Raw genomic sequence first — 144,179 nt, 5'->3', positions numbered from 1 at the left:
TGTTGCAAAGTATTTATCTTTTTTTTGTTGTTGTTGTTAAAGGCAAAAGTACTCGCTAGGAACCACTGAACTAGATGAAGAGGGCACCAAAGAAATGTGTAGGAGCCAGGATGTCTCACGTAGAAGAAATAAATGATAGAAGGGTAGGGAAGGGAGGATCACATGGGGCCATGATCATGCTTTTGAATTTCATCCTAAAGGTAAAGATCAGATTTGTGTTTGGAAAGAGAATCACTAAGTAAATATTTTAAAATATGGCCAATCTTGCTGCTAAGTAGAGAACAACTTAGAAGCGGACCAAGGGATATTTAAGAGGTAAAATGGGACTTGGGGAAGACTTGGATATGTAGTGGGAGGGACAGCAAGAGTCGAGGATAGCCCCTGGAATTCCGCATGGGTAGATGGGATCCAGTGACACTGTTGACTTGGGGAGGACTGTATTCCTGTGAGGGAGGCAGATGGGCATGTGCAGCTGGAGATGCCTGTAAAATAGCAGACTAGAGCTGCCTAGCAGGCATGTGGAAAGAGCTGGATAAAGGGCACCTCGACAGCACAAGGGTCAAGCCACTCTAAGTGGCTTCATTTAGAGTGCCCATTCAAAATCACGATCAGAGTGAATGACAACAACCGCTCGTGCGAAGCCTTACAGAAAATAACCCTATTGTTAAAAAAAAAAAAACTTCATGTTATGAGTGGAAACACTTAAACCAAGCAATTATGAAGCTTTTTATACTAATCTAAAACTTAATATGAAATTTTGGCAACTGATATGGAATGTTGACAAAGGAAAATTGGAAGGAAAAAAAAAACTCACTCAAAATAAGGAAGGAAGATATTGGTCCAGGCACCTCAAATGCTCTAAAAATGGACTATACTACAGTACAATTCACTATTTTTATAAAAAGAAGCCCCAGCAGGCACAAGGTCCCTGCTTGGGACTTTATTCTCTTTGTTCAGATTCTGTGCTCACCAATAAACACATCTCACCTCATAAGAGGTCCATCCTTAGGAATGTCCTGCTCCTAATTCCTTGGTGACTCTCAACTCCAGCAAACGACTACAATAGCACTCAGATTCATCATTCCTAGTTATGTGAATATGATTACTGCAGTCCTTCTAAAATACAGACATCTTCATGAAAGCCTGGCATGCAAAATACCTTCTCTGTAATCACATTAGTTAGAATATAAATGTCTACTTGGTCCTCACTATATAAAGAGCCCAAATGGGCTTTGAGCTCTAGTTGCTTGCTTCTTTCTGAGACATACTTGATGGCTCTTATTTATTGCCTCCCAGAATCTTATTATGGAGTCTGTCTTCTGAGTACAGGCAGAGACAGATAAACGTGTCCCCAAATTAGTTTCATCACATGGTACGGTATAGTACTGCGGTTATGTCTATAATAGCATTTATATTTAATTTCCCCCCCTCAGTGTGTCCCTAGGCACTTTTCCCGCAGCTGTTCATAATCTTCCACCCAAGGCTGTAATGTCCTATGTGCTTATTTGCATAGGTATTATTAGATTTCTCTCAAATTTCCCAAATTAATTTTCTTTAAATTTAACCAAAACGTAACTGTGCTATACGTAAAACTCAAAGCAATGAGAGAGATTAATATAACTGTAGAAAATTTAGAAATGAGCCTTGACCAGTTACAGCTAAGACAATGCAAAATTTCTAGCATGCTGGAATCATTTCGAGAGCTATAAAAAAATGCCACTACTTGGCTGTCACCCCTGGAAAGAGTGATTTTATCAGAGTGAGGCGCATCGGAATTTTTGTGCAGCAAAATTTGGGTACCACTGAATTAAGACATTAGGTAACTTGATAAGAAAATATTAAAAGTCTAACTATTACCGGGACAAGTTGGTCCCACATGTGAACAGAATTGGTGTGCATCCTTCCTAACAAATCACGCAGGCTTTATCCATCTCAGTGTATTCAATCACATATGCTGGGTACATCTGATCCTTATGAAAGATGACAAAAACGGAGGGATTCACAGTGTTATCCACACAGCTGTCACTGCGTGGAGGAGGCATCGTATACGTCATTCTTCCCTCGGCAACATTTCCAACCAGGACTCGGGCTACAAACATAACCGGGCTTCTACCATCATCCGGGCAATTTTTATGGGAAGAGAGGGCTTCTTTTGCAAAGTGATTTCCTAGAAATAATCAGAAAAAGTTTTGAGAATTATTATGAAGAAGGTACATAGTATATAAAGAAAGGATTTTTTACACAGAATCAGATGATTGGGTGGACTAAGCATATGTCAACAGTATCTTACTGATCTATAAACCCACCTTTGTAAAGAAGGGTAGAAAAAAAGCCACTTAAACAAATATTTATGACATGAGTATCCTTAGATAGCACAGCACCCCCCTGAAATAACAGGGAAACATCTGCTATGGATGAGGCTCACAGTGATAGGGAGAGCCAGTAGGTGCAATGACCATATGGTGACAGCACAGGAATCCCATCCAAGCAACTCACACAGGGCGAGTTGGACGAATTAATTTGGAACCCATGAGCCAGAGATCCAGTCCACACGCCATACATTTTTAGGAACAAAGGTCAATTACTACTGATAGATAGGTCTTGGAAAGTGTCCAAAAAAGGGCAAGAAATTATCCCTGACAAAGATTTCCAAAGAAAGCTGATGCATCATCCTAACTTTAGAATACCCCAGATGACCACGGAGATTTCCATACCCAGCAGATCAACAATTTCCTGACAAGAGAAAATTTCCTATTTTCATTTTATGAAAATTTTTAGAAAATTTCCTATTTCATTTCTTTTTCTGCCATTTTAGCTGGGTGACTCCCAGAAAGAACAGAAGCTGTCAGGAGCAAGGCTAAGGCCCTCACTCAATCTCCAAGTCAACTGAACCATTCTAATCTGTGCATTTAAGGCTACTGTGAGCTTATTTTCTATGATTACTAAAGCCTGGACATGCTATAAAAACAATTACATACACCTCTTACTAGAAGCACTTAGAAAGTCTGATTATGACTCTACTAGTTAACATCTCTGTTCCAGCACACACCTCTTCCATATTTGATTTCATGAAGTCCATGCACAGACCAGTTGAAATTATTAGAACAAATAGAATCCACATTGGTACGGCTTGTTGCATAAAACAGCAATTTTTCTTCTGTCTGCATCTCCGATTTCTTCCTAATATTGGAAATGACAAGACTTAACACCAAGAACATTCCTCTCCCAGTCTATTTCACAACATTAATCCCAACTGAAGTCTAATCATTTAAATTTCATTCCATTCCATTTCAAAATGGAAAACTTAGGCAGTGGCTATAAAATGATAAATTTATGAAGACATTTAAAGAATAGACTTATAGAATCATTAAACTGTAAAATTGGAAAGCTGAGATTTTTAGGCAATGAAAAAAAAAAACGAGACCAAATATTAGAGTAGTTATGTGACCACTAAATTAAACCAGCAAATATACATTTTGTCAGATCAGAACCAATCCTTCCAAATTCTATGGAAAGCAGTATGATCACATGGCCACCAACCTTTCAAAATTCTTCTCGAGCTCTTGGTTATGGATCTTCTTTATCCTTTCAATCTTGAAATTTTTCATGGAAGCTTTAAAATAGTCACTTATGTTGGCATATTCTGCGCTTAAGCTTTCGAGCTCCTCCAACTAAAAAAAAAATTTTTAAATATATTAATGTGAAGCAGGAAACATTGGAAGCATGGTACATCTATCAGTGTGGCCCCTATGCAATAAGGGTCATTGCCAGTTCCCAACAGCTGGGGGATAGCCTGGATCAGGGGGTTCATTCCAGGTGTGGACACCCAACTAGACAGTGGGCCTAACGGTTCAGGTGACTTCAGGCCAACTAAGCACTATACCTAAGGACAACAGGATGTCCCTGGCACTGATTTAGCCTAGTGGCTTTACAAGTCCCTTGCTTAAAGCTTCAAACCAATGCAGTGACAGAGGAATTGAAGGAATCCAAGCAAACTCTTCTGCGCCAGGGCTAAAGCCAAACATGGAGGCTCAAGTCTAGGAACAGTCTCTCCCCTATCAGGCTAGTGGCAGAGTGAAGCCCACTGAGCCAAGTCATTTGTATTCTCTGAGCTGGTCTTCTCATCTGTAAAATAGAGGTATTAATGTCTACCTCACAGATTGTTGTCAGGAGCTGCTCAGGTACCATCCTGGGTGGCCAAGCCCCCAAAATGATGAGGTTCCCTATGGAGGCTAGTTGTCCTCTGGGAAAGTGACACGATCACATTTAGATGTCTATCTTTGAATCTTGACCCCAGAGTTTTATGGAAGCAATTCATTCATTCAAATCAACAAACACACATGGTGGTAGCAAACTATTTTCTCCCACCTTTAAAGGATTCACCCACCAATCAAGTAAAAAGCAAGTACCTTATATTTACTTGGAGGGTGGGAGCCAAGGTCCTGCTGAGGAAGCGATTTCGAGGACATGGTCAAAGCCTCTGCTGCTGCAGTCTGTGCCACCTGATGGCTACAAATCGAGAATGAAAATTCACTTGGCTTTATGTTTCTCATGTCCAAGTGACTGGCTTGCTTGCTTTCTTCCTTTTTTGTGGTTATTTATTTGAAAAATAACATTTCAAAAAACAGCTTATTGGGATGGGGATGTGGCTCAAGCAGTAGCACGATCACCTGGCATGGAGGGGGGCCGGGGGGGGGGGGGCCGCTGGTTCGATCCTCAGCACCACATAAGAAAATGAAATAAAGATGTTGTGTCCACCGAAAACTAAAAAATATTAAGAAATTCTCTCCTCTCTCTCTCTCTTTAAAAACAAAAACAGCTTATTCTTTTTTAAATATTTTTTTAGTTGCAGATGGACACAATACCTTTATTTCATTTGTTTATTTTAATGTGGTACAGGGGATTGAACCCAGTGCCTCACACATGCTAGGGCAAGTGCTCTACCACTGAGCCACAACCCCATCGCTCAACCTTATTCCTTTTTGTTTGTTTGTTTTAGGTGGACACAATATCTTTATTTATTTATATGTGGTGCTGAGGATCGAACCCAGTGCCCCGTGCATGGCAGGCCAGCACGCTACCACTTGAGCCACATCCCCAGCCTTCAACCTTATTCTTAAATGAAAACTCGTCTGAAATTAAAAGACCATTTTCAACTAATAACACATTAACTTTCTTTCCTTTGCAGAACTGAGGATGGAACCCAGGGCTTCCTGAATATTGGGCAAGAGAGGTCTACCACTGAGCTACATCTCCAGCCCAGATCAAAATGTTTGATAATTAGACTTACAAAGATTTGAGAAAATAGGGACTCTTGTACACTTTTGGTGGGACTATCAATTGGCACAATCTTTAGAGAAAGCAATTCAGCCAGTACCTGTCATAAATTAAAACTGTACAAATCTTCTGACTTAGGAATCCAATTTTATCTTAGGGTTACTCATTCATGCACAATATGATCTATGTACAAAATATTAAATAGAGGCAATGCTTATAATTGCAAATGACTGCAAATAAAAATGTGTCAGCAAGCAATATACTGGTATATATTCACACAATAAAATCTTTTGTAGTTTAAAAAAAAAGAAAGAAAGAAAAGCCATGTGCAGTGCTGCTCATCTATAATCCCAGCAGCTCAGGAGGCTGAAACAGGATGATGGAGAGTTCAAAGCCAGCCTCAGCAAAAGTGAGGCACTAAGAAATTCAGAGAGACCCTGTCTCTAAATAAAAATACAGAATAGGGCTGTGGATGTGGCTCAGTGGTCTCCATGTGACTTTCTATTCATAACTTCCTAGAGAGATGCAGTGCTTATTTATTTTTCTTTGAAGTACATCCTTGCCTATTCCTGACATAGATGTATCATAATCATCCTTTTAAAAAAAAATTCAGTAACTATTCACAATTTAGTAAGTAAAATGCCATTTCTCCACTGACTTAAAGTGTAAACATACGGATTTTTTAAAATATATTTTGGTTTAAGCTTCAAAGATCCTAATGTGTTAGAATAAAGCAAGTATCAGTTATACCTTTGGGTCAAATGATAGACACTTAAGTACAGCAATGGGATGGGGGAAAGAATGCTATCTCAGCTGCATTAACTATATTTCAGGATAACCACAGATGAAGAAAAAGGTTTTTTTTAGATGAATCAGAGCCAATAATTGCAAGAGAATCAATAGAATGAGAAAACCACCATTTGCAATAATCAATGGTACCCACTGGACTTAACCAGTGACCATCAATAGCTACTAAGACCATTAATTGACAGATCAGATGGAGAATGCTATGATGGAAGGATCAGATTGAAGTGACCAAAACCTCTCCTTACTCTAAATCACTAAAAACAGGACAATCTAATGGTGCCTGACTCCTTAATAAGATGTGACAAGAAGTAGAAAGCATTCCTTGTAGGGTATTCTACCAAAAACCTGATACTGAATCTCATCAGTCCTCAGATCTCATCATTCATTTACAGAAATGACCCATCCATCCATGAGGATACAATTTGCTACATTTTGCATGGGGGGAATTCTATAGGTCAAATCACAAAGTTTCTTTTAAAAAAATGAATAAATTGCATGAAAAAAAGTGGAGGAGGAGACTATAATAGAGTAAAAGAAACTTAAGAAACAAATCAACTAAACACAATGTCCAGACCCTGTTTGGATGCGGATTGAGATAACTGTAACAGGACACTGCTGAGTATTTGACGATGTTAAGGAATTACTGCCAATTGTGTTAGGTAGGTAAATACTATTGTATAGCGTTCCTTATCTGGGGCTGGGGATATGGCTCAAGTGGTAGCACACTAGCCTAGTATGCATGAGGCGCTGGGTTCGATTCTCAACACCACAAAAAAATAAAGATATTGTGTCCACCTTAAAAAAAAAAACTCCTTATCTGTTAGAAACATGCATAAAATATTTGCATGAAAACTAAGGTGTGATTTACATTCAAATATTCCAACCCCCCCCCAAAAAAAATCACAGGTGATAGTAAGAACAGATGAAAGATGGTGGCAAAACATCGACAGCTATTGATGTCAGATGTTCAGTACCCTAGGTTATCCTTCAATTCTCTCTACTTTTTGCTAGTGTTTGAAATTTAACATGATTCAAACTATCACATTTAAAAATTAAATGCATTACGGAAAAATCGTTTAAAGATCCTTTTGTATAAAATGAAGACTTTTAGGGAATGAGAAAAATGGGCCCCAACTTATCTATATTTTAAACTCAGATTTCCACTCTGTTCTTGTATCTGTAGTGCAGACTGAGAACACGCAGGTTAAGATGCCCATAGAGAGCTGGGGGTGTGGCTCAGTGGTACAGCGCTTGCCTACCACATGTGAGGCACTGGGTTGGATCCTCAGCAACACATAAAAATAAATAAATGAAGATATTGTGTCCACCTACAACTAAATAAATAAATAAATAAAATAATAGATGCCCGTGGATTACAGAGTGTGCTGTCATTCAAATCCCCAAGCGCTGCACAGGCCCTCACAGCCCTTGTCCTAGTCCTACAGAAGCTGTGTCCCTACTGGACTGGGGACAGCAGTATTAAAGCTTCTTCTCTGCATGACCCCCAGTGACACCCTTTTCCTCAATCCATTTCATTCATTTACTCCCTTCACTTTTCGTGTACATCCATGAATAATCCAAAACATTTCAAGAGCTTTGAGGAGATGATAATTGGGTACTGAAGGGGAGAGAAAGGGCAGTGAGAAAGAGCTTTGCTAGGGATGACATTTACCCAAAGAAGGACTACAGTCATGCACTGTGTGCTGAGAAATGCAATGTTAGGCCATTCTGCTGCAAGGACCTCATTGGAGGGGTTTGCATAAGTCCGAGGGGTACAATTCACTAGGCTAGGCTATGTGGGTTGGCGGTTGGTGTGTGGCTTGTTGTTGACCAGAACTTCCATATCCTTGTGTGGCACCTGACTGCAGCTACTTAGGTATTATCTCATCCACAGAATGTAAGCTCCACTAGGGCACGAATTACGCTGTAATATTTTTAACTTTATTAATTTGAACATTACACATACTGAAAGGGGGTCTTAGATTAGCTAGATTGATATGATTCTAATTTTTTAAAAAAAATTTTTTTAGTTGTTGATGGACCTTTATTTTCTTACTTATTTTGTTTATATGTGGTGCTGAGAATCAAACCCAGTGCCTCACACATGGTAGGCAAGCGCTCTTCCACTGAGCCACAACCCCAGCCTCTAATTCTAATTCTTGAGAAACTGAATTAAGAAATCCAGAGCAGAGGCTGGGGATATAGCTCAGTTGGTAGAGTGTTTGCCTCACATGCACAAGGCCCTGGGTTCAATCCCCAGCATCACACACACACACACACACACACACACAAAGAAACTCAGAGCAGGCTAAGCATGGTGTTGTACGCCTAAAACCCCAGCTACATGGGGGGGGGGGGGTTTGAGGAAGAAGGATTGCAAGTTCATAGTCAGCCAGGGTAACTCAGTAAAGCCCCATATAAAAAACAAAAAGTGGATGGGGATGTAGCCCAAGCCCAGTGGTAAAGCACTCCTGGATTACATCCCCAGCAGTGTATTTTTTTTTTTTTTTAAAGCAAGGCAGGAGGAGAAATTCAGAGAATATTAGGCTACTAGTTGCAAAAGTTTGGAACTCTGAGGTTAGAATTCAGTCAATCATGCATGTAGTAGTCCCCTCTTACCTGAGGGAAATATATATCAGACCAACGTCCCACAACAAGTACCTGAAACTGCAGGTAGTTCTGGACCCTATATCTACTGTTTTTTCCTAATTTATCCTACATATGATAAAGTTTAATTTATAAATTAGGCCCAGTGAAAGATGATGATGATGATGATGATGATGATGATTTTCTTTTCTGTGCTGAAGATGGAAACTCGGGTCCTCACACTTTGCAAGTGCTCAACCATGGAGGTCTGCCCTCAGTCCTCTGGTCTACTATTCTCTCACTCATCCATGAGTAAAGGGACTGTTCATAGATAATGCAAAAGGGAACTGCAGGGGAAAGCAAGCAGAAGCTTTCCAAGAACACAGGATCCTGATGCATGAGGGATTGATGAGATCAGGGCAGGAACATCTCACACATCTGCCTGCCAGCCATGCTTGACCACACTTACTCTGGCTCCCTTCTCATCTGCTTCGAATCCTGGGAAGAAAAAAATGTCGGCCTTCTGACGACATCCTTTTGAGTCTTGGAAATTATGTTTGTCTGAATCATCCCTTTAAACAGAAAAAAATAAAACAAACAAGAATCAAGAACCAGCCCCAGAAAATGACTCGCTTTTCAGAGGCTACTTACACAGCAGATGTTCACGATGGAAGGGTGTATGTATGGATTTGGATGAAAATTGCCCATGGTTTAAAAAAAAAAAAAAAAAAAACTTGTATCCCTCACTGTCCTTTTTCAAAGATTCAAAATGCAAAACAGTGAATCAACATTCAGGAGTAATCTAATATTCTTTTTTTTTTTTTTTTTTTTTTTTGGTACTGGGGATTGAAGCCCAGGGGCACTTTACCACTGAACCACATCCTTTTTATTTATTTTGAGACAGGGTCTCCCTAAGTGCTGAGGCAGGACTCAAACTTACAATCCTCCTGCTTCAGCCTCCCAAATTGCTGAGATTACAGGTGAGTGTCACTGTGCCCAGCCAGGATTAAGCTAATCTGTAAATCAAAATTAGAATGAAAGAGGGCTGGGGATGTGGCTCAAGCCGTAGAGCGCTCGCCTGGCATGCGTGCGGCCCGGGTTCGATCCTCAGCACCACATACAAACAAAGATGTTGTGTCCGTGAGAACTAAAAAATAAATATTAAAAAAAAAATTCTCAAAAAAAAAAAAAAATTAGAATGAAAGAGAGCTAGGGCACCAAGATGACATCATTAATTTAAGCTACCCTAAACAAAACATTAGCGATTGTAGGCTGAAATGTGATAGAGCTCATCGATTTTTTTTTTTTTACATCAAGTATGAAATGTCGTTTTCAATTCATGCATATTGTAGTCCTGGTTCAGATTACAACAGTGATCCTTTTAAAAAGTAAATCAGCCGGGCCTGGTGGTGTACACCTATAATCCCATCAGCTTGAGAGGCAAAGGCAGGGAAGTTCAAAGCCAGCCTCAGCAATGGTGGGGCACTAAGCAACTCAGTGAGACCCTGTCCCTAAATAAAATACAAAATAGGGCTGGGGGTGTGGCTCAGTGGTTGAGTGCCCCTGAGTTCAATCCCCAGTAACAACAAAACAAAACAGTAAATCACCACACATTGCTGTAAATGACACAACCATGCTGGAAAAGTTTGGTAGTTTCTGATGAATTCAAACATGGGCTGCTACATGACGTAGCAATCCCACTTCTCAACATTATGGATAAATAAAAACCTATCATCTACACCACAACTTGCATATGAATATTCACAGCTACATTATTCTAATAACCAAAAATCGAAATAATCCAAATGTCCATTAGCTAGCGAATGGATACACAAATGACGATAAATTCTCATAATGGAATATTATTCAGCAACGAAAAGCAAAGGACAAAAATATAGATGAGTTCTGCCCTCATCTGAGTGAAAAAAGCCAGCTATGTATAGAGTACATAGTTCCAGAATAGGCCAAACTAATCTATAGGGATTTAAAGCACACCAGCCACAGCTTGTCAATGGGAGTAAAGGGTGTGAGTGAGGGGAAGCAGAAGCCAACTGCAAGGAGGCAGGAGCAAACTTTGGGGGTTTGATGGAAATGTTCTCTACCTTGATGAGAATGGTGGTTACAGGTATTTGTCAGTACTGAGCCAACTGCACACTGGAAATGCATGCATTTTATTGTAACAATTAATCCTCAATAAAAGTGCTGTATAACAAACAACAACAAACAAACAAACAAAAAAAAAAAAAACAGCAAACAGAGCAACTCTGGTCACGCTGCAGTGCTGCTCAACATTTTCCCAAGGCTTCCATGTTTAAAAAAAAATCCAGGTTTGGGGAGTGGGGGCTGGGGTTGTGGCTCAGCTGTAGAGCGCTCACCTCGCACGTGCAAGGCCCTGGGTTCGTTCCTCAGCACCACATAAAAATAAATAAATAAAATAAAGTTATTGTGTCCAACTACAACTACAAAAAATAAATATTAAAAAAAATCCAGGTTTCTCTTTGCTGTCATCTTTTGCAGAACTACTTCTGTTCTTTGAAACTTCAAGCTTGGCTGCACCTGCCAGCCTCAGCCTTAGCTCCGCCCTCCCCTGGGGCACCTCCTCCTGTGGGCGAGGGCTGCTCACTCCATTCCAAAGGTTCCTCCTTGGCCCATCCTGGGTGCTCTCACCGTGCCTCCTTCAATCTCTGGTTGCTTTGTCCCCTTTTCATTTTCTCCAAAGCTGCTGCCACTTTCTGAAATTACCTGATCTGCTTACTGGCTCATGGACTCTCACTCCCCTTTAGAAGGTGGGCTCCAAGAGAGCAACTTCACCACTGTGTCCCCAGGGCCTAGGACAGAGTCTGGCACACAGACGGCACTCAAATTCCAATTTGATGAATGAGAAATAGAAAAAACAATCCAGAACAACCTAAACTGCTCTGACCTCTATGAACCAGGTGAACAAAAGGAACTGGCTCAATAGCTGTAAACTCGGGAACGAGGCACTTTGGTTCTCATCTCTCCATCATCCTTTCAAATTGTGAGAGTCATACCTTACCAAAGACAAACAGTCTTCAGGGTTGTTGTTATTACTATTATTTTGGCATCAGGAATTGAACCCAGGGGCATTTCACCACTGAGCCACATCCCCAGCCCTTTGTATTTGTATTATTTTGAGACAGCATCTCGCATCTCGATAAAATGCTGAGGCCGGCTTTGAACTTTTGGTCTTCCTTCCTCAGCCTCCTGAACCACTGGGATTACAGGCATGTGCCACCAACACCCAGCAAGTAAGTCATGTTTTAATTCCATGATCCCATAGAATAGATTTTCCTTCTTGCTTTCCAGTTGTGGTCCACAGGCACATTGCTATAGTGATTATGCACGTTACAAATTTTGAAACCTTTTTCCATTTTAAATATACACATAGAAAAGTACATAGTATCCAGGTTTTCTTTTACTAACCCAGTTTTTATAATCATAGTTTTAAACAACTATCTAATACCCACTGAAATGTAATACCCTTATTTATTTGGTCATCATTCCTCGGGTATTCAGGCTATTCCTATTTTTTTCAACACTACAGAGAAGGCTTCAATAAAGATCTTCACTGCCTAGAGATTCTATTTCCCACTTTCTGGTCAATTATTTCCTAAGGAAGATTTGGGGGGGGGGCGTGAAAATACTAGCACTATTTTAACATCTTGAAATGTGCTGTCGGGTTGCTTTCCAAAATAGTGAGTATAAGGGCTGGGGACGCAATTCAGTGTACAGTGTTTGCCTAGCATGCTCAGGGTCCTAGGTTCAATCCCCAACACCACAGCCAGTATAGTGGTCCTTACAAAACACATTACTAGCCAGGCACGATGGCGCACACCTGTATCTCAGCAGCTAGGGAGGCTGAGGAGGCAGGAGGATCGGGAGAGTTCAAAAACAGGCTCAGCAATGGTGAGGCACTAACAGCTCAGTAGGGCTGGGGATGCGGCTCAGTGGTCGAGTGCCCCTGAGTTCAATTCCTGGTATCCCCCCCAACACATACACACACAAAAAAACCCCACATTACTTAATGGACACTAAGCGGTACAGGACTCAAACGACAGGCACTACCTGAGAAGTCAAGGACCTGTGAGAGACACTTCCTCCAAAATACCTGCAGGGCTGGTCCTGAAGGGCAAGTTTCTGACCCCGGGCAAGGGGTGCCTCGGGAGTGTGCCACTGGGACAGTACTTTCAGAGCGGGGGCAGCTCCTGCCCTGTTTTCTTACTAAACCTAAGAAGAGTAGACAGACTGGTGCATGCTAACCAGAAGAGCCTTCTGGGGTGGTTTAAATAAATATGGCAGAAAGCACAGGGCTTCAGTCAAATGGATGGATGAAACCATTGATCTAGTGATGAAATCTCAAAGGAACAGAGTTTCTAAAACTCGGAAGGTGTCCAAAGGCGCAAGACCTCAATTGTAGCCATCAACACCTGAAAATTCACCTGCCCACCCAGAATCAGAAACTCAGACCAACACAGCTAAAGAATCCCCAAACTTAGTCCAAACTTCTGACTTTCCAGATGAGGATCCGGGCCTAGGGGCACTTTCAGGGCTGCACGGCTGGTGTTTGCCAGAGCCAGGGCTCTAGAACATAGGTCCCACTGCTGCCGGCTGCCACTCCCTCTGGACTGCTCACCTGGCTCCAAAGAACCCTGACCTAGGCTGTTCCTGCCCCCACATGTACAGGTGTGCTGGGGTCCAGCCACACAGGACCCTGCCAGACAAAAACTCACCTTGGAAATTCAGCTCGTAGTTCCGTGACCCTGCCTGGAAGGGCACCACTCCTCTGGGGTAGGACTGGAACATGGACTCCAGATATGTGGAGTCGATGTTGGAACCGGGCTGGTTGTTGCTCTAGTTTAAAAAACAAAACAGGTAAAGACCTCAGAGTAGGCTTTTAGGAAAGCTCGACTGTTAGACCTTAAATGGTTTTATTTTTAGACATGCAATTTGAACAGGAGGGCATCTTGTTCCCAAGCCAGGTGGCAAGGTGGAGCCCAGTCACACCCTTTTGTGGTCTACCCCCTACATTGAAAATTCCCTTGGATTTGTCCCTGACGGGGGATATTAACAAAGGCGTGAGGAATGCTCAAGTAACATGAAGATCTGATCTCTGGCTTCAGGGATATGTGAAGCATCTGAACAGCATAACTGGGTAAAGGGGAGTGTGCTGATGCTGCAAGAGAGCCAGCAAGGCCGCCCTTCCTCGGTCCCCACCCCAGGGCAAGTGCAGCAGGCAAGGGCAGACTGGATGTGAGCCCCTAACAGCAGGGCTTCCCAATATTTAATGGAGGTGAAACACTTGTTTCTTGTGAACTAACACAGAGGGGCTAATGACAGCAAAATCCTGCCGGCAGCTCATGGTGGAGAGCTCCTGCAGGAACGTACAGTCCCTGTAATGACACTGCAGACTCCTGAGCTGTCAGCTGTACCCACTCCCTTGCTCATCCCTAATGGAAATGCCTACTGGATGAGAAGGGAGGGCACCAGAATGAAGGCATCCAAAGAAATGTCCAGCATGGAGAAGGGCCAGAGTTCATCCGTGTAGCTTTGGAGAGCATGTCTGAGCATTTACGCACTTGCACATAATGAAAGTGAGATTAAATCTGAATGCGTTTCAGGAGGTGGAGCAAGAACAAAGGATAGAAGATGTTAGAACTTTCTAACCTGCAGCATACAACAATGAAGTCAGGCCACGAAGGTGTTTATTGCAGTGGCACTGAGATGGGAATGATTGGAAAAGAGATCGCTGCCATGATGATAAGCCTGACAAACCATACATTTTTAAAATATTTTAGTTGTTGATAGACCTTTATTTTACTTATTTATATGCGGTGCTGAGAATCAAATCCAGTGCCTCACACATGCCAGGCAAGTGTGCTACCATTGAGCCACAGCCACAGCCCCACCATGTACATTTTTTGGACCCAAAAATCAACTTAAGTTGGTCAGGCAAAAATATCTGTGGGCCCGAGGGCTTCCCAACCGGCTAGCTGAAGTCTTGTATCTAGCAAATCCCTGTTCAGCTTTGTAGAACCTACCCAGTTCCTAGCTGGAAAAGCCAAAGCCTTTCCAACTTTGATGCACATGTGAGTCACCTAGGAATCTAATAAAAGCACAGATCATGATGAAGGATTTGGGGTTCCACATTTCAACAGCTCCTAGATGATGTTGATGCTGCTGGTCTGTGGACTTCACTTGGATTTGACAGGCTGAAGGGTCTAGACCAGTGCTATTTACTAGAATATTCTGCAATGATGGAAGTGTTCTCTGTGCTGTCCTATATGGTGCTATAGGGAAGGCAAAATCTTGCTTTTACCCTTTTATGGTAAAAGCTGGGCCTTAGAATTAAACCGACAGAAGAAAAAGCATACAAATTTATTTAATGCAACTTTTACATGGTGTGGGAAGCCTTCATAAGGAAATGATACCCAAAGTGGCCTCAGAGATAAGAACTTATATGCTGAATTCAACAGAGTAGTAAATTATAAACATGTGACACAGTAAAAAGGCGCTTGGCCTGGGGTAGTGAAGTGGGTGGGAAAGTCGCCAGGAGGATGAGGTTTGCCTAACAGGGCATGTTTGTAGATTTCCCTCTGCCCCCAAGCCCTGCCCTTGATAAGAACATGACCCTCCTTCTGGTAGGGGAGGGTCTTTCACATAGAATTTTGTCACAAACCGTCTGTGGGCTGTGTGTGTACTGTTGTGCATGTGAGGGGATAAGCAGGGCACTGGGAACTCCCCATGGCACCCCCCACAGGGACTGATTGCCTGAAGCAGGTGAACTTCCCCCTCAAGCTCTGCCTGAGCTCCCACACAGCACCCGAGATGGGTGTGACCTGCCAAGATGTCAATCAATCTGCTGACTGCAAGACCTCAGGAAGCAAGACTCCGCCCTGGAAACCTTACCCCTGCCTTTGATGTATCCCCTTAAATAAACCACCAGAGCCATTTTGCCTTTGTCTAGTTCCAGAACCCATATGGACTACATCTATCAGGGGCTTCACTTTCTGGAAATATAGTGCTTTGTCATTTACTCATTATTTGAGATTGTAAGCTTTAGGGTGGCTTGGACTGTCCTGGGCAGGAAGAAGAACCCCTTAATGAGATGCTGGCCATCATCCTCCCAACAGAATTTCATCTCCTGCTTTAAGAAACAGAAGGGAGGGCTGGGGTTGTGGCTCAGCGGTGGAGCGCTTGCCCAGCATGCTTGAGGCACTGGGTTCGATTCTTGGCACACATACAAATAAATTTCAAAAAATAATAAAGGCCCATCAACAGCTAAAAAATATTTTATAAGAAAGAAAGAGAAAGGAGGTCAGACTGATCTTTCTACACCTGCTGTTTTTCAAGTGCCTTAAACTCACAATAGCCCATATTCCAGAGTGGCTTATTTTTAACTCCTTCAGTAGCCTAGCTCAAGGTGGCACCGAGCCTTCAAGATTCGACTAGTGCCATCCACTGTGGAGCTGAGGTCCTGATTTTATTTTTAAGTTTAATTTATGTAAATTTAATAGCCACATGAGGCTAGAGGCCGTCCTACTGGACAGTACCATCAAGTCAATGAGCTGGCTTGTCACCATGCTGACCTTCTTGGGCCTTGTCCACACACTGTACTTGTGTTTGTGCGTCATGGTAAAGTCTCCAAGGGTGACATTTCCCTTCAAGTCAGTCCACACCCACATCCAAGGTGATGCTCAGGCACTGGTTGATGCACGTCCGCAAGGGAATCAGGAGGTCACACAGTCAGCTGACCAGGAGGGGCTCTGTCCAGAGACAGTTCTCAAGGCCGGAGCGTCTTTCTCCTCTCTCACACCTGTGTCCTGTCCAGGTCACCTGCCAGGTGTTGCTTTCGTAAGGGTTCCTTAAGCTTTTCAAGTATGTGGTCTATGTTTGCCCTAGCTCTTTGGAAATCACCAGACAGTGTTGTCTCATGCTCCTGAGTGGCAGGCAGTGACAACTTTGTGAGACACTTCCATTAGTCCTTCTAGCTGTCATTAATTTAATGGCCATCATGTGTCCTAGAGTGTTCTACGGTGCTGCAGTTCCGCATCCATGAGGAGACGATTGAATAAGGTTGGGCCTTCAATTATGTATTCTTCCAGAAAACTTGAATTTATGTCTCAGTTGCAGTGACCAGGTCTTGGCTTCTGTCCTGTGCCTCAATTTTTCCTGAAACCTAGGCTTTCTAGAGCTATAGCTTGCCCTGACTCTGAGCAGCCCTCTCAGGCCTAGAGCCCCTGCCCGTCTTCCATGTCTGCTTCCATAACGCCCACACTTAGCTAAGTTCTGGTAAGCATCTGTGAGCAACTGCATCTGTACACTCCACCTGCTGCAAACCCAGTGATCACCGGGCTCCACTCTCCTGTTATAACTATGTCCTGTTCTATTGCTACCCAACAGGCCAACTGTTCCATCATCACCTCTAACACCACAGCATCTCCCAGTCCACCATCTGTATACAAGTCCTGAAGAAGCTCCTCAATTTCCCTAAAAGGATATCAATTCCAGAAAAATCATACCAAGCAAATGCACAACCCTTTGTTAGTGAAAATTTCTGCACCCCAATTTCCTAGAGAGGTACTCTGGGTTGCCCAACTCTTATTAAATATTTAGTTATAGCCAGGTATGGTGTTGCACACCTAGAATCCCAGCTACTCGGGAGGCTGAGGCAGAACGATCACAAGGCTTAGATCAGCCTGGGCAAATTAGTGAGATCCTGTCTCAAAATAAAACAAACAAACAAAAAAAAAAAAAAAAAAGAAAAGGACTGGGAATGTAGCTCAGTGGTAGAGCACTTGCCCAACATGTGCAAGGTCCTGGTTCAATCTCCAGTATAAGAAAGAAAAAATTAGTTATAAAAAATAAAACCTGCAGGGCACATCTAAAGACAACACAGTGTACTTTCTCCTCTAAACATTCCAACTATACACTGGATCAAAATCTGAACTACAGTAGAGATATGAGAGACACTGAGCTGCTCATTGTTTGGAGTTCAAATCTCCTAGAACTGCCATTTCTATTTTAATTAGACAGCCAACAGGGAAAACACTAAACCCAGGAACTGATTCTTTCCCTTCTTTCTTTTTTTTTTTTTTTTTAAATAATAGAAGAGGCAACTCAATGTCACATAATGATGAGTCTAATGAATAAGAAACGATAGGAATTTATTCACATCTTCAATGAATATAAAACGTGTTTCAGATTAAATGAATTCAACATTGTATATACACAGATAAAAAGTTACAGTCTAAAAACTTTGCATTTAATGCAGACTGAACTCCTAGAGAATTTTGTATTAACGAGCTCAAAGAAGTTTCTTGATGTTTTAATAGGGAACACAATCTACCAAAAACTTATGTAAATTTAGTTACCATCTATTCCCCACTGATAGTTCTTTTTGGTCTCTAGGACCATAATGTCACCAGAAAAAAAAAAATGTTTTCTAAACTTTCTTCTTTATCTTACTAAAAATGGCAAGGACTTGACACAGAACTCTTAAGATTTATAATTTACTTTTAGGGCTGGGGATGTGGCTCAAGCGGTAGCGCGCTCGCCTGGCATGCGTGCGGCCCGGGTTCGATCCTCAGCACCACATACAGACAAAGATGCTGTGTCCGCCAAATACTGAAAAATAAATATTAAAGTTCTCTCTCTCTCTCTCCCTCTTTCTCATTCTCTCTCACTCTTTCTTTTAAAAAAAAAATAATAATAATTTACTTTTATTTTGACCAAGGCCAATTAATTCAGGTTTCTAATTTCTATTCCCTCAGGCACTTCTAACAGAATCTGTGCAGAGTTCAACACCATAGGGGTTTCTCCACGCCACTCAGCAGAACTCTGTTCCAAGAGATGCTACCTGGGCCATGGTGGGGAAGAGCACCAAGGACTCAGTTGTAGGTGGACACAATACCTTTATTTATCTTTATGCTGTGCTGAGGATCCAACCCAGGGCCTCACCCATGCTAGTTGAGTGCTCGATCACTGAGCCACAAGCCCAGCCCCCTCATTTAGGTTCTTGTAAAAGATCACTTGATAAAATGTTTCTGCTAATGAAAAAAAAAAAAAAGCAGTTTGGAAAGCACTGTAGGAGTGATGGACAGCAGGACTGTTTACTGCAGAACTCTCCAAGGCACACAGGCTGTCCCCTCCCAGGCCCCGAAGGTTGGGGAGGGAGCAGGGGATTTTGTAACAGATGGTGCTTCTGTTTGCTGTGGCAGCTCAGAGCCCAATTCATAGGTCACTGATTTGTACCTATGTAGAGCCCGAGGCCCCGTATTAAGACCTCCCTCCCCTTTCTTCTCTGCACTCCTCTTTTTTTTTTTTTTTTTTATGCTGTGCATCAAAGGAGAGAGACACGGGACAGAAGTTCAGCTTATCTAAACCTCCACCTGCTGTTTTATATCCCCTCGGTGGGTTTGTCAGCCTAGAACCTTCTAGTTCCAGTCCTTCAAGTCCATCTGAATATAAACCCTGGATACTAGTGACCATCTCTACCAGATGAGGCCTCATTGCTTGGGCAAAATGATACATCGCCTGGTACCACTAACCATCCCATCCTCTCCATCATTCTTCCAGCTTCTCACTCTTGCTCTTTGCTGGCTCAAAGAAGTAGCCTCAGTACATTTAGTATTAATACACATAGAAAGCTATTGTGAGACCCACCCATCCCCAGTGAGGAAAGAGGGGCGGACTCGTGTCTTCAGGGATTCCTTAAAAATGACTAATACTTGGGGCTGGGGATGTGGCTCAAGCGGGAGCACACTCGCCTGGCATGCGTGCGGCCCGGGTTCGATCCTCAGCACCACATACCAACAAAGATGTTGTGTCCGCCGAGAACTAAAAAATAAATATTAAAAATTCTCTCTCTCTCTCACTCTCTCTCTCCTCTCTCACTTTCTCTTAAAAAAAAAAAAAAAATGACTAATACAGCCAGGCGAGGTGGAGCACGCTTGTAATCACAGTGGCTTGGGAGGCTGAGGCAGGAGGATTGTTGAGTTCAAAGCCAGCCTCAGCAACTTAGCAAGGCCCTAAGCAACCCAGGGAGACCCTCCCTCTAAATGGGCTGAGGATGTGGCTCAGTGGAGAAGCACCCAGAGATCCAATCACCACCACCAATATATTATGTAAATACAAATTGCTGGCACAGCCTTGGAATCCCAGCAGCTCAGGAATCTGAGGCAGGAGGATCACAAGTACAAGGGATTTGTATTAATATATATGTATATTATATATTATATGTAATTATACCATAAGAATATCATATAATTATACTATTATATATAATTATATAATAATTACATAATATATAATAATATAACATATAATATATTTTTTATAAATACAAACTGCTGGTACAGCCTAGTAATCCCAGCAGCTCAGGAGGCTGAAGCAAGAGGATCACAATTTCAAGATCTGCCTGGGAAATTTAACAAGACCTTGTCTAAAAATCAGAATTAAATAAAAAGGGCTCAGTGATAGAACTTGCTTGTACCAGACCCCGGACTCAATCCCCAGTACTGCTTTATATTTTTTAAAAAAAATAGTAATTTATATTTTTGTTTCTGATTGCAATAGGAATATATGCTTGCTGAAAAAATGTAAATATGGCTATGTAAAAATAAAAGCACCATTTCCTCCACAAGGTCCACTCTGCATGGCCAGGCATGTAGACTTCAAATATTTTATTAATAGATTTCCCCCTTCAACTGGCAAGTTTAAGTAACAGCCTCCACAAGGGGAATGGTACTCACCTCCTCCCCATATTCAATCCATTGGTCAGATTCATTCTTCCAATACCAAACCCATTTGGTAGCAAAGACAGAGTTGGCCAAGGTTGTGACAGATGAAGGAGTGGAGAGGCGTTGGATGGGACTCGAGTTACAAGTCATATTCTCGAAATTGATTTTATCATTTCCTACAAAAAAGCTGAGAGAGAAAAACTGTAAAGGAAACACTTCATTGACCTGTTTTCTGCACTCTGGTCTCTTCCGTAATGAGAGCACAGAATTAAAATTTTAGGAGCCAGATGTGGTGGTTCATGCCTGTATCCCAGTGGTTTAGGAGGCTGAGGCAGGAGGGTCACAAGTTCAAAGCCAGCCTCGGCAAAGCAAGGAGCTAAGCAACTCAGTGAGACCCGGTCTCTAAATAAAACACAAAATAGGGCTGAGGATATGGCTCAGTGGCTGAGTGCCCCAAAGTTCAATTCCCAGTACCAAGAAGAAAAAAAAAATTAGTGCTGAAAAGGATCTTACACACAGAAGAAAAACTGAAATACAGAAAGATAAAGTAACTTTCCTATGCCACATTTAACAGCATTACAAAGTGTATTCACTTTTTTTTGAGGATTTTTTTTTTTTTTATACCATGGACTGAACTCAGGGACACTCAACCACTGAGCCACATCCCCAGCCCTATTTTGTGTTTTATTTAGAGACAGGGTCTCACTGAGTTACTTAGCACCTCGCTTTTGCTGAGGCTGGCTTTGAACTCCTGATCCTCCTGCCTCAGCCTCCCAGGCCTATGGGATTACAGGTATGTACCACCATGCCCAAATTAAAGTTTTTAAATCGTAGACGGACACAACACCTTTATCTGGACACAACACCTTTATCTTTTTATTTGTCTATTTTTATGTGGTGTTGAGGATCAAACCCAATGCCTCACACATGCTAGGCAAGTGCTCTACCACTGAGCCACAATCACAACCACAAAATGTATTCATTCTTCCTTTAAAAGATATTCTAAAGTAAAACTGCTCACAAAACAACTAATATGTTTAATGATAGAAAGTGACTCAATTGGGTATGATGGCACATGCCTGTAGTCCCTGTGGCTTGGGAGGCTGAGGCAGGAGGATCACGAGTTCAAAGCCAGCCTCAGCAATTTAGCAAAACCCTAAGCAATCAAGTGAGATCCTGTCTCAAAGTAATAAAAAGGGCTGGGGATGTGACTCAGTGGTGAAACGCCCCTCAGTTCAATCCCTTGTACAAAAAAAAAAAAAAGGTGGAAAGTGAATGGCTCATAGTAAGCCAGTTTTGAAAATTATTTATTATTAATAGTTACCAAAGTTTCATCTGAGACCCTTTGAAAGAGCTGATAAGGCCAAAATTACTTTCATAATGATATTAAGACATTTGATTGTTTGCTTTTCTGCTTGCAGGCTTACATAAGGGCACAATGGAGTTTTCTGGAGGCTACGTGATTTATAATCTCACAACAGATTAAATAAAGAAGCATATTAGAGAAACTAATCTATAATGACATTATAGATATTTGCAAATATATAAAATGATGTAACTCTTCTTGATGAATTTTTGGTTTTGGAAAACAGTCATGGTTATAGTTATCTATATGTAGTAACCTACATAACGGTATATATTTATGAATATAATTATATATAAATGTTAGTTATGCTAACCTGAGTTTATTATTGCATTTGTGTAAGTAGATTTATAAATAAATTATTATTTATTTAAATAATAAATAATAAAGCCATATGACAAACAATGATAGCTGTAAATTCACAGAAGCAGAAATTCTTTGGAATCATCAATACATTTTAAGAGTGTTGAGATGAAAACATTTGAGAATGGCTGCTGTAAGAAAGATGTCTTAGATCAGTCGGGGCATCTCACACAGGACCAATTTTAAACCCAGGGACACTTGACAATATATGACTTTTGAAAATAATCTTGGTAATCACAATTGGGGTAGGGTAGGGAGAAGGGAGGATGAGATCAAGAACAGAGAGCAAGCCAGGTAGAGTATCACAAGTTCAAGGCCAACCTCAGCAACATAGCAAGGACCTAAAAAACTTAGATCTGTCTCAGAATATAAAAAGGGCTGGGGCTGGGGATAGGTGATTAAGTACCCCTGGGTTCAATCCCTGGTACCAAAGAACCCCCACAACAAATAATCATCTGGCCCAAAATGTCAATAGTTTCAAGGTTAACCAACTGTCTTAGGGAGTCAAATATATAGTTTCTAGAAACAAAAATAGCTTATGCCGCCTCCTAGTGACAATATTCAGCAACACAGAATCTCCACCAAATATTTAGTCAATTCTGCAGAGGATGAAAAAAGAATGCATATCCCAACCCCCAATCCTGCCCAAAGAAATTCCTGGTAAAACTAGACTGCATCTTCTATCTCTGAACATCACAGGTGAGTGTGGTCATGCAGGTATTACCCATTTCAGCCCTGACCTAGCAGAAATGTAAAGTTACCTCCAAGATAGAGGAAAAAACACAAACACAGAGGTTAGAAAACGTTAAGCACACAACAAACTTCTGCTAACTACATGAGGCTACTCAAATCCTATTTTTAAAACATGATATGAACCCAAAGACTCATTTGTTCTAAATCATTTGATACTTTTAACAATTCTGCATCAAGTTGGTAAGACTAAGAGCCAACCTCTACACTATTGTTCTGCAGAACACCTTGACAAATAACCACTGAACAAATAATCCCATCACTGTTAACTTCACTTGAGTTAGCAGACATTGCCAGACTCCCTAGCACTAGGCAGGCACCTAACCTTAGGCTTTCCTTTGATAAGGAACTCATGAGCCAGGGTATAGTCATCAACTTACCTGTGGGTTTTGGGATCACAATAGGCCTCCTCAAGCTTCTCCATGTACGGAATGTCCATCCAAGTGTCTGAATTGAATATCTGCCATCGGTAGGGCAGGAGGAAGTGGATTTTGTTACAGTCGCCTACAAAGACAGAGAAGAGAAAACATAACCTAATCAATAAATGGGCTAAGGAACTGAACAGAAACTTCCTAGAAGAAGAAATGCAATCAACAAATATATGAAAAATATTCAACATCTCTAGCAATTAGAGAAATGCAAAACTACTCTAAGATTCCATCTCACTCCAATAAGAATGGCAATTATCAAGAATATAAGCAACAATAAATGTTCATGAGAATATGAGGAAAATGGAACACTCATATGTTGCTGGTGGGACTGAAAATCGGTACAACCACTATGGAAAGCAGTACGGAGATTCTTCAGAAAACTTGGAATGGAACCACCATTTGACCCAGCTATCCCACTTCTTGGTTTATACCCAAAGGAATTAATGATGAAGCCACATAAATATTTATAGCAGCTCAATTCACAATAGCTAAACTATGGAGCCAACCTAAGTGCCCTTCAATAAATGAATGGATAAAGCAAATGTGATATATATACACAATGGAATATTACTTAGCCTTAAAGAAGATTGAAATGATGGCATTTGTCAGTAAATGGATGGAGCTGGAGAATGTTATGCTAAGTGAAATAAGCCAATACCAAAAAAGAAAAACAAAGACCGAATGTCTTCTCCAATATGTGGATGCTAATTCACAGTGGGGGGGAGGCTAGAGAAGAAAGAGGTACTTTGGATTAGGGAGAGGAGAGTGAAGGGAGGGGAGGGGGTTTGGGGGTAAGAAGGATAGTAGAATGAATTGGACATTATCACGGTATGTGCATATATGACTACATGACCCGTGTGATCCTACATCATGTACAGCCAGAAGAATGAAAGTCATACTCCATTTATGTATGATGTGTCAGAATGCATTCTACCCTCACATACAACTAATCAGAATTTTTAAAAAGTCAGGATGTCTGTAGGTCTACACAGGGGGAGTCTAAACAATTCAACGAAGTCTACTGCTGACTCTCCCCATCAGGGCTGCCTTTCCTCCCTGCCAGGTCTTTGCCATCTGTACCTTTGCTCATATTGGTCCCTGCTTGCACCGCCCCATGTCCCCTATTCAGGTTCCTTTATTCTCCATGAAAATGTAACAGAAAACAAAAATCCCACACTCCCCCTAAACTCGCAGATTTATAGTTACCCTTGAACCCTCCCATTCCCCACATGCATACATGAAGACAAAATGCTCTCCAGAGTAGGCAACCATTTGAGATTTCCTTCATGTCCTGGCCTAAATTTTTATTTTTTTCAGAAAGAATCCCCCACAACCTCTCTCCCCATTCCCATCAGATTGTATTCCCTTAGCAAGTCCCCAAGGCTTTACTTATTTATGCATTGTTCTTTATCTTACCTCCCCTTTGCATAACTGGCACAGGGCTAGGCATGCAAAACACAAGGTCATTAAATGAGTGCTAGCTGACTAACATCAATGTTATAAGCCATAATACAGGAATACAGAAAACAGTTCTGCTTTTCAATTTTTTTCATTATGTGCTGGGTACGGTGGCTCACACCTATAATCCCAGTGACTCAGGAGGCTGAGGCAGTGGACTGTAAGTTGGAGGCCAGACTGGGCAACAGGGTGAAACCCTGTCTCAAAATGAAAAAATAAAAAAATAAAAGGGGTTGGGGGATATAACTCAATGGTAGAGTACTCGCCTAGCATGCACAAGGCCCTGGGTTTGATTCCCCAGTAATGCAAAAATAAATTAATTTAAAAATTTTCACTATGTTCTATTTAAATCACTTTTAAATGTTTTATTAGTTGTAGATGGATACAATATTTTTATTTTTATTTATTTACTTTTAGATTTTTTTTTTATTTTTGTAGCTATAAATGGACAGCATACATTTATTTTATTTGTTTATTTTTATGTGGTGCAGAGGATCGAATCCAGTGCCTCACATGTGCTAGGCAAGCGCTCCACCACTGAGCTATATAACCCAACCCCTATTTAAATCATTTTTTAAAAATATTTATTTTTCAGTTTTCGGTGGACACAACATCTTCATTTTATGTGGTGCTGAGGATCGAACCCAGCGCCCCACGCATGCTTGAGCCACATCCCCAGCCCTTAAATCATTTTTGAAGTGTTCAAAAGATGTGTGACTATTTAAAACAAAATGGCACCACAGGTGTTATGGTTTGGATCTGGAAGTTCTCCCAAAGTCTCAAGTGCTGAAGGCGTGGTCCCAATGCAGCAAGGTGTTTGGGAAACTGCTGAGAGCCATTGCCAAGTAGGAATGACACATCGAAATTTCCTTGCCAGCGTACCCCATGTTGCTTAGAGGAAGGATTCGTGGAAATGGACTTGCCTTGTACATTTGAAGTGACATTGCATGTAAGTTTGAGAAAGGTGACCCTGCTCAAGGACCAGGGTGGATCCAGGTTTAAGGAGGATCCTACTGGATTAGGGCGGATCAGGTTTTAGGGAGTATCCGGCTCCTAGGGTTTAGGGCTGTTCCAGGTTTAAGGTGCACCCTGCTGGGAATAGGGCGTATCCTGCTGCCTCAGGCAGGCCTGCTCCCAGAGTATTTGGAGAGAACGTGGATTTCCCCAGTGTTTGTAGAGTGCCGGTGTGAGTTCGGGAATAAAGAATTGCTGTTTGAATCTACAAGGCTGTGAGTGGCTCGTGATTTTGTGCCCAGCCAGACTGCGGCAGGAAACAGCTGGATCATGGGGGCTTGGACAGCATCGGTGGGTTCATCCATTAAGGAATTCAGAATTTGGTGGCATTATTGGGAGGCGGTGGAAACGGTAGGTGGTGGGACGTAGTTGGAGGAAGTAGGGCATTAGGGACATGCCCTGGACCTTCCTCACTCTCTTGTCTGCCTCTGGCTGCCATGAGGTGAGCCACTTTGCTGGGCCATGACCTTGTGCTATCCTGTTCTGCCTCATCCCAGACCCAGAAGCAATGGAGCCAGCCAACCACAGACGGAAACCTCTGAACCCAAGAACCAAAATAAATCTTTTTCTAAGCTTTCTCAGGTATTTGTCAAGGTGGTGAAAAGCTAACATAAAAGGCAAACCCAGAACGGACGGCTTGAGGATGTAGAAAAATTTGAACCCTCATACATTGCTAGTGGGAATGAAAAGTGGTATAGCCACTAGAGAAAATGGTTTCTCCAAAAATTAAATGCAGAATTACCACACAATCCAGAAATTCCAAATCTGGGCATTTACCCCAAAGGCGTAAAAAAACAGGGTCTTGGGCAAATACGGGCATACTTATGTTCATAGAAGCATTATCACGATGACCAAAAGGTCAAAGCTTGAAAAAAGTCCTTATGTCACTCACGATTAGGCTGGCAGCTCTTATGTAGATAATCTAGACAAATTTCCTTGGAGCCATGATCATCCATCCTAGAAGAGGTGCTTACGGCATCCAATATGGAATCTGAAAGGCAAAACAAAAGAGGACACATGCACGCTGATCTCCATGTTTGAATGAAAACCAAAGATACCAGGCCTATCAATGGGAAATAGCACCTCCAAGGCAGCCCTGTCAAAATTCTTGAGATTCATGTGTTGACTCCTGAGAGCCCAGACAGCCACTCCATAAAATAAAGTATGGACACCAGGGCCACACGAGAGCTATGGTCATTTCTGAAATTGTAGTCAAAGGATTCTAATTCTCAATAAACCCAGCGGCTTATTCCATGTGGTTCTACCGTTTAGTCCTTGCCTGTCTTCATACAGTAGGCTTCTTCACCAAAACCTCTAATTCTAGCCCCGTTAAAGGAAAAACTACAGCCACGGGCACTCTGCTGCAAACTCAAGATACGGGTCTGAGTGACTCTGATGAGTAACTTAGGCTGGGCAGGCTAAGAGAGGCCTAGGAGAGTCATGACCATGGGTCCCCCAGGACACAGCTCTGAAAGGTGGAGGCGACTGAGGCAGACTGCCAACTCATAAGGGGGCAGTGGTTTCCCCAGATGGGGCTGGGAACTGGCTTCTCAGATTCTGACTTCTAGAATATTCACCCCATGGCTGCTGTTTTTAAGCCAAAACCAGCAGCACCAGTTTTATCTACATTCGTAGTTTCATCCATTACTTGACTAGAGCCCTTTGGTGTGATAGACACAGATCTACTACCCCCAAATGGGGTCCCCTCTACATTTACCATTACAAAATGCCACTCCTGGGTCATTTCTCATTCGGGCAGTGGTGTGCACTTCTTGGGGAGCAGCTCCATTGCCCTGTTGATTCCTAGCTACCGCCATCTCTCTCTGGCTGCCGGTTGTGGTTCCGTGATTTAGAAATCTTGCGGAAGTTATATCCATGGTCGCTCCATCATAATTATTATTAAAAAGAGGGACATGCCGCTGAGTGTCCTGAGTCCCATTCTTGCCCTTGACATTCACAAGGTCTGGGGAGAGGATGGCAGTGCTCTTTCTGGTAGTTACGGTTTCAGGTGTTTTCCCCAAACCAAGAGGAGAGCCCACAGCAGCTTGACCTGGAAAAAACACATCGTCTCTCCTGGTGCCTTGGTCGTTCTGCCAGGTTGGGGACCCCTTCTGGCTGGAGGACGGCATTGAATCTGAATGATTCCTATAAAAGAGGCGATCTGAACTTCCATTCTCTGAAAACTTCTGGCTTGACCCCACCTGACCTGGTCCTCCAAGACCAGGTGCCTTAGACAAGAGGGAGGAAGGTGGAGTGCGATCCTGATCCTGACTCCCCAGATACGTGAATCTGTGGGTGAGGTCACCGACCCCCACATCCTTCAGGAAAAGCCTTTGGCCAACAACATCTGGACTGGATGTGCGGGAACTCTGAGCAGCCCCTGAGGCAGATGGAGGAAATTCTTGGCTCTCCGGCAGGAATCTGTCCCTACTCTTGCTTCTACCTCTAATCATCCCAGCTCTACGGTGCGGGGTAGGAGCTGCAAAGAGAAAAGCAAAATGAAACAAAATCATGAAAATTCATGTTCATTGCTGCATGATTGGGTTCCTACCACTATGCCTCCTCTCTGCTTTCCCACCTTGATATTCAAGGTGTATTAATCTTCCTGTCCTAATTTGGTGTATGAAAATCTCAAGGAAGAGTCCTTAAGGATGAAGGGAGGCTCCTGATGTGAGGGAGGGCCCGGGTTTCTCTCTGGGGACTCAGAGGTAGACCTTACTCCCCACCCTCTAGGTGGCGCTGTGCGCTGCTCTGAGTCAGCCAGTATTGCTAGGGTGAATGCAAAGGCGGAAAGGGACAAAATCAGCTAGATTTCGCCCACATTGTAATACGAATGTACCCAATCATCTAAGGATTCATAATACTAAAACAGAAAACCACATTCTCAAGGTAGGATTCATTTAAGCTAGAAAGTTTTACAGATTCCTTCATTAGCCCCCCCCCCCGGCCCCCGCCCCAATGCCTAAGCTTAATAGCAAACATAAAAGTTGAGCCAGGCGTGGTGCTGCACCCCTGTAACCCCAGGGACTCAGGAGGCTGAGGTACTGGGGTCACTAGTTCAAGGCCAGCTAGTGAGACCATGTCTTAAAAGGTCTGGGGATGTAGCTCAGTGGTAAAGCATCTCTGGATTCAATCCCAGTACAAATAAACAAACAAAATTAAAATTGACAAAGCAATGGCTTTTCTCTAGAACTGGGATGAGTCATATCCTGGATGGAGCAATCATGTGTTTGTGAGTGTGCATGGAGTGTGTGTGATATACATGTGTGCCTGTGACGAGTGTGTGTTTGTGTGTGTGCCTGCATGTGTATTTGTCTACATGTGACAAAAAGCTATCCTCTGTTCAGGCAGCACTGTGGTGTGGGAGAAGAGCATTAGGTATGGAATCAGAGCATGTGAGCTCTGCTACTTTTCGGTGGTGTGAGGGCTGAAACATGCCTTTTAAATATATGTCATCTTACTTTCCATCCTTTTAAAAATGATGTAAGGCTGCCTGCAATAAAGGTTGCTTAAAAATTATCATATCTGACTTACTACCTTATGAATAAATATCAAAGTTGCTTAAAACTTCTAAGCCTCAATTTCGTTGCCCCTTATGTGTGTCTAATAAATAATACATCTACCTTTCTTCATAGTTTTGCTGTGAGGAACAATGAGGTGCTTTAGGTGAGAGTCCCTTTTGTAAATGATAAATCATTCCCAGATATAAAGAAGTATAATTGCTCATTATTTTTTACAGGGTCTTAGACCCATGTATCCTATGTACTTCATAAAATTTACTTCTCCTACAGTTAATTCATAAAGACCAAAAAAAAATTGAGATTAATCCCATTACATAAAATAGAAAATGCTTAAGAAATGGTCTCTCCACAACCATGAAGATGGCCATTGTAAAAAAAAAAAAAAAACAGACAATGAAAAGTGATAGAGAGGGTGTGCAGAAATCTTACCCTTGTGCACAGCTGGCAGAAAGGAAAACTGGTGTAGCTGCTGTGGAAAACCACGTGGCAGCTCCTCAAAAAATTAAATGCAGGATTACCATAAGATCTAACAAGTCTCCTTCTGGTTATAGTCCCAAAAGAAATGAAAACAGGGTCTTCAAGAGATACTCATACATCCACATTCACAGCAGCATTTTTCACAATAGGCAAAACTAGAAATGACTCAGACGTCCATGAAAAAACAATTAGATAAACAAAATGGGGTATATCCAGATGACAGGATATTATTTAGCCTTTTAAAAAAAGAATTCTGACCATGCTATGACATGGATGACTCTGGAAGACCTTATGGTAAGTAAAATAGCCAGTCATAAAAGGGCAAATATCCTAGTAGCTCGAGAGGCTGAGGCAGGAGGATTATGAGTTCAAAGCCAGCTTCAGCAAAAGCGAGGTGTTAAGCAACTCTGTGAGACCCTGTCTCTAAATAAAATACAAAATAGAGCTGGGGATGTGGCTCAGTGGTTGAGTGCTCCTAAGTTCAATCCCAGGGTCCCCCCCCCAAAAAAATAAGGGCAAATATGACATGCTTCCACCTATATGAGATAGGAAGAGTTGCCCAATTTATAGAGACAGAAAATAGAATGCTTGGGAAGGGGCATGGGTGTTAGTTTTCAAAGACAGAGTTTCAGTTTTACAAGATGAGAAAGTTCTGGAAATGACGGTGTGAAAGTAATTAATATTACCTCAGCAAAAGGAGGCACAAAATAACTGTCAGTGAGACCCTGTCTCTAAATAAATAATAGGGCTTGGGATGTGGCTCACTGGTCAAGTGCCCCAGAGTTCAATCCCAGTACAAAAAAAAAGAAAGAAAAAGAAAAAAAAAAAAAAAAGAAAGTGTACACAGTTTAAAAAGAAAAGGTAGGAAGAGGACCGGCAATTTAGAAAAAAAAGAAAAAAGAAAAGGTATTTACCTCTCGGCCCAGAAGGGTTCCTACGGGCATGTTTGTTGTTGCAGATGTCCTGGATGTTTTGGACCACATCTGGGCTCAGCCCGTGCTCCTTCATGATGGCCAGCACCTTTCTGTCCATCAGGTTATGGGACCTCAGGCAGTTGAGGTAACTACAGTTCCCTCGGGTGAAGTGCTCACAGATGTGGAGTCTCTCGCATGGTGGCTGCTGGCTACAAATCTGCTTTCGACCTTCTCCTTTATAACTTTTGCAAATCTGCAGAAGGGAAATACAACAGCCAGAGATAAAACATCTTTGTATATCTGCCATGCCTTCATTAAGGAAAGTTCAAGTGCACAAATATTTCCAAAGCAAACAGATATGCCAAGAGGAGGAAAATCCATGCATATCCCACAATCTCTGATGAGGTGCATTCAATTGATGGCTTATTTGGGACAGAAAAAGGTCTGCAAACTAATTATAAGATAGTGATAAATTTGATAATCCTGGGCTGGGGATGTGGCTTGAGCAGTAGTGCACTCGCCTGGCATGTGCAGGGCGCTGGGTTCGATCCTCAATACCACATAAAAATAAAATAAAGATATTGTGTCTACCTAAAAAAAGCTAAAAACTAAATATTTTTTTAAAAATTTGATAATCCTTGTTGGATGGCCAACTGCAATAGAGTAGTTGAGCTCTGCATTATGAAAGAGCTCAAAGACAACAGTCTAAGTTTTGCATATCAACTTACTTTTCAATTAAAAGGACATGTGTTTTACCAACAACTGTAATTCAGAATTTGATCTCTGATTGGAAGAATGTTAAGTATCTAAAATGATAAACTAAAGAATAAAAGTCCTGGGGCTGGGGATGTGGCTCAAGCGGTAGCGCGCTCGCCTGGCATGCGTGCTGCCCGGGTTCGATCCTCAGCACCACATACAAACAAAGATGTTGTGTCCGCCAAAAACTAAAAAGTAAACATTAAAAAAAAAAAAAGAATAAAAGTCCTGCATTTTTATCTAAACAAATATTATCTACATATCTTGGTCTACAGGGATGGAGTTCCTAATGAGATGCAGAACACTGTCACTGAGGCCCAGCCCTATGATGCAGGACTAAAAGATACCAGTGTAAAGTGTGAGCCCCTAGAAGCAGCTGGAGGACCTCAGGGGACCCACCTACCAGTTCCTGTTTCCTTTGCTGTAACGGACTGAAATGTTTGCCTCATCTACCTAAACTGCACTGTTAAGTAGTCAAAGCAATATGACTGTGTTGTACAGAATAAAGTGTGATACAAACATAAGAACCAAGAATGAGAAAACTGATAGGATTAGTAAAAATCCTGAATTTCAGACATTTAAAAAATAAACACATTTATAAGATGCTTCCATGAGCTCTGCACAAAATAGATGAACATGGTTCCCCATAATTTGTCTAACGGATACCAGACTGACCCCAGGAACAGTCATTTAGCCACATAGCTTCTAAAATCAGATTCAAAGATTCAAATAGATATGATCGCTATAGAGTCTACTCTCCAGATTCTAGGCTCTCCATCTCTAGTTTTCTCAAAGTGTGGTCCTTGGATCAAGCACCTCAGCACCATGTGGACACCTGTTAGGCTTTTCCCCATATTTACACGAACCACCAGAGATGGAGCCCCCGTATCTGTGTTTTAACAAATCCTCCAGGTAGTTCTGACACATGCCAAGTTTGAGAACCAGTGTCCTGGAGATTCTAATGAAAAAGAACAACTAGCAACTTGAGAAATGATGCTTTGGTGTAACATTCCTGTTACCATGCTGATCCTAAAGCAAGAAGGCTCTGGCCTTAAATACGCCAGAACAAATGAAGTCATTCCTTCCTTTAATAAACAAAGGTTTACAACGATGTGTTTTATATGATTAGTAAAAATCCTGAATTTACATACCAAGAAGTCAGATTTGCCTGATGTTTTCATGTTCTCATGGGTCAAGGCTTAATGGAAAAGAAGGCTCTATTAAGTATTTTAGGACAGAGATTATGTCTTGTTCACTTCTGCCTTCAGGGAAGGCACAATGTCTGACAACTGCACTTCTAAATTTTAACTGAATAAATGTAAAAAAAAAAAAAATTAAAACAGTGATACCCAGAGGGTTCAAGGCCTTCTCAATTAAAACAGTGATACCCAGAGGGTTCAATGCCTTCTCCAAAGTCCCAGGGGTAGTTAAAGGCAGAATAAGTCTCAAGAGATGTCAGAGGGCTGAAAACATTCCACCGTGGCCCTCTCAGGTCCCTGTCCACCTTTCCCAGCCACAGCTGATCCTCTACACTCCCTCTGGTGCTTAACTTAGCCCCTCTTTCACGTATCATGTATCATCCAAATTACAGCTGGGCATGGTGATGCAAGCCTGTATTCCCAGTGACTCGGAGGCCGAGGCAAGAGGATCATGAGTTCGAAGCCAGCCTCAGCAACTTCACAAGGCCCTGTGTAACTCAACAAGACCCATTCTCAAAATAAAAAATAAAAAGAGCTAGGGATGTGGCTCAGTGATTAAGCGCCTCTGGGTTCAATCTCTGGTACAAAAAAAAAAAAAAAGAAAAAAGAAAAAAAAAAATCACCTCTCATGTCTTAGTTTCTAAAATGCTCACAGAAATACACTGAGTTCACAGTCAAAAAGTGTTTAATCACCACGAAGTCTCCAGCAAGTCTCCTGTCCTCTGTCACTGAATTCCAACCTCCTTCCCTTCCGCCCACCCCATCTGGATCCTCTATAAGTTTCTGTGCCTCTCTTTCAATATGAGGCTAACTTCTCTACTCAAGGATTTTTCTCAGGTCAGATACCTCGCCTTGAACAGTTCCTGTAATGCTCAAGTGTACACGGCCAAATGAATGAGACTTGATGATCCATCATTGCCCCCATCTTTCTTCTAGAATTGGAGGCCCTCAAGGTTTAGATAGACAAATGATCACTGAGCCAGAAAATCCATTTCCTACCTCTGTTCTGGCTAAGAATGATCATGTGATAAACTCTGACCAAGAGGTGTGAGCAGATGTGCTATTTACATTGCCCATGTCACATCTTTTATAAAAGAAACTGCCTGCCTTCCATGTACCACCTCTCTACCTTCCCCCGGGCTAGAACATGGTGACCAACGGGAACAGCTGTGTAACTAGAGGAGGAAGACCACATTTTGAAAGCAACAAAGCTGACCTACTGGCCTGAGTCTCTGGATGACAGTGTGGAATCCAACTGCCTGACCACCCAGGTTACCTGCCTGCCCATATGCAGGCAAGAGTTGGCAAACTTATCTGTAAAGGACCAGATTTTAATATTTTAGGCTTTGAGGCCATCCAGTTTCTGTTGCAGCTACTCAGATTGCCCTCTCAGAATGAAAGCAGCCACAGTGACAGACAAATAGAAGTATATTTTATTCAAGTCACTGCAATGGGGAGGGAGGGTCTCTGTTACAACAGCTTAACCTCTTCTTCCCCATCATTTCCCCAGCCTCTCTGCAGAGGTCACCCAGGTGGAAAGCATCGACTGGTCCTCTGACTATCGTCTCCAGCTCATCTCACTCACACAGGGTTCCCCAGCAGCCTAGCAGCGGAGGCATCCCAGAGCCAAATGCTTATTAAGACTTTGAATAGGGAGGAAATTGCTGGAATCTCTGAGGTCACTCAGCAGCAGCGCTGGCTGCCACCCAAAGAGCCCTGGTGTCAACCATGAGTGTCTTTCTGCCCCTACCCAACGTGCCCATGATACGACACTGCCAATACTACTCTCCCTGCTGTTCAAGAGGAACTGTAACTTACCTCAGGCATAAAAAACGGGTCGCTTTGGAGGAGGAGTACAGCTAATTGCTCTTGGTTAAGTCCAGAGAGCTCGTGGTTTTTCAGGACTTGGAAATTCTTTTCTGAGAGAACCTCATGAGAATATTTGCATAAATTCCTAGAAGAAAACATGACAATCGTCAGTGTTTCCACTTCACAAACAGTAAGAAAAAGAAACCATCCAGCTTGCAGAAGACAATTTTTTTTTTTTTTGTGTGTGTGTGTGTGTGTGTGTGGTGCTGGGGATTGAACCCAAGGCCTTATGCATGCAAGGCAAGCATTCTACCAACTAAACTATATCCCCAGCCCCCAGAAGATAATTTTGAAAGATAAATGTATGAAGCACATAGATTAGCATGTATTATTCATAAATTATACATGTGTATACACATGCTGACCTTAGTTATTGTAATACTTCTCTGAATAGTATCTCCTGGTAATCATTTGTGTATAGTTCAGAAAAGTGAAGAGGAAAAAAATGTTAAACAAACAAAAATCAATCTATTAGAAATTATTACCCATTGAGAAACGGAAAGATGATAAAGTCAAGAAAATAAGAGAGGTTCATTTACTTAACTTTTTTGTGTGTATGTGGTACTGGGGATTGAACGCAGGAGAGCTTAACCACGGAGCCACATCCCCAGTCCTTTTTAATATTTTATTTAGAGACAGGGTCTCACTAAGTTGCTGAGGCTGCAATCCTCCTGCCTCAGCCTCCCAAGCTGTGTGCCACCACACCTGGCTGCATTTACAACATTTTAATTATGTGAAATTGTTCATTGATTAATCTGTTCTGATTTATATATCAGTGTATACCTCTATTACTTGTGACTAAACATGAATAGAGGAAGCTCTTTATATTCAAACTACTCCACCGAAAAAGATGGAAAAATCTTCTTTTCTTTAGGTCACCAATGAATTATGTCAGCAGTGTCCAATGCAACATTCCAAGATGATACAGTTGACCTACAATCAAGATTTTGAATATTTAAGCCATGCATGGCAACTGAGCACTTGATATAATCACACTGAAATCTGAGAATTGCTGACTTAGAACATGGAGAAACCCAAAGAACACTGGTGCTCGCCTCAAACAAGCATAATTTGACAGTTATCAATGTCCACTTATTCCACTTCTTAGTTTACATATCCCTACATATATCATGGAAATCCTCAGGTTTATGGTTTTAATAGTTATTGATATGATGGTCTACTAAAATTTTCTAGTTTGGACAGCCATAATCAAATTGACAGACAGGTAATGGCCCAGACTTTCACTATTTAAGTAGAGGGAATACAATTATCTGTGTACAAATAGCCCTCCTTTTTTACATTATTTCCTTGAGAGCTATTCCCTTGGGAATATTGCCTCAAGTGATACAGTAATTTTCTTGACAGCTTGTTTCACTTTGATCCATTGGTCTCTGTAAGACATGCCAGCCATTTGGCAGTGTCTATTTCCCCACAAGCACATTAACTTTTATCAGTTTTACTACTTCAGTAGGTATAGAGTAAACTTATACTTTTACTAATGCCCACTTTTATTATGAGCAAGACTGAAATATTCTTTTTTTTTTTGAGAGAGAGAGAGAGAGAGGGAGAGAGAGAATTTTTTAAATATTTATTTTTTAGTTTTCGGCGGACACAACATCTTTGTTGGTATGTGGTGCTGAGGATCGAACCCGGGTCGCACGCATGCCAGGCGAGCGCGCTACCACTTGAGCCACATCCCCAGCCCCTGAAATATTCTTAAATGTAGGTGTGAAGCTTGTGTTTCCTCTCATTAATATTTGTTTCTATTCTTGAACTGTTTACCTAATAAAGATACTGATCTGCAGATTTGCAAAGGTTCTTTATATTTCTTTAATATCCATTTTACCTATCTTGTTTATTTCAAATAGTTTTGCATTTCTTTTTTCATTGAGAATTGATTAAGGTTGTCATTGCTAAATATTGATACAATCAGGTCCTCCCCATTCACCACTCGTAATTTAGCCTATTGTTTAACAGTTGGGAAAATAATTCATATGCACACCACTTTTCTCTCTCTCTCTCTCTCTCTCTCTCTCTCTCTCTCTCTCTCTCTCTCTCTATGAATTGAACCCTGTGGTGCTTAACCGCTGAACCATATCCCAGCCCTTTCACTAATATAAAGTTTAGAGACAGGGTCTCACTGAGTTGCTTAGGGCCTCACTAAGTTATTGAGGCTGGCTTTGAACTTGTGATCCTCCTGCCTCAGCCTTCAGAGCTGCTGGGATCATAGGTTTGGGCCACCATGACCAGCTTAATACTAATTCTTTAAAATATCTGAAACTTACTAATGACAAAGATTGTCAAAGGGGGATATATGTGTTTTGTATCAATTTTTCAATAACTTCTATTAAATGATTCCTTTGTTGTTATCCTGGACTATTGTACATTAATCTTTTATAAAGTTTAAAACTACTGGAACCCCTACTGTGTATGTGTGCACGTGTTTGTTTTATCATTCTGCCATTTTACTTTGAAACCAATACCATAATACCATATAATTCAAAGGTCTTTTATGCCATATAATTCAAAGGTCTTTTAAAGAGTAATTTACGATATTGTTAGCTCACTCCTTTTTGCTTCAGTGTGCTTAACTGTTTCTCCTTAAAATTTTATCAAAGTTTTGTCAACAGCATAGCAGAGATCTTATTTCTGTTAACCCCATAAATCCCACTGCATATTAAACATGTCGTGTTAACTACCTTAAATTTTCTGATTCAGGAACCCAAGATACCTCTCTACTGCTTCTGTTTTCTCAACTTTTAATTAAAAAATTTCCTTTAATAATCGTCTCCTTTTTCCCAAATATTAAATATTATCTGATGCCACTATTATTTTTAGTTGTTTGTCGCTGATAAACAGAAATGCAAAATGACCTTATTGAAATTGGTGATTTTTCAAAAATGTAAACGTCTAGACAAAAGTTATTTTCTAAGCATTAATTGTTAAAGGTCACTTATCCAAATATTGCCTGTGTGTGAAACATTTCTGAAACCCTCCGGAATTGCCTTCAGATCTAGCAATAGAACTTCTAACAAAAAAAAAAAAAGCCACAGAATCAACAACCCTGTCAGCCACCTGCTGAGCTCTGGCGCCCTGGCCAGCCATGCCATGTACCATGATTCATGAACAGCTCAAGGGCAGCTGGTCAGTCTCTGGCAACAGCCTCTACCCAGCCATTTTCCCAGGCAAGGCTTCTCCTTGCTTTCTCCACCAATGACCTTGGCTTTCAGCATGTTTCTGGCGCTCCTTGATAAGGCAGACCTCAACTATCTGCTGACTTCTGGATTGGGCTCTGTGGTTTCAGATAACTGCTCCCGACCGACCAACCTCCACCTCCCCAAACCCCCTGCAGCTGGGCTAAGACTCTGCCTTATCCTTTACTGCCCCAGCCCACAGGTCGTCTCCTGCTGCCTCCAGTCAAAGCAGAAATGGCTCCATCATATCTTGACCAGACCTTGTGAGGCATCTCACTCCCTGGTTCTCAGAACACTGCCATCAATGTTCCTGTTGATATTGATCTGAAAATGATATCACTAAAACACTCCCATGGACAGACTAAGGCTCTGCCATCTGGCTCTGAGACATTGATTAACTGTTGGCCACTGGAATAAGGAATCCCTACTTTCCCTTGGGATCCAGTCCAGACATCCGGAACATGGAGCCCAGCTGATGGCATCTCTTGCAGGTCACATGGAGATGCAGGATTGGTTGTGCCTGTCCTTACCAAGGACATGTCACTCCCAAAGTCCCTGAACTCACCGCTTTCTCTAAAAACCCAAAAGCAGCCAGGCAGCTTAATGGAGATCTGCTTGGAACCCTGAGTGACTAGGACTTTCCAAGCCCACCCAGGTCATTTGTGTCTGGAGGAAGAGTCACACCTAGCATGCACTGCACTGGCTGGAGTCCCCGACATTACCCCAGTGATGGCCCAGTTACACTTCTCGTTTCTTGTCTTGGGCCTCCAGAAGACTACTTATTCCTTCAGATTCCATCTACTTAAAACCTGTTTCAAACTGCAACATGTATGTCTAGCCTTGGTGGCCCTACACCTGGTGGCCCACTGTTTCTCCACATTCCCCAGACGTCCCCCAACTGCTTCTTAGGGGTTTTATCTTTGCCCTAATTGCAGCACATTGATCAGCCACCAAGGAGGGGCAATTTGTCCTCACATTCTAGTTGGGGGCAAGCACAGAGTGACAGGAACTTTACATCTATTACTTAATTTAGCTATCAAAATAATCCTATTTTGGGAAACCAAAGCTGAAAGATGAGAAGTTAAGGGTGACTCAGATAAGGGGAGATCTGATTGTTGAACTCTGATCTAACAAAAAAAAAAGATCTGAGACTTTTCTAAATCAAAAAGAAGAAAAATTATCATTTTGGATTATTGAAGCCACTATTCCTCTTTACTGCCTTTTTTTTTTTTTTTTTGGTGGGGGTGGGATACCAGGGACTGAACCTAGGAGCACTTAACCATGAGCCACATCCTCATCTCTTTTTGTTTTATTTTGAGATAGGGTCTTGCTAAATTGCTTAGGGTTGTGATAAGTGGCTTAGGCTGGCTTTGAACTTGCAATCCTCCTGCCTTGGCCTCTTGAGCTGCTGGGATTACAGGTGTGCACCACAACGTGCCTGGCTCTACACTGGCCTCTTGAGGACTAATACTTCTCATAGTGTGGTCCTGGGTACAGCCTCCTCTGCATCAATCTGAGGTTGCATAAGAGCAAATTGTGGGGGTCTCCTTCCAGACCTACCAGGTGATATTAAAAACTTTTAGCATTCATTGGGATCATGTAGAGGATTTGTTAGAACAAAACAACCAGGCGCAGTGGCACACGCCTGTAATCCCAGCAGCTTGGGAGGCAGAGGCAGGAGGATTACAAGTTTAAAGTCAGCCTCAGCAATTTAGCAAGGCACTAAGCAACTCAGTGAGACCTGTCTCTAAATTTAAAAACAAAACAAAACAAAACAAAAACAGCCCCAGAATTTGTGAACCACTGGTCTGGGGGCACTCAGAACTGACGTGTGTGGCAAGCTCCCAGATGGTCCACCCAGCAAGTTCTAGGGCACACTAGAGTATCAGGGGCTCAAGGGTGCCTCCCACAAGGGAACAATGGGCCCTACAGAAGGTTGGTTAGAGCTGCAGGACTCCCCAATTCCCAGAGTTGCCCAGGACAAAGCAAATACTAACAGAGTTCTGGGTGTACTTGGAGCTGATAAACTTCAAGCAAACTGCAGGAGTTGGGATAGGAAATGGTAACTTTTAACAAAGGATTAGAGATGGCCTTGAAAGTGGCAGAATAGTCCCTCTTTCAGGAATCCCAGGCCTAAAACCTAAAAACAAATGACCTTTTCACTTTTCCATTCCAAGCACAGGGAAAAAAAAAAAGTTATTTTAAATCAGGCAAAAAGTGCCCCCCCCCGCCCTGCCCCCCGCCCCTGGGTGCCAACCAAAAAGCCAGGCTCCACAGTGCTTCTTATCCCAACAACACGGGTCATTAACTAGAGAGTGTTTAAAAATACCTGACCCTGGGCCACACCCTCAGACATGGGTTTAATCTGAGCAGAGCTGAACCTCAGGTGATTCTAATGTGCAGTCAGGGCTAAGAATCACTGGTTGGGCTTGTCACATCTGATTCTGGGTTAGGCTCCTGAACTGGATGTTCGCCTCTGAGCCCTTGGGCTTTGCAAGTCAAGTAAACACAGGGCCAGCTCAACAGCAGACCAAGCAGAAACCAAGAGAATCTGGAGAGTAACTGGTATTGAAATACCCCTTTCCTTTCTCCTCCTCAACCTTCTCTTCCCCCATACCCAACAGGTGGATGAAAACAGCTGACTTCTGTAGAAAACAGGAAATAGTTCACCATAATGTAAGCCAGGTAGAGAAAGAACCAGGATATGTGGAAGATAAAATCTACAGAACATTATTCTAATGAATAAAATGTCAGGGGACTAGGGGTGGAGCTCAGTGGCAGAGTGCTTGCCTAGCATATGTGAGGCACTGGGTTTGATCCTAAGCACCACAATAAATAAATACATAAATAAATGAAACGAAGGTATCATGTCCATCTACAACTAATAGATAAATAAATAGGAATAAAATGTCAGGAATCAAAAAACAACCCTACCTATTGATTCATGTAATTCCAACAATTCAGGAGGCTGAGGCAGGAGGATTGTGAGTTCAAAGCCAGCCTCAACAATTTAGCAAGTCCCTAAGAAACTTAGTGAGACCCTGTCTCAAAAGAAAATATAGGGGGCTGGAGATGTGGCTCAGCGGTAGCGCGCTCGCCTGGCATGCGTGCGGCCCGGGTTCGATCCTCAGCACCACATACCAACAAAGATGTTGTGTCCCCCGAGAACTAAAAAATAAATATTAAAAATTCTCTCTCTCTCTCTCTCTCTCTCTTTGAAAAAAAAAAAGAAAATATAGGGGCTGGGATGTGTCTCAGTGGTTAAGTGCCCCTGGGTTCAATCCTCAATACCAAAATAAGTAAATAAAATAACAACCCTAATAAAGTACCATTTTAAGGCCACTACTCTCTTTATGTTGGTACTTCTCATGTTCAAGATTAGATTGCTGATGGGGGGGGGGCATGGGGAGAATGGAAGAATTTTGATTGGGCAAAGGGGAGGGAGAGGAGGGGAGGGAGCCTGGGGACAGGAAAGATGGTGTAAGGGGATGAACATCATTACCATAGGTACAGGTATGACTGTACATGTGGAGAAACCTGTAGCACCACTATATATATATATATATATATATATATATATATATATATACAATCAGAGAAATGAAAAATTAATTATGCCCCATTTGTGTACAATGAATCGAAATGCATTCTGCTGTCCTGTATAACTAGTTGGAACAAATAAAAAAGATTAGATTGTTGTCTTATGAAAGTGTCAGGATGGTTCACTGCAGCTGGAACCCCTGGAAAGGCAGGGAAAAACAGAGTGGCCAAGACAGAATACAGACGCTGTGGAGGGGAGACAAAGGTGGAGCTGGGAGCACTGGCCATAACCACACTGCAATACAGGCAGCTGCTAGGCACAGTGCCATCACTGTAGCCATCACTGCAGCCATCACTGCAGCATGGCCCAGCCCGAGCTGCAGGTCTCTGCCTGGGAAGAGGAGGCCAGAGACTGCAGAGGGCAACAGGAGGGGATCCAGGCCCACTAAGGATGGGGGTAGGGGTGCGGGGTGGGGAAAGAGGCTCAAAATCTGTGCAGGTTCTACAGTTGCACCAAGAGTGGGACAAATAGCATTGGTACCACCAAACATCATCTCTCTGTTGGGGACAACTCCCCGGTCTGGACATTTCTCTAGTGGTTTGCAAACATTGCTGCCTGGTACAACGTTTGTAAAATGTAGCTCGGTGATAGAGCTCTTGCCTACCCTGCCTGAGGTCCTGGGTGCAACCCCCAGCACCACAAAGAAATGATCAACAAATAAGAAAATCCAGACCCCTCCCCACCCCCCAACTCATCTGCTAATTAAATCACAATGTCTAGGTGCAGGAGCCAGACATCAGTGTTTTTGAAAGTGTTTGCAAGTGACTCCAACATCACAGAAGGACTGAGAGAAAGCCTAGGAAGGGAAGAGACTAAAGGGCAGGAGGTGGTGGCAATGTTGCCAGAAGTCTGGATGATTAGCGAAAGTAGGTCACACAAGCCTCCTCTCCTGTCACATGTCTCTTCTCCCCACCCAGATATAAATTCCTTTGAAAGCTAAGATTAATAATAAAAACAAACTAGAGAGGAAGATTAATAACTAGTTAAGGGTATTTGAGGGTTCCATTTTAGCGAGACAGGAAGGGGAATGAACACTTTGTTGCCGGCTGGCCAGAATGCCAGAGGCTTCCTGTGTGTCTTAGTTATGTCACATAGAGTAACTGGTAGGTCACCTTAACATTTGAGAAAGCACTACTTTTGAATCTTTTGTTCACTCTGCTCCAAACAAATCATTTCTCTTTTACTTCCTCAAGCTGGGAAAGCACATAACACTGCTTTAGCAATCAGCCAGAAAGCACCTCTCAGGGTACCATTTGTTTCTGAAAGTGTGGTTTGGACCCCTGCAAAAGAATCCTTCAGGGCTGCACCCATCCCTTCTGAACCAGAATTTCCCCTGTGTTACTCAGGAGCCCACAGTTCAGTAAGCTCCCCACCTGGTTCACAGGCACATGGAAGTTCGAGAAGCACAGTTTGAAAACTGAGTACCTGTACACCTGGACATTATTCAAAACAATCTGTCAGGGAGAGGAGGAAATGCTGCAGCTCATTATATTTTTTTTTTAATCTAAGAAAACAGAAATCATGGCCTGGACTGAAAGAACTGGTGGGGGTAGGATTAACCAGTTAACTGAGAAGAGGCACAACAAGCCCTTTAGGGCTGATGAAAACACTCCATACCTTTTCCTGCAGTCTTGCCACAGGGTATGTGTCCACTTGTCAGGATTCTTTACACTGTTCACTTTAAAATGGTATATTTTAGGGCTGGGGTTGTGGCTCAGTGGTAGAGTGCTCGCCTAGCAAGTGCGAGGCCCTAGGTTTGATCTTCAGAACCACATAAAAATAAATAAAATAAAGGTATTGTATCCAACTACAAATAAAAAGTAAATATTAAAAAATGGTATATTTTATTCAATATAAATGTTACCTTGATACAGTTGATTTAATTTTTTTTTTTTTGGTACCAGGGATTGAACCCAGGGGTACTTACAAATGAGCCACACCCCCAGCCCTTTTTATACTTTATTTAGAGACAGGGTCTCACTAAATTACTTAGAGCCTCGCTAATTTGCTGTGGATGACTTTTTTGGGGGGTGGGGCAGGGATTGAACTAACTCAGGGGCACTCAACCACTGAGCCACATTCCCAGCTATTTTATATTTTATTTAGAGCCAGGGTCTCACTGAGTTGTTTAACTCCTCACCGCCTCACCATTGCTGAGGCTGGCTTTGAACTTGCGATCCTCCTGTCTCAGCCTCCAGAGCCACTGGAATTACAGGCCTGCACCACTACACAGGGCCTAAAAGACCTCTTTTAACTTAATGTAGCAAGTTGGTCTGAAACATTTAAGTTCTTTTAGTATGGAAAATAGTTATAAGATCAAAAGCTGGGTCTCTACTTTCTTCCCCAACATTGAGTCAGCCTCCCTGCTCCAACTTGGTTTCTGATTTCTCACTGGGCCTCAACTCCTAGGTCTTCCTAAAATCTTTGATTCCTTTTCCACACTCATTTGGCGCCTTGGCTATTTCAAAGTACCTGCAGGCAAAGATCACAGATTCCTGTTTGAAAGTCAATATGGTCAAAAGAGTATGAAAATCAGACCCATTTTACGGATGGGAAACAAACATCACTTATTTTAAATGTTTATTTTTTTGCCATTGCTATATTATTGCAAAAAGTAGTATTTTGTTATTGGGTGCTTATTTGTCACTACATAAGATTTCATCATGGTCCTCAGTACCCCTTACAATCCCATTGAATTTCTTAGCTTAATTTCTGCAGAACACCACAGATATTGAAAGTCAACTATGATCACATTAAAATGAAAAAAAAAAAAATTGAAGCAAACCTGAAAAGAAAACAGAAATTCCCAAATGATTCTTACAAGGTGTACCCCTTTGTGTCATGATATTGCAGAAAACAGCATATCTCCAAGGCTCCCACCCTGAGAGCAGGATTACACAGACAGTGCAAATTGGGAACAGAAAGAATTTCCAGGAAGATTCCTGGGTAAATACCTTCACACAAACAACAGGGCTCACAGGCAAGTAAAATGCACACCTTGAGGGGCTGGGGTTGTGGCCCAGTGGTAGAGCGCTCGCCTAGCACGTGTGAGGCCCTGGGTTCAATCCTCAGCACCACATGAAAATAAATAATAAAAGTATTGTGTCCAACTATAACTAAAACTAAAATATTAAAAATAAATAAATAAATGCACACCTTGAAAATGTCATACTTAGAAATAAAACAGGCTCAAGAGGACATATATTAAGTAATTCCATTTACAGGAAAAGTTCAGAATCCACAGACAGAAAATAGATTGAGAGGTTGGTGGCCAGGAGCTGGGGAAGGAGGAGTGATGGCTGATGGGTGTGGGGATTCTGCTGGGGGTGATGGAAATGTTCTGGAATTTGATAGTGATGATGGTTCCGCTCATGGGTGTGCTGACTGACTCTGAATTAATCATTTTAAAATAGTTTTAGCTATTTTTTAAAATGGCAAATAAATAAGGTTATTACAAACAAAAATAAAGAGAGCGCTAAGATGACCAAAAAATAAAATGCAAAGCAGCATTATCAAGTAAGACAATTAAAAAAAAAATTATAGTTGTAGATGGACAACATGTCTTTACTTTATGTTTAATTTTTTTTAAATGTTTATTTCTTTAGGTGTAGATGGACACAACACAATGCCTTTATTTTTATGTGGTGCTGAGGACTGAACTTGGGTCCCTCCCGTGCTAGGCGAGTGCTCTACCGCTGAGCCACAATCCCAGCCCCTATGTTTAATTTTTATATGGTGCTAAGGATTGAACCCAGTGCCTCAACTTCTGCTAGGCAAACACTCTACCACTGAGCCACAACCCTTTTTAAGGCATATTACCTGCCTTGTAAAATTATCTTACTTGGGCTGGGGCTGGGGTTCAGTGGCAGAGTACTTGCCTAGAGTGCGTGAGGCACTGGGTTCGATTCTCAGCACCACATAAAAATAAAGGTCTAACAACAACTAATAAAATATTTTTTTTAAATAAAGGGCCCAACCCACTAACATATTAACAATTAAAACTACATTGTGCCCACCTGTAATACCAGTGGCTCAGGAGGCTGAGGCAAGAGTATCACCAAGTTCAAAGCCAGCCTCGGCAACTTAGGGAAACCTTGTCTCAAAATAAAAAATAATATGGGCTGGGGATATGGTTCCGTGGTAAAGTGCCCCTGGTTTCAATCCCTGGTACCAAAACAAACAAACAAACAACAACAAAGTACACATTGAGACACAATTTCATATTCCCTGAATTGGCACAAATTTTAAAAGGTCCATGATACCACTTGGCAAGACTGTAAAGCAAGGATGTGTGATATTGGTCAAAGTATATTGTTAAATTGTGTATTGTATACATGTGGAAATATGTAACAACAAATTCCATCAGTATGTACAACTATAACACACCAATTTAAAAATGTGGGGGGAAAAGAATATAAAGCAAGGGAATATTCAGATCTGGTAAAAATTCTACTTGGCAAACACACTTTGGAAAACAATTTGGAATTATCTCATAAAACTAATGGTAAGTATGGGAATTCTACTACTAGATAGGAAAAACTCCAATACATGTACATAAAGAAACATATACCAGAATGTTCATATCACCATGGTCCAGTAGCAAAAAGTAAAAACAATCTCCATCTTGAGAAAATGGATATGTAAATTGTGCATATTCAAACCAAAGAAAACTTCACACTTCAATGAATCAGAGTAGTCCCGTTCTAAAACCTGTAGGGCCCATTGCAAGGCTAGAGACAGAGGCCTTCGTATAAATGTTTAAATATCCAATAGTAATAAATCAAGCTAAGAAGGTGCAAATCGAACACGTTCTTGCTGCCTATCTTAACAAATATGCTTCGTGTGATCAGGATGGCCAACTAGAATTCTTGGATGGCTCAGAGTTTTATGACAGAACATAGCAGAATGGAGGAAGCCAGCCCCAACTCCAGTCCACCACTTCTTTCTTTTCCCACCTGGGCTCTGTCCTACACCTCTAATGCTGTCATCCAGAGGCAAGGGACATGCCAGCCTATGCATGCAAATTCCTTCAACCCATGTGTAGAGACCCAGGAAAGAAGTATACACAAGCCCTGGAAATGGGTTTGAGAATTCCAGGGACAAGACAATCCAGTGTATGGCGTAGGCTCAAAGTGGAACCACAGGTTCAAGATGGGCATAATTCTATGACTCCTCAAAAAGTACGTAGAAAAGGAACTAAAATTAAAAAAAAAAAAAAAGTACGTAGAGATACAACTGGACAAAGATGGATCTGAGGCCTATCAATCCCAGGGCCCAGAGCAGAAAAAGATAGAGAAATAGAGCACAATATAGCAGGGGTAAGTCTCAGAAGCATCATATTGAGCAAATGACAGCAAACACAGCAAGCACAGTGTCATTGGGTACCCATAGGGAATCTTGTTTCAGAACCTCCCCAATCCATGGATACCCAAGTTCTTTATAGAAAATAGTGTAGTAGGACTGGGGATGTGGCTCAAGTGGTAGCACGCTCGTCAGGCATGCGAGCAGCCAGGGTTCAATCCTCAGCACCACATACCAACAAAGATGTTGTGTCTGCCGAGAATAAAAATAAATAAATAAATATTAAAAAAAAAAAAAAGAAAATAGTGTAGTATTTGCATATAACCTATGAATACCCTCCAATATATTTTACATCATCTCCAGGTTACTTACAATATCTTATACAAGCAATGTAAACTTTATGTATATTGAATTGTTTAGAAAATAATGACGAGCAGAAAAATGGCTACATGTGAGCTGGGCTACAGCTCAGTGGTAGAGCACTTGCCTGACATGTGTGAGGCACTGGGTTTGATCCTCAGCACCATATAGAAAGAAAGAAAGAAAGAAAGAAAGAAAGAAAGAAAGAAAGAAAGAAAGAAAGAAAGAAAGAAAGAAAGAAAGAAATTGTTTACATCTAAAAAAATATATTTTTTAAAAAGCAGGTACATAATCAGTTTAGATACAATTCCACCCTAATCCCTCGAATATGTTACATCTGCACTTTGTGGAATCCACAGATGGGGAACCCATGGATATAGAGGACTGATACATTTGTACTCTCAATATGAATACCATGTACAGGTTTGCAGATTTGAAAACAGTCAAAACAATCCTAAGTATTGCTTATAAATACAAAATATTCGGGAAAATAATACATGCATGAGAAAAGTAATCAACAAATAAAAAACAACATTTCCCTCTAGGAAGGGAGTAATGGTCAAAGAAGAAAATTCAGGAAGATGAAAATGTGTAATATCCTATTTCTTCAACTGATTGGTGGGTACCAGATCTTCACCATATTCTTTACATATTTTCTAAGACTTAAATATCATATAATAAAATTTTAAATTTTTTTTTTTTTTTTTTTTTTTTTTTTTGGAGAGGAAAGGTAGAGAGAGTACTGGGAATCAAACCCAAGACCTCATATACCTTAAGCACATACTCCACCACTGAACTACATCCCCAGATCAAGAAAATTCTTCTTAAAAAGAAAAGAAAAATCTTCTTAAATTAAAACAATAGCATTTCATATCTTTCCAAATGGCATATATCAAAAAAAGTCTGATGGGCCGGGGATGTGGCTCAAGCGGTAGCATGCTCGCCTGGCATGCACGGGGGCGCTGGGATCGATTCTCAGCACCACATAAAAATAATAAAGATATTGTGTCCACCTAAAACTAAAAAATAAATATTTAAAAAAAGAGTCTGATAATATCAAGTGTCATTTAGCCAGAAAATGGAGAAACTGGGACTCTCAAACACACAAATATAGATTGGTATAACCACATTTAATTCTGATTTGTCAGAAGAATTGAAGCTGTATAATCATTCAACCCAGCAATTCTACTTCCTAATGATCTGCTCTAAGGATGCTGTTGCCATGAGCACCTAGAGACCCATGTGTATTCCTGGCAGTATGGTTTGCTGGAGCAAGAAACTGTAAATATCCATTGCCAGGGGAATAGTTAACTGAACTGTAGTGTAAGTCATATGTTGAAATGCTATTCAGTAGTTAAAAATGAATTAAAAGGGCTAGATATGTAGCTCAGTGGCAAAGTGTCCCAGTGTTTAATCCCCAGTACCAAAAAGAAAAAAAATAGAAGAAATTAAAAGTGTAAACATTCATTCTGAGAGATGTTATAAGCTTATTAGATTATATATCCTTTTTCAAATTTTTTTCTAATTAGTTATAGATGACAGCAGAATGCATTTTGATTCATTTTACACAAATGGAGCACAACTTTTCATTTGTCTGGTACACAACAGTCACACCTTTCATACAATCATACTTGTACCTAAGGTAATGCTGTCCATCTCATTCCACCATCTTTCCTATCCCCCTGCACCCTCTCCTTTATATATCCTCTTATATAATTTCTACTACATATTCAGAGTATGTATACTATGATGCTTGTCATCATCTTTGTGCATTTCAGTATGTTTCTTTCAATATGAAACAGCCAACGGGTCCTTCTCCCATCTACCCACCCCCACCCAAAAGGGAAAGGCAAAGGCATACAAACAGGAAAGAGCACAGAGGAAACACCCACATTGGCAGAAACCACAAAGCAAGTCGAAGACTCAGACAGCCTAGTTTAAACAGTTAAACAGAAGCCATGCTTGCAAATAATAACTTAAATTAATAAAAGGTCATGCTTCATACAGAAACTGGACAATGGAAAGAGGGCTAGGATTGTGGCTCAGAGGTAGAGCACTCGCCTACCATGTGTGAGACACTGGGTTCAATCCTCAGCACCACATAAAAATAAAGATATTGTGTCCACTTATAACTGAAATATTAAAAAAAAAAAGTCATACAGATCAGGTTCAAATAATTAATTCTTCCAAAGACCTCTATGTCCAAGATTCATAAGAGGGGTTTACGGGCTGGGGATGTGGCTCAAGCGGTAGCGCGCTCGCCTGGCATGCATGCGGCCGGGGTTCGATCCTCAGCACCACATACAAACAAAGATGTTGTGTCTGCTAAAAAATAAATATATAAAAAAAAGAGGGGTTTATAATATCTACCCTAGGAATTACTAAAAAGACAAATTTGAATACTAGGGGCTGAGGTTGTGGCTCAGCAGTAGAGTGCTCCCCTAGTAAGTGAGAGGTGCTGGGTTTGATCCTCAGTCCCACATATAAATAAATAAATTAAATTAAGTTAATAAAAAATTTTGAATATTGTCTCTACTGTGGCTTTCATAGAGCTTGGTACATAATTATTTGTTCAATAAATAATAGTTACTGTTTGTGTCAGAACTGGGATTTGAACTTCATGTATGGGAATATATTTCAGCAAAACAAATAGAAATATTCAAACTGATGTACCAGAACAAATAATTATACAACACTTAATCAAGCCCTGCTATCAACTAAAATGCATGGCTCAAAGCAATGCAAAAGGAAAGAGAAACTACAGAATAGGAGAAATCCTATTTAAAACAGTAGTACTGTAGAGGAAGTTTTATCCAGCAAAAGGCAAATTATCTCCATGTAAACATAGAGCAGTTTACTGAACTGAATGGTAACCTCAATATGGGTATTGATTGATTAGCAGAAGTCATTAGCCAATGATTCACAAAGAAAATCCTCAAACTTGCAAGTATCACTTTTTAGAAAACAAAGTTCTGTGTAATCCCTAAATTCAACAGCAATATAAAAGGAAATTTTAAATATAGTTAAACCAACAAATGTAAGAAATAAGATTTTTATCACTCCATTAAAAAAAGAAAAAACAGATCGTGTTTTTTCCCTCTTTGGAGGGACCATCTAAAAATTTGTACAGACAAAATAGTCCCTAAATTATAGATAATGGTTTTGTTTTTTGTTTTTTTTTTTATATATATTTATTTTTTAGTTCTCGGCGGACACAACATCTTTGTTGGTATGTGGTGCTGAGGATCGAACCCGGGTCGCACGCATACCAGGCAAGCACGCTACCACTTGAGCCACATCCCCAGCCCTAGATAATGTTTTAAAATACAGAATAGTGCAGGTTACCAACACACTTTAGGAGTTTAACATGGTTTTGACATTTCAAACCTGGTGAAAAAAATTTTTAAAGATAAAATAAAATCTATAAAATGAAAAATCCTAAACATATTGTGTACAACAAATTGAAACAAAGTATCTAAACATATTAGATACATAATATCTCAAAACAATTATGGATTTGTATGTATAGGTTTGTTTCCTGGAAATACAAGTTGGGTTTATAAAACAATCAAGGAAACGTGAATACCAACTTGTTTTAGATGATAATAAAATTATAGTTTTTAGTAAAATGTGATCATCTTGCTGTGATTATGTTAATAAAATATATTTCTTATCTATTAAAGGTAAGTCATTATGAAGCAAATAACTGCAGGAATTTGTTTCAACACAACACATTGAAGACAACTGTGAAGGACTGAATAAATGAAACAAGACATTTTGTTGAATCCAAAATGATAGGTAGGAACATACATGGGGCTCATCAGTCTTCTCTCCACTTCCGAGTATGTTGAAAAACTCCAAAGAAAAAATTAAACTTAAAAAGTCAATAAAAACTAGTAAATAATTTTTCATTACAGAACAGATAAGAACAGAAAAAAAAAAGATCACAAAGCCTTCCAATCCTGTTATTCAGGGTGGTTCTAGAATGTTCCTTCCTTTTCTGTCATCTACCCACTTCCCCTCTTCTCATCCTGGGTGATTTCTTGTTGCTGGTGACTCAGATGACTGTCTCTAGACAAATAATTCCCCACATCTCAGAAGCAGACTTTCAAACTGTTGCCTCACAACATACTAAGTAAATATTTAAATAAGGGAGCACATATTCAAGCACTTTTTTAAAAAATTTAGAGTGAGCTGAAATAAACAAATAAAATTTTTTAAAAAAATTACCTCATCTACTTAGTCCATTTGAAATACACCTCCATTGCCTGTTTTGTTACATGTTTGAGGGGTTTTAAGGAGCAGTGGCCACAGGCATGCTCGGCAACGTCTGCATGCAATTGATAAGGTCCACATCTATAGACATTGCCGAGCATGCCTGTGGCCAGTGCTTGTACAGAAGTGCATGACTAGAATATGTTTTACTAGTGAACGCATGACCAAAGTTTAAGGACCACCATTTTGGACAGGTACCACTTACCGTTTTTAAGTACACCAAGTGTGAAAGTACTCTATCAAGAAAAAATAATTGAGCCAGGCACTGTGGCACATACCTATAATCCCAGCAGTTTGTGAGGCTGAGACAGGAGGATGGAGAGTTCAAAACCAGCCTCGGCAATTTAGCCAGGCTCTAAGCAACTCAGTGAAACCCTGTATCTAAACAAAATACAAAAAAGTGCTGGGGATGGGGCTCAGTGAATTCAATTCCCAGCTCTCCCTGAAAAAAAAAAAAAAAAAAAAAAGAAAGAAAGAAAGAAAGTAAAGAAAAAATAATTGAGTAGAAGTACCTAGGGACAGAAAAATTTGGGAGAAAAATGTGGCCTTAAAAACCATCATTAATTCAACAAGGCATTCTTTCGGAAAAGACAGATGAGCTGAGAGGCAATGAGAGACTTCACAAAAAAGGGTTTGGTGCTCTAGTATGTGAAGGAAGAGGATTAAGAACTTAAGGGGGGCTGGGTTGTGGCTCAGGGGTAGAGTGCTGGCCTAGCACATGGGAAACCCTGGGTTCGATCTTCAGCTCCACATAAAAGTAAATAAAGTTATTGTGTCCATCTACAATTAAAATAAAATATATATTTTAAAAAGTTAGGGCTGGGGTTGTGGTTCAGTGTAGAGCGCTTGCCTAGCACATGTGAGGCCCTGGGTTCAATCCTCAGCACCACATTAAAAAAAAAATAAATGAATAAAATAAAGCTATGAAAAAAAATTAAATTAAAAAAAAAAAGTTATGGGGAAAGTCAGAGAGCCTGCCTGGAGGGAGTTTGGCCCAAGGGCAGCTGTTGCTCAGAGGCAGAGATGGAAAAACTGGATTCAGAAGACAGGTCTGGGCAGTGGATACATATTTGGAAGCCATCTTTATAGATATGACAGCTGACCCCATAGGAGTGAGTTCTCTTAGGGAGAGATTTGGAAGACAACTAAATGGGTTAAGCCCAAGGTTATATATTTATAAGCATATAAATATATATATTTAGAAGGCATAAAAGAACAAACAGAAGCAGCAACTTGAGAAGTAAACCGCACCATTTCAAAACTATTTGAGAGAGTGATCCTGAGAAAGGGTGGGCCACCGCGCAGACGGCGGGAAAGGAGGCTGGGCGAGGTAACCTCCAAAGGGACCACTCAGGCCAGGTGGTGTGGCCACGCTCCAGATAGGAGAAAAGCGGTACTGAGGGCATAGAGGGGGCCGGGAATCGAGGACCGAGTAGAGCCCTGCGGCTCCCGCCAAGGAGCCGATCCAGGTGCGCAGCGCGGCTGGGCTGCTGGAAGACACAACCTGTCCAGAGAGGAGGGAAGCAGAAAAGAAAAAAAGTTTAAAGACGCCAGAAAGTGGAGGTATTTTCCTACGTTCCCAAGCCTGCCTTATCCAAAGTCTGTATTGTTAGGATTCAGGGCAAAAACAGGGCAGCGGGTGAGCCTCGTCCCCACTGGGCAATATCGCTTTGGCCATGTTCAAGGAACGGTCTGGGGGCGCTGGAAGGAAAGGAACCGCAAGGGTGGGATCGCGGGCGCAGCAGGGGCTCTCCACCAGAAGCAGAGAAGTGAGAGGATGAGGAAGAGGCCGAAAGTTGCAGGGGCCTGTCGAGGTCGCGCCTCTCCGGGAGCAGCGGTCCCCACGGTCCGGCGGATCAGGGCCACCGGGAGCCGCCCCTCCCTCCACGAGCACTCACCTCTCCGACTGCGAATAGTGGCACCGGCCCAGCAGGTTGAGTTTACAGAGATGCAGGTTTTCGCAGGCTCTCTGGCAGTACTTGCGACGGCAGACCCGGGCTCGAGTGGTGGCCACCACCGACCGGGTGACGCCGACCCTGCTGCCGGTCTCCAACACCACGAAGCGGTCGGGCCCGGCCGCCTCCAGCACCTCGCAGAGCTGCACCTCGGAGAGCGCGATCTTGTCGAGCAGCGCTTCCAGGGACATGCGGCCCCCGTGGGCGCACAGGATTTTGGTGATGAAACAACACACCTCCGGGTCAGCCATGGCGCGCTCGCCTGCTCGCTCGGTGCGCTGGCCTGGCCGCTGCGCGGGACTCGGCTCCGGGGAGAATCGAAACTTACAAGTGTGCCGGGGGCGGCCGCGGGCGGTGCCGTACGCCGAGTCCCGCGGTTTCGGTTTCCAGCTGGGCTCTAGGGTCAGGAGGCCAGGACACACCGACGGCGTCCTCGGTTCGGTTAGATCTGGGTCAGATTTAAAGTCAGCGGCGGGCGATCGAGTGAAGAGCCAACAAGCGCTGGCAGATTTACTGGCGACGCAGCAGCGCGAGGGCAGTCCCCTCTCGGTTCTAGGTTCGACGAGGGTCGTTCCCCAGCTGGGTACCGCGAGGCCTCCTCGGAACGAAGAGGAAGTAAAAATGGTCTGGGGCTCTGGTGGGGGCTTTTATAAACCAGCCCCAAAGGCGATGACGCGTCTCGATGGCCCACTTGAAGCGTCCTCTGGTTCTCTGCCCCACCCATCCCCGGAAAGAGCTGACCTTAGCGAGCGCTTCTTCTGGGCTGTACCTCCGGTGACAGAGAATCTTCGCTACCACTCCACGATTTAAAATTTACTTTCCTCACTTTGTACTTGAGAAAGTAACTTGAGAAATACGCACTGCCATCAAGTGGAGCCCGGAGGACACCGAGGTTCCCAAAATCTGGCCCCGGGGGCCCAGATCGCCATGCGCCTGATCTAGGACTGATGTGCACACTTTTTCTGACACCACCGACCCCTCTTAAAAGACAACGATTATTACTTTTTCTTTCTTTCATTCATTCATTCTTTCTGTGTCGAGGACTTTGTGAAGAACCACTTTTGACCCATTCTGGTCTTCCTATAATCGCCAACCTAAGTGCCCCACACCGCTGCTTAATCCCCCATAGCAAGAAGTCACAAGTGGGCGTGCTCAGACATAAGGTAAAATCGGTGACCTCCCACCACCCAGCTCCCCAAACTTGGCATGGATTTTTTAAGTGAAAGCCTTTGAGCTATAAAACATGCAGAAATAACTCTTGCCTTAACGTCTACCCTTATCTGACTGAAGCAGAACCTCCGGAAAATGCAGCCATTAACGCCCCAGTAAGAAGTTTCCTGCGTTCTCAGCTGCCTGGGAGACACTGCACCCTTCCATTAACATTAAAAATATAAATAAATAAATAAATAAATAAATAGCCCGAGGGCTTTTTTCCACAATCTCCTGTTGAAGCCCTAACCCCCATTCCTGCTTTTGTTGTATTGAGATATGTAAATCTTTACCTCAGAATAGTCCTTGAATTTCCCCTCACTGGAAGCTTCTGAGAGTACTTGTGAACTATTCTAATTTGCAGGGCCCCAGTGGGCTCAAGTTAGAAAAAGAAAAAGGTTTTCCTCCCATCATCCCAAAATAAAATAACTGAACCATTGATCAGAGAGAAAATAAGCCCTTTAAAAAAAAAAAAAAGATAACAACAGTAAGAAACTCCTTGTTGCCAAATTAGAAATTCTTCAAAAAGACAATTGGGAAATCTCAGTATGAAACTTCATGATAGTGGAACTGTGTCTCAGTGTACTATGCTATAAAAAACAGCCAAATTGGGGCCCACATAGGATCATCTGATTTCTCATTGCCTCTGGCTGTTGCTTCTATAGTTGTGTTTTAATCCACTTGGCTTTGTTTGTGGTCTGACAGGTTCCCAGGAGCCTTTTATTATTAAATCAATTAAATCAATGTGTTTACTATCTATCTACTTTGGGGCCTTTACATTAGTTAGTTCCTCTTATCATGCAGATATCTAAGAAGCAGCCTTTGCACCCAGGGTGCATGTATTTGGGAAGACTTGAACAAACTTTAATAGTAAGGGAGTTGAGTTGAAAGTGGTGGTACACACCTGGAATCCCACATACTGGGGAGGCTGAGACAGGAGGATAGCAAGTTTGAGGTCGGTCTCTGCAATTTAGCAAGACTCTCTCTCAGAATAAAAATTTTAAGAGAATTGGAGTTGAAGCTCAGAGGTAGACTACTCCTGAGTTCAAATCCTAGTAAAGAAAAGAAAAAGACCTATAATCCCAGTGGCTTGGAAGGCTGTACAGACAGGAGGATCTCGAGTTCAAAGCCAGCCTCAGCAAAATGGAGGCCCTGAGCAACTCAACGAGACCCTGTCACTAAATAAAATACAAAATAGGGTTGGGGATATGGCTCAGTGATTGTGTGGCCCTGAGTTCAATCCCTGCCCCTCCCCCAATAAAAAATAAAGAAAGAAAGAGAATCAGGAACCGAATCCTGATGCGATGGGCAGACAGGAGATTAAAGAATGAAGAGTCCAGCTTGGTGAGAGGTTTGGGAGCACAGATATATAATTCCCTTCACTTTGAAGTCATGAAAAACAATTTGAGTTATGGGAAAGAAGGACAAAGAAAACACTTAGAGAATTTTTTAAATATATATTGTCACGTGTCAGCTTCTCGGAAATGAGATAGTGACACTGACTCCATGTGCAGAAGATTTCCTGGGTGTCACACCAGAGGAAGCCAAGGGGGGAAGTGAGAGCCCTCAGACTTGCCTGCAGACCTCACAGTCTGCCAAAGCTCAGCCTGGGGCAGAAAAGGCTGGGCCCTTGTACCACTGCCTTCCTGTCATGGGCGGAGGCCACCAGAGAAGATGAAAGACCAGGACAGATCTGCAAGGAGCTGAAGCTGCAGGCTATGGGCTTAACATGCTCCTCTGAACGGGGCTGCAAACCCTGGGTTAAAGGGCAACCTGAGCGACACACTGCAACAGCAATAGTCCATCCTTTGTACCACATGGCTTTCCTTCTCCATTTGTATTTAGGGAACAGCTCTTTCAGAGCTTTACTTTTCACTAGAAAACTTAGAAGAGGACAGTTAATGGAATGAACTATGGTGCATGTCACCACAGGGGGTCTCAAGGCCACGACTGGTCCTCATCATTTCCTCATCAATTCCCCTCACCCTGAGCTACCACTCAGCAAATCTCAGTAGCTTACCAGATCAGGTGTCTCAATCCTCATTCCTATGCAATGTGAGCACATTCTCCAGCCAGGGTTGCTACTCCTGTCCTGTCCATCAACAGCCACTGTTAAGAAAAGGAGGACCAAAAAATAACCCAGCTGGGTGAGGCGGTACACGCCTGTAATCCTAGCGGTTCAGGAGGCTGAGACAGGAGAATAGCGAGTTCAAAGCCAGCCCCAGCAAAAATGAGGCACTAGCCACTCAGTGAGCCCCTGTCTCTAAATAAAATACAAAATGGCTGTGGATGGGGCTCAGTGGTCAAGTGCCCCTGGATTCAATCCCTAGTGCCAAATGAAAAAAGAAATAACCCATAACCCAAATAGGCCACGGGAGTACCACACGTATTCCACCAGGCCCATCGCATCACAGCAGTTCTACTTCCTTTGCTGACCAGCATCAATCACCTCTCATAAAATGGCCATTCCTTTTCTTACCCGTTAATCCCAGTCACTGGAGTTTTTAGGGAAAGGACCCCAGTTCCATGGGTGGTAAAACCAGGCTGAGCCACCCACTCCAAAACACCAACCCAAGCCACACCATAGCAAAGAGTGGAAAGGAGCGCTGATCAGAGGGGGCATGGGGGAGGGGGAGAGGTGACCTAAGAAGTCTCTTCCAGGGGCTGACCAGGACTTTGAGGTTTAACAGAAAAAAAGAACAAAAGCATGGCTCGGGGGCATGCATTGCACAGCAGGCCGAGAGGGTAATCTTGGTCAGGTAGAGTGGATCGTTATCTCAGGACTGGTTCTGAGAAGCTCCTGGACAGCCACCATGGCTTGAAGGGGTGATTGGGTTCTCTTAGTGAGAGGATTGCTCCTGCTTATGGGGGCTATATCATGGAGCAATCTGTTCTTCCAGGCTGCCAAGGCTTCCATTGCTGGGGGTAGTTTTGATCCTTTGTCACAAAGATCCTTATCTATCAGAATTGTTGTTCCTGGAATGCGAGGTAACTGCCGGAGAGAGAGTGGCTCAGAAGGGAAAAAGTCCACAAAGCAAATGGAGTCAGAGGGACAAAATGGAGGTGGTTAGGTCAAGGACTGGGCCCTCCTTTCCATTAGGAGGCCCAGTAGCCATCACTTGTAGTCCAATAGGATCTTGGCTGCGTCTCTGGGCAAGTGTATCCCTCTGGGGAACCAGGACCTCTCACTCTGTGGAGTCCAGAGTTGTGGGAACGGGAAAGCCCAGTGAGTCACTGGAATGATGTCCAGGGAAGCTGTTTGTACTTCTACACGTTCTTTCCAGATCCATGTGTCCTTTCTTTTGGGGACACACACTAGAATCCTATCTGATTCAAGGCGTATAGCATCATGTCCTGGAGAATGCCATCAGCACAGTGTGTCACCTCCACACTGCCACTTCTGCCACTCGCTTAGCTGGCTAGTCATCCATCTAGGAGCTTCTGTTTGGTGAGGTGGATGACCAGACATGCTCATAGGCTCACTCCTCACCAACTCCTATGCCAAAAGAGTGCTGTCTGGTGCGCTGCTGTGTCCTGTGAGATTCTTGTCTTTGAATCAGGCAATCTTTAAGCCTGCAGAGAGTGACGCTCTTGACACCTGCAGATAGGAAAGGCAACTCCATATCCACAACAAAGCAAACTCCTGGTCTTTCCAAGACAAAGGGGACTCCATGCAGTCTACAGATTACCAAATAGCCTACTGGTGTTCTTAAGGAGGAGAATTTAGCACTGGTCTTCATGTCCAGCAGATTGAACCTCCAAAGGTGGCAGCAACTATTTTCATTTTGGCAGGCAGTTGTCTATGCTGATAGGCTCTGGCGTTCCCTCCATCTCTCTCACCGTGTCATCTTTATTTGAGTACCCAACCAACAGCAGTGGGGGAGGAGACCATCACAAAAACTGGGAAAAGCATTATCCAGCCTAGTGATTTTGTCTGATTGGTAGGTGCATCTTCTGTGGTAGGCACTTACTAGTAAGCTCAACAGGGGATACAAACATCTTCCTCGTTTGTGATCCACCCATGCTTGCCTGTACACCAGACCTTCTTGTCTCTGATTCTCCAATCTCTTTCAGGGCCTCTATCCCCACAGGCAGCCTTCCTGTGTGAACCCAATTGCTATGGTTTGAATGTGATTTTAGCCAGCTTTTTCTCTGTTGTAACCAAAAGACCCAACAAGGACAATTTTAGAAGAGGAAAAGTTTGTTTGGGGGCTCACAGTTTAGGAGGTCTTAGTCCACAGGTGACTGCCCATAAATCACTTTTATTCTAACCTAAGGCCATTTTTCCATATCATGGGTGTGATGAGTACACTCTAAACTCCTTCCATCAGGGAGATTATCACTCATCACCCTTTTTAACAAGGCCTTCCTTGATGACACTGTAACATGGCTTCCATCCATTTTTAGCAGGATGCATGTACCATCACCCAACCTTGGTCTTTTCCCTTCCTCCTTTAGAGGTTTATGGAATTCCCTCATGAAGTAGGACAGAAGAGGCTGGGCACCTGAGGAATTTTCAGGAAGCAGGTTTATTGACTGCAGAGTTCAGAGGTGGCTCTCATCTAAGAATTCTTCCTCTGAACAATGAGTCTAGAAATTCTTTGACTTTATACCCAGTGGAGGGTGGGTTGTCTAGGAGGTTCATATGATAATTGCATCATCCTCTAGATAGACAGGGGTTTCATAAGTTGTTTTTTTTTTTTTTTTTCTGCAAACCTGGCATTTATAAACACAGAGGAAGCTACAAACCACAATGCCTTCTGCAGATTTTTGCTGGTAGCTCATATCAAAAATCTCTCTGATAGGGGCTGGAGTTTGGGCTCAGCAGCAGAGCGCTCGCCTAGCACATTTGAGGCCCTGGGTTCTATCCTCAGCACCACATAAAAATAGATAAATAAAATAAAGGTATTGTGTCCAACTCAACTAAAAAGTAAATATTTAAAAAAAAAAGGTATTGTGTTCAACTACAACTGAAAAAAAAAAAGCTTTCTGATGAAAAGAGGAACTAACATGCCATAAATACCGTGGGCATTTCTGCTTAGGAAGGGGATGTGGGGCAACTGTAGTCAATCACATGGAAATCTGGGTTACTTACTCATAAATCTTGCTTGGACTCTCTGGTCCTGCTTGTGATCAACCTCAGATGTACCAGATTCATCCAATGATGCCTTTAATACTGACCCTGCCTGATTTATGACTTGATGTGTCCAACAATATCTCACTTATCATGATGGTCAATTCTGAATTCATGGTCACTTGGTATTTCTGCCAAGGCCTACCAGAAGCTAGGAGCTGTTTTTCAAAAGGAGATTAAACCTTCAGTGCAGGGAACGGGAACTTGTTCTACAATCTTAGGGAAGTGAATTGTGATTCTTCTATTGGGATCTGCCACAGATGCCACCCTACATATATATGTTGTTTATTACTGACACCTGTACTAACCACACCTGCCCAGTTGTGTGGTCCAAGCACAAGGACTGTTTGTAACAGGCTGGTCCTGCTGCAGAGTTCTTTCCTGCTCTGGGCCCCACTCAAAGTTGGCAGCCTTCCTGTGTGAACCCAATTGCTATGGTTTGAATGTTGATTTAGCCAGCTTTTCTCTATTGTAACCAAAAGACCTGACAAGAACAATTTTAGAGGAGGAAAAGTTTATTTTAGGGTCTAACGGTTTAAGAGGTCTTAGTCCATAGATGGCCGGCTCCATTCCTCGGGGCTCCAGATGAGGAGAACATCTTGGCGGAGGTAGTGTGTGTGTGTGTGTGTGTGTGTGTGTGTGTGTGTGTGTGTGTGTGCTGCTCTAGACATGGAACCAGAAAGCATAGATAGAGATATTCCACTTAGAGTGAAGTGGCACCCCCTTTCTCCACAGAAAAGCCATCTTCACCATGGCTGATTTTAGGACTATCAGCAAAAGAGTCTCTGCAAAAGAGTCCAATGTAGATAAACTTCCTATTTTCGTGTCACCCTGTTTACTTGGCCACTGGCCGGGAAGATACCAGCACTCCAGGTGCTGGACAGCCCCTTACTAGTTTTTCACAAACGTTTCCAGTACAATACTTTGAAGAAATGTGTAAACAGGCCTCTGGCCTTGAGCTGGGCTTCACAGAGATGTCTACATTTTTAAGATAAGTTACAATTGGGCCCATGGTAACAGCTAGCAGGGGGAGGAAAGAGAGGGGAGAAGAAGCTCTCCCCTTCTCAGGTGTTGTCCTTGAAGGGTTAACTTGCCCAGAACAGTGAAAGCAAAAGCTGCTTTTATGTGAACTTCTGCAGACTGTGAACTTCTGAGCCCCTCCCCTTACACGCTGGGTATAAAACTCTGAAACTCCTTGAACTCGGGGTTCAGGGGATTGATTACAGCAAAGGCTGTACCCTCTGAACCTGGCTGCAGCCAAATAAAACTGTTTCGTGCTGTCTTCAGTGCCTTGCCTCGTTTGTCCCTACAACAAGAGGGGAAAAATACATATATGCCTCAAAAGCACGCCACCAGGGCTGGGGCTAGGGCTCAGCACTTGCCTGGCATGTGTTAGGCACTGGGTTCAATTCTCAGCACCATATATAAATAAATAAAAATAAAGGTCTATCAAATATATATATATATATATATATATATATATATATATATATATATATATATATATATATTTTTAGCGTATCACCAATGATGCACCTGTCCTCCAGCCACACCTTACTGCCTTCAGTTACTACCAGTTAATTGCTATCAGAGGGTGAATACACCAATTAGTTAAGACTCTCACAACTCAATGTCACCTCTAAACTTTCTTGCATTGTCTCACACATGAGCTTTTGGGGGACACCAAATCTAAACTATAACAAATGTTTACCCCAAAATATCATGTGTTGTGAACTTAATCCCCAAATTAATATGTTAGTGGTGTTTGGACGTGCGGTCTTTGGAAAATAATTAGAGTTAGATGAGATCATGAGCTGGGGCCCCCAAAATGGCACTATTGACTTTATGAAAAGCAGAAGAGGGGCTGGAGATATAGCTCAGTTGGTAGAGTGCTTGCCTCACATTCACAAGGCCTGGGTTCAATCCCCAGCTACACACACACACACACACACACACAAAAAAAAAAAAAAAAAAAGCAGAAAAAAGATCCATAGCAGCACAATGGTCTTGGATTTTCCAGCCTCCAGAACCATGTGCCAAATAAGCTTTTGTGTTTTTAAATTACTTGATCTCAGGTTATTTTATTATAGCAACAGAAAATGGACTAAGATGCCAGTATACAGGCAGCAGTGGTATTCATTGGTGTGAAATGTGTTTCCTCAAGAACCCAAAGATTCCTAATAGGGGGGCTGGGGATGTGGCTCAAGCGGTAGCGCGCTCGCCTGGCATGCGTGCGGCCCCGGGTTGGATCCTCAGCACCACATACAAACAAAGATGTTGTGTCTGCCAAAAACTAACTAACTAACTAAATAGACATTAAAAAACTCTCTCTCTCTGTCTCTCTCACACTCTCTCTAAAAAATAAAAAATAAATAAAAAGATCTGTGCCATTAATGACCAGTTTTCACATCTGTTAGTTAAAAAAAAAAAAAAGATTCCTAATAGGTTATATGCTCCTTCTTCTCAGCAAGGATATGAGATACAGAAATTTGTCTTTTGTTTTGGAGGGTACATCTGAGCACACTGATAGCTGTGGAATTTCTACATATTTTAATGAAGTGGCAGGTCAATGAATCTTCATAGGATTTAGCTCCCAGTCTCTGAAGCCCATGTGTCACACCGAGGTCTCTAACTTGCTCTCCACCTGTTTCTCATCCTGCCTCACCAATGCAGTGAATCAGTGAGATGCCAGGTGGGATGATCAAATGCTCCAGTTCCCTTTAGACTATATTATGACAGAGCACCAACCACCAACGAGTGAACACAGCTCTGTGGTCAAACACTTGTAAACACTTGTTATCCATTCCATGTGTGTTGGCACCCCAACTCCTGAAGTCGTGGAGAGTGCACCCCGAAGAATCTGAACACGGAATTCCTGTTTATTAGCTGAAACCAAGGAGGCTGGAAGGTTGATGGCAGCAGGACAGCCGTAACTCCTCAGGCAGGATGAGCCTGAATCAGGAGAAAAATAAGGCCCGACTGTACCACCTGCTGTATACTTTAGGTGCGTGTTTCCTGGCATTTTATGAGAACATATTCTGTTTTGTTACTGGGAAAATGTTTTCTTAGTGCTAGCAAACAAGTTAGTTGTTTTCAATATGTTATGCCATAGTTAAGATGTAACCTTACACTACCCTGTAAGAAATGAGCTATGCAAGAACAAGGCAGTCTGCAGCCTTGCAAGCTCCCCAGCTCCCCCAATAAACACACTGACAATTTTAGGATTCAGAGTCTTTCTACATAATTGCAAGACCCACTGCTCAGCAGTAGTTCATCCGAGACACACGTGAATAGGAACCTTTTGCTAAATGGGGTAGAACCAAATGCATTCACCAAATCAATGGCCACAAACCACAAACTGTAGGTTGCATAGATCTGCTCTGGCAAAGAACCCGATTCTTCATTGCTTTCATTTTTGTTGATCCCTCTTGGGTTTTTATTGTTACGGTTCATGATTGTTTTACTGGGAGATGTGAGCATATTGATACACGTCCCTCGGAGATCAGTAACGGGGGTTCTTGTTCCCTGTGTTGCAGAATGAACCACAGAGAAACACTGAGACCGGCAGAGAGAACAAGTTTTACTTAAGAAAGTGATAGATGAGGCTGGGGTTGTGGCTCAGAGGTAGAGCGCTTGCCTAACATGCGTGAGGTTTCGATCCTCAGCACCACATACATATAAAGATACTGTGTCCACCTATAACTAAAAAATAAATATTAAAAAAAGAAAGTGCTAGACTCCTCCAAAAGGGAGGGGCCTCAGAGCCAAAAGCCTGTGGAAGGGGTGGGATTTGCTTTCTTATAGACCCCAGAACCACTCTCTTTAACTATTGTCTTCTCTTTCTTCCCCATATACATGAGTGGGAGCAAGGGTGCAGAGGGTAATTGTTAGTAACCCAGAGTGCCAAGGAGCATGATCCCTTGGAGGTTAGCCATTAGCAAGCCACTATTCTCTCTTTAATAACCTGCCATCACCCTCTTTCCCCCTCTCTCCCTCTTTCTTTTTGGTACTGGGGATTGACCCCAGGGGCCTTAACCATTGAGCCACACCCCCAGCTGTATGTTTTATTTTGAAACAGAGTCTTCCTTAGGACCTCACAAAGTTGCTGAGGCTGGCATTGAACTTGTGATCCTCCTGCCTCAGTCTCCTGAGCTGCTGGGATTCCAGGGGTGCACCACTGTGTCCAGCTGTCTCACCCTCTAGACCCCTACTATTCCTGACCTACAGTGACTGCCTGACCTTTGCTCCTGTCTCAACCTGTGAGAGTTTTAAAGAGACCAATCTGAGGAGAGTGTAAAGCGGGAGCTACAGGGGCACATTCTATAGTATCCAGCTATACGGAATCAGTTGAACCACCAATTAGAGAGGACAGCAAAACACACACAGGCTATGATGAGTCAACTATGTGAAGTCATAGAAATGAAAAGTACATAAACATCAGAGGGTTGAGTCAGGTGGAATGTCCAAAGTCCGTGCCAAACAGGTGCTCCCAGCAGACACGGGAGTGGGAGAGGAATTAGTCAAGCGATAGGACAGCAGGACAGAAGCCACTGGCCTGGCTGGCACAGGGGTTTCCCCGGGTTGGACCTGCCCAACAGCAGGGTTCCCTGGAAAGAACTGATGGGGAAGGGATGGAGTTGTAAATGCAGGTGGAGGGTAACTGGTGAGTGGCCAAGGGCCCTATCCCTCTTTGAGGAAAAGTTTTGACTCTGTTTTGATGGTGTTGATGAGGGATACTTGATATACCTAGCCTAGTTATCTCATTAGATTAGAAGCCAGCTTGTCACAAGTTATGAAGGATTCATTTCTGTTTTCTGTAAAAATATCAGGATGTCTGTATGGCCCAGCCATTAGTTGATGTTGTAAAGCTGATTGGAATGCCTGCCCATGCCCTGAACTCACCCAGGTCCGGTTTTCCCTGACCAGATAACAACCCTTTCCTAAACCTTAGTGATGCCTCATAAATTCTGGCCCTCCCTGGCCAGACAACGACCCTCTCTGAGTCTCTAAGATCTCCATAAATTCTGATGCCGGGGCCAACAAAATGTAAACTTGTGTTATGCTCTTCAGAATGTTGTTATCTGTAACCCCCCCTTTGTGTAACTTTTTGGGCTATAAAACTGGGCCACAAAGAAGCCTCGGGGCGGTCCTTGGCTCCCACGATTTGAGGGGCAAGGCAGCCCGGCCGGTCGAAATAATAAGCTTGCTTTGATTTAATTGGAGTCAGTGGTCTTTTCTTGCGTCCTGGTCTAACATACTGGGAATGAGTTCAAGGACATTTTCCCTAAGCTTTTGTCACTTAAAATCTCAGGCCTCAGCCAGAGTGAAGAAACACAAAAGGAACTGGCACTTGACTGACACCTGACCACCCCCCACCCTAGTGGTCTCCGGATCTCAAGAGATAAGCCCCAGCAAATTCCCTATTCACATTCCTGTCCCACCCTAATGAGTCAGCTTACCTCAATACAATGAACTACCCCCAAACTACCCTCCTGTCCTGTTGAGAGCCACAGCTGAGTTGGGATGGCGCCTGGCATTTTGCCAGAAGGAGTGGTTGAGGGGTGATGGCCAGCGAGCCAGAGCCATTAAGATGATAATTAAGTTAAGCTGTGTATAATTGTTGTGACTGGATGATGCTGGATTGAAACAGGCTGTGTATTCAGTTGTATATAGACCCCTGCTGTCCGGCAATAGGGGGGTTCCTGCTGCCTGGGGCGCCCGCTACTTTTGAGTTCTCAGGGAGTTCCCTTTGAGTTCTCGCTGAGTTCTCGCGGGGCCGGGAGAGAGCTGGGAGAGTTCCCGGAGAGTGTTCGTGGAGTGCCGGTGGAGTTCGGGCAAAAAAGTAGTTGCTGTTTGAACCTACAAGTGCCTCTTGGCGGCTGGGTTATTTTGTGCCCAACCAGACTGAGGCACTGTCCCACCCTAAACAAGCCTATATAGCCCAGCCCCTTGACTCAGTCTGCCACCATTTGCTGCCCTGAGTGTTTGACCGATTGACTCTGCTGCTGAATCCTGAATAGAGAAAAGCTTGCTGATCTGAGGTTTGCTTCCCAGATCCACCTTGGTCACGTGGGCATCATTTGTGGTATCTAACATTTGGTTCCCTTACCAGGAATGGGAGTAGGTAAAATTGACCCTGCCCTTTCTCCTTCCTCTGCGGTTAAGTTAAACAACTAATGACCTGGGAAGTGGCCTTTGAGTGTCCAGAATCCCCAGGGATCGCTGAGGTCAGGGGAACCCCCAGCCACTGCTCATACAGTGAATCCCTAAACTGACTGCATTTCCCTACCCCTAGGTCCTTTCCTAAGTAATTCTAACCAATTCCTGTTTTTATAGTACTTTAGCCAATCTAAGCTTTCCAAGTATGTTCCTCATCATTGTCTTCAGTGCTTTTCCAAGTATTTTAAAATATCAAAGTACATATTTCATATTTCACTATCATTCAGCAGCATGAGAATAAGCTTTAATATAGCATACATAGCTGAAACTCAAAACATTCATTTCTGTCCTTAATTTCAACACTTAACTCCCATCTGTTCTTCTCCCTTTTTTCTTTCATTTCCCTGTTTCTGTTTTTCCCTCACGCTCTGACATTAAAGTGGTTGCACTGAAAAGACTGCCCTTTTTGAGGCACACACCCTCTGCTGTTCTTGAAACTGGGAAGAACTCAAAGCAACTGAAGGCCCCTTAGCTGGGGCAACTCCCTAGTGATGCTCAGACATCCCTGAGGGGTACCACATATCAACCACCTGCTCAACTTTTGCGGGTTTATGCCATGTGGACAGTAAAGGGATTTGTACCAAATACTTTGTTGACTTTTAAAAAGGTCTACTTCTACGCCCCCACCCTTCCCTTCCCTTGCACACCCAGCAAATCTCATGGATCAGAGACCTCCTTGCCATATATATAAGTTTAAAAATGTTACCCACCTTAATGTTTCTTTTCATAAGGAATTCTATCTCATGGCATATGTGTTAAATCCTTGTGTTTTATTGTCTAAACCTATTCGAGTACAATATAATGCCTCACAAAATATGTATTGTGTTAAGTGGGAGAGCTGTATACTACAAAAATGCGTCAATCCAGCTATATGGCAAAATTCAGTACAGGAGCTGGGGTTGTAGCTTAGTGGTAGAGCATGTGTGAGGCACTGGGTTCGATCCTCAGCACCACATGAAAATAAAATAAAGGTATTGTGAACACCTATAACTAAAAAATAAATGTTTTTTAAAAAATCAGCATAAACTGTTTGATTCTCAAAGGGCCAAAAGCCACCTGGCTCCTTATAAAACTGCTAAATGTTTTACCCGATAGTTAAAACATTGTTATCTTGTCTGGGATAATTGTTTCTGCATCTACATTTCAGCAATTTCAAAAGAATATTGAAATGTTGGCAAACTCAAGTGCATATTGATCAGGAAATTTTAAGTGATATTCAGCAACTAAAAGATTATCTATTGTATGGCTGGGAGAACAAGCACAAGATTTCCCATGGGCTCTATGTAAGCACAAAATAATGGGTGCAGACCCCCAAAGATTCAGGGACACGCCCTTTATTCATTTGCGTGGGGGAGGCATCTTGGGGTCTCATGTTTTGGATGCAAAAATGGCCTTCAGTTGCAGAGGAGATTTGGTTTTATAGGACACAGTTAGGGTAGTTTCCTTGGAACTGTGGGAGTGCTGTTCCAATAGTCAGGGGTAAACTTTAACACAGGAGGGCAGCTGTAAAAAAGGTTGAAACTCATTGTTACTTGGAGAGATAGGAGCCCAGATTGAGAGGGATGGGTATTTAAATTTGCCCATTGTTTTCCTTTCTCTGGGATTTATTGTCTCCCAGAGGCTCAGTATTTGCCTCCTTCCTTCAGGGCCCTTGTTATCAGAAAAGGACTTACTGGGAGGTAGTGCTGGCTACTTTCCCTCCCTCCTTCTGAGCTGCATCGTTTCTCTGCTTTTCTTTGGGGGCTGTTTTGTAGGAATATTATTTTCCGTAACTCTTCACTCAGAGACTTTAGTGTTATTAACATTACCCAATTTTATGTTACTAGAGTTCCATATAAAGATACTGAGATTCAATGGGCAAAATGTAAGTGACCACATGATGATCCTTTTTGTAATGTGTCTTTGGATGTGTTGAAATTACAATCTCAGGTTCTAGCCATGGTTGATGCAAAGGCACCTGCTTTTAACAATTAATTTTATTTCTTTTTTTTTTTAAAGAGTGAGAGAGGGAGAATTTTAATATTTATTTTTTAGTTTTTGGAGGACACAACATCTTTGTTTTGTATGTGGTGCTGAGGATCGAACCCAGGCCACATGCATGCCAGGTGAGCGCGCTACCGCTTGAGCTACATCCCCAGCCCAATTAATTTTATTTCTTAAAAAAATTTTATGTGGTGCCAGGGATCAAACCGATGCATGCTAGGCAAGCACTCTGTCACTGAGCCACAACCCTGGCCACACCCCACCCCCCCTCCAAGCCTTTTAAAGGCTTTCCTATGCATGTAGCTGGGTTTAACTATACTGTTAAACTTATCTCTGTACTTGTTTTGCATAGTCTGACAAGCAGGATGGAAATAATTAAAACATCAGGAAAATACAGTTCCAAGAATCAAATTCTTAGGGAGGGACCTGTATAACAGTAAGGAGCATCTGCCATAGATGCCATAGACATGCTGGGACATGCAGGGACTCACTAAGCTGATGGCCATAAGGAACATCAGCCATTGAACTGCTTAGTCTGAACATTCCCAGTTGCAATTACATCACCTCATTGGATATGATCAACGGACATGATTTTCACTGGGTGTAACCAATCACCAACATATACCACCAACTTGGAACTGTATTTAAATTGCTGATCCTGCCCCATTAAAGATGTTCTGCTCCAAGGACATCAGTGAGACTGGCCACCCTGTCCATCCCTGGATTGAGTCCACCGTCCCTGATGTTCAGCCATTGGCTGGAGTGAACCACCTCTGCTCTTTGACTAAGAGACATTGAGTGGCATCGGAGGTTTTTTGAGGTGCTGGAGATTGAACCAGGACCTTATGCATTCGAGTCAAGCGCTCTACCAACTGAGCTATATCCACAGCCCAACATTGGAGGTATTATGGGGCTTGTGGTTGCCCTAGAGTTGTGTGATTTGCTTATATATAGTATTTAAATAGTGTGCATTGAATCCTAGTTGGGGTGCTCCTGCACACCCAACTCTTTTTGCATTAATTGTTTATATTTGATGATTGGTGTGATCCAATATACGTTTGCATTTAAAGACAGTCTGTCTCTGAGTAATTATTAATAGCACCAAGTAATTAGTACTAGCACAGCTCACCACACCAACCCAGGCCGCCTCCCTGGATTTATCTCCTGTCACGCCCCTTTCCTGACTTTAAAATGGAGGACTTCACTCAGGACAATCTCAAGGCTCCTCCCACATATACCCTTCTTCAGCATCAACCACCAGGGTCTCTGTGTTCTTTTCCAGAACTCTGAAAGGGGGAGGTCCCTTATTTTGATCCCTCTCAGCACAAAGCAGCCAGATTTGATATTGATGCCCCAATTTACCCCAAATCATTATCCCCTTTCCAAGTCTGGAATGAAGGATATAGGGAATAAGTCCAAGGACATTTCCCCTAAGCTTTTGTCATTTAAAATCTCAGGCCTTAGCCAGAGTGAAGGAACACAAAAGGAACTGGCACTTGACTGGCACCTGGGCCCCTACCCTAACGGGTGTCCTATCCCAATACAATAAGTTCCAGGAAATTCCCTATTCACCTTCCCGTCCCACCCTAATGAATCAGCTGACCCCGTACAAGGAACCCCCAACTACCCTCCTTTCCCACCCTAAACAAGCCTATAGAACCCAGACCCTTGCTTCAGCCTGCCACCATTTTCTGCCCTGAAAATGAGTCATGAGTGTTTGACGATTGACTCTGCTGCTGAACCCTGAGTGACTCTGCTTGCTGATCCGAGGTTTGCTTGCGGTCCCCGCCTTCATAACTGTGTGCTGTGTGCATCATCTGTTGTGACACTGAAACAGGAACTTCAGAAGGCTGCAAACCTTCCCTGGTCACAAGAGGTGAGAGCAGAGGACATGAGGAGGAAGGAGTCCAGAGGTGGGGTTGACTTGTAACGATGGCCTCGTGTGGCCCACCAGCTGGCCTCCAGCGAGTTTTGCACCCTTGGGTAAGCTCCTAGAATGTCGACTAGGACTGACGGGTGTGATCAACAGGGTGTTATAAAACACAGTGGATTGAACCAGGGTGCTGAACCACTGAGCCACATCCCTGACCCTTTAAAAAATATTTTACTTGTATCTATTTTTACTATTTCACTTAGAGAAATGGTCTCATTAAGTTGCTTAGGGCCTCAATAAGTTGCTGAGGCTGGCTTTGAACTTGTAATCCTCCTGCCTCAGCCTCCCAAGCTGCTGATGTTACAGGCGTGCACTGCACCTGGCAACAGTGTGACTTTCAACAAAACAAAACAAAACACCGTGGTTCCTTTCTTTCTCTCTCTTGGATTCTTTGCTCTGGGGAAGGTCACTGTTAGGTTGTGTGGACACTCAAGCTGCCCCACAGAAGAGACCACGTGGCAAGTCACTGAGCCCTCCATCTGACAGCAGGCAGTATCGGTAGGAGGGAGAGACACTTTAAAAGAGAACTTTCAGCCCCAGTGAAGACATCGCCTGATAGCAGCCTTCAGGAGAAACTCTGAGCCAAAACCACCCAGCTCAGCCACTCAGCAGAAACTGTGAGATAAGAATGTTTATTCCTTTAAGCCACTCAGTGTGTGGACTGCTGGAGGACACTGGGGAGGTTATCATGGTCAGAGGTGAACCGAGAGAACCAACTGCAGAGAGGAAAGGAATTACAACAGGTGCCAGGCTGTACGGGGCTAGAGGGAGCTAACAGAGATCCCATCCGGGCAGGACTGGGTCTGGAGGCAAAGACAGGGCCAGCAGCAGCTAGGTGGCCTTTCATAGCTTGGCCTCTTCCTTGAATTTTATTCCATCCAGGGTAGAATGGGATGGCAGCCGTGCCTCAACTGCAACGCACCGGGCAGAATGCTAATAGCACCACCAAGCCCTGAGGACCTACTATGTATCATGTGCTTTAAATACAAAAACTTAAACAAATGTGGCATGTCTATAACATGGAATATTATTCAGTCATCAAAAAGGCTGGAGTACTGATTCATGAACCTCAAAAACATGGCAACTGAAAGAAGCAAACTTAGAGATGTGTTATATGATTCCATTTTAGGAAATGTCCAGAATAAGCAAATCCAGAGACATAAAATAGTTGCCAGAGCAGGAGGGAAATGGAGAGAGAGCGCTATTGTGTACAGGCTTTGTGAGCAGGGATAATGAGAGTGTTCTAAAATTAGATTGTGGTGTTAGTTGTACAACCTTGGGAATATACTAAAACCACTAAACTGTACACTTTAAAATGCTAAATTTTATGGCATGGAAATTATGTTTCAAAAAAATAATGAGGACAGAAACATGATAACACAATGTGCCTGATGCTATTCTAAAAGCTTTGTGCATATTATATACTTAACTTACATAAAAAACAGACATACCAGGTAAGCACTATTTTTTATCATTTTATTTGTACAGATGAAAAAACTGAGGCCCAGAGTGGTTAAAATGACTTGCTTAGGTAACACATGAAGCATGTGATAGAGCCAAGAAATGAGCCTTGCCAGACTATCTCCAGAGGATGCTCACATAACGTGTTCACATATCTATTGTAGTGCTTCTCACTTATAAATGATCTCAGATGCACCTATCTTTTTTTAGAATAGTTTTAATTGTAGATGGACACAATACTTTTATTTATTTTTATGTGATGCTGAGGATCAAACTCAGCGCCTCAAACATGCTAGGCAGGAACTCTACCACTGAGCCACAACCCCAGTCCCTTAGATGCATCCTTTTTTTGTTTTGTTTTGTTTTTTATTTCTCTTTTATTTTTCCACATTTTATTTATTTATTAACTGATATATAATTAAAAATCATACATATTGATGGGATCCCAGGTGATGTTTCAATACATTAATGGTTAAATCAGATTAAATATATATATCTCCTCAATATTTATCATTTTTTTTTTTTGTGGTGCTAGGGATTGAACCCAGGGCCTTGTGCATGTGAGGCAAGCATTCTACCAACTGAGCTATATTCCCAGCTCCATTTATCATTTCTTTATGGTAAAAACTTTCAGTGTACTTTCTTCTAGCTTTTTTAAAAATCGCTTTTATTTTTGAAATACATGACAGCAGAATGCATCACTATTCTTATTACACATATAAAGCACAATTTTTCATATCTCTGTATATAATGTATGTTCACCAATTCGTGTTTCACACATGTACTTTGGATGATGATGTCCATCACATTCCACCATCATTGCTACCCCCCCCACCCCCCCTTCCCCTCCCACCCCTCTGCCCTATCTAGAGTTCCTCTATTCCTCCCATGCTCCCTCTCTCTACCCCACCATGAGTCAGTCACCTTATATCCAAGAAAACATTCGCCATTTGTTTTTTGGGGATTGATTATCCTAATTTAATCAGTAAGGAAACAAGATTCAAACTCCAAAGTACACCAGCTTACTTGGCCCTCAGTCCACACTGCAGCCTGGGGGCTGCCATAACCAGGGCCTCCCAGGATTCCTCACCTCAGCAGGTGGCTACCAGGGCATTCCTCTCAGGGCTCAGTGGCCTGAAATGCCTGAAGTTTTTCCTGTTTACATCACATGTTTATATGGTTTCAGACTTCTCCATTATCTTTCCACCAAGTAAACAATTCGCAATCAGAACTTGAAAATTTTTTCTCACAGTATCTTCACATAGAGGAGGCCATCCAGTTTTGTTGTTGCTGTTGCTTTGTTACTGGGGATTAAAAACAGGGGTGCTTTACCCCAGAGCTACATCCCCAGTGCTTTTTATTTTTTGAGGCAGGGTTTCATTAAATTGCTTAGAACCTTGCTAAATTGTTGAGACCAGTCTCAAACTTACAATCCTCCTGCTTCAGCCTCCTGAATCGCTGGGATTACAGGCATGTACCACCATGCCAAGCTTGTTAAATCACTTTCTGAAAAGCACTGGTATGTTAATAAATGTTGTTTTTTTTTTTGTGTAGTTTACATTTTCTTCATTTTAATTCTTAGTATCTTCCAAAATTCTCATAGTGAATATGTAGTACTTCTGAATAGCATCATCATCATCATTTAAAATAATTGAAAAATGTATTTCCTCAAGGAGTTTATTTTTGAATGTTGAATCCAGGAACCATTCTTGTACTTGTTTCAAATGAATCATCCATCAGTCATCCTCTCCCCATATAGCTTGCTAAGAGGGAGTTGTCCCAGGTGAACTGGGCTGCACGAAATAATCACATAGAGACAGACACACCTTTTATTTGGGTCCTGTGATGGCTCCTCTGACCTTAAGGGTCCGAAGAAAGAGAAAGAGAGAGCACAGCATGTGCTGAACCCTTTTGTTGAGGAGAAGCCATTCAAATGAGGCAAGGGGTCAGGTTTGGGGGGTATTGAGTCTAGCTTCATGATGTCTGCTGTCAGCAGGTTGATTGACATCTAGGAAAGCCACACTCAAAAGCAGAGCAAGAGAAGGGGACACACTAAGGGTCTTTCCATTGAATCTTCTACCCCAAACAGGGCAAAGGGGTAGGGTTACAAAGGAATGGGTGAGTGTAGCTCAACTCCTTGGGTGACACGCCCTCAACTTCCTGAACCTGGACATCGCCCAAGTCACTAGTAGTGATCAGTCAGAGCCTCTCTTCAGGGTGGAAGGCGCAGGTCATTCAGAGTGGCTCCCCACAGGGAGTGGCATAAAATTTGGTTTCTAAGACTTTTTTTTTTTTTAATGGTAGTAGTGAACAAAAGAATGAAAAAAAGTAACAGTACTCAGAACCAAAGAATAAAGTTACTAAGATCTGTAGGAGAGAGGTGGAGAGTTCTTTTCATGATTTTTATTTTTTCTTTAAAAAAAAAAAAAAAGATCAACCTACTGAGAAATGCCAAAACATTTTTTTTTTCTGTGCCCTGTATATGTGATGCATGTGTTCTGCTACTAGGCTACCTCCTTAGCTCCTGCCCAAACTTCTTAATGTCTCAGTATTTCCTTAGCAATTCATGGACCTGGTGAAGGACAGGGGCATGATTTCCAATGGTTTCTGAGGAGTTAATATCACTGTGCATTACTCCAGGGTGAAAATGGAGATTCAGTGACTCAAGAACATCACTGAACTCAGAGCTGGATTGCCTTTAAAACAAACAAATCCAGATTGAGTGAGATACAATTTTACATATCATAAAACTTGCTTGTTTCAATTGTACAAGTCAATGATCTTTACTACATTGACACAGTCATACAACCATCACAATCTGGATTATTATTTTTCATAATTTCTCAGAAACGAGTGTTCTCTTGTTACAACAATATATTGCAAGTTCCAATCAGCTTTTGTAGGACTATGTATGTTATTACATATTTCATAACACCTAGGTGAGTGATTCTTAGAGCTAAAGTTGGGAGGACTAACATGTCAAGCACACTCAATGCTATATTCTGTCCTTCATAATCTGGCTACAGTTCAAACACTCTATATCAGGATTTAGAGATCTAAAACAATACCCCATACTGCTGGAAGTCAGTGATCATTTCAATTGATTTAGCAAATCAATTGGTGTCTATGGCATTATCAGCAATACTGCCTTTAGACCCTGTTGAGGGGGCCCTTCTCAGAGCTCTGCACCATGAATGCACCCTAACCCAGGTACAGAGTCCATGGAGCTAAGAGGTTCTTGAAAATTCATGCACCCCCATCAGCCGTGCCATGATGCTTTGTTCCTGCCCATAGAGATCTCAATCCTGTTTCCATACCTGAGCAGGTCTCTCCTCTGGGTCTGCCCTCCCTTTAGGCCAATCAGAAAGTGACAGCACAAGGAATTGGGTGACTAGGACTTGGATTTGTGGGTTGTTTCCGCACACATGCACAAAGCCCTCATGGTGTGGGAGAGAGAAGAGTTGTGGGCTGAGGCTTGAGGCTAGATTTCTCTGCACTGCCACATCCGGCCCAGAATTCTGAGAATTCAGAATTGGAGCCTGAGCTTCTTCATGGTGGTATATCTGTAATGTAGAAAGATAAAACATTTTATTTAACAATTTGTTAAGCTGACAAAGGTTTTTAGTATTTAGACATATGGTTTCCTTGCACGGTTTCATTAATATGAACTATCCAGCATAGGCAAATCCATACAAACAGAAAAATAGACTAGTGATTGTCAGAGTCTGGGGAGAGGGCTCAGAACTGGATTGCCTTTAAAACAAATGATGAGTGACTGCTGATCGATAGTCAAGTTCCTTTTGGGGGTAATAAAAATGTTCTAAAATTCAATTGTGGTAATGGATACACACAGTTGTGAATGTACTAAAAGCCACTGACTTGTACATTTTAAAAGGGTGAATTTTATGGTTATTTGAATATCTCAAGTAAGCTGTCACAAAAGGATATAGAACAACTTGCTGCTGTAAAGAGGAGTTAAAATATTTTGTTTTAGGGCTGGGGATATAGCTTTGTTGGTAGAGTGCTTGCTTCCTATGCACAAGGCCCTGAGTTCAAGCCTCAGCACTAAATAAATAAATAAATAAATATATTAATAATTAATTAATTAAATTTAATTAAAGTCTGACGCATACCTGTAGTCCTAGCAACTCATGAGGCTGAGGCAGGAGGAGGATCCCAAATTCAAGGCCAGCCTCAGCAATTTAGTGAGAACCTGTCTCAAAATAATAAAATAAAATAAAAGGGGTGGTGATGTTGTTCAGTGGTAAAGGCCCCCTGGGTTCAATCCCCAGTATCAAAAAATAATTAACTACAATTCAAAATAAATATTAAAAAAAAAGGGGGCTGGGGTTGTAGCTCAGCGGTAGAGCACTTGCCTTGCATATGGGAGACCCTGGGTTCGATGTCAGCACCACATAAAAATAAATAAGTGAAATAAAGATATTGTGTCCAACTACAATTCAAAATATATATTAAAAAAATAAAAAATAAGTAGAATTCAACCAAAAATATGGATATTTCTGAAAATTGCAACCAAAATAATTATAACTACAGTTCTGGTAAATTTTGTGCATGTCTGAAGTCTCTGTATGCACCTTTCTGTGTCTCCATATATCCATGTTTATACAAAAAAATAATTTTCAGTGAATTAAGATAAGTAATCGTTCATTCTTTTTTTTAAATATTTACTTTTAGTTGTAGGTGGACACAATACCTATATTTTGTTTATTTTTAATGTGGTGCTGAGGATCAAACCCAGGGCCTCCAACATGCTAGGCCGAGCACTCTACCGCTGAGCCACAACCCCAGCCCTAAGCATTCATTCTTAAACCGATTCAGGGAGTGACAGGAAGGACTGTGGCTGGAGCAGGAGCAAAGGACTCTAAGAAATCATACTTACCGTCTGGGATGTGGCTCAATCGGTAGCGCGCTTGCCTTGCATGCGTGCAGCCCGGTTCGATCCTCAGCACCATATACAAACAAGGATGTTGTGTCTGCCGAATACTAAAATAAATAAATAAATACTTAAAAAAAAAAAAAAAGAAATCATACTTACACTTTGTGGTACACTTGAATTTCCACAGGACTGGTTATTCAGGGAATACTTTACCACACCCAAGTTAATAGTCACTCAATTTGTTAGTTAACTAATAATATGTTAGTCCTTTAGTCTGTTAATTTGTATGTGTGTACCTGCGGGGACACACCATAAAGATTAAACTAGGGGCTCCTTATTGCTGAATTATATTTCCATCCCCCCCGCCCCCCTTTTTTTGGTACTGGGTATTGAACCCAGAGGCTCTTTACCACTGAGCCACATCCTCAGCCCTTTTTTATTTTTATTTTTGTAAATTTTCTAGACAGGTTCTCACTAAATTGCTGAAGCTGGCCTCTAACTTGAGATCCTCTTGACTCAGCCTCCCCCGTGGCTGGGATTACAGGTCTGCACCACCACGCGAGGCTACTTTAGTCTGTTAATTCTAAGAGGTTGGCTGGGTGTCTGCTAAAGTGCCTGCCAGCTCCAGCATTCCATGGTTTGGTGATTTTTGAAGACTACTTTTGCTGCCCTGCTAACTGGATTCGGGAGTGAAATACCTTTGGGGACGCATTATTGGGATTGAATAGAGGTGCACTTTACCACTGAGGCACATCTCCAGTCCTTTAAATTTTTTATTTTGAGACAGGGTCTCACAAGTTGCTTAGGGCCTTGCTACATTGCTGAGGCTGGCTTTGAACTCATGATCCTGCTGCCGCAGCCTCCCCAGCCACTGGGAGAGCTGCATGTCCCACAGAGCCCAGCCAGGAGCAAATATTTATCACATTTCCTTATCGTGTGGGGGCGTAACTAAGCAGATAAGAAGCGATTTGGGTTCTACTTCCGCGTCCAAATGTCAACGCCCTCGGTTCTCCTCCCTCCCTAGCAGGAGACACAGAGAAGGTGTCAGAGCCCAGGGTTGCTATGGAGCCCAAATCCAAAACGGAAGTGGTCCTCGGAAATATATCTCCCAAGGAACTTGCATTTGAAAATCAATGCCTTTCTAATTAGTCTTTTCCTAAAGCAAATTCGTAAATAGAGACACAGCCAAACTCGCTCTCAGCACAAAGAACGTCGCGCTCCTCCCAAGAGACGAACGTCCACTTGTCCACGGCGGAAGTGTTCGGAACCAAAAAGCGGAGGCCGCTGGTTCTCCGAGGAGCTTTTTTCTCAGAGGGACCAGCCGCCCGGCGGGGTTGCCGTGGAGACCGATCGAGCAGTGTGGATGCAGCGCCCAGCGGAGGCGCGGCCTTTGCTGTCTATCTGCAGAGAGGGCTCACGGGGACGACGCCAAGATGGTTAGTGGCTCTGGATAGTAAAGGGGTCCGGGGCTGGAGGCTAGAGACTCCCGGCACACTTTGAGGTACCGTCCGGGTGTGTCTGCAGAGGCTGATCCCTCCAGCCTTCTGCGTTCCCACGGGGGTATGGAGGGATGCAAACCTAAATGCCTTGACGCTTTCCTCCCTCCTGCTTCTCCATTTCCCCACACCTGAGCTGCACACGGGATGGACAGCAGAGCAAGGGGAGCCCGAGGTGACAAAAGCTGCGTGGAAACGTCTTCAAGGGGTAAAGAAGTTGGGAGTAGCTGTTGGGTTCAGCTCAAGTACAGAGTGATGGCCCTCTTAGGAAAATGCAGTGCTTCCAAAGGAATTTGAATAGACTTCAAATTTGTTAAGGATTTGACTTGTAAATCGTGGAGCTGTCACTCAGTTTAAAACGAAATTGGACCCTTTAGGGGCTGGGGATGTGGCTCAAGCGGTAGCACGCTCGCCTGGCATGCGTGCGGCCCAGGTTCGATCCTCAGCACCACATACAAACAAAGATGTTGTGTCCTCCAAATACTAAAAAATAAATATATATTAAAAAAAAAAGAAATTGGACCCTTCAGTTGTCTTCGTCGTTTCTTTTGCAGATGCTTTCAAGGGCCAAGCCTGCCGTAGGCGGGGAAGTACCGCACTCTGACAAAAGAAAGAAGAAAGGTAGGAAGATTCCAAAACTAGAGGAGCTACTTTCACAAAGAGATTTCACTGGCGCTATTACCCTATTGGAGGTAAGGTCCAAAGAAGATTGCTTCTTGATTTGGTAAATACTAGACTATAGATGAATGTTCAGGTGAATGCTGGTTGCTATGTTGTTGTAACAGGTGGATGCATTATGGGGTTTCTTCAAGGAAACACCTAGTAAATCTGGTAAGTTGCAGATTCCAAGTTAACTATAAACCTGACTGAAGATGAACTTTAAAAACAACAATAACAAAAACAACTTCTTTCTTAAGGGCCACTTTGATTGTGTCTCCTTTCACAGATAGTGGATTCAACCTAAAAATATGGAGTGACACTTAATACAGTTTCATTTCTCACATTGTTTATCCTAACTCCTGGGCATTATTAGTTCTATTATGTAATAAAATTTTGGTCAAATTTGAACAATTCTACCATGTTCATATTTTGATAATATAAAAAGCCTTTCAAATCTTTATGGCAGTAGGGCTGACCCCCACCCCTTGTGCACACACACACTACTGGAGATAGAATTCAGAAATCCAGCATAAACTCTACCACTGAGCTACATGCCCAGCCTCAATCATTCTCACCTTTTAGTATGTTTTGGAAATACCTAGAGTAGTTACCAAGATGCTTGTCTTCCTGAACTCCTGCATTAGCAATTCTGATTCTTTAGGTCTGCAGTGGTCCTCAGGAATCTGCATTTTAGGTAAGTAGTCTAAGTGCTTCTAATGTAGATGGTCCACAAAGATTGTATTTTGGAGAAACTGTTTTTTGAGAAGCTAGAGGAGAGTGTAGGAGTACACCAGAAGATGAAGAGTTTGGACAGGGTGGTCTGGTTGTGTGGTGCTGCAATCATTTCTCCAAAACATTACTCTTGCTATATTGCTACAAATCTATCTATAATAATTGTTTTAATTAACTTTACTTTTATTTCCCAGTCTTCTCTGTCTTACTAGTGCTTAGGTAGTGAGCACAGTGGTTAGCTTTTTTAATGGCAACTCATCTTTGCATTTGTGGGGGTCGACTTGGAAGGACCTGCTAACTCTATCAATCAGTGGATTGACTGTATAAGTCTATTTTTTGTCATTCTATTTTCTCTCTTTTCTTTAAGGCAAGGACATTTTTTATTGTATAATTTAAGACCTCTAAATTGGCAGGGGTAATCTGCTCTATGCCTACATTCTCAGGTAGCTAATTAGAGTGGGGAATGGTAACTATTAGAGTTTGGAATTTAAATTCCCCAGGGATCTGTATACGGGGTAAAAGTGGGAGTCCATAACCCACTTGAATCAAACCGTGTAATATGATGTATTAAGAACTATGTAATGTTTTGAACGACCAATAATAAAAAAAAAAATAAAAAAAATAAAGTGAAATACACACACACAAAAAAAATAAAATTCCCCCAGGGAATTCCTGAGGCAAATTCAGGGGTAATTCTTCAAGAAATCCTCCAGATTTAAGGCACTATATTAAAATTCATAGCATTTGGTGAGAAGAGTAAATTCTTATCCTAGACAAAAAGGTATCTAAGAGATGTCTTCCTCTTGGGGTGACTGAGCCACTGTGGTGATACTCTATGAACATGTATTGGCTCACTATTGATTTATCACACTGTAGAGTAAAAACAAAACAAAAACATCCTCTTTTTTTTTTTAAGAGAGAGAATTTTTTTTTAATATTTATTTTTTAGTTTTCGGCAGACACAACATCTTTGTATGTGGTGCTGAGGATCGAACCCAGGCTGCACGCATACCAGGCCAGCGCGCTACCGCTTGAGCCACATCCCCAGCCCCCCCAAAAAATTCTCTTTCAAAGTCTCAGTCTATTCCTCCAAAATGGGATTTTCCTTTATTGGTTGAGTAATTCATAAATATTTGTTCATAGTGGACATAAATGAAGCCAGTCTTCTGTATATTGTAGCTCCTTTAGACTTGGTAAATGACCCAAGTCAAGGGTAATAGAATGAATTAACAGTTTGTCCTCAGTGCATTATTAATAAATATGTGTGTGCTTGTGTGTGGAAGAATGAGGTTGAATGCAGTAAGCATGGAGGTTGGGAATACAGGCTTTGGAGGCAGACTACTTTTAAGTCCCTGTCACCACTTATACAGACTGTGTGATCTTGAATTCCTTGCTTAGCCTCTCTGACCTTTAGTTCTTGACTTTAACTATTTCACCCAATTATTTTGTTCCATACATATCATCCAGAATTATTAGATAATTCACATACTTTCTGGAGTAAGGTGTCAATGAGTACAGAAAAACAAGTGTGAAATATTTGAAGATACAAATTTCTGAGACTGTTGGAAGGTAACTGTGCTGAGTATTGTAAGTAAAGACACAATGAATGCACAGTTCTGCATGTACTACTTAGCTTGCTGAAAATTGAGTAGTAACTTAACATAGCAGGGGTTTTTTTTGTTTTGTTTTGTTTTGTTTTGTTTTTGTTTTTTGGTGCTGAGGATCAAAACCAGGGCCTTGTGCATGCAAGGCAAACACTTTACCAACTGAGCTATATCCCTAGCCCTTAACATAGCAGTTTTTAAAATGGAGGATTTACTGTTCAAAGTTTTTCATGATTTTTTTTTTAATGAACTTTAAACCTGAAGTTTAAACGTCACGTTGGAGAACAAGAAGAGGATACTAATTTGTGGATTGGATACTGTGCTTTTCACCTGGGTGACTACAAGAGAGCTTTAGAGGTTAGTAAAATTAAAAAACAGTCTAACAGGAATGTGTTTAAAATATTATTAAACTTTGTATTATAATAACATCTATTCAGGTAAAATTCAAACAGTATGGAGGGAAACAAAGTAAAAACAGAAAACCAAAATCACCCTATCTGCTGTCCCCTGTCCTACTTCTTTATTAATAGAGGTCCCCACTGGCTTTTTAAAAAATGTATTGATTTAAGCTGGGCAGGATATTACACACCTGTAATCCCAGCGGCTCAAGGAGGCTGAGGCAGGAGGATCATGAGTTCAAAGCCAGCTTCAGCAAAAGCGAGGCACTAAGCAACTCAGTGAGACCCTGTCTCTAAATAAAATACAAAATAAGGCTGGGGATGTGGCTCAGTGGCCACTATTCAATTCCTGGTACCAAACCCCCCAAAATAAATAAATAAAATGTATTGATTCAGAAATCTATATATGTATTCCAGCGTGTGAGTATGCATCTTGTTAAGAATTTCACTTTTATTTTGCTTGGTTATTTTCAGGCAATAAACAAGATTGTATGATATTTATGTAATTTTTTTATTATTGTAAGTATCATTTCTTTGTTAATAATTTTTCTTGATCATTGCAAACCCTACCCCATCTGCAATGATTAATACGTAGGAATATGGTTCTAAATAAAATTATAGATGCCTTATGTCAAGCAATTTTTATTTATAAATGAAATTGCTGAAACATTTCCCACGTATTCTTATTCAAAATGTAACCTAAAAGGCTGGGGTTGGGGCTGGAGATCAGGTTAGAGTGCTCATCTAGCATGTGCGGGGCGCTGGGTTTGATCCTCAGCACCACATAAAATGAATAAATAAAATAAAAGTATATTTAAAAAGTTTTTAAAAAGAATTTGAAGACTGCATAACAGAAATTAAAATATCCAAGGCCAGGTAATGAGGAGGTAAGTTGAAGAACAAAGGAAACAAGATTCTTGAAGGAAAAAGAAATATGTAAAGGACAGAATGGAAGCTGGTTATTGTTTGTGAAAGATATAGGGGAAAAAAGTAACCTAAATGTAGTACAAAAATAAACAAAGGTGTTTGAGAAAAAAAAGAAAGAGTATGTGGAAAACGCGGTTAACAAAGTGAATCTCAGAAAGGATCCTTGGTAAGAAATTAAATGCCTTTTTTGTGTGTGTATGTGGTGCTGGGGATTGAACCCAGGGCCTTGTGCATGTGAGGCTAAATACCTTTTTACCACTATTTTTTTTTAATATTTATTTTTTAGGTGTAGATGGACACAACACAATGCCTTTATTTTTATGTGGTGCTGAGGATCCAACCCTGGTCCCACCTGTGCTAGAGAGTGCTCTACTGCTGAGCCACAATCCCAGCCCCTAAATACCTTTTTAAACATAAAGACAAATTAAGAATTGGGGGTGTGGCTCGGTGGTAGAGCACTTGCCTAGCACATGTGAGGCACTGAGTTTAATCCTCAGCATCACTTAAAAATAAATAAATAAAGGTATTGTGTCCATCTACAACTAAAAAATATTTTTTAAAAATAAAGACAAATTAACAAAAATTACCAAAACTGGAAATAAATACAATGAATGAAAAAAAAATTTCATTTGGTAGTACCAGGGATCAAACCCAGAACCTCATGCAGGCTGAGCAAACATTTTACCTCTGAAATAGATAAAATGAAATAGAATGAAATAAAATTAAAGTGCATTAAAGCTATCAGATTTTAAGTTAATTGAATCTAAGTATTTAAGTTTTTTAAAAAATATTTTTAGTTGTAGATGGACATAATACCTTTATTTTATTTATTTATTTATATTTGGTGCCGAGGATTGAACCCAGTTCCTCACACATGCTAGGCAAGTGCTGTATCATATATAAGTTACATTCCCAGCCCAGTATTTAACTTTTATATGTCTTTTTAAGTTAGCAAAAATAAAATATTTTTGTTATTTTTCATGTCTGTAATTTGTTATCATTATCAGTGTTAAACATGGAGAGGGGAAACCTAGTGTAGACTTAAGTGCACAACAGCCCTGCATCTGGAGGATTGAGTTTCAGCTTCAGTATCTCACTTTTTAAGGCACAGAATGAGGAGTTGGTAAGATCCTCTAATTGGAAAGTTGTCCTATCTGAGTAAGAAATCTTATTTCCTTACAGAAGGATGGCCTATCAATTACTTTACTGCCAAAATGAGATCACCACTTTACATGTATTTCAGGAATATGAAAATGCAACAAAAGAGGAAAATTGCAATCCTGAAGTCTGGGTGAACCTTGCCTGCACCTACTTTTTCCTTGGCATGTATAAACAAGCTGAAGCAGCTGGATTTAAAGGTAAATTAATTCTTTTTTATATTTGATACTCTTCACTCAGAGTAAGAGTCATTTTGGAGATTTTAATAACTTATTATTTATTATTTACTTATTTTTATGTGGTGCTGAGGATCAAACCCAGAGACTTGCACATGCTAGGCGAGCGCTCTACTGCTGAGCCCCAACCCCAGCCCCAATTTTGGAGATTTTAAAGCTTCTTTTATTCTTTGATTATTGAAGCAAGAACCAACTTACATTAGAAAACTAAAAAGTAGATTTATTTTTCAAAAAGTACTGAATCTGAACTGGGTGTAGTGGTGCACATCTGTAATTGCAGCTACTTGGGAGGCTGAGGCATAGGATCACAAGTTCAAGGTTAGTCTGAGCAATTTAACAAGATCCTGTCTTACAATTTTAACAAAATTTGTTTTAAAACAATAGGGCTGAGGTGTAGCTCTGTGAAAGTCCCAGGTTTGATCCCCAGTACCACAGGAGGAAAAATATATTGGATTTGATCTGTGTTTAAAGGAATAGTTAATTCCACCCTCACACTAATACCCCGCCCCCATCGGCCTGCATCTAAGAAGCTACAGCCCAAAGCAGGAGGATGAGAGAAAAGAAAGGGAAGGTATCTCTTAGGTCCCATCACGGTAGGACATTCATGCTGTGATATAGGTGTTCAGGCTCTTACGGCTTAGATTTCATAGCTTCTTTCCCAATTTCTGAGTGAGAAACCCAGTAACTTTAGCTTGAGGAATCCCGATACTTTCCATTGTAGTCATGATAGTCATCTCAGGAGGATTGCATTCAAATTTGTAAACAAGAGTAAGGAGAAGCAGAATTATTGGGGAAAGGAATAAGGATAATTAGAGTATAAGTCAAATTAAGTTCAAGGAAATTTAGAGAAGTGGTAGGTAAGGGAATGTTTGTTAGGAAATTTGTTAGGGATGAATACATTCCAGGGAGGAATTCATACACACACATATACAAAGACATGAAGACAGGGGCATGTGTGTGTGTGTGTACATATTAATATTAATCTTCATTGAAATGTGGAACTTGAAGCCTTTGTATATATATATATATATGGGATTTACCAGCTTTGGGGTACTTTACTGCTGAGCTATATCCATAGCTCTTTTTACCTTTTTTTTTTGTTTGTTTTTAAAAGAGAGAGAGAAAAAGAGAGAAATTTTTAATATTTATTTTTTAGTTTTCGGTGGACACCACATCTTTATTTTATTTTTATGTGGTGCTGAGGATCGAACCCAGCGCCGTGCGCATGCCAGGCAAGCGCGCTACCGCTTGAGCCACATCCTCAGCCCTCTTTTTACCTTTTTTATGAGACAAGGTCTTCCTAAGTTGCTGAGGCTGACTTTGAACTTGCAATCATCCTGCTTCAGCCTTCCAAGGCATGTGCCACCATACCCAACTTGAAGCCTTTCTTGATTTGTACTCAAGTGTTTTATATGTATTAGTGTATTTTTTCCTAATTTAATCATAAGGTCCTTTAAGATGTTTGCTGTTATGTTTCTAGACTTTGTGCTTAAAAGAGTGTTATACACATAAAAAGTGATCAAGGTAGCTATTTCTATTTCAAAACACACACACACATATATTTATATGCTTTAAAGTGTGAATTTTTTTTTTTTTTTTTTTTGTAAAAGGGATGAAGAATTAGCTGGGTGCAGTGGAGCATGCATGTAATCCCAGCAGCTTGGGAGTCTGAGGCAGGAGGATTGAGAGTTCAAAGCCAGCCTCAGTAACAGTGAGGTACTAAGCAACTCAGTGAGACCCTGTCTCTAAATAAAATACAAAATAGGAAATAAGGCTGGGGATGTGGCTCAGTGGTTGAGTGCCCCTCAGAATAGGAAAATTCCTAAGAGCACAAAGGATATTTGGAACTTGAAAGATGTTAACCTTGGGGCTGGGGATGTGGCTCAAGCGGTAGCGCGCTCGCCTAGCGAGCGTGCGGCCCGGGTTCTATCCTCAGCACCACATACAAACGAAGATGTTGTGTCCGCCGAGAACTAAGAAAAATAAATAAATATTAAAATTCTCTCTCTCTCTCTGTCCCCCTCTCTCTCACTCTCTCTTTAAAAAAAAAAAAAAAAAAAAGAAAGATGTTAACCTTTGTTTGGCTGCCTGTTTAAGTGTGGTACATCACTATGGTAGAGGACCCAAGAGATAAAAGTCTGGGCTATTAGGAAAATACGACATATAATTGTGGAAAAGAAGATTTCAAAAAGGAATTGAAAAAGAATACTGGGTTGAAAAACTGAATGCGAGTGGATTCATGCGCATACAGAGATGACCACAATTGTCTGCTAACATTGTTTGGTTCAATATATGAACAATACCAAAATGGGCTGCTGTGCTCTTGGACAACATAATAGAATCAGAACAAGTGGTGGGCAAGAGCAGACTCTTAGAACATTTCTCTTGTTCTTGATGTTGCTGTTATTACTCCAGGTGGAGATCGGACTCAATATTCATTACAGTACACACATCTCAAGATCAGATAGATAAGGATTTAGGGAAATTCATCTGAGAATCATTTTATTTTTTTAAAAGGGATTAAGTGCCATAGACTCTTGAATTTTTTAACAAGCAACTTGGATCTTTTTTTTCAGCTCCTAAAAGTCGACTCCAAAATCGCCTGCTCTTCCATTTGGCCCACAAGGTATTTATGTTTTCATTTCAATTTTCTTTTTTGGTATCAGGGATTAAACTCAGGGGCACTCAACCACTGAGCTACATCCCCAGCCCTATTTTGTATTTTATTTAGAGAGAGGATCTCACTGAGTTACTTAGTGCCTTGTTTTTGCTGAGGCTGGCTTTGAACTCACAATCCTCTTGCCTCAGCCTCCTGAGACGATGGGATTATAGACATGTACTGAACACCCAGTGATTCTGATACTTGGCTCAAAAATGTTTTTGTTTTAACAATATTTTCCTCTTATTTTCTTCTGTTAACAATAGAGAAAGGCGGTTGGGTATGGTAGAGCAAGCCTGTAATTCCAGCAGCTCGAGAGGCTGAGACAGGAGGGTCATGAGTTCAAAGCCAGCCTCAGCAAAAGCCAGGCACTAAGCAACTCAGTGAGACCCTGTCTCTAAATAAAATACAAAAATGGGCTTGGGGGGCTGGGGATGTGGCTCAAGCAGTAGTGCGCTCGCCTGGCATGCATGTGGCCCAGGTTCGATCCTCAGCACCACATACAAACAAAGATGTTGTGTCTGCCAAGAACTGAAAAATAAATATTAAAAAATTCCCTCTCTCTCTCTCTCTCTCTCTCTCTCTCTCTCTCTCTCTCTCTCAAAATGGGCTTGGGATGTGACTCAATGATCCAGTGTCCCTGAGTTCAATCCCTGGTACCAAAAACAACAACAACAACAACCTAACAATAGAGAAAGGCAATTAACTATAAATTCCTGTTGATAGCATTTCTAGAATAAGTGGAATATAGATGTTAATTTTATTGGATTTTCCCATCATTAATGTTCTTTACCCTCTTAATTTATTCAGAGGTGTTAAGTTTTAGTTATTTATTTTGTTTTTAAAAACAAACCTGTTCAAGGTTTATCTTTTTTTTAAATATTTATTTATTTATTAGTTATTGGCGGACACAACATCTTTGTTTGTATGTGGTGCTGGAGGATCGAACCCGGGCCGCAAGCATGCCAGGCGAGCTCGCTACCGCTTGAGCCACATCCCCAGCCCAAGTTTTAGTTATTCTTAAGAGAGCAGTCATTTAAGAATGTTAGTGTGCTTCGACTATCCTATCATCTCTTAGGAAACAGACTCAGAGATACCTTGCTCTGACTCATGGAAATAAATATACATTTTTCATAATTGCCTTAGGGCAGTAATTTTGATCATTATAATGTTATATTTTAAGTTATAATTTTAAAAAAATATTTATTTTTCAGTTGTAACTGGACACAATACCTTTATTTATTTATTTTTATGTGACGCTGAGAATCAAACCAGGGCCTCACATGTGCTAGGCGAGTGCTCTACTGTGAGCCACAACCCCAGCCCCAAGTTATAATTTTTTGAAATATAAAATTTATACCCATTTATTCTATTAAACAAAATATAAGTAAGGAAAAGAGCAAGTGAAATAATATCTATCATATTAAAAAGTAACTACCTTTCTGGGCTTCGGTTGTGGCTCAGCAGTAGAGTGCTGCCTAGCACATGCGAGGCCCTGGGTGCGATCCTCAGCACCGCATATAAATAAATAAAATAAAATAAAGGTATTGTGTCAACTACAACTAAAAAATATTTAAAAAATAACTACTTTTTAATCTTTTAGAATATCTCTTTTAGGATAGATATTTTTTATTAGAACTTTATAGTTATAGTTATAGTAGTAGGGTTCATCCCTACAAATTCATAGATGCTTGGAAATCGATTTCAGTTCATGATCCCACCTTTTCCCTCCTGTCTTCCCTCCCCTCTCCCATTCTCCTTCCTCTATTAGACATTATTTCACTCATCTATTTATTTGTATTTGATTGGTTCTTTATGTTATTCTATCCTTCTCTCCCCCTTTCCCTTATTTTACTCTTGCTTCCACATATGAGAGAAAGCTTTTGACCTTTGAGTTTCTGAATTTGGCTAATTTCACTTAACATAATATTCTCCATCTCCATCCATTTACCAGCAAATGCCAAATTTCATTCTTTTATGACTGAGTAGAACACCATTGTGTGTGTGTGTGTGTGTATACCTATATTATATATCACAATTTCTTAATCCAGTCATCTATTGATAGGCATCTGGATTGATTTCCTAATTTAGCTATTATGCATTGTGCTACTAAAAACATTGACATGACTATATCACTGTAGTATGTCAATTTTAGATCTTTTGGGAAAATACCAAGGAGTGTGATAGTTGGGTCATGTGGTGTTTTCATCCATTTTTTGAGGAATCTTCATATTGCTTTCCAGAGTTGTTGTAGGAGTGTAGCCCCAGCAGCAGTGTACAAGTGTATCTTTTCCCCCCACAACCTTGCAAGCATTTGTTGATGTTCGTATTCTTTTTTTGTGTGTGTGTGGTGCTGGGGCTTGAACCCAGGACCTTGTGCATGTGAGGCAAGCACTCTACTAACTGAGCTGTTTCCCCAGCCCTGTTGTTCATATTCTTGATCCTTGCCATTCTGACTGCAGTAAGATGGAATCTTCTTGTAGCTTTGATTCACATTTCCCTGATTGCTAGAGATATTGCACATTTTTTCATATATTTGTTGGCCATTTGTGTTTCTTCTTTGAGAAGTTTCTGTTTAGCTCTTTTGCCCATTGTTGATTGGGTTGTTTATTTTTTGAAGTTAAATTTATTGAGTTCTTTGTATATTCTGGATAATAATCCCCTTCCATAAAAGTAGGTAGCCAAGATTTTTGTCCATTCTGTAGCCTCTTTTCAGGCTCTTAAAAGCTTCTTTAGGTGTACAGAAGCTTTTTAATTTGATGGCATTTTTTAAAGAATAAGTTTTATATGCATTTTTGCTATTTGTTACTTTGTTGTGCAGAACAAGATTCATGCTGAATATGTATTTTTGTACTTTGCTTTTGTTCACTTACCTTTATTTTATAAACATATTCCTGCATCACTAAATAGGCTTCAAACCATAATTTTAAAAATGATTTCACTGGGCTTAGGTTGTAGCTCAGCAGTAGAGCATTCACCTAGCATGTTCGAGGTCCTGGGTTTGATCCTCAGCACCACATAAAAATAAATAAATAAAATAATGGTATGTGTCCAACTACAACTAAAAAATAAATATTAAAAAATGATTTCAAAGCATTCCATCATTATATCACAATTTCCTAATCCATTCATCTATTGACAGGCATCTGGATTGATTTCCTAATTTAGCTATTGTGCATTGTGCTACTAAAAACATTGACATGACTGTATCACTGTAGTATGTCAATTTTAGATCTTTTGGGAAAATACCAAGGAGTGTGATAGTTGGGTCATGTGGTGTTTTCATCTGTTTTTTGAGGAATCTTCATATTGCTTTTTTGTGCCATAATTCGTTTAGATTTCCTACTTATTTGATTTCTAAATTGCTTTTAATTTTTAGTTGTAATAGATCATTTTGAACATTGTAGAAATAGACTTACTTATTGAGTATGAATAACTTTTTTATTTTTAAAAAAATATTTTTATTAGTATTTTTTTTTAGTTTTAGGTGGACACATATCTTTTTAAAATTTATTTTATTTTATTTTATTTTATTTTTAGAGAAAGAGAATTTTAATATTTATTTTTTCATTTTCGGCAGACACAACATCTTTTTTTTTTTTTTTTTAAGAGAGAGAGAGAAAGAGAATTTTATTATTTATTTTTTAGTTTTCGGCGGACACAACATCTTTGTTGTATGTGGTGCTGAGGATCGAACCCGGGCCGCACACATGCCAGGCGAGCGCGCTACCAGTTGAGCCACATCCCCAGCCCATGGATAACTTTAAATCTTTTAATTGATATTGATAAACTGTTTTATAGAAAGTTTATCAAATCATTCATAGGAAGTATATGAAAACAAGTTTTTTGTACATTTAAAAATTGTGCACTATAATTATCTCTTTGTTTCTTCCTCCCTTTACTAGTTCTGCCAATTTTTACTTGATATAATTTTCAAAATTGGTTATTAAGTACACACAGATTTGGAATTTTTGTGTCCTCCTCATAGATTGAAACATTCATTATCATGAATGTCTTTCCTTATCTCTAAAACTTCCTCTTTGTCTATTTGTGTAGCTACAGGATGGTTTGGTCAGTGTTTGTCTGTTGTATTTCTTTATCTTATTGTATTTACTTTCTCCCTTCCTGTGTCCTTATAGTTCAAGTGTCTTCCTTATAAACAGTATATAAATGAGTTTGGGGATTTTCAATCCAGTTGAAATCTTTATTTTTTAAAAATTCCAATATTTGATTCATTTCCTAAATTTAATGTCTTTTACTGATATGGTCAGCTCAATAACTACCTTGTAATATTCATTTTCTATTTGTCCCTATGAATCCATGTCTCCCCTTTTTTCTTGTATTCTTTTTGGATTGATTTTTTTTAATTCCCTATTTCTCCTCCAATGGCTTGAAAAAAATTTATCTAATCAATCAGAGGTGGTTTTGGGGTGGGAAGAGAACACAAATATACAAATTTTTATACCTCTTGGATATATAGATATGTAAATAATATACACATGTTCATTCACATACACACACACACATATATATATACACATACATACATACACATATACACACACACACATATATATTTGGGGGGGTACTGAGAATTTAACCTAGAGTAGCTTAACCACTGAGCCACATCCCCAGTCATTTTTATTTTTCAATTTGAGACAGGTTCTTGCCAAGTTGTTTAGGGTGTTTAGGCCTCAGTAAATTGCTGAGACTAGTCTGGAACTTGAAATCCTCCTGCTTCAGCCTCCCAAATGGCTGGGATTACAGGAGTGTGTCAACATGTCTGGTTGTGTTTAAGCTTTGTGCATTATTTTTGGGTCTTGGTGCATTTCCTATGGTGTTTCCAGATGCGTCTTCCTTTTTTTTTTTTTTCCTACTAGGGATTGAACTCAGGACCTCATGCATGCTAGGCAGGCACCAGGCACGATACCACTGAGCAACATCCCTAGCCCTTCTCCCTTTTTTTTTTTTTTTTAATTTGGAAAATTGTTTGGTTATTAACTCTTCAAATATTCTTCAGCCTCATATTTTCCTCTTCTTTCCTTCTAGAACACCAGTAATAAGTACATATGTAGATATTTTCATTGTGTTATATATAAACCCTTTTTCACATTTTCCTCTAGAGATTTTTTTTCATTTTATTAATCTTTCTTCAGTCATATCTAATCATCTATTAAATTCATCTACTTTATTCTTAATTTCAGTTATTGTGTTCTTCTTTTGTAAAATTTTCATTTTATTTTTAACATTTCCAACTCTCTCTCTCTCTCTCTCTCTTTTTTTTTTTTGGCAGTGTGAAAGATTCAACCCAGGACCTTGTTCTTGTGAGAGAAACACTGTGCCAACAGAGCTATATTCTCAGCCCCCTCCAACTTTTTTTTTTTTTTTAGTCATAGATGGACACAATACCTTTGTTTTATTTATTTACGTGTGGTGTTGAGTATTGAACCCAGTACCTCACACATGCTAGGCAAGTGCTCAACCACTGAGCTACAACCCCAGCCCAAAAGTCCCCAATTTTTAATTTAAGTTTTAAAACATATCAATAACAAATATTTAAAGTCCATGTATAATACATCTAATGATTATATCTCCTGACAACTGATTTTTGGGTTTTGGTCAAATGGAGATAAGCCTCCTATTTCTCCTCCAATGGTTTGAAAAAATTTTATCTAATCAATCAGAGGTGGGTTTGGGGTAGGAAGAGAACACAAATATACAAATTTTTATACCTCTTGGAGATATATAGATAGATAGAGAGAGAGAGAGAGAGAGAGAGAGTGTTACAGAAAATGTAATTAAGTGTTCTGGTAGGAGATAAGTGTCCCTGTAAACTCAGTAATTTAATGTGTTAAATTTATACCAAGAGGTATAAAATTTTGTATATTTGTGTTCTCTTCCCATCCTAACCCCACCTCTGATTGATTAGATAAAGTCTCATCTATTTTACTGGTTAAACTTTTTCAAGCCATTGGAGGAAAAATATGAAATTTTTTACTTATAGGCAGACACAATGTCTTTATTTTACTTTATGTGGCGCTGAGGATCGAACCCAGTGTTTCCCGCGCTAGGTGCGTGCTCTACATCTGAGCCACAACCCCAGCCCAGAAATACGGAATTTAAAAAAAAAATAATAATCAATCCCTAAAGAATACAAGAAAGAAAAAAAGCAAGGGGGGCAACATGGATTAATAGGGACAAATAGAAAATGAATAGTACAAGGTATTTGTTGAGCTGACCATATCAGTAAATACATTAAATTACATTGAGTGCTGGCTATTGTATATAAAAACAGAGAAGGCCAGGCAGAGTGGTACACATCTATAATCCCAGCTTTTCAGGAGGCTGAGGCAGAAGGGTCACAGGTTCAAAGACAGGCTTGGTAATTTAACAAGCCCCTATCTCAAAAAATCAAAAGGACTGAGAATATAGCTCAGTGGTAAAGCACCTTTGGGTTCTGTCCCTGTACTGAGGAAAAGAAAATAAAAAAGAAGAAGGGAAGGAGGAGGAGGAGGAAGAGGATGAGGAAGAAAAAACAAATACAGAGACTTTGGATAATTCTGTCTTCTTCCAGAGAGAATTTGCTTTTGTTTTTGGCGGGCACACAGGATAGATTTTTGTCCATTAAGCCCACAAGACTTTTCGAAGTTCTACATAGTTTTCAGCATCTCAAGCATCAATTGAGAATTGACAAATGCCCTTAGAGAATAGTGGTGGCAAATATCAGCCTTATCTCTATCTCTCTGCCTTAAATAGTCTCAGTCTCTCTCTCTCTCTCTCTCTCTCTCTCTCTCTCTCTCTCTCTCTCTCATGGGGAATTGAACCCAGGAACACTTAACCAGTAGGCCACATCCCGCTTCTTATTTTTTATTTTGAGAAAGGGTCTTGCTGAGTTGCTTAGGGCCTTACTAAGTTGCTGAGGCTGACCTCAAACTTGTGATCCTCCTGCCTTAGTTTCCTGAGCTGCTGGGCTTACAGTGGATCTTGGTGTCTGAAGTCTTCAGTATCTTAGTAGCTTTCTAATGCCTTCACACAGATATTTTTAGAAATTTATTTATTTATTCTAACTTGTTATACATGAAAACAGAATGCATTTCAACTCATATTATACATATTGAGCACAATTTTTCATGTCTCTGGTTCTACACAAAGTAGAGTCACACCATTCGTGTCTTCATACATGTACTTGGGGTAATGATGTCCATCTCATTCCAGTGTCTTTATTACTCCCATGTCCCCTCCTTTCTCTTTGCCTATCTAAAGTTCTTCCATTCCTCCTATGCTCCCCTCTCCTATCCCCATTATGGATCAGCATCCACATATCAGAGAAAATATTCATCATTTGAGTTTTGGGGATTGGCTTACTTCACTTAGCATAATATTCTCCAACTCCATCCATTTACCTGCAAATGCCATGATTCTATTCTTTTTTAATGCTGAGTAGTATTCCATTGTGTATATATACCACATTTTCCCTATCCATTTATTTACTGAAGGGCGTCTAGATTGGTTCCACAATTTAGCTATTATAAATTGTGCTGCAATAAACATTGATGTGGCTGTGTACATCAGTGACAAATTCTCTGAAAGAGAAACTAGGAAAACTACCCCATTTACAATGGCCTCAAAAAAAAATTTACACAGATATTTAATAGTTTTCAAGCCTTTCTAGTTTTCTTGGTGAGAGGAATATGCTATAAAGCTACTCCATCATTAATAAAAGTTGAAATCTTTAATTCACTTTTGAGAAATATAGTTTATTGTTTTTCTTCTGATGACAAAAATAATGAATGTTCATTATTGTGCTTTTAGAAAATCATTAAAAATCACACACCCCCCCCACACACACACCCCACCACACACAAACACAAATCAAGATTTCCTATAAGTCTGCCACTTAGAGATAACACTATGGTATTTTGTTCCCTTTTCTTCTAGTTTAAAAGAATCATATCTTTTAAAAATGTATGAATATTATCAAATTTGGTTCCACACACACACACACACACACACACACACACATACTGTTTTATAACCAGCTTTTTCCACTTAAAAATGTCTCAAACATTTTTCCATGTCACAAGATATTCTATAGAAGAGATTGTAAATGGTATCTCATGGGCTGAGAATGCACCACAGATGTGTTTCTAAAACAGCACTCCAATCTTTTTACATTTAAAAATAGGGTATGTCACACAAACACTTTATTTCTGGCTTCTTTTTTTTTTTTTTTAATTTTTAATATTTATTTATTATTTCTTAGTTTTCAGCGGACACAACATCTTTGTTGGTATGTGGTGCTGAGGATCAAACCCGGGCCGCATGCATGCCAGGCGAGCGCGCTACCGCTTGAGCCACATCCCCAGCCCTCTGGCTTCTTTTGAAAAATTAAAAAATTTAAAACTCTGAATTCCTATTTCTACATGCAGCAAATTGTAGATTTGAAGATTAAGTAGATGGAGTAGGTTGTCTCCATTTCCCCCCTAATCTTGTCCTATAACAACATTTTAATTTGGAACCTCACTACTCTGTCCTGTACTTGAATGTCTTCACAACATTCTGTCTAACAGATGTGTCATAATTCATTTTCCTATTGTTCCTCAATTGGATTGTTTTATAATTTTTATGCCTCGAGAAATAGTATCATTTGAAACTTTTTAAAAAATTAGTTGTTGATGAACCTTTATTTTGTTTATTTGTATGTGATACTGAGAATCTAACCCAGTGCCTCATGCAAGCGAACTACCCCAGCCCCATGAAACTTTTTTTAATATGTATTATAAATTAAGCAGAGTGCAGGCAGATAAGAAAAATTAGACTCAATAAAGACCTTTCCAAGACAGACTTTAGAATACAGTCTATAGAATATAGTATGGGCATTCATTAGCTGATAACTAATGTTTATTTTACAAATTAAACAGTAATTTACAAAATTACCTGTAATAGGGACAGGGGATGTAGCTCAGTGAGAGAGCTCGAACTAGCATGGATGAGGCCTTGGAATTAATATCTACCACCATAAAGAAAATATTATCTGTAATATGTCACTGACCAAACTAGAGATGAGCTTCAGAATTTATTGTTTTGTGGAAACAGATTCTTTTAAAAATTTTTAAGCAAATAAGCCAATTTTACACCAGGCAGGAGTGAGCAATCTACATATATATAAAGGGTCACTATCAAAATCTATCTGTTCTGAGGCTGAGGTTGTGGCTGAGCGGTAGAGCCCTTATGTGGGAGACCCTGGGTTTGATCCTCTGTACTACATAAAAACGAACAAATAAAATAAAGGTATTGTATCCAACTACACCTAAAAAATAAAATATATATTTTTAAAAATATATCTGTTCTATCCCAAGTATAAGCAAAGGCAGCTATTATTTGCAACTACCACTTAGTAAAATAAGCATACAAGGTTGGAATGGAATTCTGACACCCAAAACAAAATACATAGTAACTAAAGAGAGGATGGAAAAAAATCTAGAACAGAAAATTAAAAATTGTGATCACTAAGTTGCTCAATGAGAAATACATTTTGATTACATTTTGTGCACCAAGAAGAAAGATACAAAATACCAGATAAATTGTTAAAGGAAGAGGGCAAAGAGATTCGGGGTGCGGGGGTTGGAGAGAAAGAAAATATAAAGAAAGACAAAAGGAAGGTAAGTGGGTGAGGGTGGAGGATTAGGTAATTAATATTAACTGTAAGTTGAAGACTTTCCAGCTAGGCAGGGTGATGCACACATGTAATCCCAGTGATTTGGGAAGCTGAGGCAGGAGGATTGCAAGTTTGAGGCCAGCCTCAGCAATTTAGTGAGACCCTGCCTCAAATAAAAAAAATAAAAGGGCTGGGGATATAGCTCAGTGGGAAAGCACCGTGGATTCAATCCCCGGTACAGAAAGTAAAAATAAAAAGGCTTTTCTTTGCCAAGGCTCTGTCTTGAGGCTATTTACATTCTTTCTCTGGAAAGACTGAAAGCCACAGAGCCTAAGGGAAATAGAAAATGGAAACATGGTATCCAGAAGAGGTATTGATTTCTCTAACTGTACGCTAATATGAATCTTACATGTCTCTCCCTCTCTCACAATTTTAGTTTAATGATGAGAAAAAATTGATGAATTTTCATCAAAATCTTCAGGATATTACAGAAGACCAACTCAGTTTGGCCTCAATCCACTACATGCGTTCTCATTACCAAGAAGCTATTGATATATATAAGCGGATACTGCTAGATAACAGGTCTGTGTGCTTTCGTGCTTACCTGAAATGTCTTTCATTTTGTTAGTTTCTTTTATGTTCAGTTTGGCTGAGGACCTAGTGTCCTTTGGATCTAGTAGCACCACGGGTTCAAATCTGTTTAGTTGATAATCTGGCATGATTATGAACTCCTTAGGGATTGTTTAGATCAGGATTTCTCTACCTTTTTCATTATCGTCCTTCTAAGGAGACTTTGTAGACATTGTTTCATCCCGATTGCCACCCCCATGAAATTTTAATATGCTTATATATATGTATGTCTTATATATGTAATAATGTGTTTCTATGTGTTAACGTACTATATGTATATCTATGTTTTACCCACAAAATGAGTATGATTTTTTTTCACTCTCCTATAAAGACCAACTTTGCCCCTCTGGTGGGGATATTGCCCCTTTTGGAAATGCATGGTCTAGATGTGTCAATCTCAGGGATGTGATTACATTGTAGGTAACTTGCTGATAAAATTAGAAACAAACCATTTTAAAGAATTAACATTCCAACTTTATCACTTACCCTTGGCCTCTTTCCAGTCTCTAAAATGTCTCATCCACCTTTCTCCTCCCCTCTTTTGCATTGCCTTTGAAGTCTCCGGCCTGTTCCCCTTTCCAGTCATCAAGCCCACCTGCCTTCTCTGTTCTCTATATGGAGTGCCTATTTGTTTCCTGTTCAGTTATAGCTTGTGTTAATTTTTCAATATGAACATTCTGAAATTTTCCCTTTCTCTCTCTCTCTTTCTCTCTCTCTCCCTCCCTCCCTCCCTCTCTCTTTGATACTAGGGATTGAACTCAGGGGTATTTTACCACTGAGCCACCTCCCCAGCCATATTTTGTATTTTATTTAAAGACGGGATCTCACTGAGTTGCTAAGCACCTTGCTGTTGCTGAGGCTGGCTTTGAACTTGTCATCCTCCTGCCTCAGCCTCTCAAGTCACTGGGATTATGGGCATGCTCCACCGCGCCCAGCTCCCTTGCTCTCTAGTTTCCATCTTTTACTCTATTTATATTGAAACACCCAAATATTATACAATGCAAAAGGAGAAAAAATGTGCTGACTGTATCTTGCCTTTCTTACAGGCAAACTCTTCACCTGTCCTCTTTGCTGTGTTGTCCATTTGATGTTTGTAGTTTGACATTTCTGTGAACTGTTAACTGTTAATTCTTTTCTTTAATAGGGAATACCTTGCCCTCAATGTTTATGTGGCCCTTTGCTACTACAAGTTGGATTACTATGATGTGTCTCAAGAAGTTCTGGCTGTTTACCTCCAGCAAATTCCCGATAGTACCATCGCACTCAATCTTAAAGCCTGTAATCATTTTCGACTTTACAATGGCAAAGCAGCTGAGGTAGTGATGGAAATGTTTCTAATTGACTTACCTCTGATTTGAGTTACTTTATATTTTCTAAGTTATTCATTAATCTCTGTTATCTCTAATATCCCTTGGTCATTGCCAGGATGATTCTATAAGAACCTAATTGTATAAATATTTTTGTTTATCACATAGCGTTCTAAAAATTTTGGCTTCTGAATTCTGTTATGTCTAATATATTGTAGATAATTTTGTAGATGCCTTATGTTAACCTAAATATGTTTAAAACCAAATGAGTTAGCTTCTTCCTCTAAAATATGTTTGTAGCTGTGTGGTTGAATATCACCAATATATATCCAGTAAACCACCTCAGGGATATATGTCACCCTCTTCTTCATCTCCATATAATCACCCATCAGTTCCTATCAGTTATTTATTCTAGATATTTATTTTTATCAATCCCCCCATTCTCTTCTGTTATTGCTCTAGTACAAGAGTTCCTCACCTCTTATTTTGGCCCCCTTTTTGTGGGGGTGGGGCCAGGGATTGAACTCAGGGACACTCAATCACTGAGCCATATCCCTAGCCCTATTTTGTATTTCATTTAGAAACAGAGTCTCACTGAAGTGCTTAGAGCCTCGCTTTTTTTTTTTTTTTTTTTAGTTGTGTGGACACAATACCGTTATTTACTTATCTTTATGTGGTGCTGAGGATCGAACCCAGGGCTTCACACATGCTAGGCGAGTGCTCTACTACCAAGCCACAACCCCAGCCCTAATGCTCACTTTTGCTGAGGCTGGCTTTGAACTCCAGAGCCTCCTGCCTCAGCCTCCTGAGCTGCTGGGATTACAGGTGTGTGCCATGGCACCCAGCTTTATTTTTGCCCTTTGAATAGTTTTCCTGACTCTAGTCCTTGAACTTGATGAGCATGCCCTCCTCTCTTCTTGCCATAGCTTTACATACACCATTCTCACTGCTGCAATGACCCCCTTCCTTCTTGGCTTAGTACACTTCAGCTTCTCCTTAAGGCTACTCCAAGACATAAACATGCAGACATTTTATAAATACTTAGAAATTGGTTAACTTATAGGCACTGTGTATAACACTTCATATCCTTTATTTAATTTTCCTGACAAGTCTATGGATAAAGGCTGTTATAACCTCCTTTTATAGGAAACTGAGAGAAAACAGGAGGCCATATGTTATCATCACCTTTTATTTAACATATCTTAAATAAAACATAATTTTAATAACATCTTAACTAAATAAAGTAATTTAACATTATAGATACATACACAGACACACTATATACACATACACACACACGTGTGTGTGTATGTGTATATAGTGTGTGTGTACATTTAGGTAGATAGATAATAGGATGTTCTGAATCTACATATAGATGTATAAATAGATATTTAAGCCAGCAAATAAACTGTATCAAAGCAAATTTTGGGAAAAAATGTCTAACAAGGAGTACTATACACACTTCACACTGACGGAGATTCAACCCTGAGTAAAACAATGTTTAGTAGTGGGGGAGAAAGTATGTGGGATGGAGAGTACAAAAAACACATTTTGGGGGCAGCAATAGGATATAGATTTTATTTAATTTTGATAATCTTATTAAACCAGGCTCTTTTTTTTTTTTTTTTTGGAACTGGGGATCGAACCAAGGGGTGCTTAACTACTGAGCCACATCCCAATCTCTTTTTATTTTTTATTTTGAGACAGGGTCTCACTAAATTGCTTAGGCCTCACTAAGTTGCTGAGGCTGCCCTTGAACTTTCAATCCTTCTGCCACCAGCCTCATGAATTGTTGGTATTGCAGGCGTGTGCCACCATACCTAGCATTCTGATTAAATCAGGCATTCTTCTAGTAACTAGTAAAATGAGTTCTGTATTATATATCAGTCAGTCAATCAAAAAAAACTAGTAGTTTTCTGTTCTTAAAATAATCTGTTCTGTCTTGAAATAATCTGTAATGATTGATTTAATTCTTAAAGTACTTTGAATAACTTGCCCAAGATTATACAGCTAACACAATAAGTGGCAAATTCAGGTCTCAAACACATGTCTGTCTAACTGTAAAGTCTATAGACTTAATCACTAAAATTTACACCAAATTTAAGGTTCTTTCTTCTTTGCTCTTGGTAAACATGCCTCTATCATCATGCTTATCATTTGATAGTTACTACTATCTTCAATCTAGATAAACTTACTGGAAGCAAGGACTGAGTTTTTTCACATTTGTGTCTCAGGACCAGGCACAGTGTATGCATACAGTTAATGCCAACTGTATGTTGGTTGAATGAGAAACTAAAAGTATGACTGACAAGAAGAATTACATTTTAAGGAGGAGGAGATGCAAAAGAGATCATTAAGATGAAGATTGCAAAAAGGCCATTTGATTTTATTGCAGGTTGAGTATCCTTTATTCAAAGTGTTTGGAACCAGAAGTTTTTAAGATTTCATAGTTTTGTTTTTTTTTTTTTGAATTTTGGAATATTTGCATAGACTTTACCAGTTCAGCAGCCTTAATCTGAAACATATGTCAGTACTCAAAAAGTTTCATATTTCAGAGCATTTCTTTCTTTCTTTTTAATATATATATATAATTTTGATTAGGGATGCTCAACCTGTACCAGGATTTCCACATTTCCCTTCTGATTAGGAAATCATTACTATTGGGGCTTGAAGCCAGTTTGCAAGGAAATAGGGAGTGAGTAATAGCCTAATTTGGGAATTCTTGTAAAGGATGTGATAGAAGGGAAGACAAGCAGATGATGAAGAAATAGAAGCTTTGAATTTAGGACGTTGGTTTAAAAAAAAAAAAAAAAAACGGAGAAAACCACGGTTTCAGAGGATAAAGAATTGAGGAACTTTTTCTTCCAAACTGGGAACACATCTTGTAAGAATCAAGATTTTGAGATTGGGATCAGACCCAAATTTAAATCCTGGATTAGTAGCTGTATTGCATTAGATAAAATACTTAACTTATTTAAGCAGTATCTGTAAAGTAAGGAAAATTATAATACTGACTCATTGAAGGTTGTTGTGGTGATTAAATGATGTTTATAAAGTTCATAACTTGATATACAAAGTAAACTTGCAGTAAATATTAGCTATTAGCAAATCTTTTGCAGGCTAAAATAGTCAATTTTATTGTTTATTTACATTTAGTGCTTCTGTTTCTTGTTTAAGATATAATTTCTTATCCCAATATCATATTCTTTGATATTATCTTCTAAAAGCCATTTTTGCTTTTTAAATCAAAAATATCTTGTGTGTGTGTGTGTGTGTGTGTGTGTGTGTGTGTGTGTGTTGTGTGTATACTGGGGATTGAACTCAGGGGCACTCAACCATTGAGCCACATCCCCAGCCCTATTTTGTATTTTATTTAGAGATAGGGTCCCACTGAGTTACTTAGGACCTCACCATTGCTGAGGCTGGCTTTGAACTCCCTATCCTCCTGCCTCAGCCTCCCAAACTGCTGGGATTACAGGCATGAGCCACTGCACACGGCTAATATCTTGTATCTTAAGTAACCATTCTTTTTTTCTTTCTTTCTTTCTTTCTTTCTTTCTTTCTTTCTTTCTTTCTTTCTTTCTTTCTTTTTAAGAAATCATTCTTGGGGGCTGGGGTTGTGGCTCAGTGGTAGAGCACTTGCCTAGCATGTGTGAAGCACCAGGTTCAATCCTCAGCCCCATATAAAAAATAAATAAATAAAATAAAGTTAAAAAAATCATTCTTAAAAGGGTTTTTTTCTCCAATTAAAAGACAAAAATTGGTAAATTAGAAAAGACAAAACACCAATATATGCTTTAAATAGAAAAACAGAAAATTTGGACATAAAAGGACTTGTTTCATTCAGACTATTTCTAACATGGTTTCTAGCATTTGTGTCATGTTTTTATAAAGGTCATTTTTACTTTAACATAGATATAATAACCTACATTTTCTAATTATGGTTTTACTTTTAAACAGATTTATTGATATAATTAACGTAACATACATTTCATCCTTTAAAGTGTAAAACTCAATGGTTTTTAGTATATTAAGAGGTTATATGCAACTATCACAATCTTAAGACATTTCTATTATTTCAAAAAGAAATACCATCTTTTTAAACTATCAACCCCTCTTTTCCTATCCCCAAACAACTGCTAGTCTACTTTCTATATCCATGTCTTTCCCTATTCTAGATATTCCATACAAAGGAGCTGTATGATACGCAGTCTTTATGACTAGTTTCTTTTGCTTAGCATAATGTTTATAAGGTTCATCATTTTGTAACATATATCAGGATGTCATTTTTATGACCAAATCATTTTCAGTTGTTTGCATATACTACATTTTGTTTTTCCATCATTGGTTGATGGACATTTGGGTTGTTAGCACCTTTTGCCTATTAAGAATAATGCTGCTATAAACTTTTTGTCCAAGTTTTTGTTTGGGCATCAGTTTTCATCCCCCTTGAGTGTAACATACTTACAGTCGAATTTTGGGTCATTTGGTAACTCCATATTTAATTGTTTGAGGAATTTGCCTGACTATTTTTCCAAAGTAACTGCACTGTTTTATATTCTCACCAGTAGTGTAGAAGGGTTTTGATTTTTCAACATCCCTGCCAATAGTTACCTGACTTTTGACTCTAACCATTCTATTGGGTATGAAGTTGCATTTTACTGTTGATTAATAATGTTGAGCATCATTTCAAATACTTATTGGCCATTTGTATGTCTTCTTTGTAGAAATATCTATTCAAGTTATTTAAAAAATTCAGTTGTCTTTTTTAAAAAATATATTTTTTAGTTGTAGATGGACATAATATCTTTATTTATTTATTTATTTATTTATTATGTGGTACTGAGGATCAAACCCAGTGTCTCACACGTGCTAGGCAAGTGCTCTACCACTGAGCTATAGCCCCAGACCTCAGTTGTCTTTTGATTATTGAGGTGCAGTTCAATATTTATTATTGAGGTACAGTTATGTATTCTAGGTACCAGTCCTTTGTTATATATATGAATCACAAGTATTTTCTTCCATTCTGTGAGTTGTCTTTTCATTTTCATTTTCTTTCTCTCTTTCTTGTGTGTGTATATGATATTGTTCTGTTTTGTTTGTTTGCACTGGGTTTTGAACCCAGAGCCTTGTAGATGTACTTTGGTACGTGTCTTACTGCTTAAGCTATAGCCACAACCCATCATTTTCTTTTTTTATTTTTTCACTCCACCCATACTGTTAATTGATTTCAGGGGCACTCTACCATTGAGCCCCATCCCAAGCCCTTTTTATATTTTATTTTGAGACAGGGGTCACTAAGTTGCTGAGGTTTGCCTGGAACTTGCAATCCTCCTGCCTCACCTTCCAAGTTGCTAGGATAGCAGGAGTATATCATCATGACTGGCTCTCAATTTCTTAATAGTGGTTTTTGAAGCACAATAGTTTTAAATGTTGATGAAGTCAAACTTGTCTATTTTTTTCTTGTGTTGCTGTGTTTTGGGTGTCATATCTAAGAATCTTTGGCCAAATCTAATCATGAAGATTTACCCCCATTTTTCTCTTAAGAGTTTTATAATTTTTAAAAAATATTTACTTTTTAGTTTTTTTAGGTGGACACAATATCTTTATTTTATTTTTATGTGGTGCTGAGGACCAAACCCAGTGCCCTCCACATGCCAGGCGAGCATGCTACCACTTGAGCCACATCCCCAACTCAAGAGTTTTATAATTTTAGCTCTTAGATTTAGGGCTCTGATTCATCTCAAGTTAATACTTGTATATGGTATGGGATACAATTGTTTTGCATGTGAATATCCAGTTGTCCCAGAACCATTTGTTTTCCCTCATTGAACATTCTTGGCATCCCTGTTAAAAGTCAGATAACCATAGACAGGTACATAGATTTAATCTCTAGACTCAATTCTGTTTCATCATTCTATATGTTTATCTCTTACACCAATACTCTTCTTCTTTTTTTTTTAGATTTATTTTTTTAAACATTCATTTATTTATTTATTTTTATATGGTGCTGAGGATCAAACCCAGTGCCTCGAACATGCTAGGTATGCGCTCTACCACTGAGCCACAACCCCAGCCCTTGATTACTGTTCTTTTGTAGCAAATTTTTAAGTCAGAAAGTGTGGGTTCTTCTAATTTGCTTTTGTTTTCCTTCAACATTGTCTGGGCTGTTCTTGTCTTTTGCAATTCAATATGAATTTTAGAATTAGTTTGTTAATTTCTACAGAAAACTCAACTAGAATTCTAGTATGGATTTCAATGAGTCTGTAGATTAATTGGAGATTGTTACTATCTTAACAATATTAAGTCTTCCAATCAATGAATATAGAATGTTTTCCCCTATATGTAGATGTTCTTTAATTTTTTTCAACAATGTTTCATAGTTTTCAGAAGATAAGTTTTACACTTCTTTGTTACATTTGTCACTAAGTTTTTGCTTTTAAATAATCTTTGTTTTTCTCAGCTTCCTGTTTTCTTTGTTAGTGCTTATTTTTTGTTTTCTTTTTTACCCCGCTTTTTTTCTTGGGGGGGTTACTGGATATTGAATGCAAGGGCACTCAACCACTGAGTTACACCCCTAGCCCTATTTTGTATTTTATTTAGACACAGGATCTGAGTTGCTTAGCACCTCTCCATCTCTTAGGCTGGCTTTGAACTCATGATCCTCCCACCTCAGCCTCTCAAGCTGGATGATAGCTGTGAGCCACTGCACCATATTTTTATTGGTGCGTTATAGTAGATAATAGTGGGATTTTTATTATATATTCATACATGCTCACACTATAACAAATATAATTTGACCTATCATTCTCTAGTATTTCCCCTTTTTACCTTTTATTTTCTTAAACATTGTCACATGGGTGTTTTGTGATCTGAGCTTCAGAGTTTGAATTTCTGAAATTTATATGGTTTGTGTCTCCTGATTCTTCCTTATGGAATTCAGTTTCTCCCTATTTCAGGTTATCTTTGTGTGCTGGACACAGTATTTGAAAAATTACTTATAGGACTAACTTAACACCTGCAATGAAGACACTTTCCTCCTTAAAGAATATATTTTCTGGAGCTGGGGTTGTGGCTCAGTGGTAGAGCACTTGCCTAGTCTGTGTGAGGCACTGGATTTGATTTTCAGCACCACATAAAATTACATGAACAAAATAAAGGTCCATCAACATCTAAAAAAATAAAAAAAAATTAAAAAAAAAAGAATATGTGCTCTCTCACCAAGTGCTTGGTAGAACTCTGAGACCGAGCCCACCTTAAACCAAAGCTAAGAACAAAGAGTCCCTAACTGTACACTGGATTCTAACTGAGCTGTATTTCTGTGCAAGGCTTATTCTAGTTCTGTTCCATCCTTCCTTTACCAGTGTGGCTCTTTGGAGTCCCAGATGATTGTGAGAAGGGTCTCCTGTTAGATTTCCCACCTTGTTCTTGCCCTAGGCTTTGTTTTTTTGTCCTTCTTGCCTGGGCAGATTATCAATTAAAAGTTCTAATTTTATAGAGTGGGTGGGCATCCAGGGAGAAATATGATAGCCATGCTTTCTTACTTCTCTGGATTTATTCTTTTTCCTTCATTTTGACCTGACAGCTCTTTCCTTGTCATCTCTTTGGCATGCTTAAGAAAATCTTTTAATAATTTCTCTGTTTTTAGGTTCCCCCCCCCAGTGGGAGCAGTAATTTGAATAATCTAGCCTACTGGTCATCAAAATGTTATCTGGGGCCGGGCGTGGATGGTGCACACCTGTAATCCCAGAGGTTCTGGACACAGAGGCAGGAAAATCACAAGTTCAAAGCCAGCCTCAGCAATTTAGCAAGGCCCTAAGCAACTCAGGGAGACCCTGTCTCTAATAAAAATACAAAATAGGGCTGGGGATGTGGCTCAGTGATCAGGTGCCCCTGAGTTCAATCCCTGGTACCCACCAAAACCCAAAAATTCTAAAAAATGTTATCTGAGAGCCCAAGGGTCCCTGACCCATGTCTTGGAGCCTTTGAGGCAGGGCCAGGACAGAATGAGGCAGATGGGCTGCCTGGGAATGGAGTTTAAGTGTGGGCGCTCACACCACTCGCACAAAGTGCCTCCTTCCATGTGTCCTGGGCAGCTCATTTGTCTTACCTCTGGTCCCTGCTGGTCCTGCCAGCTTATTCATCTTGTATTAAACCAGACAGTAATAAGCATATTCATAGATAATGTTAATCAGAGCCTCTTTTCTCACCAAATTTTTGCTGGCAAATATCATTTTGTTAAAATAAAAAATATTTATGTTTACATGTAGTGGGGTTATTATTGCTATTGTTTTTAAATATTTTTTGTTGTTGTAGTTGGACACAATATACCTTTATTATAGTTATTTGTTTTTATGTGGTGCTGAGGATCGAACCCAGCACCTTGAGCCTTGCACATACTAGGTGAGCGCTCTGCCACTGAGCTACAACCCCAGCCCCTATTACTGCTATTTTTGATTAACCAAATATTTAAAATTTTGTTTTAATTTCTTTTATGATAAATGTAAATGGCTATAACTCACATAAACAAAAGCCCTTTGAGATCCTTAGAGTATAAAAGGGATTTTGAGTCCAAAAGGACTAAAAAAAACCCCACTGCTAATCTAGCCTAGTATTATCCCAAAATTTGAATTGCTGTGGTGGACAAAGAAGGGATTAAAAAAGGATTGTTGGTGGGTGTGGTTATATAATCCCAGCAATTGGTGAGGCTGAGGATTTAAGATTTGAGGGTAGCCTGGGCAACTTAACAAGACACTGTCTCAAGATAAAATAATAAAAGGATAAGGGTGTAGCTCACGGCTACAGTGATTGCCTAGCATGTGTTAGGCCTTGGGTTCAATCCCTACCACAAAAAGGAAACAAGATGGGGGGCAGGGCGTGGAGATTGCTAAAAAGATGTACACTCCCAGCTGAGATCAAGTGGAGTGAGTTTGTAGAGGTTAGTAAGAATTCAACAATTTTATACAGAAAAATCTTAATTATCCACTAATGGGAGTAGAAAAGAATAGAGGAAGATTACTCAAAAATATGGATTTTGCAAAAAACTATAAGTAAATAACAGAAAGATTAGTAGAGTAGAGCCAGCTGTGATGGCATACGCCTTTAATCCCAGTGGTTTAGGAGGCTGAGGCAGGAGGATCACAAGTTCAAAGCCAGCCTCAGCAATTTAGCGAGATCCTAAGCAACTCAATGAGACCCTGTCTCTAAAGAAAATATAAAAAAGGACTGGGGATGTGGCTCAGTGTTTAAGTGCCCCTGGGTTCAATCTTCAGTACAAAAAAAAAAAAAAAAAAATCAGTAAAGTAGAGGGGAACAGAAGGTGGGAGGAGTAGAGAGAAAGGAGACTGCATTGGAGCAAATTATGTTCCATGCCTTTATAACTATGTCAGAATGAATCCTAAATGTTATATGTAGCTTAAAAAGCTAATGAAATTTTTAAAAATATGGATTGTTAAGGTAGAAATAGCAGAAAATTGAGAAAGGGGATAATAAACCTAGGGACTTAGTGAAGACACTGTGGAAATACTGACCATTTGTTTTTCTTTTTCTTTTTTTTCTTCTTTTAACTGGCTAATTTATTTAAACTTCACAGAAATAGGAATTAAGGAATTATTATTATTATTATTAAAGACAGAATTTCTCAGCAGGCTACTATGTAGCCCTGACCATTTGTCCTTGAGTGAGTAAAGGGGACAAGAGAAGACCTAGGAAATAATAAGACACAAGGGAAAAGACACTTGGATTATGTTATGTAAACAAAAGTCAGTTTAGCAGGAAGGAGGGAGTAACCACGAGAATCAGGATGTGGGTCAATTTGAAGAATCAACCTTAGTTGTTAAAGGTTAGCCACCTTATCACTGTTGGCACTGAGAGAAAAGTTTTACTCTAGGAGTTTTCAGACGTGAGGGTGCTATTTTTCAAACTTGCTGCTTAGTATGAGTTTCAAGACTCTTTACTTTTATAAGCCTCACTGTTCTTGTCTATAAAATGTGAAGAATAATAATTACACTGATAGAGTCATGAGAATCAAATGAAATAGCATATTAAATTCTTTGTAAAATATAAATCATTGTATAAATATGTGGAATAAGAACTATACACTTGCTATTTTCATAAATCTTTGATTTTTAATTTTCAGGCAGAACTCAAAAGCTTGATGGACAATGCTTCTTCATCCTTTGAATTTGCTAAAGAACTCATCAGGCACAATCTGGTGAATAACGGTTTCCAGTCTTGACTGACTTCAGTCCTACTCTACTTTGGTACATCCCAGAAATTAGAAAGATGAATAAAAGGAGATGCCCCAACATATATTGGTCCTCTCCAAAGGAATGCCTCCTTATTGAGAAAGAGAGAAAATGAGTTGAGGACATCTGTCCCTTTCCTTGAGGAAATCTTTTTTGGGAGGGCAGGGATATATATATTACCTTTGGAAGGAAGCTCAAGGCAGTGTAGATCCCAATGTTTGTTTGTTTGTTTGTTTTTTTTAAGAGAGAGTGAGAGAGGAGAGAGAGGGGAGAGAGAGAGAGAATTTTTAATATTTATTTTATTTAGTTCTCAGCGGACACAACATCTTTGTTGGTATGTGGTGCTGAGGATCGAACCCGGGCCGCACGCATGCCAGGCGAGCGCGCTACCGCTTGAGCCACATCCCCAGCCCCCAATGTTTGGTTTTTGATCAAAGAAAATATATCCTTGTGGGTAGAAAAAATGGCAAAGATTTTCTGGTCTTGGAAAGAAGGCCAAGATTTTCTGGGACATGGACCTTGAACAACCGTGATATATGAAGGATTGCAAACACATTGATTTTACTGGAAGTAAGTAAGTTTGTACTGGGGAATAGTGGAAAGTAAAGTTGGGCAGGGTGGTTAGGTTTAGGGCTAGATTATGATGGCCATTGCTTTAAAAAAAAAATCTGAGCTCAGATTAAGTTTGATTCTATTGACCATGTAATATAGTGAGATACAGTACAGCTGCTTTCAACTCAGATACGAGGAACTTTGGGCAAGTTAGGTAATATTGCTGAGTCTCAGTTTCCTCGTCGGTAAATCATGATAATAATAACTTTATCTTTTCCTTCTGATTTCTCTGGTTTTTTAGCATTAATTCTTCTAGTCCCCAAGCTGAAAACCACAGCTATTTTAGACTCTCCTCTTCCCTTTGTCTCTAATATCTTTTTTTTTTTTTTTTTTTTTTTTTGATAGCAGGGATTGAATTTAGGAGCAGTCAACTACTGATCTCATCCCAAGCCCTGTTTTGCCTTTTATTTAGAGACAGGGTCTCACTGAGTTGCTTAGCACCTCGTCGTTGCTGAGGCTGGCTTTGAACTCATGATCCTCCTGTCTTAGCCTCCTGAATTGCTGGGATTATAGGCATGCACCCTGCACCCAACTTTTTTTTCTAATATCTGCTAGTCACTAAACTCTAGTAATTCTTTCTTTGCAATGACTTATATTAAATCCATTTCTTCTCTAGATCAATTCTCCATCAAAGATAAAATTGTATTTGGATAGCTTCTATTATGGGCTCCTGCTACTAATTTTTTCACTTCTAAACTAGTTTATTAAGTTCAATTATATCTTTTATGGAGAATAATGCATTTGAGATAATAGGTTGGAACTTAAGTTTGGAGTATGTTGGACATGGTGGTGCATACCTGTAATCCCAGCAGTTTGGAAGGCTGAGGCAGGAGGATTGCAAGGATTCCAGCCTCAACCACTTACTGAGACCCAGTCTCAAAATAAAATATAGAAAGGGCTGGAGATGTGGTTCAGTGGCTAAGCTCCCCTTGGTTCAAGGCTAAGTTTAAGAGTTATCATAAGAGTCTTGGCAAATAAATATGGAAGATTTTCACTTGGTGAAGTCCTGACAATTATATATGGAAGAAAGGCTGGGGATATAGGTCAGTTGGTAGAGTGCTTGCCTTGCATGCACAAGGCCGTGAGTTCAATCCCCAGCACCACGAAAACGAAAAAAACAACACCATGGATATATATGGAAGAAAGGATTAAAAATATAAATTTATGATTTCAAAAGAGCATTTGTACTTAGGGGGCCAGAGAAAGGAGAGTCAGCATATGAGACAAGAAAGGGCAGACAAGAAGGGCTAACCTAGGGGCTGAGGTAGTGGCTCAGCAGTAGAGTGTTCGCCTAGCACATGTGAGGCCCTGGGTTCAATCCTCAGTACCACATAAAAATAAATAAATAAATAGATAGATAGATAGATAGATAGATAGATAGATAGATAGATAAAATGAAGGTATTGTGATTAACTACAACTAAAAAAATAAATATTAAACAAAAGAAGAGCCAACCTAGATAATGTCATGTCACTTACAACTGCCCATTTTAATCATCTGGGAGGCTTTTGAAACTAATTATGGGCTCTAACCCCAGGGATTCTTAGATATACATATATTCTGGGGGTGAGATGGTGAATGGTCTCTCTATGTTGCCCAGGTTGGCCTTGAATTCCTGGGCTTAAAAATGGTCCTCCTAAGTCAGCCTCCCAAGTAGCTAGGATTATAGGTACATACAACCACACCCAATCTTCCAGGGATTCTTATTTAATGGTTGAATTGGGACATAGCTACTAATGTTTTTCTTAAAAGCTTCCTAGATGGATGTAATATACAGCTCAAGGTAAAGAAACACTATATGTGTATAGAACTGGAAGAAACACATTAGATAGTAAATGGAGTTAACCTTGGAGAATAGAATTAGAGAGGGAAGTAAGAATACAGAAATTTCCTCTTTCCTTTGAGATGCTGTATTTAAGTTTTTTTCTAATAACCACATAATATTTCTGTAATTTTTGAAAGTCTGAAAAATGTTAAAGCAATATAAATGATTGTTAAGAATATCAATTTTGAAGTCAGATATGAGGTCAAAATCAAACTATACTATGTACTAGCTTTATGACTTAACATTGCTGGGTTTCAGTGTTCTCATGTAAAATAGGAAAAATTGAAGTACTTATTTTTTGTATAAAATATAAATAAAATATTGTGTATAAGGTACTTTTTATATAGCAAATACAGATTATCACTTATCTGAAAAGCTTGGGACCAAAAGTTTTTCTTCCATATATAATTCAGATTCCAGATTTTTAAAAATTTGCAAACACATAAGATGTGTTGGGATGGGACCCACGTCTAAACATGAAATTCACGTTTCGTATGCACCTTATATACATGGCCTGGAGATAACCTACATAATATTTTTAGTGAGCCTGAATTTTGACTGTGACCTGTCATATGAGATCACATGTGGAATTTTCCACTTGTGGCATCATGTCAGTACTCAGAAAGTTTCAGATTTGGGATTTGCAGATTAAGGATGCTCAGTCTGTAGTAAGCATTTAGTAAATGGTGCTGTTATTCATAGTGTCATCTTGAAGTCAACAATGTTATAATTGCAGACACACTGGAGCAAGCAGACAGAAAAGTTCTTTGAATTTGGTTAAATAGGTTAATTTGTGACTTGAGGGAGTATGTTTACTAATGTGCTGAGAGAAAAAGCCAGTTTAGGGAGGAGGTTAAGGAATGAGAAGGTAAGAAGAAATTAGAAGCAGTAAGCTACATACTTTAGAAACATAGCATTGAAAGAAAGAAAAATAGGGCACTCTCTGAAGGAACAATGGGGCCAAGTGGAAGACTTCAAGAAAACAAAACCCCTGTGTGTTTAAAGTTGAGAAGTAGGACCAATGCTTCAGTAAGAGTGAAGATACATCCATCAACGGAGAGACAAGGTTCACATGGAGTCAGGGGGCATGGGATCAGGAGGGCAGGTGAGGGACTGGGGTTGTGGATCACTGGTAGAGCACCTGCCTAGCATGTGTGAGGCACTGAGTTTGATCCTCAGCACCACATAAAAATAAAGGTTTTGTGTTCATCTATAAAATATATAAAAATACCTATTTAAAAAAAACCTATTAAAAAAAAGCCAGGTGTGCTGGGGCTGTAGCTCAGTGGCAGAGCACTTGCCTAGTGTGTGTGAGACACTGGGTTTGATCCTCAGCACCATAAAAATAAAGAAAATAAAGACATTCTGTCCATCTACAACTACAAAAAAAAATAATAAAGGCATGTGAACCTGGTGTGGTGATATATTCTTATAATCCCAGCTACTCAGAAGGCTAAGATAGGAGGATCACAAGTTCAAGGCTAGTCTCAACAAGAAAGATCCTGTCTCAAAAAATAAAAAGGGCTGTGGATGTAGCTCAGTGGTAGATCACTCCTGGGTTCAATTCCCTGTACCAGTAAATAAGAAAGAAGACAGACAAAGGAGTTAATCTTGGAAAAACAAGGGACTACTGCAGAGGAACCAAAAATGATGACAAAATAGGAAAATTGTGGTAAAAATGAAGAGATTATATAGTTCATGCCTGATAGCCTTGATTTCTATATATTGTGAAACAACTTACTATGTATTAGGCACTGTGTTAGGCTCTGGAAATACAACAGTGTACAAAACCAATTCTCCTTTCATGGATGTTTTTTCTGCTTTTGGTTTCTTAGCTTTTTTCTATAGATAAAATTTATTTGTCCCTTGCTTGAATAGTCTGTAGGGTAGCAGGGGAGTGACTTGTTCCTGCTGTAACCCCAGTACTTATTATAAAAATAGGCATATAGGAGGTGCTATTGAATATTAACTGAATTAATTAAATTAATTAATTAAATAAATAAAATATTTTTTTTATTTGTATGTGGTGCTGAGGATCGAACCCAGGCCGCACGCATGCCAGGCGAGCGCGCTACCGCCTGAGCCACATCCCCAGCCCTTAAATAAAATATTATCTGCTGTGTGCCACACATCTAGCCCACTTTGACTCATTGAATTCCAGCTACTTGGGAGACTGAGAAAGGAGAACCCACAGTTAGAGGCCAGCTTCGGCAGTGTAGTGAAACCCCACCTCAAAACATAATATGATAAGGGCGGGAAATGAAGCTTAGTGGTAAATCACCCCTGAGTTTAATCCCTAGTACCACAAAATAAATAAATAAATAAATAAATAAAAGAAGAAAAAGGATAAAGAGAGTGATGGTTTTAGGTCAGCTTCAGGGTTAAAGTGAAATATTTAAATATGACAGGGGTGTTAAGAAGGATCAAAAGTAGAGAAGAGGAAAAAGAGGAGAGGGTAAGAGGCATAGGAATTAGGTAATAATTCATCCAACAATAAATATTCCCAACGTGTTAACTGATTCCCAAGACTGGTTTAGTGGGATATCATGAACCCAATTTTTAAACATTTTCACTAATAAATATATACATGCTGCAGTAACATAATTTTTGTATCTCTAGGTTGTTTTCCGAGGAGGAGAAGGGGCCTTACAGGTTTTACCGCCTCTGGTTGATGTCATTCCTGAAGCTAGGCTAAACCTCGTGATTTACTACCTTCGTCAAGGTAAGAAAAATGTGTTATAGTCTTATAATGAGAATTTAAAAATATTTAACTTCTGATTGAACTACTTGCTTAAACTTTTAAAATCTGTAATACTTCCAAAGGTACATTTGCAACAAGTTCATAGGACATAACAAATTTATTGGTGCTTATTGATGTGCTTTTTCTTTCTTCTCTTTCCTCTTCTGTTAGTACCTACTTTTTCCTTGTTGTTTTTCTTTTTTCCCTCTAATTGTTCTGTCTTCTATCCATTCCCTTTTGATTTCTCATGTTTTTCTTCCATTTCCCTTGTAGTAGTTCTTCCTTTTTTTCGTTCCTCCTTATATATAATATATATTCACATTTTCTTGTGTGGTTTTTAAAAATTATCCTAATTGTCTGTCTGTTTCTGTGTACCCCGGGCGCCTTATGAGATACATGATTCAAAGAGAATGTGATATCTATTGACCCTAAATAAAGACTGTTAGACATATCCCTCAAGTCATTTTTCCCTAAGTTCCCAGGACAGGGTAGTGGCTACCATGCATTTGTGGTGGCAGTCTGTCAAGGAAGAGGAAAAAGAGGAGAGGGTAAGACGCAGACCAACAGTGAGGGCCTTTTTAGGTATGTGGTAGAAACCAACCAGACCACATATTGCTCACTGAAGAAAATGTGGTTATTAAAATGACAATATGGACTTGCAAACAGTCCTCTCTGTTTTATATATAAGTAAAAAGAAATACTTTTGGACAAGAATTAAAGAAACAGTGTATAAATTTTATAAATTTAGTTTATTATGAAAAAAATTTTTTCTTCTGTTTATACCATGGGATTGAACCTAGGGCTGCTTAACCACTGAGCCACACCCCAGCCCTTTATTATTATTATTATTATTTTGAGACAGGGTATTGCTAAATTGCTTACAGCCTCTCTAAGTTGCTGAGGCTGGCTTTGAACTTGCAATCCTCCTGCCTCAGCCTCCCAAGCTTCTGGGATCATAGGCATGCGCCACCACTCCCAGCTATTATGAAAAATTTTAAATGTGAACAAAAGTAAATATTATAATAAATGCCCAGGAACTCCAGATTCAATAATTTTAAAGATATTGCCAATCTTTTTTATCTACCACTTAATTTTTTTGTTCCTGAAAATTTTAAAGCAAATCTTAGACTTCATCATTCCATTCTTATACAGTTTTTAAAATGGTCATTTTTCTTATCGAAAAACAATGCCATTTGCATATTCTTGGCTTGAACATATTTAGGTGTCTCATGTTTAATATAAGTTTTCTAAGGATATTTGATTATTTGATTATCTTTGGTATAACTGTGCAAAATTCTCCAACAACTTGATGGAGAATTAGAGGGCAGACAAAACAGATGATATTGTCTGTGAGTATATATTTTACAGGGTTGGGGATCAAACCTAGGGCCTTGAATATGTGAGACAAATGTTCTACAATTGAGCTATATCTTCAACCCTATTTTCTATGAAAATTTGAATATAGAAGATATAATCTTTCTTGGGACTGCTTCAGAAGGGTTTGCTTAAAAACATTGATATGTTTATTTCTTAAATTTCAGATGATGTACAAGAAGCTTATAATTTAATTAAGGATCTGGAACCTACTACTCCTCAGGTAATAGAGAATATGGAAAGTGGAACTTTGGAGATATAGGTAGGAGCTATATTAGAGAAGAGTCCTGCTTGTAGAATGCCAAAAGAGACTATGTATATTGATCTAGGAATGTTTTACGCGACTTTTGATATGAGAATGAATGTTCTGGGCTTTTATTTATTTATTTATATATGACAGCAGAATGCATTACAATTCATATTACACATATAGAGCACAATTTTTCATATCTCTGGTTGTATACATAGTATATTCACACCAATTCGTGCCTTCATACCTGTACTTTGGATAATAATGATCATCACATTCCACCATCATTAATAAATCCCCATGCCCCCTCCTTTCCCCTCCAACTCCTCTGCCCTATCTAGAGTTCGTCTATTCCTCCCATGCTCCCGTTCCCTATCCCACTATGAATCAGCCTCCTTATATCAAAGAAAAAATTTAGCATTTGGTTTTTTGGGATTGGCTAAGTTCACTTAGCATTATCTTCTCTAATTCCATCCATTTACCTGCAAATGCCATGATTTTATTCTATTTTATTGCTGAGTAATATTCCATTGTGTATATGCCACATTTTTTTTTTTTATTCATTAATCTATGGAAGGGCATTTGGTTGGTTCCACAGTTTAGCTATTGTGAATTGAGCTGCTATAAACATTGATGTCGCTGTGTCCCTGTAGTATGCTGTTTTTAAGTCCTTTGGGTATAGACTGAGGAGAGGGATAGCTGGGTTATTCTGGGTTTTTTGGTTAAAATCCCTTATATGGAGTTGATTCCTCAAAAGATTAATGTTTGATATATTAAAACATAGAATTCTGATAAAACTAACAGGTATATGTACTTATCTCACTAGTATAATTATAACTTGTCTTTATCCCCCATTAGATTGTTAATTTCTTATAGTTAGGGAATTTATCTGTATTATGTCTCCAACAGTGTATACTAAGTACACAGTTGGTATTCTCTTTATTGAATGAAGGACTGAATGAAAATATTACCAGACCCCTTGGAGTATAAGCAGTTATATTTCTCAAATATATTAGAAGTTTCAGCATCTTTTGTGCTATTTTTTTAAGAGAGAGAGAGAGAGAGAGAGAGAGAGAGAATTTTTTTAATATTTATTTTTTAGTTTTTGGCGGACACAACATCTTTATTTGTATGTGGTGCTGAGGATTGAACCTGGGCCGCACGCATGCCAGGCGAACACGCTACTGCTTGAGCCACATCCCCAGCCCTTTGTGCTGTTTTTAAAATGTATTTTTTAGTTGTCAATGTACCTTTATTATTTTTTTTATTTATAGTCAGTGCTGAGAATCAAGCCCAGTGCCTCACACATGCTAGGCAAGTGCTCTACCACTGAGCTACAACCCCAGCCCCTTTTCTGCTATTTTTTAATGGGCCCTTTTAAAGAAAAATTGCTAAACCTGCTAAGGAATGTATCTATTAAAGAATTAATATGAAAATAGGGATATAGGGCTGGGGACGTGGCTCAAGAGGTAGCACGCTTGCCTGGTATGTGTGCCGCCCGGGTTCGATTCTCAGCACCACATACAAACAAAGATGTTGTGTCCGCTGAAAACTAATAAATAAATATTAAAAAATTCTCTCTCTCTCTCTCTCTCTCTCTCTCTCTCTCTCTCTCTTTAAAAAAAAAGAAAGAAAATAGGGATACAGATGAGGCCCCAGACTCTTAAAAAGAAAGAATATCTTACAAATATGAAGGATTTTTTTTTTAAGGAAAAGGATCATAACAAAGGAAGGTTATAACATTGGAAAGGGAAAAAAGAATATATATATAAATGATTTGGACACAGAATAGCAGTGACTAATAGGGTGATAAAAATGATTACATATGGGGGGATCCAAAGTGGCAGGCTAGAGAGAGGCTGCATTCTCTATCACTCTGGGACCTGGGATTCAAGTAATGGGAATACTGTTTCTCTGCTGAGTGATTAGAGGACCCTCCCCCCATAGCTGCTCCGGCTGTACCGCACAGGTCTCTAAGACTGAGCGTCAGTGCAGGACTCCCAGTCACTCATCCACACAGGTCCTCCAGGTGCCCAAGTAGGACCACCAGCATTAGCACCCATGCAGGACTCTAGGCTGCCCATCTAAACAGGAGCTCCAGCCACCACTCCCATGTAGACCCTCATCTACCAATGTGGGGCTCCTCCAGTTGTCTCCATCTTGGGACATTGCAACTACTGCCACAGTCCCCTTCATGTGGTAGCCTGCACCTGGGTCCAGAGGCAACCACCAGCCACAACAACTGCACTCCACAGAGATGCATCTCTGAACACACAGTTCAATGCCACTGCCTTGCCCCACCCAACCCAACAACCCATTGCTGGAAGCAGCTGCCTACATCTTTGGATACTTTCATTGCCATCTTTAGTTGGGGCACAACACAATAATTCTGGGTGATTTTAACACACCTTTTTCACCACTGGATAGATATTCCAAACAAAAGCTAAACAAAGAAACGTAGAACTCAATAATACAATCAATAACTTAGACTTAACAGACTTATATAGAATATTTCATCCATCAGTGAGTGAATACACTTTCTTTTCAGAAGCACATGGATCCTTCTCTAAAATAGACCATATATTATGCCACAAAACTCTTAGCAAATTCAAAAAAATAGATACTGCGGTTAGAGCTGGGGCTCAGTGGTAGCGTACTTGCCGGGCATGTGTGAGGCACTGGATTTGATTCTCAGCACCACATATAAATAAATAAATAAAATAAAGGTCTATCAACAACTAAAAAAAAATTATTTAAAAATTAAAAGGGGGGTTGGCCTAGTAGCTCAGTGGTAGAGCACTGTCCTAGCATGTGTGAGGCCCCGGGTTCAATACTCAGTACCACATATAAATAAATGAATAAAATGAAGGTACATCAAAAACTAAAAAGGAAAAAATAGAGATAGTAGTCTGCATTCTATGGTTATAATGGAATAAAATCATTAGAAATCAATGATAAAATAAAAAACAGAAGCTACTCTAACATCTGAAGACTAAATAATATGCTATTGAATGAACAATGGGTTCTGCATTCTATGGTTATAATGGAATAAAATCATTAGAAATCAATGATAAAATAAAAAACAGAAGCTACTCTAACATCTGAAGACTAAATAATATGCTATTGAATGAACAATGGGTTCTGCATTCTATGGTTATAATGGAATAAAATCATTAGAAATCAATGATAAAATAAAAAACAGAAGCTACTCTAACATCTGAAGACTAAATAATATGCTATTGAATGAACAATGGGTTCCAAAGACATCAAGGAGGAGATCAAAATTTTTAGAGGTGAATGATACAGCATACTGATACAGCATATTGAAATCTCAGGAACACTACAAAGGCAGTACTAAGGAAAGTTCACTGCATGGAGTTCATTTCTTAAAAGAAGAAAAAGTCAACAAATAAATGACCTACCATTACATCTCAAAACCCTGGAAAAAGAACAAATCAACACCAAAAGCAGAAGACAGGAAATAATTAAAATCAGAGCAGAGGGGCTGGAGATGTGGCTCAAGAGGTAGCGCGCTCGCCTGGCATGCGTGCGGCCCGGGTTCGATCCTCAGCACCACATACCAACAAGGATGTTGTGTCCGCCGAAAAGTGAAAAATAAATATTAAAAAATTCTCTCTCTCTCTCTCTCTCTCTCTCTCTCTCTTTCGAAAAAAAAAAAAAGAAGTCAATCTTTCTTAAAAATAAATAAATAAATAAATAAATAAATAAAATCAGAGCAGAAATCAATGAAATTGAAACAAAAGAAACAATTGAAAACATTGACAAAACAAAAAATTTGGTTCTTGAAAAAATAAATAAAATTGATAGACCCTTAGCCATGCTAACAAAGAGAAGGAGAGACAAAACTCAAATTACTAACATCTGTGATGAAAAAGGAAATATCATGATGGACACTACAGAAATACTGAAGATATTTAGAAATTATTTTGAAAATTTATACTCCAATAAAAAAGAAAATTTGGAGACATTGATAAATTTCTAGAGTCATATGATTTGCCCAAACTGAATCAGGATGATATCCACAAGTTAAACAGATCTGTTTCAAGCAATGAAATAGAAGACTCCATCAGAAGCCTTCCAACCAAGAAAAGCCCAGGACCAGATGGATACACAGCTGAGTTCTACAAGACCTTCAAAGAAGAACTAATACCAATATTCTTCAAATTATTTCATGAAATAGAAAAAAAGGAACACTTCTAAACTCATTCTATGAGGCCAATATCACCCTGATTTCAAAACCTCAAAAAGACATATCAAGAAAACTTCAGACCAATATCTCTAATGAACATAGATGCAAAAATTCTCAATAAAATTCTGACAATTGAATACAAAAACATATCAAAAAGATAGTGCACTGTGATCAAGTGGGGTTCATCCCAGGGATGCAAGCTTGGTTCAATATATGGAAATCAATAAATGTAATTCATCACATCAATAGACTTAAAAATAAGAATCATATGATAATCTCAATAGATTAAAAATAAGCATTTGACGAAATTCAGCACTCCTTCATATTCAAAACACTAGAAAAACTAGGGATAACAGGAACATATCTCAACATTGTAAAAGTTATCTATGCTAAGCCCCAGGCCAATATCATTCTAAATGAAGAAAAATTGAAAGCATTCCCTGTAAAAACGGGAACGAGACAGGGATGCCCTCTTTCACCACTTCATAGTTATTGAAACTCTAGCCAGAGCAATTAGATGAAAGAAATTAAAGGTATAAAGATAGGAAAATAAGAAATCAAGTTATCACTGTTTGCTGATGATATGATTCTATGCCTAGAATACCCAAAAAATTCCACCAGAAAACTTCTAGAACTAATAAATGAATTCAGCAAAGTAGCAGGATATAAAATCAACACCCATAAATCAAAGGCATTTCCAAACATCAGTGACAAATCCTCTGAAAGAGAAACTAGGAAAACTACCCCATTTAAAATAGCCTAAAAAAAAAAAATACTTGGGAATCAACAAAAGAGGTGAAAGACCTCTACAATTTATCTATTGAATGCTAAAGAAATAAATAAGACCTTAGAAATAGAAAGATCTCCCTTGTTTTTGGATAGGCAGAATGTCAAAATGATCATACTACCAAAAGCACTATACAGATTTAATGCAATTCCAATCAAAATCCCAATGACATTCCTCATAGAAATAGAAAAAGCAGTCATGAAATTCATCTGGAAAAATAAGAGACCCAGAATAGCTAAAGCAATCTTAAGCAAGAAGAGTGAAGCAGGTGGCATCACTATACCAGACTTTAAACTATACTGCAGAGCAACAGTAACAAAAACAGCATAGTATTGGTACCAAAATAGACTTGTTGACTAATGATACGGAATAGAGGATACAGAGACTAACCCATATAAACATAGTTATCTCATATTAGACAAAGATGCCAAAAACATATATTGGAGAAAGGATAGCCTCTTCAACAAATGGTTCTGGGAAAACTGGAAATCTATATGCAACAAAATGAAATTAAGCCCCTAGTCTTACCATGTACAAAATTCAACTCAGAGTGGATCCAGGACCTAGGAATTAAACCAGAGATCCCGTACCTAATACAAGAAAAATTAGGCCCAAATCCTCATCATGTGGGATCAGGCCTCAACTTCCTTAATAAGACTCCTATAGTGCAAAAAATAAAATCAGGAATCAATAAATCAGGATTCAAACTAAAAAGCTTCTTCTCAGAAAAGAAACCATCAGTGAAGTGAAAGAGAGCCTACAGAAAGGGAGCAAATTTTTACCACAGGCATATCAGAACACTAATCTCTAGGATATATAATGATTCAAAAGTCTTACCACCAAAAAACAAATAATCTAATCAATAAGTAGACCAAGGAACTGAACATACATTTTTCAGAAGAAGATATACAATCAATCAACAAATAAATTTTAAAAATGTTCAACATTTCTAGCAATTAGAGAAATGCAAATCAAACTACTCTAAGATTTCATCTCACTCCAGTCAGAATGGCAGCTATTAAGAATACAAACAACAGGGGTTGGGGTGGGACCCTGGGGTTGTGGCTCAGTGGCAGAGCGCTTGCCTAGCATGTGTGAGGCACTGGATTCAATGCTCAGCACCACATATAAGTAAATGAATAAAATAAAGGTTCATCAACATCTAAAAAATCTTAAAAACCAAAGAATACAAAACAACAATAAGTGTTGACGAGGATGTGGGGAAAAAGGCACTGGTGGGACTGCAAATTGGTACAGCCAATATGGAAAGCAATGTGGAGAATCCTTGGAAAAATGGAAATGGAATCACCATTTAATCCAGCTATCCCACTCCTCGGTCTATACCCAAAGGACTTAAAAACAGCATACTACAGCAGCAGAATTCACAATAGTTAATTGTGGAACCAACCTAGATGCCCTGCAGTAGATTAATGGATAAAGAAAATGTGGTGTATATACACAATGGAATATTACTTAGTATTAAAAGAGAATAAAATCGTGGCATTTGCTGGCAAATGGATGGAGTTGGAGAAGATTATGCTAAGTGAAGTTAACCAATCCCAAAAAAACAAATGCCAAATGTTTTCTCTGATTTAAGGATGCTGATTCTTAATGTGGTTGGGGGGACAGGGCATGGGAGGATTAGATGAACTCTAGATAGGACAAAGGGGAGGGAGAGGAAGGGAGCAGGCATGGGGGTAAGAAAGACAGTGGAATGAGATGGACATCATTACCCTAAGTACATGTATGGAAGACACAAATAGTGTGACCCTACTTTGTGTACAACAAGAGATATGAAAAATTGTGCTCTATATGTGTAATATGAATTGTAATGCATTCTGCTGTCATATGTAACGAATTAAAAATTTTTTAAAAAGAATTCAAACAACAATAAGTGTTGGTAAGGATGTGGGAAGAAAGTCGCAGCACACTCATACATTGCTGGTGGGACTGTAAATTGGTGCAACAAATCTGGAAAGCAGTATGGAGATTTCTTGGAAAACTTGGAATGGAACCACCATTTGACCCATCTGTCACACTCTTCAGTTTATACCCAAAGGACTTAAAAACAGCATATTACAGGGACACAGCCACATCAATGTTTCTAGCTGTTCAATTCACAATAGCTAAATTGTGGAAGCAACCTAGATGCCCTTCAGTAGATGAATGGATAAAGAAACTGTGGTATATATACACAATGGATTACTACTCAGTATTAAAAGAGAATAAAATCATGGCATTTGCAGGTAAATGGATGGAGTTGGAGAATATCATGCTAAATGAAGCAGCCAATCCCCCCAAAACAAATGCAGAATGTTTTGTCTGATATGAGGGTGCTGATCTATAATGGGGATGGGGGGTGGGAAGCATGGGAGGAATGGAGGAACTTTAGATAGGACTGGGGGTAGGAAAGATAGTGGAATGAGATGGACATCATTACCCCAAGTACATGTATGAAGACATGAATGGTGTGACTCTATTTTGTGTTCAGTCAGAGACATGAAAAATTGTGTTCTATATGTATACTATGAATTGAAATGCATTCTGCTGTCATATATAACAAATTAGAATTAATTAATTAATTAATTTAAAAATAAAAGTGACCTGAGGTGAAGGGTTTGAGAACTGCTAATCTAGTTCATAATAAACTCCATTTTTATTAGTATTGATATAATTAGTAACTAATTAATATAATTATTAATATTATGTAAATAAATGCTTCAAAAGTTAACATTATTATATAATAATATTGTTATACAATAAATTACATACTTTAAGTATAAAAAAAATGATCACATACAGGCTAGAGATGTAGCTCAGTTGGTAGAGTGCTTGTCTGGCATGCATAAGTCCCTGGGTTTGAACCCTAGCACGACAAGAAGAAAAAAAAAAAAAAAACATCACATGAACGTGTGGTTGTTGTTTTTGTTTTTGGTACTGGGGATTGCACTGAGGGCATTTGACGTCTGAGCCACATCCCAGCCCTATTTTGTATTTTATTTAGAGACAGGGTCTCACTGAGTTGCTTAGTGCCTTGCTTTTGCTGAGGATGGCTTTGAACTCTTGATCCTCCTGCCTCAGACTCCCAAGGGTTTTTAATTGGGGTTTTTCCCCCTTTAACTGAATTACAGAAGTTATTCCTGGAGTTTCCACTGATTTATTAATAAGATTAGAAGTTTATGTATGCACAAGGCCCTGGGTTCAATCCCCAGCACCACACACACACACACACACACACACACACACACAGTGGGAGTTTACAAATAATGATGAATTCTATTGCATCGATACATGCCTACTGGAAATTAAATGAAAGTCTCCTACTTCTTTCATTCAAGCCAGGGATATAATAGAGAAAAGTGACTCAGTGTATGAAGTACCATGATGACGTAAGGGATTAACTAGTAAGATATCTATCTCACAGCTCTAAATTCTTCTTAAATTAATCAGTGTTATTGTACATTTCCAGGAGTATATCCTCAAAGGAGTGGTTAATGCAGCCCTTGGCCAGGAAATGGGTTCGGTGAGTATGAATTTATTGGTAATCCATAGTTTGCAAAGTGATAGATATGTGGAAAAGACCAAAATGGATATCAAAGTGCAACCAGTAATAAGATTACCCACAGGCTCTTCTACAGTTCCTTTCATTTCTACAAAACCTCCAATACAGGACCGGGGATATAGTTCAGTTGGTAGAATGCTTGCCTTGTTCGCACAAGGCCCTGGGTTTAATCCCAACCGGCACCACCAATAAAAAAATTAAAAATAAATTTAAAAAAAATTTTTTTTAAAGAGAGAGTGAGAGAGGAGAGAGAGAGAAAGAGAGAGAGAGAATTTTTAATATTTATTTTTTAGTTCTTGGCGGACACAACATCTTTGTTGGTATGTGGTGCTGAGGATGGAACCTGGGCCGCACGCATGCCAGGCGATTGCGCTACCGCTTGAGCCACATCCCCAGCCCTTAAAAAATTTTTTAAAAAAGACCCTCAAATCTAGATTCCATTGTTAAAAAACAACAACAAGGATTGGGGCTGGGGCTCAGTGGCAGAGCATTTGACTTGCGCATGTAAGGCACTGGGTTCGATCCTCAGCACCACTTAAAATAAACAAATAAAATAAAGACATGCTATTCATCTACAACTATAAAATTTTTTTTAACTTTTATTTAAAGACTGAAAAAAGAGACAGAGAAAGAGAAGCCCTAATCCTAAAAATTGATACTTTGTTTAAAAAGAGCTCTATTTTTTTTAAAGCTTTTACTTTTTTTTTTTAAGTTGTCCATGAACCTTTATTTTATTTATTTATATGTAGTGCTGAGGATTGAACTTAGTGCCTCACGCATGCTAGGCCAGCACTCTCCCACTGAGCCACAACCCCAGCCCAAGAGCCCTATTCTTTATTATTATTATTATTTTTAGTTATAGTTGGACACAATATATTTATTTATTTATTCATTTATTTTATGTGGTGCTGAGAATCAAACACAGTGCCTCACATGTGCTCGGCAGGTCACACCCCCAGCCTCAAGAACCCTACTTTTATACAGTGCTTATATTTAATAACAAAAAGATCATTGCAAAGGTTTATTCTCATTTTCAGCAGTGTCTGTTTTTTAAAAAACCTTTTACATCTCTGAGCTATAATTTTGGCATCTATAAAACAGGGAATATTATTTCTCTAGGTAAGCCTTTTTTTTTTAAGGTGCTTTGAGTGAACCTAGGACCTTGTACTTACTATGTGCTCTACCTCTGAATCATACCCCTGACTCCTCTAGGAGAACATTTTATGAGCACCAAAAAACTCTAAAATTAGGTTCTTATCCATGTTAATATGGCCTGTTAAGTTCTTTATGGAACAAATTGGGATATAAGTAAATCTTTTTATCTCTAATTTACTCCATAGTGTCTTATATAAATATGCAATAAATACTTATTGATAAATAAGTGAGTTCAACAAACACTCATTGTTATATCTGTACCTTCTACACCAAAATTGAATGTATGATAAAAGAACATTAAGTATTTGTTGAAAAGTGAGTAAATAAGTTTATTTAAGACCAGGACTTTTATAACAGACTTGGGGGACTGGATTTTTCTTCTCCTTTTCTATCTGACCCTGCATAAGTTTTCATTCAATTTCAGATTATCACTTTATAGTTGCTTTTGCTAGTAAGAATCAGTATTATTTTGGTCATTATTTAAAATAAGGATATATGTTAAATCTTGACAAATATACTAGAACCATAAAGTGCAATATAAATAAAATATTTTTACCTTATCTTCTATATCAGCTCTGTTTTGTTTTTCAGAGGGATCATATGAAAATTGCCCAGCAGTTCTTCCAGTTGGTGGGAGGATCAGCAAGTGAATGTGGTATGTTTGAAATCTATACTAATGAGCATGACTCACAATTGGAGTTGGGTAATGTTAACTGGTGAAGTTTCATTTTTTTTTTTTTTGTCTAGGGATATATGTTAGGCTTCATATTATAAAGTGGGAGGTCAGAATATTGGAATTATCATTTCTGAGTATCTTAGCTAAAGTGGAATGAGAGAATAAATAAATAAATGAGTATATATTTACTCTTTAGATCATGAGAGTTTTAAAAGTATGAATCAGTTTTAATATGAATTGTTACATTTTATTGAATTTTCAATAGTTCTTTTTTTGTTATTGTTTTTGTGATGCTGGGGATTCAACCTTGTGCATTCAAGACAAGCATTCTACCAACTGAACTATATCCCCAGCCCTCAATAGTTCTTTACATATTAACTGTTGGTCATATTGCACATATTTTTTCCAGTGGATCATTGGCCTTTAAACTTTGCCTGTGGTTTTTCACCCATATAAAAAAATTAAAATGATATTTAAGTTTATCTTTTATGTAATGATTTCTTACATGGATATTAAACTTAGAAAGTGGTTTCTTCCTGGAATAGCAACCTAAGGTTCACATATATTTCCCAGTAATAGTGACTTTATTTTTACTATTAAAGTAATTGATTTCATCAGTCAAGATTCAGTGTAAAGGGCTGGGTTTGTAGCTCAGTGGTAGAGCACTCACCTAGAACATGTGAGGCATTGAGTTCAATCCTTAGCACCACATAAAAATAAATAAAATAAAGGTATTGTGTCCATCAACAACTAAAAAATAAAATAAAGAAAAAATAGATTCAGTGTAGGATTTGAGGAAGGGCTATAGAAAGGGCTGATAGTAGCTGGGGCGTGATGGCACATGCCTATAATCCCAGCAGTTTGGGAGGCTGAGGCATGAAAATTGCAAGTTCAAAGCCAGCCTCAGCAACTGTGAGGCACTAAGAAACTCAGTGAGACTTTGTCTCTAAATAAAATACAAAATATGGCTGGGGATGTTGCTCAGTGGTCGAGTGCCCCTGAGTTCAATCCTCAGTACCAAAAAAAAAAAAAAAAAAAAAAAGGCGGGGGGGCTAATATCCAGTATGAATTGATCTGGCTACCTATACCAGTTGTCTATGGCTGGCATCTATTCTGATTAATGTTATTCATGCTCAACAGATTGTTAAATATTTTTATCACCCCTGAGATATTCACAATTGTTTCATCAATACTATGTGTGAAATAATTTTCTTTCCCTGTATATTCATTAATTTATTCATCTAACAAAAATGTATTGAGGTATTGGGGATGAATGAATATAGCAGTAAACAAAATGAACAAATGAACAAAACTTCCTACCCTTGTGGAGCTTACAGTCTTGTGGAACAGACAGACTAAGGACATAATGCATAAATAGGTTATATGATATATCAGACTGTGATAAGTGCTATGGAAAAAAAATTGAACTGGGTAGAATCTTGAGAATGCCTGTGGCAGGGGTCAGGATTATACTAGTCCTCTGCTACCTCTAGTAGGAGGCTGATGCCAGACAGAAAGTTGGATTGGGATAAGAATCTGCTGGTTCTATGACAAGTTATTTCTCCGTTTGAGACTGGAGGTGCTAGTTGTCTTAGACAAGTGATAAAGGAGATCAAGATACATTGATTGTATAGATGTTAGAGTTGGATGAGAGAATCAAAACCCAAAAAATGATCTGGGGAATACTGGAGCCAGTGTACCTGAAGAGACTTGTTCATTTTGTACTTTGGGAGTTAACCCCCCAGAGAGATTATTAGTCACTCAAGTGCTGTGCCCTCTGTTATGCTGAGGCTTGATCCACTAAACAGAATCTGTAATTGCAGAATCTAGAAAGATGTCTTGGAATGTATTCCTATTTCTAAATTGTATACTAACTCAAATTTCAACTAAAGAGAGCTTTTAGTTTCATTAACTTCCATGGTTTCTTTTCCCCTTCCATTTCAGACACAATTCCAGGGAGGCAATGTATGGCTTCATGTTTCTTCCTGCTTAAACAATTTGATGATGTCTTGATTTACCTCAATTCATTTAAGGTCAGTATAGAATTATCTATATGACTGTATGTGTGAAATACTATAAATAATGTGTCAGAAGTTAGATACTCTTACAGATAAGGTAGCCCTTTTTTTTTTTTCTCTCGTGGCATTAGAGACAAGGAATTAACCTAATTCCTTGAGATTATTTATATATTTATCCACTATAACTAATGGTTTTGTACTTTAATATATTAAAGTTAATGCTCATTATGGCCATTTTTGGGATGTTTTTCAGAGTTACTTCTATAATGATGACATCTTTAACTTTAATTATGCCCAAGCCAAAGCAGCAACAGGTAATACCAGTGAGGGTGAAGAGGTGGGTACCAATTGTTTTTGTTTATTTGTTTGAAAGAATGACATTTACTAAGACACCTGCTTTTGAAGACATTTGAATGAGTCTATCTAAAAACATCTTTATCTTTTTCTTACTAAAATAAAATGATTGAGGGTAAAGGACTACTAAAGATTCTTTTGTTCTTAGATTACCTTAAAAAGTACAATGTGAATAGACATATAGGGTTTTTTTTGTTGTTTATTTTTTAGTTGTAATTGGATACAATACCTTTATTTTTTTATTTTTATGTGGTGCTGAGGATCGACCCCAGGGCCGTGTGTGTGCTAGGCGAGCGCCCTACCTCTGAGCCACAACCCCAGCCTGACATACAGGTTTTTTGTTTTTTTTTTTAATATTTATTTTTTAGTTGTAGTTGGACACAATATCTTTATCTTATTTATTTAGTTTTTTATGTGGTGCTGAGGATTGAACCCAGGGCCCTGCCCGTGCTAGGCAAGCGCTCTACCACTGAGCCATGATCCCAGTCCAAAATATAGGTTTTATAACATTAATATTTACCCTTTTTGATAAATTTTATAGAATTATAACATGTATAGAAAAGTATACAAATAACAAGTATGCCCTGTGATGAATAGCAATGAAGTCAACATACCTATGTTATTATCACCTAGATCATGAAACAATATCATCAAAACCCTTGAAACCCCTCATCTCCATTGTAAGTCAGTCCCCTTCCCCCAGGGTCACCCACTGTCCTGATTTCAAACTCCATAGATTGATTGTCTTGATTTTTTCAAAATAATTTATTTGAATTCTTCAATTTAATTTTGTTATTAATCTATAAGGCTATATTGATCATCAGTCTAAGGTAAGCTGATATTATATGTTTTTATTACAAAACTATTCTCAGATTTATTTCCTTTCTTTCCTCTTGTTGTAGGTGTTTCTCTTGATCCAAAGTGAGAAGATGAAAAATGATTACGTTTACCTCAGTTGGTTAGCTCGGTGCTGTGAGTCTTCTTTTAAATACATAAATATAAGCAATGATTTTCTTTTTATTTTTCTTATTTTATAATCTGTTTTGAAATTACATTAAGCATTATCTAATGTTTAAGCATTTCTTGTATTTTTTTCTATAGAATGAGTAAACACTGGGCTAGGATGTGGCTCAAGCGGTAGCGCGCTTGCCTGGCATGCGTGCGGCCCGGGTTCGATCCTCAGCACCACGTACAAACAAAGATGTTGTGTCTGCCGAAAACTAAAAAATAAATATTAAAATTTTCTCTCTCCCTCTTTCTCACTCTCTCTAAAAAAAAAAAAAAAAAAAAAAGAATGAGTAAACACTGAAATTAAAGGTGGTTAATAATACTCAGTAAGAGTTGCCATGTAAATATGTTAGGAAAGTTCATCCTATGATTAGTTCCACCAACCAACACTCACCTACTACTTATAGTCCTGATAAATGTCAAGTTCTTCTACTTCATTAAGGTTTCCAAACTCTCAGTGTACCATGTTGTTTGTGAAATAATACACTCTGATTTACCTTTTCTATTTCTAGGCCTGAAAAGTGCCAAAATGTCAAAATTGTAATATTTTTATATACATATAGTCTATACGTGCTCTCATTATTATTTTTTTTTGGCTCTTTTTTTTTTTTTAACTCGGATTTCAAATATTCATTGATTTTTTTTTTTTCTAAGCCACAGGAAAATTTTCGCAATTAGGGTTTTTGTTTTGTTTTGTTTTTAACATTCATAGTTATAGATGAACACAATACCTTTTTAAATTTATTCATTTATTTTTACATGTGCTAAGGATCAAACCCAAGTGCCTCACTTGCTAGGCAAGCACTCTACCATTGAGCTACAACCCCAACCTAGCAGTTAGGTTTTCTTTTCTTTTTTTTTTCTTTTTTTTTTTTTTAATATTCTTTAGTTGTTGATGGACCTTTATTTTATTTATATGTATGTTTGCTAGGCAAAAGTGCCACCACTGAGCCACATGCAGTTAGGTTTTCTAAGTGAATGGAAACTGTGAATAGGATTGAATGAATGATAGGTGTCCTCTTAAGCAAATTAGCAAAGTAGAAACTACAGGAAATCAACTCAATCTAAAAAACAATTATATGAATCTGAAATATTTTAAATATGGTAGGATTCCAGTAGACAGCCAGCTTAATGCCAACATTGCAAACTTTCCATGTAAGGGTATTCTACCACTACTTTATATATTTAGAATATAGAATAACAATATGCAAAAGTTATTTCCTGTCTTCTTTCTTTTTTCCTTTTTCTGTTTTTTTTTTTTTTTTTTTTTTTCAGTACTAGGATTGAGGCCAGGGCCTCATGCATACTAGGCAACTACTCTATCACTGAGCTATATCCCCGGCCCTTTTAAAGTTTTATTTTGAGACGGGGTCTCCCTAAATTGCCCATGCTGACCTAAAGCTTGCAATCCTCCTGCCTCAGCCTCCCCAGTAGCTGAGATTATAAGTATGCACCACCATCCCCTGCCAGAAGTTATTTCTTTTTCATTTAAAAATCATAACTATTTCTTTCCTTTTGTAGATATCATGAATAAGAAACCAAGACTAGCCTGGGAACTTTATCTCAAGATGGAAACTTCTGGCGAGTCCTTTAGTCTTTTACAGCTCATTGCTAATGACTGTTACAAGGTGAGTTTGAGAGGTAGTAAAGGGAAAATTGAAAATGAGCATTGCATTGCTGCAGTGGCTAAATTTTAGGGGAAAATGTCCTAGAACCTAAGTGGTTATTGGTGCAAAGATTTTTGCATAGTCATATCAGAAATATCCTTTTTATAAATTAACACTAGACTTAAGTATATAAATTACTGAACTCCAGAGGTGGACAGTATTTATAGATATCATTCATATATTCATCTGTTGGTCAGAAATTTGATTCTGAAATTATGTCTAGAGACAGATTGGGAATCATCGTCAACATTTAAGTAGTAATTGAAATCCTCAAAAACAGTGAGATTTACCAAGAAAGGAAATAAGTGAGAAGTGTTGTAAACCAAGCCTTGAAGAATATTAAGATATAAATGGTAGATAGGAAATACAAAGGAACCAGAAAAAGGGAGAAGAAAGCAGTCATATTTAACACTAGTCTGTGTTTGTGTGTGTGTGTGTGTGTGTATTAGATAGACAGATAATTAGATATTGGGGGAGAGAGATGTGTCAAGAGGTAGTTGAAAAGACAAAGAAAAGTAGTTTTATTCATTTATTTATTTATTTTTAGTTATACACACAATACCTTTATTTTATTTATTTATTTATATGTGGTGCTGAGGATCAAACCTAGTGCCTCACATGTGTTAGGCAAGCACTCTGCCACTGAGCCACAACCCCAACCCCAACCCCAGAGAAAAGTAGTTTGGGACCTTATCCTGTAGATTACAAGTTTTTAAAAAATATTAGCCTCAAATCCTAGAAAATTTCTATTTTTGGAATATCTCATCCTATTGAAAATATCGGAAAATATCAGATAAAGAGAATACAGTGTTAAGCTAATCGATAACAGCATGTTTCAAAGTGAATCATTACTAAAAAAGAAGTATCACCATTAGTAGAGAAGGATTCGAGACATTGGAAACTTGAAAATAACAGTTTAATATGATTCAGTGGGCAGTAATGTGATTAAGTAAGTTACAGAAGGCTGAGGAAAAGAAAACATTAACAGACAGGAAATGATTTCAATTTTAGATGTATTAAATACCAAGTATCATTGGAGCTCCCAATAGAAATTATACAATTAGGAAACTCACAGAGTGAACCCAGAAAAGTATTTAGAAGAATCAGGAGAGGAAAAAATGATTTTCATTTCTCTTTTTCTAATTCCTATTTATCACAAGCCAAGGAAGGGGAATGTTAAATTCTATATCTAGATAGAAATATACAAGAACTGAGATGGCAGTAGCAGCAGATAGAGAAGAAAGTCAGATTAGAAAACAGGTGTAATGAGTATAATGTTGACCAGAGTCTTTAAATTCATGATTTTGAGGATAAGGAAAAAAATTATGGTGCCAGCTTAAAAGGGAAAACAGTATGGATTTAGGGGAGTTGGGGTGGAGAGTTAATTTTCATGGGTAAAATTATACTGTAGGCTAAGGAAAGGGAGATTAAAGATTCAAGAGAGTATAGCCATTTTGATGGATTAAAGCTATAGAGGAGATAAAAGTGGGATAGTGTTAAAGTCAAAGGAAAATGATCACCATGAAAAACAACTTGGCACATCTTCTCATAGCAACCCACTAGTTTCATGATTCACTAGAAGGACTCGATACAAACACACTTACAATGATGGCCTATACGTTTATCCCAGAGAAATGGAAACTTCTATCCATACAAACACCCAAATGTTAATAATAGTTTTCTTTATTTGTAATAGTGTCAAACTAGAAAAAAAATCTTTATATAGGTGAATGGTTAAACATATAAAAAGAAACGGATGAGGAGACTGACTCCATTTCCTGATGTTTGAGTGTTGATGGCTTTTAAACCTCACCCCTCCTTCATCCCTTTGGGCCCCACATCTGGACAAAATGACAAGAAAGCCTGGATGCTGCCTCCCTTGGTGCCATTGAGTGATACAAACCATTCAAGCACTGACCCAGCTCAGGATGCCCCACCTGGTCTTCACCCCTAACCCCAGGCCAGAATCCTTTTTCTGCTTTCTCAGGCCATATCAGACCTGCTTGAGAGGTCTACTCTGCTCTTGAAAGAGACCTCAACTATGTATGTAAGAAATCTTCTCATACCCCTTGGGGTATATGTGACATCTCCACTCTCAATACCACAATCAAACTTTGGGTGGGGATCCCTCCTTCTTTTGCAGGATGACCATAATAATGGCCAACTATTGTCAAACCTGTAACTTAGATTAACAAGGAATAAGGACATTATATTCTGTTAAAAAATCCAACCTCAAAGGGTCCCATACTGTTTGTTTTTATATGTATGTGAAATATATAACATTCTTTCCAGGCATGGTGAAGCATGCCCAGTGGCTCAGGAGGCTGAGACAGGATGTTCAAAGCCAATTTCAGCAACTTAGCAAGGTCCCAAGTAACTCAGCAAAACCCGTCTCTAAATAAAATAGATAAAAAAGATCTGGGGATGTGGGTCAGTGATTAAGCACCCCTGGATTCAATCCCCAGGGTGGAAGGAAGGAAGAAAGGAAGGACATTATTGAAATGACAAAATTATACAGATAGAGAACAAAATATATTGTTGCTACAGGTTTAAGAGTGGTGAGCAGGGAAGGGCATGCATGTGACTATGAATGGTAACCAAATATTTGTGATGATGGAATAGTTCTGTATCTTAATAGTGGTGGTACATATATGAATCCACTCATGTGGCAAAATGATAGGACTATTATCAACACAAAGTACCCATGTCAATTTCCTGGTTTTGATATTGTGATATTATATTGTATTTACATAAGCCATAACAATTAGGGAGGCTGGATAAAAGGTACACATAACCTGTGTCTATCTTTGTAACTATCTATAGATCTATAATTATTTCAAAATAAGTTTTTTTTAAAGAAATGAACCAATTAGAGCAATGTAAATGCATTTTACAAATATAATGTTGAGTCAAATGCAAGACACAAAAGAATATTGCAAGCTAGGCACAGAGGCTCACACCTATAATCCCAGCAGCTAGGGAGGCTGAGGCAGGAGAATCATGAGTTCAAAGCCAGCTTTAGCAAAAGGAAGGCATTAAGCTACTCAGTGAGACCCTGCCTCTAAATAAAATAAAAATCAGCCACTGATTTTAGATATATAGACAGAAGGCAAAACTATAAAGAAAGTTAAAGAATTAATGACTATAAAAGAATAGTAGTTACCTCTTGGTGGTGAAGGGAGAGGATTATGGTCTGGCAGTGACACACAGAGAGCCTTTATTTTGTTTCAGTGTCTTGACCTGAGTGATGGACACATTTATATTCACATTATAGTTTGTAAGATGTACATGTATGTTTCCTGTACTATTCTATCTTTGTGTATTTTATAATAAAATATTTTAGTAGATAGGTAGAAGGATTAACCTTGAAAAGAATAAGAGAGAATGGGAAGATGAATGAAGTTGTAAGTATTATTTGAAGTGAAAGGAAGAAACTTGTTTTCCCTGTCAAGTATAAAATTGAGCTAAATTAAGAATGCAGTAGAGGCCTTTGGGAAATTGCCAAAAGTTTAGAAAAACAGTTAATAGAAGGTATAGAGAAGTAGCCAAACCATGTCAAGTGAAGAGGTTGCCCAGCAGTTTGGAAACCTAAATGAAGTTGTTGGCAATGTGCATTTACAATTGCCAGTCCAAAAAAAAAAAAAAAAAAACATTAAAGCAAAACTTAATGGTCTTCAGCCTGTTCCAAGAGGTCAAGGAATGTACTATATTGGGAAAGGTGTCTGTCAAAATGGATTACATATTTAAGAAACTGAGTATTTAGACTAAAAGTCAGTATACATCTAGGCATTTTGAGAATTTAATAACAAGAACAGAAAAAGACTACTCTTGAATTAAACATAATTAGATTAATATAAGATGAATTGTAGTAATGTAAAAAGAATGTATTAAGGACACTTAAAAATATCTAGTTCAAATAAGTCATTAGGGCTTATCCTCAAGATTCAAATGTACTTAGAAGAAATAACAAGGGTTGATGGCAGTATAACTTGACTATACGTAAAAAAAAAAATACACTATTGAAAATGGAATGAAGGTAAACTAATTTAAACTGAATTTGTACTCAAACTGTGATTTTCTTTCTCATTTTAGTTAGGAGTTGGAATTTATTTAACTTGCTAACTGAAAACATTGTCATTTACCCATATCACTTGTTTCATACAGTTCTATTTCATGTTATCTGTATGATTAGTGTCCAATTTTTTGACTACAAGTATTACCATAACACTTTCTTTTATTCAGATGGGCCAGTTTTACTACTCAGCCAAAGCTTTTGATGTCCTAGAGAGGCTAGATCCCAACCCCGAATACTGGGAAGGCAAAAGGGGTGCGTGTGTGGGCATTTTCCAGATGATCTTAGCTGGGAGAGAACCCAAGTAAGTAAACAGACAGGAGATACTACCGCTATTCATTTTTGGTGTGTGAGGGAAAACATTTGTTTTCTTGGATGGTATCTTCTGAAAACTCAAAGTTATAACAATGTTTTAGAATAATGAAAAAATGTTAAGATGTTAAATATTTCTGACCATCCTCCAGAAATGTCTTGCTTTTACAGAATCAAATCATTTTAAATTTTATATACTGGAACACTGAGTATGCTACAGCTCTTATGTAGAAGGGCAAGATGTATATATTTTGTTCCAAATGAACAGCCATTTTCTTTTTTCTTGTTGTTTACAGTGATGGATAATAGCCTATTTTATAAACAAAATCTTACTCTTTTCTTTGCTTATTGGCTTTTTCTTGTCTTAGGTTAGGCCTCAAAGAATTAGGAATTAAGTGGATATGGTTGATAACTCTATTTTTTTTCCTTTGCCTTTTTATGTTCCACAAAGTGTTATACTTCATTTGAATTAAAATTAAAGCTAAATTACATGTCCTAAAATAACTCAATGGAATATATTTGTTGCTCATGTGTGAATAGAAAATATAATTTTGTAAGCAAATAATCTATCAAAAATACTTCCTGCCTTGTACCTATTTATAATCCTAAACAAAAATTTAAAAGCATTTGGTCAGGTGAAAGAAGGTGTGGGGAAAAGAAGTAGAAAATATGAAAAGATTGTTAGAGAAGTGGATCCAGAGACAGTTACATACAGGTCTGGAAAATCAATAAGCAGGTTTTAGCATGCATTACGTAAAATGTTTTAAAATTAATTAAATTAAATTAGTTAAAGCATAAATGCTGGTCATTCACCAAATCTTATTCTTCTATGCTCCTCTCTTCTATGTTTATTAATGTGGTTGAGGCTTTCCTGACCAAATTTCTTGAAGAAATCACCTCTTCCTCTAGCTTTTTTTTTTTTAACAAGATAGGGATATCCACTCTCATTACTTCTATTTAATATTGTGCTAAAAATTCTAGCTAGAGCAATTAGGCAAAAGAAGGAAATAAAGGGATAAAAATAGGAAAGGAAGAAGTCAAATTACCACAGTTTGCAAATGACATGAATGATGTGATACAAAATGATGTGATACAAAAACAAACAAAACAAAACACCTCCACTAAAAGACTTCCAGAGCTAATAAACAAATTTGGCAAAGTAACAGATTACAAAATCAGCATTCAAAAATCAATAGCTTTTCTATATACTGACAACAAATCTGCTGAGAAAGAAACCCAGAAAACAGTTTCATTCACAATAGCCTGAAAAATAAAATTAAAACCCTAAGAATACATGTAACCAAGGAGTTGAAAGAGGGGGTGAAAAGACCGTCACAATGAAAACTATAGAACATTGAAGAACAAGATTAAAGAAGACCCCAGAAGATAGAAAGACCGCCCATGTTAATGGACAGGCAGAATTAACATTGTTAGAATGGCCATACTACCAAAAGCAATATACAGATTTAGTGCAATGACCATCAAAATACCAATGATATTCTTCACAGAATAGAGAAAACAATCCTAAAATTTATTTGGAATAGAAGACCCAGAAAAGCCAAAGCAATTTTAAGCTAAAAAAGCAATACTGGAGACATCACAATACCCAGCTTCAAATTTACTACAGAGCTATAGTAACAAAGACTGCACAGTACAGGCATAAAAACAGAGACCAATGGTATGAAATAGAAGACACAGAGACAAACCCACAGATACAATCATCTGACCCTTGACAAAAGTGCCAAAAATATACATTGGAGATAGTGCTGGAAAAACTGAATTATCCATATGGAGAAGAATGAAAGTGGACCCTTATTTATTACCCTACACAAAAATCAAATCAAAATGGATCAAAGACTGGAACAGAGACCCTGCGCCTAATAGAATAAAAAGTAGGTCCAAATTTTCATCATGTTGGCTTAGGCCCTGACTTCTTGAATAAGACTCCTAAAGCACAAGAAGTAAAATCAAGAATCAATAATGGGATAATTCAAACTAAATAAATGGGATGGATTCAAACTAAAAAGCTTTTTCTCATCACAAAATAATGTGATGAGAGAGCCTACAGAATGGGAAAAAATCTTCACCACATGCACCTCAGATAGAGCACTAATATCCAGGGTATATAAAGAACTCAAAAAACTTAACACCAAAAAAAAAAAAAAAAAAAAAACAAATAACCTGATCAATAAATGGGCTAAGGAACTGAACAGACACTTTACAGAAGAAGAGATACAGTTGGTTGATCAACAAACATGAAAAAATGTTCATCATCTCTAGCAATTAAAGAAATGCAAATCAAAACTACTCCAAGATTTCATTTCCAGTCAGAATGGCAATTATCAAGAATACATGCAATAATAAGTTTTGGAGAGGATGTGGGGGAAAAGGTACACTCACACATTGTTGGTGGGACTGCCAATTGGTGCAACCATTATGGAAAGCAGTATGGAGATACTTCAGCAAACTTAGAATGAATTTGCCATTTGACCCAGCTGTCCCTCTCCTCGGTTTATACCCAAAGGACTTAAAATTATCATATTACAGTAATGAAGCCACATCAATGTTTATAGCAGCTCAATTAACAACAGTTAAACTATGGAACCAACCTAGGTAACCTTTGACAGAGGAATGGATAAAGAAAACATGGTACATATACACAATGGAATATTAGTCAGCCTTTTTTTTTTAAGAGAGGGAGAATTTTTTAATATTTATTTTTCAGTTTTTAAGTGGACACAACATCTTTATTTTATTTTTAAGTGGTGCTGAGGATCGAACCCAGCGTCCGGCACATGCCAGGCGAGTGCGTTACCGCTTAAGCCACATCCCCAGCCCATTAATCAGCCTTAAAGAAGAATGAAATTATGGCATTTGCAGTAAAGTATAGATGGAACTAGAGAATATCATACTAAGTGAAATAAGCTAGTTCCAAAAAACCAAGACCTGAATGTTTTCTTTGATAAGCGGATGCTGATCCATAGCAGGGTGGGAGGATGGGGAAGAATGAAGGAACTTTGGTTTGTGTAGAGGGGAGTGAGGGGAGGTTGGGGTAGTGGGGATGAGAAGGAAGTTAGAAAGAGACAGACATTATTACCCTATATACATGTATGATTACACTAGGGGAGTGACTCTGAACCATGTACAGCCAGAGGAATAAGAAGTTGTACTTCATTTTTGTACAATATGTTAAAATGCATTCTACTGTAAAATTAATTAATTTTAAAAATAAAATTAAAAAAAAGGTAAAATGTGGCTGGGGTTGTGGCTCAGTGGTAGAGCACTCGCCTAGCATGTATGAGGCACTGGGTTTGATCCTCAGCACCACATAAAAATAAAGATATTGTGTCCACCTAAAACTGAAAAATAAGTATATATTTTTTAATTTGTTTAAAAAGGTAAAATGATGACAACATTTTCAAATGTATACAAGAAAAACATTACAAGTAACTCCTGTTGTTAATCTCACCACCTTTTTTTTTTTTTTTTTTTTTTTTTTGGTGGTACTGGAGACTGAACCCCAGGGATTCCACCTCTGAACTAATTTTGAGACTGTGTCTCACTGAGTTGCTGAGGCTAACCTAGAATTTGGAATCCTCCTCTCTCAGCTGCCCCACCCCCACCCCAATAGCTGGAATTACAGACATTTGCCACCACACTGGTTGCAGATAACATTCTTTTTTTGATACTGGGGATCTAACCCAGGGACCCTTTACCACCGAGCTACATTCCCATCCCATTTTATTTTTTTGGTACCAGGCATTGAGCTCAGGGGTGCTCAACCACTGAGCCATATCTCCAGCCCTTTTATATTTTATTTTGAGGCAGGGTCCCACTAAGTTACTTAGGGCCTCACTAAATTGCTGAAGCTGGCTTTGAACTTGTGATCCTTCTGCCTCAGACTCCTGAGCTGCTGGGATTACAGGCATGCACCACTGGCTTCTTTCTATTTTTTGAGATGAGATCTCACCAAGTTGCTAATGGTCTTGCTAAATTGCTCAAGCCAGCTTTGAACTTGCAATCCTCCTGTCTTAGCCTCCGGAGTTGCCAGGAATACAGACATGTGCCACCACACCCAGCACAGATAACATTCTTAAAGTAGATTCAGGAAGCTAGGGATAGAGCTTGGTGGTAGAGGGCTTGCCTAGCATGTGAGACTCCCTTGGTTCAATCTCCAGTACCACAAAAAAGAAAAAGGAGAAGGAGAAGGAGAAGGAGGGAAGGGGAAGAGGAAGAAGGAGGAGGAGGAAGAAGAAGAAACAACCTAGTAGGTCACTGTGGTTTACACCTATAATCCTAGCTACTTCCAGCCTAATCAACTTAATAAGACCCTGTCTCAAATAGAATAAAAAGTACAGGGGTGCTGGGATTGTAGCTCAGCAGTAGAGCACTCGCCTAGCATGTGTGAGGAGCCAGGTTCGATCCTCAGCACCACATAAAAATAAACAAATAAACAAATAAAATAAAGGTATTGTGCCCAACTATAAAATAAAAAAATAAAAAGTACAGGGGATGTAGGTCAATGGTAGAGTGCTAATGCACAAAGTCCCAGATTCAGTCCCAAGTACAAAAATGAGTAAAATGTCTGTGCAATTAAGAAGTTATATCTTGTGCATGTGCACACGCACAGATACACTACAAACCAAGAAGATACATCACAACAAACATAATTTTCTTTGTATTATGCTTTCACTTCATTTCACAGAATAAAAATTATGACATTGTAACAATAAAACTCTTTACCATTCAAATCATTTCCTTCAGCAGATAGCTGAATTCACAGTGTAATTTTAGTTTCCTTTATAATCTCATAAAAGACTTGTTAGTGAAAATTAGTCAGGTTTCATTGAGAACTTGCAAAAGGAGATGTACGTGAACATGAGTTAAATTTATTACAGAGAGTATCAAAAGTTGAGAATTTCAGGTGAAAGGGATGCGATAAGAAATCTGTGTAGTTTTAAATATTTCTGAAGCTAGGCATGGTCATATACACCTGTAACCCCAGCTACTCAGGAGGCTGAGGTAAGAAGATCACAAGTTTAGGGCAGTTTGGATAACTCAGCAATATGCACTCTCAAAATAACAAATAAAAAGGCTCATTACATGAGGTTCTGGGCTCAATCTCCCCAGTACTGGCAAAAAAAATTAAAAAGTCTGATATTTGTTACTCTGTAGACTCCGGACCTGCATTGAAACAAATACAATGTTGGACCTTGAAGGAACCTTGAACTAACTCTCTGATAGTCAGCTTCACCCCCTCAGCAAAACAAGTCTAAGCCCTTCACTGTAGAATTTGGCTGATTTTAACTTCATTGGCTTCATTTTTTCACCATGGCAGTTTCCTGAGAACACTGCACCTCTCCCTGCCACAGCAGCTCTTACGTGCATCTTTGGAAGGGAGGGATGACTTGCATTTCTATCCTACAGTTCCACACTTCCCCAAGTTCTAAGAGAATATCAAAGAAAGGCAGAGAAGAAAAAGTAATTTACTTGCCTTGTACCAGATGATTTATTCCCCACAAAACCCAATGCAGAAAACCCAGGGCTGAAAAACAGCAAGGAGACAGGCACTTTTAATCCCAGGGATTTAGGACTGAGGCAGGAGGATCCATCGAAAGTTAGACGCCAGCCTCATCGACTTGGCGAGACCTATTTCAAAACAAAACAGGACCCGGATGGAGCTCAGTGGTAGAGCACCCCTGGGTTCAGCCCTAGTTAAAAAGAGAGAGAGAGAGAGAGAGAGAAAGAGAAAGAGAAATAGCAGGTTTGACCTCTTGCCCAACATGTACCACAATGCCAGGAAGCCTCAGACCTGGGCCTGGACCTATGCAGTTCTCAGAACCTGAGACCACAATCCTCTGCAAGACTGAGGGGTGAAGTGGGCAAAGGCTTCCCCTGTTCTGTCTACACTTAGGGTACAGGTGCAACACAATCATCTATACAAAACTGTTATCTCCAGGACAGGCTAGGAACAAAAGCAAGAGAAAGAGACAGGTATCAGAAGCCAAATGAGAAACCTCCCTGGGTAAGTTAAAATCCCCACTTGGAACAAAATATTTTAAGGAAAGATAATAATGATATACCATAATGATTTAAAGCAGCATGTTCTCAATCTTGTTTTTTTAAAAAATAAATATGAAAAGGTAAGATGCATTAAAAAAACATACATAATTTGCTGACTAAAAGTTACCAATGTGACTGTCATCTTCTGTCATGTATTATGAATAATGCTCTTTTTAATGTTTATTAAATGCTTGAAACTAAAAAAAAACACACACTTGCACAATACAGGCATAAAAGCAGACACATAGACCAATGGTATAAAATAGAAAACAGAGATAAACACAGATACAATCATCTGATCCTTGACAAAGGTGCCAGAAATATACATTGGAGATGGTGCTGGGACAACTGGTTATCCATATGTAAAAGATTGAAAGTGGACCCTTATTTCTCATCAACTGAAAATGGAACAAAGACCTCAGAATTAGACCAGAAACTATGCCACTCCTAGAAGAAAACATAGGGTCAACACTCCAGCTTTTAGGCACAATGACTTTCTCAATGGGACCCCTAAAGCTCAAGTAATAATGCTAAGTGTTAATAAATAGGATGACTTTAAATTAAAAAGCTTCTGCACAGCAAAGGAAATAATTAGGCATGTGAAGAGAGAACCCACAGAATGGGAGAAAAATCCGCACTAGCTATTTTCTGACAGAGGATTAATATCTAGAATATATAAAGAACTTGAAAAACTTTACACCAAAAGATCAAACAACCCAGTTAATAAATGGGCAATGAACCACATAGGTAATTCTCAAAATAAGAAATACAAATGGACAACAAATACGTGAAAAATGCTCAATATCATTAGCAGTTAGGAAAATGCAAATCAAAACTACACTGATATTTCATCTCACACCAGTCAGAATAACGATTATCAAGAATACAAATAATCATAAATGCTGGAAAGGATATGGAGAAAAAGGAACACTTTTACACTGTTGGTGGGACTGTAAATTACTACAAGCACTATGGAAATCAGTATGGAGGTTCCTTAAAAGACTGGACATGGGACCACCATGTGACCCAGATATATATACCACTTCTTGGTATTTATCCTGAAAAATTAAAGTCATCTTACTACAGTGATACATACATACCCACATTTAAGCATTCACAATAGCCAAACCATGGAACCGGCCTAGGTGTTGGTTTGATTGGATAAATAAAATGTGGTATATGTACACAATGGAGTTTTACTCAGCTATAAAGAAAAATGATAGAGCTCTTTCCTAGCATGTACAAAGCCCGGGTCCAATCCCCAGGACTGCTGATGATGGGGGAGAGAGAGAGAGAGAGAGAGAGAGACAGAGAAAGAAATGATATCATTAGCAGGAAAATGGATGGAACTAGAGACCATCAAAGTTACATGAAATAAGTCGAACTCAGAGGGTTTTGGGTCTTATATTTTCTGTAATATGCAGAAGCTGGAGAGGAAAAAGGAAAACAAAGGGAAGGGTGGATCTCCTAAAAATCAAAGGGAGTCATTAGAGGAAAGGGATCAAAGTATGGGAGGGGGGCAGGAAGAGTTCTGGGGAGTGATATTGGCTAAACTGTATTGTTGTTGTGTTTTGTCTATGTATGCATGTGTAACAACAAATCTTATCAGTATGTACAACTATAAAGCACCAATAAAAATGTGGGAAAAATGGCTGGCACACCCCTGTAATCCCAGAGGTTAGGAAGGCTGAAACAAGAGGATTTCGAGTTCAAAGCCAGCCTTAGCAAAAGCAAGGTGCTAAGCAACTCATTGAGACCGTCTCTAAATAAATATACAAAATAGGGCTGGGGATATGACTCAGTGGTCAAGTGCCCCTAAATTTAATCACCAGTACCAAAAAAAAAAGCAAAAAAAAAATTTTTTTTCCAACTATGGTAATGATACCCAATTTAAAGTGATTACCACCTTAAACAAAGGAGAAACATAAGGGTCAGACAAATGAAGTGACTCATTAACTGTGGAGCTAGAATTTGAATCCAGCTCCCAGAATCTGACACCTGGATATATATATGCTTTCTACCTTATCGTACAAATTAAGTGTAGAAATATTTAGGTAGTCTCAAGGACAAAACAATTAGTAGTATGTAGTTAGATAATATAGATAAGTAAGGAGAACCTGGGTTGACAAGGAGTATTTCACAAGATCTCTCGTTTTACTATGCCACTGTAAGAATATAAATCCAGGAAGTTTTTTTAAAAAATATTTTTAGTTGTAGATGGACACAATACCTTTATTTTGTTTACTTAAGTTTTATGTAGTGCTGGGGATTGAACCATTCAACCAAGCTCTCTACTACTGAGCTACAACCACAGCCCCCATAAATCCAGGAAGTTTTTAATTGGCTTATGAGTATACCATGGTAGATTCTATTCACAGATCCCCTGCTAGAAGTACAGTTTGAAATTACTAGTTTATTTTGTTAATTTTCATATTTATTGAAATACTTTGTTCTTTCAAATCTTTTCTTTAGAGAGACCCTTCGAGAAGTGCTGCATTTACTGAGAAGCACAGGTAACACCCAAGTAGAATACATCATTCGAATCATGAAGAAATGGGCCAAAGAAAACAGAGTGCCTATCTAAAATAGCTTGAGTCCTAATCCTAAGAATCAGCTTCCACCTCGACTTAAAATTGGAAATCATTTTCCTCAAGTTGAATATAAGACACGGGGCTCCTTCCTTGCTTTTCAAGCCTCAAGATCAGTGACTGACTTAGACTTTGCTGACTGAACAAAGTACTGTTATCTGTGCCGTGGCCCCTGTATGATCCTACTAGCAATAAGACTTTGGACTTATCTGGTGCCTTTCTTCCAAAAATACTCAGAGTACTCTTAAGTAGTTTACTAACTTTAAGGAAAGCAGCATAGCCTTTTTTTTCTGTTTTTTTTTTGTTTGTTTGTTTTTTTCCTTTTCTTTTCATGTTAGCATTTCATGGCATTTTCTCCCAGCTGCAATAACATGTGTCTTTGATACTCAAGAATCACCATCATTCTATCATGTTATTTTAGCCATCTCTGTACATTATCCCATTTTAGCAGAGATTCTGTAAAGGATTTTGTGATGCATCTCTGAATCTCAAAGAACAGAGGTTTTTAACTAGCAGGGTGATTCTCAGAGTGGCAGTAAAATCCTCCATCAGCCATCCAGTTATTAATAGATAATAGACTTATGGGACTTCTCTTTCAGTAATTGAATTGTTGATGATAATATTTTACTGTGGAGTAAGATGAGTACTGCAGTTTTTTAAAAGGTGAGTACTATAAAAAAAGTGTGTGCTGCCTCTGAAAGTATTCAGGAAACAAATCTTATTACTCACTTCTCCATCATATTTTAGATAATAAAGCAGGTTAGAGTTTTTCTTAATGTATTAGCTGAATAAGCATCATATTTTGAAAGCAGAGCTACAGAGGTTTTATATATGTGCATTGTGAGCATTGATTAATGTAATGGCTATAAACCATAGACTGTGTAGAGCTCTCAAGGGGCCTCCTAGTGGTCAGACTCTGTCCTCAGTCATATTGCAGCCCCATGTTTCTGAGCACAACTGAGCACTTTTGGACTCACAGACTGTTTTCTGGAAGTAGACCCACATTATTTTACATATTAGATTACCTTTGTTTCTACATTATGTATTTTTTTCCTATAAATGTAAGGTACCCAGTGTTATAGGTCTAGAAAATGCAGAGTGTTCCCTATCCAACACAAATGGGAAGAG

At 39.4% G+C, this 144,179-nt stretch overlaps 2 protein-coding genes and 1 non-coding gene across 3 annotated transcripts in view; 2 read left to right on the top strand and 1 right to left on the bottom strand.

The window, feature by feature from the left end:
• Window positions 1-53,819, bottom strand: part of Zc3hav1 (zinc finger CCCH-type containing, antiviral 1) — a 55,321-nt gene extending 1,502 nt beyond the window's left edge. Inside the window, exons 1-13 of the mRNA XM_026398582.2 lie at window positions 53,174-53,819; window positions 34,494-34,629; window positions 30,721-30,973; window positions 27,526-28,287; window positions 26,701-26,799; window positions 23,286-23,409; window positions 20,442-20,616; window positions 13,422-13,542; window positions 9,140-9,242; window positions 4,410-4,509; window positions 3,541-3,671; window positions 3,050-3,180; window positions 1-2,167 (exon numbers count right to left, since the gene is read on the bottom strand). The exon at window positions 1-2,167 is cut by the window's left edge and continues 1,502 nt beyond it. Of these exons, the coding sequence (XP_026254367.2) occupies window positions 1,905-2,167; window positions 3,050-3,180; window positions 3,541-3,671; window positions 4,410-4,509; window positions 9,140-9,242; window positions 13,422-13,542; window positions 20,442-20,616; window positions 23,286-23,409; window positions 26,701-26,799; window positions 27,526-28,287; window positions 30,721-30,973; window positions 34,494-34,629; window positions 53,174-53,481 (2,706 nt within the window). The 5' untranslated portion in view covers window positions 53,482-53,819 and the 3' untranslated portion in view covers window positions 1-1,904. The remainder of the gene's footprint in view (window positions 2,168-3,049; window positions 3,181-3,540; window positions 3,672-4,409; window positions 4,510-9,139; window positions 9,243-13,421; window positions 13,543-20,441; window positions 20,617-23,285; window positions 23,410-26,700; window positions 26,800-27,525; window positions 28,288-30,720; window positions 30,974-34,493; window positions 34,630-53,173) is intronic.
• On the top strand, window positions 8,280-8,353 carry Trnav-cac (transfer RNA valine (anticodon CAC)). Its single transcript has one exon. It is a non-coding gene; the product is annotated as a tRNA-Val (tRNA).
• A 23,604-nt stretch (window positions 53,820-77,423) lies between the features above and the next one.
• Ift56 (intraflagellar transport 56) lies at window positions 77,424-143,680 on the top strand. The gene is made up of 18 exons (XM_077796684.1): window positions 77,424-77,502; window positions 78,117-78,254; window positions 80,823-80,915; window positions 83,127-83,241; window positions 85,854-85,903; window positions 96,031-96,176; window positions 97,369-97,540; window positions 107,670-107,744; window positions 112,835-112,937; window positions 114,497-114,552; window positions 123,046-123,099; window positions 124,885-124,948; window positions 126,914-127,002; window positions 127,241-127,324; window positions 128,244-128,313; window positions 129,871-129,977; window positions 134,259-134,392; window positions 142,936-143,680. Exons 1-18 carry the CDS (start codon window positions 77,500-77,502, stop codon window positions 143,045-143,047), a joined length of 1,665 nt encoding a protein of 554 aa, XP_077652810.1. The 5' UTR covers window positions 77,424-77,499; the 3' UTR covers window positions 143,048-143,680.
• The last annotated feature ends 499 nt before the right edge of the window (window positions 143,681-144,179 follow it).

Source organism: Urocitellus parryii, chromosome 3 (genome assembly GCF_045843805.1).
Source record: "Urocitellus parryii isolate mUroPar1 chromosome 3, mUroPar1.hap1, whole genome shotgun sequence".
NCBI lineage: Eukaryota > Metazoa > Chordata > Mammalia > Rodentia > Sciuridae > Urocitellus > Urocitellus parryii.
The sequence above is the reverse complement of the archived record's forward strand: the minus strand, read 5'-3'. Positions and strand labels throughout refer to the sequence as shown.

Bases quoted from the DNA above. Each gene is read 5' to 3' on its own strand.
- Ift56 (XM_077796684.1), top strand. The intron at 123,100-124,884 runs GTGAGTATGAAT...TTTGTTTTTCAG, and splicing joins TTGGCCAGGAAATGGGTTCG to AGGGATCATATGAAAATTGC. The intron at 127,003-127,240 runs GTCAGTATAGAA...GATGTTTTTCAG, and splicing joins TTTACCTCAATTCATTTAAG to AGTTACTTCTATAATGATGA.